At 45.7% G+C, this 144,179-nt stretch overlaps 3 protein-coding genes across 6 annotated transcripts; 1 reads left to right on the top strand and 2 right to left on the bottom strand.

Annotated features, from left to right (window-relative positions):
* Window positions 1–23,215: 23,215 nt before the first annotated feature.
* Window positions 23,216–38,076, bottom strand: LOC119394214 (transmembrane protein 147). 2 transcript variants are annotated; one of them, XM_037661489.2, is made up of 6 exons: window positions 37,824–38,076; window positions 35,861–35,999; window positions 33,753–33,773; window positions 29,804–30,025; window positions 24,754–24,875; window positions 23,216–23,444 (listed from the first exon to the last, which is right to left on the bottom strand). In XM_037661489.2, the coding sequence occupies exons 1-6, from the start codon at window positions 37,898–37,900 to the stop codon at window positions 23,315–23,317; spliced, it is 711 nt and encodes a 236-aa protein (XP_037517417.1). In that variant the 5' UTR covers window positions 37,901–38,076; the 3' UTR covers window positions 23,216–23,314. The 2 variants fall into 2 exon arrangements, with proteins under 2 accessions (XP_037517417.1, XP_037517418.1); XM_037661490.2 differs by lacking the exon at window positions 33,753–33,773 and having other exon boundaries at window positions 37,824–38,072.
* A 4,237-nt stretch (window positions 38,077–42,313) lies between these two features.
* Window positions 42,314–100,115, bottom strand: LOC119394212 (DDB1- and CUL4-associated factor 8). 3 transcript variants are annotated; one of them, XM_037661488.2, is made up of 14 exons: window positions 99,902–100,115; window positions 98,314–98,664; window positions 93,365–93,588; window positions 90,044–90,397; window positions 79,928–80,068; window positions 77,687–77,781; window positions 63,880–63,987; window positions 63,682–63,748; window positions 60,690–60,747; window positions 53,373–53,480; window positions 52,346–52,476; window positions 48,784–48,903; window positions 46,774–46,893; window positions 42,314–42,586 (listed from the first exon to the last, which is right to left on the bottom strand). In XM_037661488.2, exons 2-14 carry the CDS (start codon window positions 98,618–98,620, stop codon window positions 42,557–42,559), a joined length of 1,863 nt encoding a protein of 620 aa, XP_037517416.1. In that variant the 5' UTR covers window positions 98,621–98,664; window positions 99,902–100,115; the 3' UTR covers window positions 42,314–42,556. The 3 variants fall into 3 exon arrangements, with proteins under 3 accessions (XP_037517416.1, XP_037517414.1, XP_037517415.1); XM_037661486.2 differs by having other exon boundaries at window positions 42,314–42,554; XM_037661487.2 differs by having other exon boundaries at window positions 42,314–42,554; window positions 100,000–100,115.
* Window positions 100,116–100,229: 114 nt separating this feature from the next.
* On the top strand, window positions 100,230–126,528 carry LOC119394211 (hormone-sensitive lipase). Its single transcript, XM_037661485.2, has 8 exons — window positions 100,230–101,194; window positions 101,664–101,900; window positions 108,928–109,110; window positions 111,170–111,280; window positions 113,736–113,880; window positions 116,979–117,197; window positions 121,686–122,356; window positions 125,675–126,528. Exons 1-8 carry the CDS (start codon window positions 100,649–100,651, stop codon window positions 125,876–125,878), a joined length of 2,316 nt encoding a protein of 771 aa, XP_037517413.1. The 5' UTR covers window positions 100,230–100,648; the 3' UTR covers window positions 125,879–126,528.
* The last annotated feature ends 17,651 nt before the right edge of the window (window positions 126,529–144,179 follow it).

The raw sequence follows: 144,179 nt of genomic DNA, 5'->3' as shown, positions 1-144,179 counted from the left end.
CATGCGTATGTGAGGCCACGCTCGTTCTTGTAGCCGTTTTTATCAACGCTGCTATAGCGTGCTCCGCACTGTCTTCCTGTCATGACCGCCGTAATGCGAGCTCGGAGCAAACTCGTGTGCCCGAGAAGCTCGGGACATCCTGCATAGCACCCCTGGTGTTCTTTAACGTGCGCTGACATCATACAGTGGACGGGTCTCTAGCATTCCGCCTCCATATGAATGCGACCACCGCGGCAGGGATCGAACCCGCGACCTTCGGGTCAGCAGCTGATCACCGTACCGCAGTCCCGCCAAACGGACAGGAAAGTTTACGTTTGACCGGCTGCAATGGAATAAATCGTGGGAGGGGGGGGGGGGTCCTGACACCCCTCCTGTGTTCAAGCTGGGGCGGACGCCCCTTGCAAGTGACCCCGCCCTTTGAGATTTGTCTTTCAAGCGCCATATTACTTGCCATTCCGCTTGCCAACTATACTGCTTGTGAACTATAGGAGAGACGTAACGAGTAGGAAACAATTGGACATGATGTTTTCAGGTGTATTTTACAATAATACATGTGAGCTATGCATGGTTGGACTTATCTAAGCGCACGCCGAGTTTTTTGTATTCGCCTGCGTGCGCTTAGATAAGTCAAACCATGCATTTCAACCAACTAGCCCAGTTGTCGATTCTCTTGCACTATCTGAGCTATGGCTATGATTGAGATATTACGTGAGTAGGTAATTCATATTCACTAATGAAGACAATCTAGCTGATAAGGTCTTTTCGCAAGAAGAGGGCTGTCGGTCCCGTCGTCGCATGTACCTATTTGCCCCTTCTTTTAATCGACTTGACCCGAGTTAACTGGAACTCACTTTATAGCATCGCCGTGGGCTACACGCAACCATTGCCCTTCCCAACCGCAGCACGGTGTCACGGGAGTGCGACAGCTCCAGATGCAAAACAGACGGAAGTTTTGGAAGAAAACCTCCGATTCTAAGCAGAAGCGCCTTCTGACCGGACCCAGTCCAAACCATACGACGCAAATGGCGATAAAGATCCGAATGCATAGGACTGTACACACCGCGCTTGGTCGGCTGACGTTTCGTAACTGTGTTTACACTCTGATGGCCGTGTAGGGCGAGGGAGAGCTCAAGGGGCGACGTGTACTACGACGTGTCCGACGAAGACGTGATGAAACAAACAAACGGTGTCACTGCTCCTAAACACTATTAAGAACGCGCCTTGCCGTGACACCGCTTGCGCATTACATTAATCTTATCTTCGTGCGGTTGTGAATGCAAGTGCGTGGCTAATGCTGTTTCGCCGGCGCTCTAGCCACCTGGACAAGCACAAAACGCGCACGCACTCAAGAAGCGACAGCAAAGTATGTTGTACCTGTGAGCTGTGTGCGCTTGCGTGCGAATCCAGAAAGCTAAGAACAGTAAGTAACACGGGGCCCGCTGGGAGTTAATTAAGCGCGCACGAGATAACAAGCGGTAAAAATAAAGCAGCGAGACGAAGGCGGCTGGACGAGAGCCGAGTTTGACCAGGTAAAGTCGGTGAAGTAAAGATAGGAAAAAAAAGAAGGCTCGACAGACTCTCGCTCGCAGAGCTAAAGAGTTAGCTTTCAGCCGTCTGCCAGGAACACGTGGCGCATGAAATGTCACTGCAAACATCACGTTGTCGCTGTCTTCTATAGCGATGCGGACAGTCTTAGCAGGCGCTCACAAGTAATCTCGCTCACCTCTCGCTCTGTCATCTTGGCCGTCCTCTGGAGATGGGGGTAAACGAATTAGGGCCTCCGTCGGCGCTGCTGCGTTCGGTAAAGACGACTTGCTTTTGCGAGACCGGCGTCGGTGAAAGTCAGCGTGCGATAAGGAGCGTCCGCTGGCTCTTCAAGGCGAGCTTCGCGAACGACAGCATGACCGCGCGTCGCACTGCGTACCGCTGTGTCACTCGCTATAGAACGCGTCTTGCTCTTGCTCAGCGTAGGCATCAACGCGAAGTTCCTATAGCATCAGAAGGAAGAGCGGTGCGCGCTCTTGACGTCGCCAAATTAGCGCTGTTCGGGGCCCTTTCTGCACGCGCCTGCCCTTCAGATACTCCCGTGTCTCATCAGCCTTCACTGCCCTTTGCACATGTGTTTGGATCGTCGCGATAGGCGGAGCGCTGCTTCCTCGGCCTTGCTCTCCGCGGCTCTGTTGGAAGCGTGGCAGCGGCTGCCGCGTGACTTACACATTTCGATTGAGGAACTCGGTGAGAGCCTTTGGACAAGTCTGCCTCCGAACCGAAACATGTAGTTTCTTCAATCCCGAAAAAAAAGGTCATTGTCGTCGTTCGTCACTGACATCCCAAGCAGCGAGGTCGGCATGTTTGCCTGCGTGACAGAGAAGACTGCTAACACACCCCACATCCCATAGCCAGCTTGTAACGCGATCGTAACACGAATGCAAATAAGCAACACACTCTAAGAAATAAAGAGTCCTTTGAGTCTTTTTTTTTTTGCTAGTCCTGATTTGCCACGTATATGACTCTCACTAAAGAGACACGCGAACTCTCTTTGGAGATACTTATACTCTCATCGTAGACTCGTGGGACCCAAGATAGAGTTCACGTGTCTATTCAAAAAGACACGTGACAAACGACATGTCAGGACTCACCGGAAAGAGTACCACATACTATTTTTTTTTCTTGGAGCACACGTTATCCTTCCGCGTTGGGATGGAAGCAGTACTTGTGCCCGCGCATGAAAACACAGCTGTTCTCCGGGCGTGATTTTTTCATAGCAACGACTCCACTAGGCGTCAGCAGTATTGTCAAATAAATAATAAATAACAGCAAATTCGTCCTCGCAGCATCTTGAATTGAAAGAGAAGAGTAAGCAACAAGACACTATATAAATGAACTACACACTGGCTAGGTCTCGGAATACATTTCTCTTTATGAGCGCTCAGCACCATAACATCCTTGAGGGCCAAGAAAACTCATCACTCTGGCTGTTCAGGCGTGGATAGTCTTTCTTGGGGAACTTAAACGTCTGTCTTTCTGTTTGTCGGCACGTCCCTCGATTCAGCCACTCGGCCAAAGTTGAACCACTTGCCCAAGGGCCAGCCGTCTTGAACTGGCATGGCTGTTCATACTTGTGAACGTTGTCGATCAAAAAGTAAATATCATGCATATATGAGGTGCAACGTCACTAGGTAAGTATTAGGTGGCGTGTTCCTTTAATAGAAAATGCATACATACGTAATTTTAGGGACCCTAGTTTCTTAAGCTGCGCTGAAAATGCATAAGAATGGAAGCTTGAGCGAGTTGGTATGCGTTCATCTTTGTTGAAACAGCGCTCACTAGACGACGACGAAGTAAAAGAAGGCACAGGACAGGCGCTGCCTGTCCTGTGCCTTCTTTTACTTCGTCGTCGTCTAGTGAGCGCTGTTTCAACAAAGCTGAAAATGCGACTGCGCTGAAATTTGCCTTCCTCCGTGCCCTTCGCACGAGCTCATTGTTGTGTTTCGGTTTCGGTTCTGTATTGCACTGTACGAATGCCATGGGTTGGTGTTGAAAAACTTTAGTTTTGAGAAGGCCAACAAGGTGAAAAAAATATTTTAAAAATGAAAAAGCAGCGTTGTGGGCGGCCTTCAGGCTGCCGGTTGTGGGCGCCGCTCTGGCGTTCCTGTTTTACCCAGGCGACGTGTAAATAAAAGAGTGTGTGGAGAGTACTCGTTGAGTGCGGACGTTTCTCTGCAAAGGTCTTCGCCTGCTGCTGCGCCGGGACTACCAGCACGCAACACAGCACTCATGTTTCCCGACGTATTGCCAGATGGCGTCCATATCTCACACAGCGCCTCTTCTATCGTCTTTACACGACATTTGCAGCGAAGCACGCAGATACGCGGCCAATTTTTTTTACCTGTTTCTTCCACTTCGCCCAGTCAGTCACTCTTGCTCGGCTTTAGAATCTTTGTTAGAGCTACCTAGCGCGATATCTTATATTCCGACTTTTTTTCCTCGCGGAACTGACGTGCAGCAGTAAGGTGTTAACTTGGACTGGTTGGTGCATACTAGAACTGTGGGTAACAGCGCGACGGGACAAACAGACAAAGAGAGAGAGAGAGAAAGATAAGGAAAGACCGGGATGTTAACCAGAGGGAGCCTCCGGTTTGCTACCCTGTACTCGGGAAGGGGAAAGGGAATGTAAAAGAATGAAAGAGAGGAAGAGGAGTCTGTGACGACAGTAGGCGACCAAAGAGACGAAGACAAACGAAGCGCTATCAACCTGGTTGAAAGTCCACGCTTCGTTTGTCTCAGTCTGTCACGTCCCTGCGCTGTTACCCAGTTCTTCAGACATGTAGCGTTAAGAAATCATTAGTCATTGGCTCCCTGAGCCGTACACGAACGTAGCTATCGTTGTTTCTCGTTATACAGGGCAAAACCGTTCATCACGAAGGAGCACTTGTGATGGCGACAAAGTCTAAACACCCAAAGTTAATCTTTGCAGCTCAACCCGTGTACAGTCCTCGTGTGTGAACGATGGCTGCGATCACCGCGATGTTCCAATCCTTCTTTCGGTATATTCGCTCCGCATTCGATCATTCCTTCTCACTCAGTCCAATCATTCGCACACTGTCCCCATGAATCATCCGAACTTGATTCCGCTAGACAATATAGGGAGCTTTCACAAGCGGCGGAGGCGCTGTGCATTGTGGGTAGTCCGCCATTTTGAAGTCATAGACAACCGAGCCGGGAAGCGCGCGCGTGCGGCAGCACCGAGTACGCAAACAGACGTGCCGGCGCAATCACGCTTGTTGTTCTTGTGAGAAGTACGGAGCAATAACTACGAAGTCAGCGAAGACCAGAATGTACGCATCGACGCTCTCCCCGAAACACCGCGAGCGATACAACGAGAAAATCCAACTATCCGGAGTGGACCCGTTCACGCTGCAGGCAGGCGACTGCATGACTGCATAGTGGATGTGAATTTGTGACCGCTCGTCGATGCCTCCGACATTCGCGAATTTGTGGTCTTGAGGACGTGTTTTGTAACGCGACAGCAGCTCGAAGGAACGAAGGCCGTTGGCGGCCACGACTTCGTGACAAGCGGCCGGTAAGCGAGCCGCGAATGAAGCAAGTTGCTGCCGATAGCGGGATCGTCATGACACAGGTTAGATGTTTATCTTTTCCATTCTTTTGTTATGTGACCCATTCGCAGGCCCGCATCAAGCCTCCCGTCGAAGTGTGGTTCCTGGGGAAGGATGACGGAGAAATCCTTGCTGCGCATTGCTCGTGCATGGCCGGAAACGGCGAGGCGTGCTCGCACATTGCAGCGTGCTGTACACCTTTGCATATTTCGCCAAAAGTTCATGAAAACTTAAACTTATTGCACTTTTCTCGAAGAGCTGATGCTAATCGGCGCCTTTGCTGCTTCTCACCGACTACACGTTAGTGCTCGCTACTGCAGGTCGATACTCAGCTGCAGTCAGTGCACCGAGAAACTGGTCGCGGTCAAGGCTGCGGTGCACAGGTTGGCTTGTTGCAGTGTCGATGCGCCACTTCTTCATCGCGGATGACGACAAGCCTATTTCGGCAACGGGCCGCACCTCAAGTTTTTTCATGGCAGGAGGGAACCAGCTCTTGGAGCCGTCAGTGCACGAGCGCTCTTCACGCGCTCGCAGGCCGTACTCCACGTAAAAGAGGAGCGCTGCGATGTGGGAACACGCCTCGCCGTTTCAGGCCGTGCGCGCGGCAAGGATTTCTCCGTCACCCTTCCCAGGAACCACACTTCGACTTGTCACTTTACAAAAGAATGCAAAAGATAAATATCTAAAACGTCCTTCCTTACAAGCTTATTTACCTGTGCCATGATGATCCCGCTATCGGCAGCAACTTGCTTCATTCGCGGCTCGCTTACCCAGCCGCTTGTCACGAAGTTGTGGCCGCCAACGGCCTCCCTTCCTTTGAGCTGCTGCCGCGTAACAAAACACGTCCGCAAGACCAAAACTTCACGAATGTCCGAGGCATCGACGAGTGGTCACAAGTTCACAGTCGGCTGCCTGCAGCGTGAACGGGTCCACTCCGGATAGTTGGATTTTCTCGCTGTATCACTCGCGGTGTTTAAGGGAGAGCGTGGATGCGTACATTCTGGTCTTCGCTGACTTCGTAGTTATTGCTCGGTGCTCCTCAGAATAAGAACATGCGCGATCGCGCCGGCATGTCTGTTTGTTTACTCGGAGCTGCCGCACACGCGCGCTTCCCGGCTTGGTTGACTATGACTTCAAAATGGCGGACTACCCACAATGCACAGCGCCTCCGCCGCTTGTGAAAGCTCCCTATAGGATTGATTTGGCTACACGCGTTGTCACTTGTGCCGAAATGGCTTGTGTCTTATCGTCGCAAGCTATCCCGGGAGCACGCTGACAATTCTACGTGACTTCTGCCAAGTGAGCGCCCTTTCCATGTCTTCTTCTTCCGTCGCCGTTCGATTAAGGTACTTTAACGAAGTTTTTCTCTTGACCGTCTTATTGTTCGATTGTATCCCTTTCAGGCGCACAGTACGAAGGACTGTATGCAAACCTGTTAAATTTACAAAACATTATTTTAATGCACTCGAAATTTTAAATCAGGGAATAAAAGGAGGTAATATGTTGTTTTGCGCAAGTTTCAGTAATTAATTGTAATTACAGTTTAATTAAATATCTCATTATTCTGCTCTAAGTCATGTTTCGATATTGCATAAAGAGAATCAGATCCTAGGCTCAAAATGTCTGCGTAGTTTGTTTTTGGTTGTACTACCCCGCCACGGTGGTCCACGGTGGTTGTGGCGCTCTATTGCTGACCCGAATGTCGCGGGGTCGAATGCCGGAAGCTAGCGGCGGCCGCATTTCTAGGGAGACGAAGATGGTTGAGGCCCGTGTACTTAGATTTGGGTGCATGCACGTTGAAGAACACCAGATGGTCAAAATTTCCGGAGACCTCCACTACGGCGTCCCTCATAATCATATCATGGTTTTGGGGCGTAACACCCCAACAATTATTATTTTGGTTGTACTCCTTTCAAGCAATAAAAAAATATTTTTGTCCTTGCTCGTGGAACGCGGCGTGTCGAGCGACCCGTCGAACATTGTAGTGCCTTCACTAAACTTATCGGCTGCAGTCATGCGCAGTACACTGAGGTGAAGTGAAGACATATTGACTATACAGGAGGCTCACTTCAGCCTATGCGCAACGCATCTCGCTCTTCATTGTCCACTAGTCAATGGGCCTGGAAAAAACAAGCTGCGTCCACGTATATGTGGAAGTTGCGCCTCGGGTGGATATGTAGCGCACGCGCAGTCACACTGCTACAGAAGGCACAGGCTTTCGCGCATATTTGTGTTGGCGTATTTGTGCGTCCGCTTCAAGATGGCCGACCAAAAAGCCCACATACCCATTGTCACGACGCCATCGCTTAATCGGGTGACCGTGCGATGCGGTTTACAAGTTACATAGCATGTGAGTGAACACGCGACGACGTCATCTTTATCTGGGGAACCGCAAGGTTTGTTCCACCCCCATTGCCCTAATAGGGAAGCGTCATGCTTCCATTGCGAGCAACATAACACAAGGCGGAGAATCTCAATACGCTTGCACGTCATTCGCTTCCTCGCCTTATCTTCAGAGGTTATTATGGCAATATATGCCCGCATTGCACGTGATTCTCTTGTACGTTAATCTTTATCGCTCGTTATCAATGGCTCGCACGAAAGAGCAGCCTTTTTTTTATCACCGAGGTCGGTATTTCACCGGGTCGAATGGTAAGAAATGAACAGAACGAGACCAAAAGATTACTTGCATGGTATAGCAGAGTGTAACGTTCGGCGAGTTAGTGCGCAGCTTAACGAAATAATTGTGGCGCAAACTGAGAAAGAGGGAAAAACTAAAGCAGTCAAGATAGGGCGGCAGACTTTCAACTGGCTTATTTCCCGCACATCACCCAAATATACTTTAAGAAATGCGCACGCAGAGAGGGCGCAGCACAAGCACACTATCACAAAGCTCTATAACAGAAACTATCGCACAGCGCTATCAAAGAGTAAGCATACACTCTTGTGCAGCGATACCGAAGGAACACTGATGCAGCCATCCCCCTTCTTCTGCCTGTAATACGCTTCAAGCACTTCACGTGCTAACGTTTTCTTGTTCCTTCCTATCACACGCGTTTTTCCAAACAATGGTGCGCACTGGCACGAAGCACATTGTAGCGGCAGGTTTGAACACGGATCATTCTTAATCGATAATACGTGGCGATCGTTAACGCAGCGTCCGATTTGGCATATGTACAATTTGTCACAGCTCAACGGAATTTCATAGACAACACCCACCATGCAACGCAAAACTGGCCTGGTGCGCTCCTTGTCGCACGAAAGCTTGGCTTTTTGCGAAGAAATGCGGGCACGAAGCTTCGAGAGTTTGTTGGATGTCGATAAAACAACTGCAACACCAAGCCTGTTTGCAACTTCTTTTTTTAACTTGTGGGCAGTTTTGTGCATGTAGGGCAGAACCAGTGGTCTCTTTTTTCAGCACGGCCTCGGGCTGCCTGCTGCATCCTTTCCACTTCCGGAGCGAAGATTCGGACACACTGGTCAAGACCGCCGAAGGGAAGCCAGCTGCAACCAGCCTTGAAATCTGTACCTGGAAATTGTCGTCCACGGTGTGCTCGCGCGACTTCAGTAACGCACACCGGACGCGCAGTGTCGCAATAGCTCTTTTCGCAGTTTATTGCATGATACAACCACTCTTTCACACTGATTGCGTGACACAATTTTCCAACAAAGCTATAAATGCAATCGACATTCGTACGATACTTGGCGCGCTTATTCGAATATATTTGAATGTTTTCCAGTCAACTTGGACCACTAGATAGCCCGTGGTCCATTGGATAGAGCATTGGGTTCTGAGAAAACTGCACGCGTTCTAAACTAACTACTGCACCGATTTGTGTAACTGAATATGCGGCACTGTGTATGTGGCCACATTTTAATAAAGGCATTTCACGTCAACTCAATTGGTTCACTCTGCATATGTTGATTTTTAATGACAAAAAAAGAAGCCTTTCATATGTCGCCGGTGCTGGGCCGAATAGAACCCGGCCCACATATTCTCAGACAAGTCGTGATGACATGTATTCATACGTAATAGATTGAGCGCAAATTGACGGGCACAAGAAGACAAGACGACTATATAGACGAGCGCTCACTACCAACTGGTTTTATTCAGAAAAAGCATAAGTATATAAAGCGCAGTACACCACAAGCGCGCCTGCGCACACATCACGTGAGAAAAAATTATTAATAATGTTATCTTAAATTCCGCTGAATCAACTGAAACTCACTCCCCCGCAAGCATACTGACGTTTGGCTAACACAATCGGTGCCTTTCTTTTGGATGTGAAAAGCCTCCAGAAGCTCACGTGCCACGGTGTCTCTGCTGCGGCCCAGCACCTTCAGTTCAGTAAACAGAGGCTCACAGTCGCACTCCGCGCAGTCTCCGCGCACTCCGCGCATGAGCTGTCGCTCACAAATGATCGGCGCGCGCACCTTCCGGCGCACTGCGCGGAGTGCGACTGTGAGCCTCTGTTTACTGAACTGAAGGTGCTGGGCCGCAGCAGAGACACCGTGGCACGTGAGCTTCTGGAGGCTTTTCACATCCAAAAGAAAGGCACCGATTGTGTTAGCCAAACGTCAGTATGCTTGCGGGGGAGTGAGTTTCAGTTGATTCAGCGGAATTTAAGATAACTTTATTAATAATTTTTTCTCACGTGATGTGTGCGCAGGCGCGCTTGTGGTGTACTACGCTTTATATACTTATGTTTTTCCTGAATAAAACCATTGGTAGTGAGCGCTCGTCTAGTCGTCTTGTCTTCTTGTGTCCCGTCCATTTGCGCTCAATCTATTACATAATGAACCAACACGCCCAACAGAGCATTTTATTATGTATTCATACGCTCGGCAAATGAACGGAGGGCAATCAGCGCTTGGTGATCGCATTTTGCCGGACCCAAAAGCTGATACCCCTTCTACAAAAAGCCGGCATCAATTTCATATTCACGATGAGCCCGCTAAACCTGATGTTTTAAATATAATCATTTTGGTTAATTAGTTACTAATTAAAATGTATCACCCTTCACCACAAGGACTAAAAGAGCGCGTGACGTCTCTTTTTATAGTTTGGCCATGCTCTGGCAGAATCATCATTCCAATTAACTGCTGGAAATCCTATACCAGAAGCCTCATATTACTGAAAGTGTTCGTAGAAAGACCCAAATGTACATGGCGCGTTTCGGCAGTTGCGAAATTGTGTGGCGCAACAGTGCTTAACCGCTAATAGCATTAACGTCTACATTGATCACGTGGGTTAGCCAAAGCTTTTTACTTTTTTCGCATAATCATTCATTTTCGCCGTTGTGCTTCGCTGAACTGAGGTTAGTTGATGCCTTCTGGATTTTCAGCAATTCTAATAACTCTGGAATTTTCTTTTTGCTTATTAAAAACGATCTTTTTGAAAATTAAATACTCCAGGTGACTCGTGAGTTTCGTTCTCAAAAGCTGCTCGCCACGTGTCCAGTAAGTGCCTTGTGCTTCATAAATTATCGCAAGGTCGCTGGCGGCATGAAACTGCGATTACGACTGCTGTCTGCAATCTCATCTATTCTAAGTCCGTTCCTGTCGTCTTCTCGTAACCATCTGCAAATAACTAAGCTCACTTAATGCACTTTCAATGCTCCCCCATTGTCGAAACATCTGCGGAGCATTAACTGAATTAATAAGTACGTTGCACCGCTGCTCAATACAATAACGCCTCTGCAGGCTTCGTGACATCGGCAGACAAGACGACTCGAGAAACAAAACAGGCACAAAACAGTAACGTTTTGCAACCTGTTCCCCCATTTTCTTCACTGTTTATGTTCGATTGCAAGCTCCTGCAGTTTACTAGTTTCAATATGTTATCTTATTTCACCGTAACAACAACGATCGCCTATACCTTTGTATGTAACTGTTTCATTATCCTCGTTAGACACATTATTTATACAGAAAAAGCACTCCAGTGTCCCTCGCCTCCAATGTTTACCGCTGTGCCCTTAAATACTTGAAAGTGCGTCGTTGCACGTGTTTGGTATCGAGCGGCTTGATCTCAATAATATAGAAAAGGTTAGAAAGAGTGGGAGCGGTGCTTGCTACTTGTTGCAGTAAATAATTGCACCGGCACCTGTCGTCTGTTGTCGTAGTCCGGCGCACGAAGTCAGTTCAGGAGAAAAACACGGACACCGTCTTCGCCTTTATTAGCAATTAAACACTGCAGCGCCCCCTCCTTGAGTTTCTTCGGTGGTAACCTCGATACATAATGCAGGGTAAGGCCAGTAGCTGGCCCTGCTAAGCGTTGCTGCTCTGTGCGTTCCAAACTGCAGCGCTTCTGCGTTCCATTTTCCGCTAACAGCCCCGACCTTGTTGTTAAAAGGAGGTGCACTCAGCGTCAAAAGGACAGTGAACAGCGCTAGTGCCATGTGTAGTTTCTCTCTCTTCCTTCTAGTTTTTGACTTACCGTCACGTTATACGTATTGTATAAGTATTGCACAGTACTCACGGATTGAAACACAACATCGTTATACTGTTATGGGCAATATGGCTCGTGATAACAGCGTCATGTCGCTGCAAATCTGGCCATTAAAGATAATGTCGGCTCTGATATAGGTGTCCGAGTTAAAACCACGCCGATGTGACACGAGCTGCAGGCGATGGAAACGAAAGTACGTGTATTGATCAGCCATACATTTTCGTGTTCTAATCCGTGAGTACTGTACATGTTCGCTTTCTCTGTACACTCATCGCTTAGCTTGAACCGTTGGGGTGAAATTATTATTTATGCCACGAGCGTTGTTGAAAGACTGGCTCATCATTTCAACACGTGCGCGTGACGCATTTTTCACGTGGTTTTGGCAGTTTTATCCGGTGAAATGCAGTCGAAAACGAAAAAGTCAGTTTCGCCGCAAGGGCGAAGCAATGAATGCGATAGCAACAAATTGGAATGTAACGCGAAGAACAGCAAGCAGCTCGAAACGTGCAGCGCGCTTCTAAAGCACAAAGGACGCACGAAAAGAACACACACCGGACGAGCGCGAACTATATATAACAACGTTCACAGCTCGACACTGAAAGTGCGTTGCTCAAATACAAAGCAGGACGCACTAAACGAAAGCACAGGTGTACACAGGACGAGCGCGAACTAACAGCTGTCTCAGTTGTTACTTCCAAATCTTTGGGCAACGCGCTTCTTTCGCAAACGCGGCCGCAGCAGCGAGCGAAGTCACATTCGTGCGCTCTGTAACATGAACGCAAACTTTCCGGTGAAAGCACAACACGAACAAACTGCCCCCGTAAAGAGATAAGCGCACGCGCACGGGCGACTACGCCCTTTAGGGCAAAGTACAAGTGGTAGAGGAGCGCACGCATCGCAACGAGTGGGGGGACGACCTCTAACGGGCGCCCTTCGCGCCATCTCGCTGGTAATGCAGAGAACACGCCGAAATGCCCCCGAGATCTGCATACCGCCAGCGGTAAATGGTGTATATAAATAGCTCGCCGTTAGTACGCTGAGGGACGTATGCTCCATGGCTGAGCCGTCAAACGCCGCGCGCTGCGTAGCGAGGGGTCGCCCATTCGAATCCGCGCGTCAGAAAGTACTTCTCTGAATTGTTCGCTTTGTGGCTTATATATATGTGTGTGTGTGTGTGTGTGTGTGTCCACCTGGAAGATCTATGTGTATCTACGTATTTTTCTTTTTTTGGCCTTTTTACTTACTTTTTTTCTTTTTTATCTTTCTTTTTTTTTTACTTTTTCTACTTTTTCTCTCCCTCTCCGCTCGGAGGACGACGATATAAGAGCGCATCGAAGCCTGGTAAATTTCGTCTTGATTAAGATCGGTCTCCGATCGAACGTCGACAAATAAACACTTTTTTAGAAGCGTATACCTTTTTCCTATTCATTTCACGGCAATCGAAGACGGACTCTTCATAATCTACGTATATATATGTATATATATATATATATATATATATATATATATATATATATATATATATATATATATATATATATATATATATATATATATATATATATATATATATATATATATATATATATACACACGGTAGACACAGTGAGCGACACTTGCCCCCCCCCCCCCCCCCCCAACTCGCGAACGAGTTGGTACGCCACTGCACATAGAACTTAAAAAAACGTTGGGACTGGCAGATTCTCGTCAGTAACATGACCTTAGGTTAGCGGGTTGTCCCAGGTAGCGGTGTTCGTGGAAGATGGGCCTCACTGCTTTGATTAGGAAATAATACATGACACCGATAGCGATGATAACACAAGTTGCATTGAGAGCAGAGACTTTGTCTTGGCAAGTTGGTGCGACATTTGCAAGACAGAACAGCACGAAGGACGGAACGAGAGAGAGAGAAAGAGAATAAGAATAAAAGAAAGGCGGGGAGCAGGGGCGTAGCCAAGGGGTGTTGGGGCGGTTCAAACCCCCAGCCGCCCCCCCCCCCCCGAAAATTTTCAATTTTGCTTGTGTATATGTACACGCACACATACAAACGCACGCACGACCATACATAATGTATGGTTGGACCCCCCCCCCCCCCGAAAAAAATTTCTGGCTACGCTCCTGTCGGGGAGGTTAACCAGGGCTGAGCCCGGTAGGCTACCCTGCACTGGGGAAGGGGGAAGGAAAGTTAGAGAGGAGGAGAGAAGAGTCACTCTTTCAGCCGACGTAACAGTTCCGCGTTTGACATCACAAACGGCGAATCAGTCCGGTATCCTTGAGAAAACGCGACAGCGCTTTCGTTGCCTTTCGGAACTGTGATGGGCAGCCCCATGGTCCCAATATTTTCGCGACAGTGAAAGCGCTTCCGTCCATTTGATTTAGTGCAGTGCTGAGGTGCAGCCTCTCGTTTGCGTATGTCGGGCAGTCACACAGAAGGTGCTCAATAGTTTCATCAACGGCACAGTCGTTGCACTCGGCGTTGTCGGCCATCTGTATCCTAAATGAGTAGGAGTTGGTGAATGCTACACCCAGACGCAGACGGCACAACACGAAAGACACATTAACCACAAGACGTGGTTAATGTGTCTTTCATCCTGTCCTTCATGCTGTTCTATTTTGCATTGAGAGGGCGTCTCCAACATAAACACACATCTGTTTAACCTAACCTGACCTAACCTAACAGAAGCATTGACGTTGTAGCCAAAACATCAATAAGAATAGCCTATCAAGAAAATGACTAAACATATAATTCCGTACTGCGAATTAGGCGTGACAAGTACTATGGAAAATTATAAGCGACCTTCTATTTTACAAAGTACGTATATTATACCATGAATATTGGCACTATCCTGTCAGCTGCGTCAATTTAATGTATTTATACAGATCACACGACTGCGTCGGTTTATTGATACATCCCAACGTCGTCTTCCTCTTTTGCCCACGGTTCTCTTCTCTGGCGCTAGCGATGTGGATCGCTGCATTTCTCAGGTCATAATTGCTTTGATTTCATACTGCCGATCTGTCAAAAGGCATTGTGTCGTTGTTTTTTTTTTCTTCTTCTTCTTTAAGACACTATCGGAACCGATTCGCAATAACCCCATGAGTAGGCAGATGAGTTGACGCAGTGTAAAAGTTGCAGCTATTTATTTCTTCATTTCTTTTGGTATGCACATCGTTGATTACCAAGAAAAAAAAGCGAAATTGTTCACTGAAAAAGGTCAAATCTATCAACAGGGTAACTTCTAGGAAGTTGCCCAGAAGAAAATGAGTCATCATTTCTGAATGCTTTTCCGAGTCACTATGTTAGTTAGGCTTGGTTTCATAGCACAACAGTGACTAATTAAGGGTATGATGCGCCACAGACCTAATATATGTATCAGCTTTATGGTACGCACAGGACTTTATAATAAATCTGTACGTAACAAGATATTACAGTTACCTTATAGTATTGCATTTTGTATACTGTCTTGCCTAATTGCCTAATATTGCTTATCGACTCCACGCGCGTTGTACTTCACAGCTCTCGTGTGCTCTAATTAAATATAGGATATAACACTTATGGACAAGCCGTTCCGTAAATAGGCGTCATCCACAAACAAATACGCGATCTCTCTGCTTCACAATACGTCTTTCCTGCATACATGACACTCGACCTCACCCGCGTTGCTTCACGTAATTATACTTCGCAACGCCTTTTCGTTGTCTACAGAGCTTGCTCAAGAGCGCGGTCGTTTGTCTCCAACGTGTAATTGGCGCTGTAAAACGGGGAAAATTGCCTCACGTGCACTTTGCATACTGTCCCTGATCGAGCACTTAATTCTGAAGTCATTGCCCTGCGTAATTTATGTTCATGCGTATGCCTCCTGTATATGTTCAAGCAGCTACACAAGCATCTGCTGAATTCCCCTCGGCTAACTATGCGATTTACTGCAGAATAATTCACCTGCTCGCTTGCAACTACAAATGGTAGATCTTACGACATGGCCAGCGCATCGTTTCAGTAAAACACAATCGAGCGCGTGTAAAAGCTTTACGCAAGCTCTCGTAGAGCCGTAATTCGCCTTTAACAAAATGTATTACTTCATTAGGCAATTAGGGGACCAAAAATATTTCGTCCTCGGCGGTGTCACAGGAACGCGCAGGACAAAATAAATATAAGTAAATAAAGCGTCGGTGAAAATTCGAGCCTTAATTCCACGCAAGTGACGCCAGCTGTGGCGTAACACGATCTCGATCGTTCATTTAATTAACTCTCGCAAGTGGCATTGTGTAACGATGCCCTGCAAAGGGCTGGGCGGTACCTGTATCTCCGAAATTCGATTTTTCTCTACATTGTGTATTTAGGACTCCTGAGGTGACGCCGTTTTAATGTTAACTGAACTGACTTAACTATAAGATGACTGCAGTACCAAATCTATAGGTCCGATATAGTTTTCCTGTATACGATAAGATTCTATCAATACAATTGTCGAGGTTTTACGTCCCAAAACCGCGATATGATTATGAGGGACGCCGTATAGTGGAGGGCTCCGGAAATTTCGACCGCATGGGGTTCTTTAACGCGCACCTATATCTAGGTACACGGGCCTCTAGCATTTCGCCTCCATCGAAATGCGGCCGCCGCGACCGGGATTCGATCTCGCTACCTTTGGGTCTATTATAAGATTCTGTCTTGCGTTGACCTCAAGTCTCGCCGCCCCCCGAACTCCCCCCCCCCCTTTTTTTTAATCTGTTAAATGCGCCAACCAGAAGTACCGTCGCGTAGTGAACTCTTAAAAGACGACAAAAATTTCGGTGTATTCAACAATATGGCGGGATGTGTTTACCAGAACAAAAAAAAAAAGGGGGGGGGGGGGTGGCTGTCAAATCGATTGATGCATGGAGTTCAGCCCCTCAAAACAACACTGGGGTTCTGAGGTGCGCCCTAGCGGTGGGCTCCCAATTAATTTTGCTTATACCTGGATTCTTTAACGTGCAGCTAAAGTTAAAGGGACCCTGCAACACTTTTTTAACATGGTCAGAAAGCGCTTCCGATCGCTATTCGAGGCTCCTGAGAACATAATTATGAGCCAAGCATTATAGCGTAGCACGCGGCCTGGAATTTACAATCAATTTTCAAAGTCAGCTAGTAATCGCTCGCTCTTCTCTTCCATAATCTAAAACGACCGCGTCATAGACACAAAGTCCACTGCAATTGGCTGATTTGCGCATCGTGAGCTGTATAGTTACCGCGGACGCCTCGGCATGCCGCAACGTGCCCACGCTGTCTCTATAATGCAAGAATTACCACACCGTGAGTATTACACGCAGGAGCGCACTCGCGATCACATTGAAAGTAAGCCGCGCGTTCAAAAAAAAAAAAAAAAAAGTGCTCGAGTTCATGACGTGCACTGACGAACGACTGTAGCTTTATGCACCCTCGTCATCCCCCCTCTCCCCCCCCCTCCCCCTGCATAGCTTTCAGCGCGCTCGCTGGTACGTGAAGAGAGGGAAATCGCTCAAAGCGTGCGAGAAATCCCTGTTACTACGCTCGTACTTGATGGATTCGAAAAGTTTTTTGCGGCAGTCGATTCGTGAGACAATAAACTCCATTAATGAGGTCATTCGATAACTTCTTGAAAAAGTGTCGCAGGGCCTCTTTAAGTAAGAGTGTGTTGCTTCCATATCGTTCGCATCGTAATATGGCCGTCGTGGTCATGCATCGAACCACCGACCTCGTATGCGTATAGCAGAATCAAAGCGCAGTTGCCTTTAAGCGACGCGTGCAGGTCCGGCGAGTAGCTGCAAAGATTAACCACTACACAAGCCAAACGCTTGAAGGGTCTGGTTGAAGACGAGCTTGGGTGGTACAGCTGTAATTGCCTACTAAGTGGGCAGTCCGCTTCAGTGCGCGCTGATTGGACGGAGTTCGAGAGCTGGTAGACCGGCGCCAATATTAACTTCTGCTGCTATTGAGCCTTATCCAATCAACGCGCGCTGGAATTAGACAGTCCACTTGAAGGACTATTACGGAATCCCCCTCCTGCAAGACTTTCAACGTGACGTCACGAGATGTGGCGGCGATGCCGTTTATTTGTTGCGCGGCGAGGCTGGAGGAGCATCGAGGTACCCTATTTGTTGCTGGAGCCATATATAGTAATTCCATTTCTTGCTACAAGAGAGATAAGCCAGGAAAGGCAGGGAGGTTAACGTCCAGTCATTAACCTATGGACGTAATCACTCTTGCCGAAAAAAATTGTTCACGAGGCGTAATTTGAACCCGTGTATCCTCGATCCGAAGGCAAGCGTCCTAGCCACTCGGCTATCCAGACACGCTAGCAAAGCATGGCCCTGTATGGTATAGTGTAGCAAGGGGATTGGAAAGGGAAATGAGCGTGAGGAGATAGATGTGATGGTGAGGAGGGGATAGAGTAAAGCGTAGCACAAAAATAATGAGAAATAGAAAGAAACGGAGAAAGAAAAAGAAAGAGAGAGAGGAAAAAAAATTGCCCGCGTATCTGCGTGCTTTGCTGCAAATGTCGTCGAAAGACGATAGTCTTCTGCCGGCCGTACTACATGAATCCTGTACTCATCCGCGGCTACCCGTGATGCTGTTCCCAGGGCCACTGCCAGGTGGCGGCACCATATCGTCAGCAGAGGGCTTTTTCGTGCATAGCGTCGCATTTTTAGCGCAGCCTAAGAAGCACTAGGGTCTTTAGAATTACGTATCTATGTATTTTCTAGTAAAGGAACACACCACCTAACGTTGCGCCTCAGATATACGTAATATTTGCTTTTTGATCGACAATCTTCACAAGTATGAACGCAGCTACCAGTTAGATGGCTGGGCGTTCAGCAAGTGCTTAAACTTTGGCTGGGTGGCTGAATCGCGTGACAGACAGACAGACAGACAGACAGACAGACAGACAGACAGACAGACAGACAGACAGACAGACAGACAGACAGACAGACAGACAGACAGACAGACAGACAGACCAAAATTTCTGCGTTAAAATATCCAAAGAAAGACTATCGTCTTTAAAAAAGAAAGAGGAAGCAAGCATCGCGTCGTCTCGCGACCAGACACCACACTACCTGGCCTAGCCGCGCATGCGCAGTAGCGAAGCCACGCCCACCGACGGAGTAGAAAGCCGCGCATCTCGACAGACGTGTCGGTCGACGGGGAGTACGAGCAGCGACGGGCTCGTGCTTCGCTGTGCCAAGCTTTGCGCGACTTAGTGCAAACTACCCGCAACTCTTTTTATCAATCGTGTTGACGCCGGCGGTCACTTTTCGCGTTTGATAAGGCATCTAAGGCTTTCGCCTTAATAGAACGCATGCAAGGAAACAAGCCCGGCAGGGGGAGGGTGAAACTGAGACGAATGCACCTCTGGAGTGAAGGGGGCACGCTTAACGCGGTGGTTAGATGTGTGTGTGCTTTAGAGGTGCGGGAGGCAAGTGAGCCGCAAAATGAAAGAAGGAAGAGGGCATATATGTGAAGCGCGGCAGGCAGCACCACAGCGGTGACCATATGGTTAGGGAGTCCACCTCCGGTCAGGGAGGTTCTGGGTTTGATTTCCAGCTACACTGGTCACCCACTGGCTCTATAATGGGGAGAGGTGCCCTGACCTGGAGTTCAGTGGTATGGGTACTCATATCTGGGGGTTCGGTTCCCAGTACTGCCCGACGCCCACAACTTTTCTAGTGGGCAGAGAGGTACTCCGGCCCGGCGCTAAGCGTTGTGGGCACTCAGCTTCTCCTTTCCACTCTCTTCTTTCCCTCCCCCTTCTCCTCTATGATCACTGCATTGTGCCCCCTTTTAAGCGTCTTTACTAACCTCAAACCACTCTCTCAGTGTAAAATCAACCAGTCATCCACATTTGTACGCAGGTGACAAATGTCACCTGCCTGTTTCTGCTGTCCGTCTCTAACAAGGCCCTCGTTTAGGACATATTGCTGCATTGCAAGATTCTCTCCATGGCCAGTGATGTGATGAGCACATCGCAAAACATACAAGAACTGCTTTCCTTGCACAGATATGAATGTTGCGAATCCTGTACCTTTGTAAAACCCTCTGTTGGACTCACACCCAGCTCAACTGCAGCTCCAATGTGAGTGAACACAGTGCCACGCAATGTCCTGTGACCAATGGAGTGTAAATGGCCACGCAAGCAAGTAATAAACACAAACACCCTTGCAGGAACTGCGGCGATGGTCAACCCACTGCCATTCAATTCACCCCGTTCAGCAGAAAAATAGAGGAGGCGCTGCCCCGTTTCACATACAGGGTTTTTTAGACAATGCAGATTTTTTATAAAAATCCTATGACAGTAAGGTTCTTGTCGTTTTTCCACACGCACTCCACGTCGAGGCAGAAAAACTTTGCCGAAGTTCAAACGACACTGTTACAACTAATTAACAAAAACTTGTGCATTAACTTTTTAATTATTGACTTGAGGGCCAGTGTTTATATTAGAAAGTTGTAATGCGTACCAATTTATGGCATACCTGCTTTTTACAAATCACAAAAGTTGCTCATAGTTCGAGATATTCTTCATCGAGTGTCAAGGGTGAAATTGACAGGGGTGAGACGGCTGAAATTGATTTGGGAGCGGTTTTGGGAGCAGCAAAATTTCGATTTTGGAGCAGAAGAACCCCGATTTGGAGCAGTTAGTGCAATTTTTTATGTCATCTCAAGCTTGAAAAACAAATTTGGAGCAACTTAGGGGGGGGGGGGGACAAGTACATATTTAAATTGGCCTAGGATAGACATAACACTGAAGCAGCCTTTGGAGAAAGTATCGCCAGGTATGAACTATACTACCTCTTTAAATACTATGCGACCTATCTAGCCCGAGTAAGAAAAGCCTGAAATAATTGAAAAAAGGTTCTGCAAACTAGGTTCACTTCATAAAAATGTGAAAAAACAACAGCAAAAAGAATGTGATTGCAGAAGCATTGCAGTTACATAGCAGTAGGCCTTTTTAAGATCAGTGATACAGTTTAGCAGATTACTGCTTTGGCTTTTATTGCGATAGCAATTATATGGACATTCTGAACAGGTTTTTGCCGTCGGCATCGCAGTCATGTTCCGTATAAAGTCCAAATCGATAACATCCCCCGCGCATCATATGTTTTACCCTTCGGTAAAAGCGCTCGAGCGAGGGCGACGAACGTGGCTGAGGCAGAGATGAAAAGAGCCGACCGATATCGGTTGCACGGAGGGCGCATGCAATAACATAACATCGCATGCCAGGCCTGCCGTTGATCGCTACTCATGCTGAGAGGAAACGCGCCGCCCGCCTTGAAGGAGCACGACGGAACGCGAGGGAGGATGGAGGGGGGTCGCTCGGCGCGGTCGCGATCGCTGGCACGCGCGCTATCTCGGCTGGCATCACAGACGGCTCGTATACCCTTCTAAGTGCTGTGATCTCAACGCTTCTCTCCTTTGAGCAGCCGTATTCTCTTACACCGCATAAAGCTATCTCGCAGTGACCATCGCGTATACGGTACTGCGAGTATAGCGCCGTTGTAAGCGTACTGCACGCTTTTATTAGGGAATGACACAAACGCGCTTCGCGTCAGTCCGCTGTCGGCTTCGGCGTGAAAAACCGCCAGAGCATCGCGGAGACGCGCCGCATGCAGGAAGCTAGTCGTCGCCGCGTTGATGCAACAAGGGTGATGCCCCTCCCGCGCACGGCATGAGACGTAACGATACAAACTCTCCCACAGCAAACGCGCGCGTAGGTGACCATACCAACCATACGCAGCAGCGTCGATGCAAAAACCTTTGTGACCGGAGAACACGCTACGCACAACGGAGAGAGCCATTCCCGCTGCGCATGCCACTTGATAGCGCCGGAAGACACATCCTAGCGAGAAGCAGTAGCACGCTCGAGGCACGGCAGAATATTTTTGGGGCGCCACGCATATTTACAACCCAGAGGAGGTTATGGTGGTATCATGGGAGCCCTCATTGGAAAGGTGCATAGAAACACGATTGGGCGCGTCTACGCGTTTTGCGAACGTCTAATTTTCTTGGTATCCCAGGCACTGCTATAGGCGCAACGTAGAAAATCATGTTGTCAACTCAGCCTTTTTTCCCAATAAGGCTGACGTGCGCATCGAAATTCTGGCTTTCTAGGCTCCTTTGGAGAAGTTCGGCGCAATTTTTGCAATTTCATGCTTTTGGAGCAGCTTGGCGCAGGAAAACGGAATTGTATCAAAAATGCGCAATATGCGCAGCTGTCTCACCACTGAATTGACACTAATCGCGCAATGTGCGCACAAAGCGTGACCATTTCGCTACGTCAGACCGGAACTGCCTGTCACAAGGGAGCGATGAAATTTGAATGAAGGCGCGACGCGGCCGTATGTTTTCGTGAAAAGCTGCAAGTCATCTCACTTATGCTCATGCGTCCCCTTATTTTCGCGCATAGTGTTTGGTGCTTATCCATTTCTTTCAAGCTGTGCACAAGAAAACCGCGATATCAACCTTTTCTTTGTCTGGTAAGCATAAAACTCAGGGGCTGCCACTTCGGCGCTTCTTCTTGCAGACACGAGAAATAGTTATTCGCGCCTCTTTATAGTTTAAGAAAGAAACACATAAGCACCACCCATCGCACACAAACATTAAGATGCCTACTTGCGTATTTCAGCATGCTTGCCGATTTTTCTGACCACATTCTGCTTCTGCGCGCCTTCATTCGAATGTCGTCACTTCCCTGTCACGTGTCGTCCCGGTGTTCCGCCGCACTTTGTGCGCGCCGGGTGCGATCAGTTTCGATTTCGCCTTTGAAATTCGATGATGAATATCTCGAACTACGTGCAACTTTCGAGATTTGCAAAAAATGGGTGTGCCATAAATTGGCACGCACTACAACTTTCTAATATAGACACTTGCGCTGCAGTCAATAATTAAAAAGTTAATTAACGAGTTTTTGTTAATTAGTGGCAACAGTGTCATTTAAACTGCAGCAAAATTTTTCTGCCTCGACATAGAGTTCATGTGTGAAAATGGCAAGATGCTTACTATCATAGGATTTTTATAAAAAATCTGTATTGTCTAAAAAAAAAAACCCCTGTAGATGTCCTTCACAGCCACAATGACAACCTTACCGCTTCCCCTAGTTCCCTTAACAAGGAGGGTGTGCAAAAAATGGGCAAAAGTGAGAGAAAAAGGGGGATAGGCAAAGGTGACTTCTATTTTCCCCTTGGCATGCACACCTACGACCAGTATTTCGTAGCAATGCCATTTGTGATATTCGTACCTGTTTGTGCTTTTCATACTTCCCCAGTAGCCAGAGCAACAATCCACGCACATTATCAATGTGATTAGCTGGCCGTTAGCAGCAGATGATCAGACTAGCATGGAATTGAGCATAACTTGTCACTACAAAATACCAGCCCAGTGTTGTTGTATTGGTGAACATGGTGCTAAGGTGTTTTGCCTCCATCCGGGACCTTAAAGGAAGAAAAATATGCCATTGGCTTAGCCGTCAGGATCCCCCATTTCGCTGGATAAGGCTCAGCTATGCACATTGGAAAGCTGAACCCCCAGCAGTGCTACAACACAACATAACCTTTTTGATATTAAAAGAGGCTTTATACAAGCTTGAACTTCTCGTTTTTGTACTCGACACAAACAAGCAAGAAACGACAACAAGAGCACAGGTAGAACTGTAAAAATACTTTTGTATTTCTAAACATAAACTTAAGGTTATCGATGCGGTGACTATGACAGGATGGCATTGCAAAGCAAGAATGGAAAGCATCAGTACGAGTTCATGCTTTGCGTTAGGCTTAAGTAGATGTGCAGGGCGCTAAGACCAACACTGATGGCTGCCATCAGTTTGACGGCCAACACAAGCCAAGGACCAAATGCCAAGGTTTGCACCATGAGCCTGAAAAGGAGAAGAAAATGCAAATGTTACGCATGTTAGAAAAACTAACACATAGGCGACAAATGCTAACCCGTGCTGTTTTATGACAGTTTACCATGCAGATAAATAAAGAGAATGTTTCATTAGACTCTGCACAATGCCTCCTACAATGTTTTACTCAAACTTCTCTGTGCCTAAACTTTCACAATTACAAGCATGCAATGCTGCGAGGCCTTTATGCTGCTTGTGACCATCCTTATTCCCTTACAACTAGGGCTGCATGGAATTTCAAATGCAAAATGAATGTCTTCCCTACTACACACGATAATTTATTATTTGTCCAATATTCATTACTGTTCAATTACTAAAAGTGCTCAAAGCAACTACCATCTACAGTGACAAAGACTGTAAGCGAAAAGTGCAGACTTTTGAGTAGAATACAAATACGCTTGTTGCGTTGTTCGTAAGAGTGTGGACTCTTATTTCATTTTTGTGCACACCTCGATGACACATATCATTACCACTACCTGCACAAGACACTGCACACTAAAATTTCCATAACAGTGCAGCAGGTGACGGCAAGGTGCAGTACATTTGAATAGTAAAAAATGGCTGCAAATTCAAAGTTGAAGATCTCCCCAACATCTATCTTAAACAAAATTTCCTGCTCCTAAGGAACCTTCTGGAAAAAAAAAAGTTGCGTTGCATTGGCTCTCGCTTTCAAAGTTCAATGTACCTCCGAAACCTTGAAACTAAGGCAAGATAGGGAACGCCGGCCATCAATGCACAGAGCTGCTATGACCACTTCTGCGCAGAGCAAGCGTGACCAAACTGACTCATGCTCTCCTGCACCCCCGTCCCCATTCTTCCACTGAAACAGCTGCACGCATTCAACTCCCCCCTGACATGATGCCTTTCCATGTGGCACAGGTGACCACAACCTCCCCCAGCTGCGTTGAGTACACATAAAAAACGTGTACTCAACGCAGCCTCCCACATTTTCACACCTGCCAAATCGCTTTGCAATGCATAGGAGCTAATAGTTTACGGAGCCAGTGCCATGTTCGCATAAACGTTATGGCTGTTGTTGTAACACCATGGGCAATTTTTAACATATGCTGATACCACACTGTGTACATGCCTTTGCGTCTGCACAACAATCCATGAAAGTTGGTGTACTTACGCCACATACTAAACCCCCATAACGTGACGAACTACCCAAAAACCCCTACTTTTCAAGTTACCCTTCTCAGCATGTACCAAATAAATTACGGAAAGCATAAAACTTCAGGTACACCAAACATGCTGAATCAAAAAAATGCCCACATACTCAACGAGCAGTGAGCGGTAGCAGGTGATGGCAAGCAGCACTGTCACCACGGGAAGGTGAACCTTGCGCAGATCATGTCGGTTCCACAGCCAAACCAGTGTGGCTGTGCTGATGTGGTTAACCTACGAAAAAAAATTTAAACATTTTTAGAAAGCCCACAGAACTGCCTACATCTGCTTGCTGCAATATCATACTGCACATCACCGGGACTCCTTAAAGGGGTCATGAAGCACCCCTTGGGCTTGTTGAAAAGACACATCCTGCGGAAAGCTGACACGGCTATGAACTGCTCTGCCAAACCCTGTTTACGTGGCAAGAGACATAGCATGCTTATTGGCCCATAGCCGACGTAAATCGAGAGCGGCGTTCGGATCAGATGCGCTTCTTGCTGCGGGGTGCCGCCACTTGCCGGCGCCGCACTCCTCAGTACACAGTAGCCGCACTCGTGCACGCTAATCACAGCGGGAGAGCGATCGCGTTTCATGACGCGCGCTGACGTAACTTCGTTCCCCCGTGCCATCCCTCCCTGTCTAGCTTCCAGTGCGCTTGTCGGCACGAGAAAAGAGAGAAAGCGCTGGGAGTGTGCGCCAAACCCCCGTAACTCTGCTCATTCTTGACGGATTCGAGAAATTTTTGCGGCAATCGATTCGGGAGACAGTAAACTCCGATACTGAGGTTATTAGATCATTACTTGGAAAAGTGGTTCATGACCCCTTTAATTTTCATGAGAGGAACAGTCACAGGTTTCGCCCTCTTAGAAAACTCGAGCTGCCGGAAAAATTTTCAGGCCAGTTAGGAGGCCCAAAAAGTTATCACTGTGAAAAAAGCTTAGTCATCATCAGCCTATTCTGATGTCAACTGCCGGAAAAAAGGCCTCTCCCAATAAACCCCAACCCACTCTGTCTTGTGCGAGCAGATTCCATTTTTAGGCTATAAACTTCTTAAGCTCATTACCATACCTAACTCCTCTAACTCCACCCTTAACTAGCAGCAACAACACTTGTACTATTCAACACACACAGCCACACAACTGGAAGAGAATTCCACAATGCAGCACTGCTGGTAAATATTTTCAGAGTTCTTTGTGATGACCACAATGCAAACCGCTTGCTAAAATGGCATTAATTAGGCTAGAAACAGATAAGTTTTCTCAATAAGTGGAAGGCATCCACAATATATGAGAGCACCCTCAACAGGAACGCATCCCTTTGGCTATCGAGAAGTTCGTGTAAAAGAAATGTTCAGTGTAAATATTAAGCACAGTGCACTTTGATTAATTTGGTCTATTTCACATTAGTAGCACACTATGCTTGTTGATCATCCTCCTCTTTAGCTGAAGACCATTACCAGTGCTGCATTCTCTACGTTTACACGATAACAACCTTCTGTTACTGTGTGCATTAAATGCAAACAAGACAGAAGTAGGGATGGGTGAATAGTACATTTGAGGTTTAACGCAAATAGCGATTTGGTTGAATAATTTCGAATCGTATAGTTCGAATAGTACATATCACATATGAACTAAGTACGTATCACATATGTAAGAAAAGTTAGCATTTTTGTCATTACTAAACTAACTTGCACCATAGGCATGTGTGAATGTCACTTTTTTTGCTTCAAAGTGAAGTGGAAGCAACTTTGAATAGCAGCAAGGTTTGAATAGCAGTAGGGTGCAAGTTAACAGTGGTACAATGAATTACGTTTTAAAATTTACTATACTTAGCGCACATAAGCTCGTGTAACACAGTTTTGAACTCAAAAAATAAACAATTGAGGTGAAGGTACATAATATGTACACTTAACCGTGAAGTGTGGCTTTGCGGCAGTGCCGATTTCCTCTGGGTGGGTGGTTTCCGGGGCGTAGCACCACTACGCTGCAGTGACACCACTTTTAAAGGGGGGTTACATGCGGCCAAATATACATATATTCGCTCATTTCGAATACTTCGAAATTTGGAATCATTTAAATTCATGTCGAAGCGAATTCGAATGCAGTAATATTCGTTCGAATGTTCGAAGCGCTCGAATATTCACCCATCATTAAAGTTTAGGGGAAGATGGAGGCTTGCAGTGCTGAGTACTCATTAAACAGCAAATTCTCGCTCGAGCCAACACTTCGACAAGAGGATGAAGACAAGTCCGCTTGACAAAATGTCGGCTCCCACAACATTCCGTGTTCAATGATTTTTTTATAAGTGTGTATTTAAGTGATTCCTGTTGGGAGCTGTGCTTGACACACTCCCGTAGATCAACATAGGTCTAAATTTTTTTTGATCTTGTTGCTGTTCTTTTGTTTGTTTGGGCTTGCTATTATATTTTAGCACATGTTTTATGTGAAGAAGATGCCAACATCTCCTAAATATCACGTATTAAGCTCTTCACTACCAAACAATGATGTAGGCAAGAAAAAGAGATGCAGTTTACAAAATACTACCTCACATGGTTCCACAAGTGCAAAGAAAAGGCATTCCAACAAAAATTTCGCTTTTCAAAGGGTGAAAAATTGGTGTCCACAAACGGGGACTTTAGTTGTAAATATGGCAAAAAACATTGCCAAAAAAATGAGGATTCTGGCTCTAAGTGCTTCAAATATTTTCTAAATGGTTTCCAAAGACTAGGCTTGTGCGAATAGTATAGACGAATTCCACCGCACATATGTCACGGAAATGCGGTGGCGCTGTCGCTGGGCGTTTAATTTCGCGCGGTAGGCAAAAGCCGCCGTGCCTACCGCAGTTGCTGCTGTGTTTTCACTGGTGCGTGCGCTGTTTGTCGTCGTGGTCGTGCAAAGAAGAAAAAACAATGTATCGATGAGTAGAGCCACAGTTATTTGCGCAGGAGGGCAGGAGAAGGATGGAATAAGGTTTTTTTTTTTTCATTAGCTGTTTACGAAGGCCGTCGCAAGAAATTAGCGGCAGCTGTAAGACGCAAGAAATTGTCTACGATGCCGGCTTATCGGCTATGTTTTGGGGCGGCTTACCCAGCAGAAAGGATTAGCCTGGTCAAGCGGTTGTCATTGTAATGTGCAGCACCGCATTTCTTGGCATAAGCCTTGTGTGGAGGCATAGCGAGCACGTTTACGTTGTGGATAGCATTGTCATATATGCGGAGAATGCTTCACGGTTGTCATTGTTTTATAGGTTTTATAACATTTTTCCATTGTTGATATAAGTTTTAGACGTGCCAAAGGGTTTCATTGTACTCGCGTGAACTAATGTGTGGCTCGGTCATGGCGCATGTGTTTCTTTCTGCTTGAGCACGGTTCATTAACACAGCCGCGACTTCGACCATGCTTTTCCAAATCTTATGCGGCTGCGATGATACACCTGACAAAAGTGTATCGTGCAGGGCTGTTCTGGCTGCGGTGCGCTTCACGGCACGTCCATGTCTGTCAGAATTCACAGAAAAACAACACTCGGAAAACTTGCCGAGTCTGTTTACGGGCTGTACGCATTTCACGGTCTCGAGCGTAAGGAGGGAGCCGCGGACCGCGGTTGACAGACCTGACAGGTATGTAGCCGCCTTGTCCACAGCATGTAGTTGAAGCATTATCGCAAGCGTGTCATGGATGAAAGTGTCGCCGAGATCATTCTTGCATTAGTTAACAAATTAAAACGTACGCGTGTGACCTAGACTGTCGCAACAGCGATGATATTTCGCAAATGAGTCACATTAATTGCCGCCGTCAAGATACCTCATGTTTTGATGAGGTTCTCAGAGCTGGAGCAACACGTCAACACGATGTTCATATCAGAGTCCCTCTTACAGCCACAGCAACTTCCTCTGTTGCGGCCACCGCTTGTAAACATGCGGGAGGCGCTCCGACGCGCGGTGTTCGGAGGCAGCTTTTGCAGCTGCTGCGCCAGTTCTCACGTGATGGATAGAGGGTGGTAGCGCGCTTCAAGCTGGGCTGGCTGGGCGGAGCCTACGCGCCGTGATGTCGCTACAAAGGCCCTAAATATATCGCTGTTTAAAAACATGGAGTAGGTCTATACATTAGTTTCGAAGCAAATTCGAAGTGAATTTGAAGCGAATAGTGATTTGGTCAAATAATTTCAAATCAAACTTGAATAGTATACTATATCCCATATTATAAAGAAAAATTAGCATCTTTGTCATGACCCAACTAACCTGCACAATATTTTTTAAAATTGAAGCAAGGCATGCACAAATGTCATTGTTTTTGGTTCAAGTGGAAGTGGAAGCAACTTTGAATAGTAGCAGGATTTGACTTTCGGTAGAATGCAAGTGATATCCTGTAAAATATGTTACGTTTTAAAATTTACTATAGTACTTAGAGCATATAAGCCAGTATAACAAGCATTTAAAAAAATTATGAAGCGATGTGAGGATAATTTGTTCATTTAATCTTGAAGTGGGGCTTCATGGCAGTGCAGATTTCCCCTGGGTAGGTGTATTCACAGTATAGCACCCCTCCACTGCGGTGAAACCACCTTCACAGGGGGTTACATGCGGTTTATATTTTATTCGTTCATTTCGAATACCTTGAAATTTCCTAGAATTTAAATTCGTTTCAAAGCGAATTCAAATACTGTAATATTCGTTCAAATGTTCACACAAGCCAAGCAAAGACAATTTAGCATGACATTTACTCACATCACTTGTAAGCAAAAAAGAAAAATTAATTGCGATATGTTTCACCAGTTGGACCTAAGCAAGGTCTGAGTACGAGCTAGTTGGTATTCCATTTCAAATTGTGATTACAGTGCAAGGGAAGACACGGGACAAAGAGACCAACGAAGACGAGGCCTAAGCAGCCACATGCTGCGTGATTCGCCCACCACCGCTTTGTTTTGTTTGCACACCAGCCACTAATGTAGACTTCTGCTGCTCACTCTTGGGGTATGGGTAAAGGACACTGGGTGACAAAGGTGCGAGTTTTCAATGAGCAGTTTGTTGTTGTGCAAGCTTCTTAAGAAGTAATGCCCACAAACGCGGATGCGAAGAGGTTAAAGGGAAACACCACTGATCTAATTCAATTTTATGTTATTGCATCCTACAGCTGAACAGCCTGCACCCTAGACCCACTCACCAGTGAAATGTTAGAGTCAAAGCTGAGCTGCACATAGCGCCAGTCAAACTCCATGCCACGGGCGCCGACCCAGAGAGGCACGAAGCGAGTCATGAGCAGCTCAGCACTGGCCCATCCCAGACCAGCGACCAAGAACTTGGTCTCGCCCTTGCCGGCCACCTTGGTCATCACTATGTGCAGGCCCACAAGGTCGGCAAGATCAACAGTGGCCTTGAGGAACTCCTACAATGCGAAAAAGGGAGCACACAGGTGCGTTTATGTATAGTCGGCATAGTGGCAGAAATGCATGCAACCTTATAGGGACACAAAAGAGAAACACTAAGTTTTGAGTAGTAGAGCATTCACTTTCAAAACTCTACATGCGCCGTTTTTAAAGTGAAACTCTCTTTGCGGTGTCTGAACAGCTTAGACGCCGTGCTTGGCAACACTGGCGGTCGGTACAGTGCAACATAATTCTTTGTTCCCGATAAACAACTGACTAGTCCCAGGCAAACGGTAAAGATTAAATTCTGAGGTGTTACATGCCAATACCACAATCTGATCATGGGGTATGTTACAGTGGACCACTCCAAATTATTTTTGAACACATGGGTCTCCTTAACTTGCATCAGAATCTAGCACACAGGTGTTTTTGCATCTCCCCTCCTAGAAATGTGGCCGCCATGGCTGGGAATTGAACCCCCCCCCCCCTCGAGCTTAGCAGCCCAACACTATAACTACTGAGCTACCACTGTGGGTTGCTAAAAAAACACTTCTAAATCCTAAGGCAGCATGGGTGGCCGCTGCAAAATTATCAGTAAGTCCTTTACCCCACCTGGTACCTGACCTACATGCGTAATTTTTGTCTTACCGAACGTATATGCACCAATGAGATTAGCCTATTCACAAATCCATACCTGCCTATCGTTCCTCTAGTCACCTAATCCATATAGACTAACTCACTGTTCCTCTCTTGTGTCCCTTTAGCAACAAATTACAACCCACAACACAACATGCTGAAGACAGGCAAACACACATACATGCTACACCAATAACACTGCTCCATACAACTTCTACTGAACATCTAGATCAACATCGCATATCACAATCCACCAGCACATGCCATTCACTCCTTGAAGAGGCAAGCTTGCTGAAATGTCAGCAAAGAGTGTAATGCAAACAGTACGAAACACATCAAGGCATTTCACATTCACTACAACGTGCGTCACTGCTTCGGCTAATGTTTGAACAGTAAGCTATGCAATGAGAATCTGTTTATATCATCCATTTCTTTGGTCAACAAGGCATATTAAATTTATCTCGAACAGGCAATGGAACAAACTGATCCCACCACTTTCATAGTCTATACACACTCGGCCTGCCAGCTGAACAATAAATATAATCAAGTCACAGATGCAATTTTGCTAATTAGTATGGGTATTCCCCCAGGTGTGGACGTCTCTGATAACAACATTGGTCACATAATAAATTGCTGTGCCTGAAAAGAGACGAAAATTTCATAGGTACCTAAAGCTAGGTATGATAATTGCACATAGCTTCAAACAGCTTGATACATCGGCGTAACTGCAATACTCCAACAGCAGAATGATCATAGTCACTTGAATATTCAAAAAGAACAAATATCCAACAAGCTTGAATAGCGAATTCTTGTACATTCATATTTCTCCACTGATTAAATAACCATGCACTGTGATTTGTCACGCAAGTTTTTCTGCCACTGAAAGAAGTCTAAAATAGCTGGTAGAATTTCACTACTCTAAACACATATCTTTTAAAAAGAAATAAGTATGGCATAAATATAGTAAAAGTATGGCTTTTCAATAGGCTGGCCATGCCATGACAGCTACATCAAACTTTGAATTAGTCAAGCACAAAAAGTGTTCTCATATATTATTCCCATTTGAATTTTATCTATGCCAGCAATTCCTTAGCACACTACAACTTTAATATTCACAGTAGCTGCATCTCCAAATGAGATAAAGTAAACCATAAAAAAAGTTTTTATAAGCTATCCTAGATACATTACTGATCCAAATACTTAGCATAACCTAACTATATTAAGTGTCAAAGGACAAAAAAAACAAAACATGAGTGATGAAACGATAATTACTGTTAAGACTTTCAAGGGGCTCCGACCAAAAAATGGGTTTATTTCCCGACGTTTCGGAATCAACTCGATTGCTTCTTCAGGGGGAGTGACAGCGGAGGTGCCGAGGTGCAACTTTTAACTTCTCTCACGAACCAGAAGTTGCACCTCGACACCTCTGCTGTCACTCCCCCTGAAGAAGGAATCAAGTTGATTCCGAAACGTCGGGAAATAAACCCATTTTTTGGTTGGAGCCCTTCGAAAGTCTTAATTAATTAACTCAACGAGACAGGCAAATCTGTCAAAATGTTCAGCTTTAAGATAATTATTGTCCATGCATTTTGTGTGTGTGTGTGTGTGTGTGTATCAAGCAAAGAATTAAACGCCAATGCAATGGTTCGCTGAAGCATACCCTGTGAAATTGATGCAAACCCCACACATAAGTATACACTTCAACCTCATTATAACAAAGTCGCATTTGACAGGAAAATAACTTCGCTATATCCGAAAATTCGTTATAAGCGTATATTCGAACCACTGTATCTATTACCAAGGCTGTTCTTCATTTACTTCGTTATAACCGATAATTCGTTGTATCCATGTTCGTTATATCGAGGTTTCAGTGTGGATTGTGCAGTGGTGCTGATTTCTCTTATTTTCCTCACTGCTGTTGTTAAGTACCACCCACTAGCTGGCAATTCCTGGTGCAAAATGGCTGTATGTATGCCAGTGAGACCTACCTAATACCAAGTTATTTAAGCATCTCCAGAATAACATCTAACTATCAAATGCATGGGCAGCCTTGTTTTCTCTCACCCACCACATTGGTAAGCATTAACTGTCACTGCACTGAACTAGCAGCTTGCATGACATGACTAAAAAATAAAAGTTTTAGTTTCATTACCCGTGCTTCAAACAGGCATTCAGGATTTTTCTCGGTTATGACCGAAGTCTTTGTTTGTTTGTCAGTCCATGGGATTCTCAAAAATCTACACGAGCGCCATAGCTCAAGAGAACTTAGCACCTTTTTTCTCTTCTTCATATTTCCGCAATCTTTACAACTCGCGCCCATACATTACCACAAGGAAGGCCAGTACGTTTACCAAACAAATTTCAGTTTCGAGGCCGACACCATCTCTCATAATTTTTCAAAGTTCACTCATTGCTCTCTTTTATAACACTATTCTTCGCTCTATTTCTCTTGCAGAGCTATTGTTTGCGGCTACTCTGGATCTGAGGAAACTGTAGTGTCTTACAACATCTAATTACATCCTTAATTGTCTGAATGTCTTGTTCTTCATCTGTTGTCATGACCTTAGTCTTTTTTATGTTTAGAAAAAAGACCAGTCTTCACAATAAAAGGATTCTAGAATGTTCCGTGTGGAAGCGCAGCAGACCAAGCAACTCTACTGGCACGCTGAACTGTCTGCGTTTATTTGTGCAATCTGATGTAAAACTCAATGTGCAAGAGCTTTTTTGATGACTTTCACACTTTTTGGTGTGAAACTGTGAATGCTATGTGAATACGATTTGAACATTAGTGTGAATATTACACAAGAAGCAAACTGAGCAAGACTGTGGGCTGATGTGGTCACACGTTTCTCTGCACGGAACTTTCCTTGCCATCATTTGCAACCAAGACAACATAGGAAATAAAATAAACTAAGGTCATCATGCAGCATATAAACATCACTCAGGAAAAACAAGAGAAGATACAGGCTGTTCTTCTCTTTCTTAGCAAAAAATAAGAAGCAAAAATCAATGCATGTAACTCCAAATTAGCTATAAAGCAATGCACACAGTGACACTACTGCCACTTCCAGAAATCATGCTTTGCACGACCATTCAACCAAATTTGCTCACCACATCCATTCGGAAGGGCACCTGGCAGAGAAAAATTCAGTGCAATGTTTCCAAACACAATGTATAATCACAACCTGTTTATGTGCTTCAAATGACCTGAACGTCACAAAATATTAACGAATGTGATTGTAAAAATACAAAGCAAAGACTACGATAAGCTTTTAAATCAAATGATTTGCATCATCCTTCATTACATTACGTATGAAGTGGCGTGCAGTGCTATCTACTGCTGTGCTCTAAAATCTTACACTTTTTCTTTCTTTATTAAAAACAAAGAACTTTACAAGTCCCTCTACAGAGTTTGAAATAAAAACAAATGAGCATATTCTAACTGTAGCATTAACTAATGCACAAGCTATACTGATCCCAATAGTTCGTGGCATCATCACCAAGGGTAGTCCTTATTCATCAGAGCAAGTATTCATTTGCTCTGCTTACTAGGAGCTATCCCTACTTATCAACTCACTACCACCTCTGCAGCTTAGCAACTGAGATGACGACGACAGAAACACAGCAACGTGACACGTGTTAAAAGCCAGACAATGGCAGATAGAAGTCAATAAGTCCCCGTGGTCAGGAATGTCACAATCTCGATGTTGACATGCATCTGCACCAATGTCACATCATGCTTTGTTTGCAAATGGTCCCTGTAGTCAACGCATTATGGTTTACGGTCAATCACTTGCTGCTTGACCTTCCAGACCTAAGACTGAGGTTGCAAAGCTCATAACCTTATCAGTACAAGAGTGCCATGTAAGGCTAGCCGGTAGAGCAACATTACAAAAGGCTACAGGTCTAATGGAAGACAGGTTAAAAGCACTGACATTCAACTGGGAGTTTATTCGCAAGAAGGATTTACACAGTTGGACCTCAATATATAAATCTTGAAGGGGAGCACAAAACAGTTAAATACATAGCTAAATCAAAACACATGGTATGCCTACCTGAAGCTTATTTAAAAATATTGTGAGCCTCGGAAAGTCTTTTTGATATTGTGGAATTAAATTTACAAAGAACATGTGTGGTTTCTCTTTATGTGCAGCGTTCCTTCCACTGGCAGTTTTCTTTTTGTTTTATCAGGAATCAACTGGCCCTGCAGTCTACGTTAGTCAAAAAGATGCAGGAGTGCCCCTTTAGGAACAAGAACTCTTTCGCATTGACTTTTTAAAGAAAATGTTTACTTTCTCTCTTCAGAATTGTAGGTATCTGGATTTCAGATGGTAATATGCAAACATAAATTTACATGTTTTTAATGTTCAGTTATCCATTAACGGCTTGTTCCCTGCTTCTTTTTTTTTATTATCTGAGTCATACTTTCCAAGAATAAACATGAACAAGCTCAGAACATTGTGTTTCATTTGTTAATCTGCTATCCAGTATATTTCTTTCTAGCTTGTTACATCAAGAATACCAGTCAAAATTAAGTTCATTTTGCAACATGAGACCATGATGTGCATTAGCTGTATTTCGGTAAACATCACTGTTTTTATACAACAGCTTGTATTTTGACCTGGTCTTCATTGACTGTGAAGGAGGCAACATAATTTATAAAACCTTCCACTTCTGCTCAGAACCAGTTTTCAACACACAATCATAATTTTAAAGCAATTCTGTAGCAGCAATTTTCCAGTAATGTGCAGACCTTCGCTGTTTGAATGAAATCTATCAGCAGGCAAAGATCAATGTATTGCTGAAGCATCAAAGAGCCAGCCTAATATAAACTAGTATGTACTGAACTTGAACATATTTTGTATACAGCAATACTCCAAATAAAAGTTAACAGCCATAATGTCCATAATGTCACAACACTTTGCCATAGATTCTTTATGCATTACTTCAGCTTAACATGGACTTTGTCACATGGCTCTGCAAGGACTAAGGTACAGCAGCAATTGAATGTGCTAAAAAGAAAGAAAACAAAGAAAAGAGAAACATGCTTTAGCAGCTGATATAAGCACTTTTCCTGTAAGCAGCAACGGATACACAGAACACGCAGCCTGTCAAGAAGTTTGGTGGTATCACCTGTGCACTGGGCTATCCATAAATCTCTTCTGCTTCACAGACATCAGAAAGAGAATAGCTACAACTTGCACTGTACTTTAACTTACCCCAAGAACATCGAAACCGCCAACCGAGGAAACATCACCAGGGGGAAAAAATGTTGCCAGGATCAGCATTTTGCAAAGCTGCATAACGATATACATTGCTGCAGCCTGCACACACTTCCAGAATGCTCCATATTCAGACCTGCAACAAAGGAGGCAACAAACAAGTTTAGTATAAACATTTCCTTACAGAGGATCAGCAGACTGTGTGTCGTGCTAACCTAACGTAACCTGAATACTACATATCTACCTGCTATACAGGAAGCTACCACAAACCAAATGAGCAGACATTGTGCACGCATACATAAACAGTTAAAAATGTTTAAATGAACCACGAGATAGTGGTAGCCATAGGTTGGCAAACTCACTCATGAGTCGACTCACTCAGACTCAGATTGAGCCGTGAGTCTGAGCAAGTCCGGGTGAGTACTATTTTGGTGAGCTTGAATCCGAGTGAATCTGGCTGAGGAAAATTTTGGCGAGTCTGAGTGAGCACTGAACACAAAATATATTTCTTGAGTGAGTCTGAGTGAGATCCACACTTTTTTGCCGACCTAGGGTTCTATTTACACAACTTCAGCATTACTGTCAGCCTTATGTAGGCTCACGTTTATACTCCCGTCGACTCACACATACTTGAAAGCACTAGCATTCATACGCCAGCTCAATATTTATTAATAAGGGCATGAGTTACGGAGAGGGTTGGGGGAGCCGATTGACCTCCCCCCTATAAACTCTTTCACAGGAGGTTCTTGATAAAAATATCTCGTGTGAGGCACCTCTTTCAATAAAAATGTCCCTACTGGATTGCCACCACTGATAACCCATATTTGAAGGTACGAGATCAAAAGGCGCTAAGTAGAAAACCAATTATGCGAGATATTGGTGTTAAAGAGCATTGACACCATGGTCAAAAAAGCCAATTATATGCTAACAGACTCATGAGTTGACTCACTCAGATTCACTCAGACAGAGCCGTGAGTCTGAGTGAGTATTATTTTGGTGAGTTTGAGTCCGAGTGAGCCCGGCTGAGAAAAATTTCAGTGAGTCCGAGTGAGTCTGGTTGAGGAAAATTTTGGTGAGTCTGAGTGAGCTCTAAGGACAAAATATATTTCATGAGTGAGTCTGAATGAGCTCAACATTTTCTGCCGACCTATGGTGGTAGCAGATTCCATCCTCAGCTTTTGCAGTGGTATTTCTTTACGGCTAGTTCCCGATTAGCTTGTTACTATGGTGACGTTGTTCGTCGTCGGAATTCAAGCTTATGATGACACTGATAACAATAATATCTGGGGTTTAATGTCCCAAAACCACCTTATGATTATGACGGACGCCGTAGTGGAGGGCTCCGGAAATTTCGACCATCTGGTGTTCTTTAACGTGCACTGACATCGCACAGTACACGGGCCTCTAGCATTTCCCCTCCATCAAAATGCGACCGCCACGGCCGCGATCGAACCCACGACCTTCGGGTATGATGACACTGAGGATTTTCCCGTATGGCCCTTTATTGTTTCTTTTTACGAAGTGACTTTACCCAACATATGTCCGAGCAGTCAGTACACCCTTCTAATTTAGCGTATGCAGTCACACTGTTTCCAAGATCGATGCGTCCGTTCAGTTATGATGATCGCTTTTGGGTACCACTGCGTTAAACGTAATATTGTTTTACACAAAAAGCAACGTTTTGTGGCACTGGGAAAAAAAAAAAAAAAAAACAGGACACCAGCTCCTGCTGTGGTAGGTCTTCCTACTTACGCACCGCAAACAACTTTGTTTCTGCCAACGTTTATGGAACCAGGGTTTCAACCACGGAACAGCTGAAACCGGCATGCCGAAAAGCGACGTGCGCACGGCGATTATGCTTGAACGCTAGAGCATCTCCGATCGCTGCTGGCGTGAAACAAAAAAGCTGCAGCGGCAGATCGAGAAAATTCGGTCCCCAGCGAATGTTTTCAATACTCACAATCCGGAGTACTTGTAAGTGAGGAGGTACGGCACGTACGCCAGGGCGACGCAGTTTCCGAAGTGAAATAACGTCATAACAAGACCCTAATTTAAACGCTTCCCAATTCTAACTGCGTTACGTCTTTCTTTGTGTCGCCTACTAAACCCCGCAAGATCTCCTTCGCAATTCTTCGCCGCACTGTCCCCGGAAATCTGAGAAACCAATTAAAATCGGCTTCTTTTCCTCATCAGGGTGGGAGGCGCCATGTTGTCATCCCGCACAACGGCAAAGTCAGTTCCGCGTAAAATTGTGCTGATAAAAAAATATATAAAGGATATTGATTAAAACAAAAGGTAGTGGAATGATTAACATAAAAGGTTCATTATTAATAATACATTTTAATTGCAAGGTTATTTCAAGAAAAAAGAATTTTAATATCAATGCGTCATAATCGAAACTTGCGACTGATGGGTTGACCTCGACGGAGAACACCCCAGACACTGCGCAGTTCTATTGTTTTGATATTTCTTAAAGCGAGACATGATAAAAAAAATACATTGAAAGTGACAACTAACACGTATGCGCAGCGCAATTGTTTAAGCCAAACCGATTAAACGAAATTCGCGATATTACAAAAGAAGCTGTTGGGTGACGTACTACTCATAATTCTTAAACAACATCTGAACACGCATGAACCGGCACTCCTGGCTACAGCTGTGGTCCTACATCGTGCTAAAGATGAAAATTAAATGTGCGGACGAAACCTTCGATCGTGCCACATGCAATTTAGTGATCTTATTCCTTCGATTTTTTCGCTGCCCAGGCCTGTTTTCACCATACAAAAGACATTTTGAGAAAGAATGATTTGGGATGTTGTTCGTGGCTTATTTGACAGCACGGAAAGCATATACCCTTTGTAGTGCAGTAACCTTGGCAATGCAAATAAAGACGCAGGTAGTGCATGGGAGATAGACTTGTCTGTTGTCCGTCAAAGTTTCTTCCAGAGATGTGCACGGGTAGTCAAAAGTTCCCAGGCCACTATGCGGCAGTGTGGCCTGGGAACTTTTGACTACCCCTGTACATTCAGCCAGTTTTGTACAAAAGCAATTAGCAGCTACAACAAGTATGCCCAATAATCTCGAGTCATTCTTGTTGACCGAGTAAGTTATCTGAAAGGACATTAGTCGTTGGTCATTCATACTGGCTGACTGACACGACCTACCATCTTTTCTATCCCCTTCAGGCGCGAATTATGATGCACTGTCTGCAAATGTCTCAAATTCGCACAACGTAATGCTAAGGCACTCAATATTACATTCCAAGAAAGAAAATAAAGTAATATGCTGTTTTGTGTGAGTTTTGCTAATTAATCTTAATTAGAGGATAATTGAATATTTAATTACTCTGCAGTCAGTCATGTTCTATTTTTATATAAGAATAAGGAAATTGTTGGCTTAAAATGCATGCGCAATTTGTTTTTGGTTGTGTTCATTTGGTGCGGAGAAAAATAATACTTATGACGTTCGTCCTGGAATGCGGCACGTCGAACAACCCGTCGACCATCGTAGTGCCTTCACCAAAGTGATCGGTTATGGTCATACTTAGCACACTGAGGTTAAGTCAAGACATGTTGACTATGCAGAAGGTTCAATTGATGCTATGCGCAATGTATCTTGCCCTTTCTTTCCGACTAGTCCAAAAAACTGGCAAAAAGTTGCGTCCACATATGTGGACGTTGCGCCTGAAGGGGCTATACTGGCATAGAGAAAATGCATGTTTCTAGTATTTATATGCAAGCTGTACAAAACTCCAGGCAATTTTCAAATGTGTTTATGCATGCGTATAAGAGACATACCAACCAAAGAGCAAAAATTTGACCAACTTACATCAGTAATCCATGGAAAATTACCCAAATGCGCTAAAGGCAACTCCTACAAAGTTCTTTTTTTGAGGCTGGCATTGTTCCCGAACAATAATTATCATCAGCTTTCTTTGCCTTTTCTTCAACGCTCGATTCCAGATGTCAATTCCTGATAACAGTGCGCTCATTGCAAGCGCAAAGGCTCACCGTGGTAGCTTATCAGCTAAGGTGTTTCGCTGCTAAGCTCAAGCATGTGTCTGATCCGCAGCCACAATTGGATGGAGGTGAAATCCATGAACAACAGCGTAGTTGTGTTTGCAATCCCAGTTGGTCAAAATTAATCCAGAGTCCTCCACTCCGGCACCTCTCTTAATCGTATTTTGGCCCGCAATACCCCACAATTTTTTAATCAGCGTGACGTAGCATTCTTAACAGGGATTCTTGACAGCAAGGAGGGCGCTGTTTTTCCAACGAAATAAATGCAAGGTATGCTCCTAAGAGGTGCAAAATGTACTTTTCCTTGTATTGTGGCCAAAAAAAAATTTAATTCTAAATACTTGTACATTCTTTGAGGCATACCTTGTTCCTAAGGTATGCCCCAAAGGGTGTGAAACTTAATTTTTCAGCGTGTAGCAAGCCTGCACTTAAACTCTTCTAATTGTGGAATACTAATTACTAACCAGCCAGCTCATTTCATTTTTATTTCTTTAAAGACCCCCGAAAGAGTATTACATAAGGGGTGGGTTAACATACAATAAGTTGCGTTGTCACAATGATCAATGTGAAGATACATTTGAAATGCTATGCATGAAGCTTGATGGGCAGGTGATTGTGGCGACATCATGGGAAAGGCCGTTCCAGTCTTTAGCTGCTCTGAGAAAAAAAAAGAAGCAGAAACGTTTTAGTACGGACACATGGGCAAAAAACTTGTAGTGCATGGCCGGTGCGACGAGATATGTGAGCTCCGGGGATAATGTAAGGAGAGCGATGAAGGGGCGAGTGAAAAAACTTGTGAAATAGTGAGAGGGTTGCAATGCGTCGGTGATAAGACAAAGATGATAAGTTGCACTCGGCTTTGAGGGATGAAACACTGATGTCGTACGAGTACAAAGCATGAATGAATCTAGCTGCACGATTTTGAATGGTTTCTAGAGAATTTGTGAGACCAACTTCAGGCGGGTTCCAGATGGGAAATGCGTATTCTAACTTTGACCTGACTACTTACTGAAGCTTACTGTTTGAAAGTGACGCAAGGAAATGTGAGTGATTGCTGTAAAATATAAAATGTGGCTATGCTTTAAGTAAAAGTAGATCAGAGTGAAAAAAAAAGAAAAAAAGGCCACACAGCTTTTTGATAGTGCACAGTAAAAAAAAAAAGTCCTTGAAATTAACAGCAGGCAGTCGACACGGTATAAAGGATCAGCACCCTCGTACATGTTGTAAATAGGGGGCACCCTTTAGGGAGCTGTGGTGCTACCTTAGCCTAATATTCAGGCAGCGGCCACTCTGGCCTACGTAGCAATGACCACACGAGAAAAGAATGAGGTAAACCATGTTGCGCACGCAGGAAACAAATGGCATACTGTGATTATTGTTACATGTCGTCTGCCTCATAAATTTCTTGTCAGACACGCACACGCTTGACATGATCTGGGTCTTTTCACCACAGTTGTTTCACCTTAGTTTTGAGACCCTCATGAGCAAAAGGTAGTTTTTGTTTTTTTTGTTTTTGTAATGGTTATTTATCTTTGAGGTGACACTTGTTCATCAGCTGTTAGTTTGTTGTTCCACGCATGTGTTTCCCTGTTGCTGTTGCCTTTAGGTCTTCGATAAAACCTGGCCACTTTCTGTAAATAAACTTTACTTAGAAGTGAGCGCTCGGTTTGTCTAGTTCTTGTGTATTTTGTGTGTTTTGCGCTTCCAAGTACATTCATGGATAGTGCAGTCTTTGTAAAAGTCCAGTACCACAATGTTCAGCTGAGCTGTTTGTGCAGTTGTACACACACTAGTATATAGCAGGATAGTCAGCTGTGCTTTTGAATGAATGGATAGAATAACAGAAACATAAGATACTGAGCTTCTAATGAAGTTATCTGTCACGCATTTGGCTTGTTAAATTGTACTGTTACAACTATGAATCACCAGGGCTACGATAACAGAAGAGAAGTATATGTCCAAGCATAAAAAATAAAGTCACTGAAAAACTAGACCAATTCAATCAGAAACAACCTCAAGAATCACTTTATTCAACTAACACTCCTTTACAGAAAGAACTGCACTTAGTGCTCTCCAGGGCTGATAACATTGCTTTTTTATCAATATGTTCGGTGTTGCAATGCATAAACTTGAATACACTTGCAACAAATGTCCACCTGTACTTGCTACAATAAAAATTTCTCGTTTTTGCAGTTCCAATCAAAAAGAAATGTTTTACTCATAAACACATGTGAACTGTAAGTGATGCGCGAAATGGCGCTCGTATAGTTCAAATCTGAGCTCCTGTTTTGTACAGAGACACGTTTTTTTTTATGTATAAGTATTCACATTTTGTGCAGCGCCCATCCTATGCTAGTACAAAAGAAAGGGGCAGAGCTGTGCGACCCTTTGATGAAATAATCACTTCCTCTTTGTAAGCACAGGGAAAACACACAGCACTAATTGTTTAATCAACGACAAAGCAAACGATGCTCGCGGGGTAGAGTGTTCATTGCACACAGTCTTTTTCATCACACGAAAAACAATCTTCGTCGTCGTTGGCTGGGGCAGCACCCTCGCGCACATCACGACTGCACGCACTGCACTGAGTGCTGAGTGTCCATATCATCATCGTCGTCACTGTTGTCACTGTCGGTGCTGCTGTCGGCGCCTCCGCCTCTGTCGCTGCGCGCCTTCAAAGGTTCAAAAAGAGAATGTTATGTTGCTGAAAGAGAAACAGCAAGTGCAAAATGTGTAACCACCTAAGTGTGAGAAAACATCTTTTATAATACCGGTGTCAAACCGGCACTTTAAATCGTGATCAGGGCCAATCAGGGTTAGGCTCAATCCGGATCGTTTGCTGCTACGCGGTCGCTTTCAACTGCGATCAGGCCTGACCGGGATCAACACGATTGCAACGTTGCCCTCAGGTCACGATTTGGCTGATGTATGTGGTAAACTCGATCCGGATGCGTTTGGAGCGTGTAGCAGTGACCATTGTTGATCACGATCAATTAATCCAGTGCAGATCAGCCCTGTCGCGATCAGAAAGTGCCTGTGTGACATTGACATAACACTTTCACTTTCAAAACATTAATAGGGAACGAAGGAGACAAAATGATTTTTCTTGTGTTCGTAAATTATTTATTCACAATACCAAATGCACCACCCTTACTGCAAGAAGACGCTTGGCAAACAAGAAAACACATGAAAAAAAAAAAAAAAACAGGTGGCGGTGCCTTGAGGTTCAAGCACCAACTTGCTGTGGTGTCATACATTCTGACGACATATGCTAGATCCCACATAATCTTTTAATTAAAGATAAAAATTAATTGCAATGCCACGAGGGAGGCAGAGACCTAGCACATGCAAGTTTCCAGAAAATTTAATGAGCCGTTGTGCCACATAGCAACAACAACAACAAAAAAGCTCCTTAAAATATGTGATGTTACAATCGCATTCAAGGCTGAAGTGCGGGAATGAAATTCAATATTGAAGCTGACTTTCATTTCCCTTTCCAAGAGTGAGCCTATGATGGCAATATTAACAACAATACAGTTCTCATAGATGTTTATCAGTCTAAATTGAATTAGTGTTCCAATTTAGTGATCCACTAGCAATGAAAAGAGGTGGCCTAGACAACTGCATTAACAGCAAGCCTAACTGAGAACTCGTGCATACCTGCTTTCATGATAGTTTAGTTCAACGTCCTGCTTCTAGCTCAAGAGCTTTAAGGAAAGGCAACCACATGTCAGGAAGAGTCGAAAACAGCTAATCGTTTTGAATTTACGCTGAGAAGGTCCCATAACAGTTTTTCGACTCTACAAATTTCCTCTCACGATGCCTGTAAAGTTCAGATTCTTAGAGCCCCATGTAGACTGCACTGTACATGGAATTCATGCCTTCATGATCCACAGGTGTGATGCAGGAAAGCCTCTAATCTGTCCCCCAGAATGCCCTCAGTATGGCGCTGTGAAGCTTCATATACAGTTAAAACTAGGGCTGTGCGAATATTTGAACTTTGCAATATTTTTCTAATAGTGTCTGCTATTTGATACGATTCGCACTGGACTTTGACTATTTGAAGTATTCGAACTTCTGCAGGATAAATACAGTCAACATCCAGATTTTTTAGACTTTCTAGGGACCATGAAAATGCCCGAAAAAACGAATTCATACTTTTTACTTCACTCAAGTGGTCAAATCGCTACAGCCACGTCCGAAATAGCTTCAATGCCTCCCAGTACACTTATCCGGCATTTTGGTGCGCACCCAGGCTCTCATGAATACATTCGGTACCTGCGGCGAACCCCGCTTAACGATGTGCCAACCGCCAATTGCAAATTCACGTGTCATGATGAGCGCCGCTGATACCAGCAAAGTGCGGAATAGATTACGGCTCTCTCGCATGGAGCATTTGGAAACGATGACGCGGAACGCAAAAAACTGTGGCGGAAGAGCAGACACCTCGTCCAGCTTTCCCCGATGTGCACATGCATCGCTGAATATCCACCGATACACGACATTTGTTACTGCGTGAAGCCGATAATTTCTAGTTGTGTGCAGCACATCGCCACTTAAGCTGACGCAGTCACTGCTGAGGCACCTGCTGTACCGTACGCACACGTTTGTCATGAAAGTGGTCTTGATGCCCACTCTGTTCTTGACCGCACACAGGTGCGGCATGGCGAGCTGCTTTCGTTTGTGAAGGCAACGCGTCTGTGCGGCGCACTCAGCAGTCTCACACAAATAGGCAGCATGAACGGTGACGCGGCGTGTTTGGGTTATACGCACACCACTGTGCTAGGCCACATACACTAATAAGCAGTTAGCTGAAGATGCTTATCATAAGAGTTGGGCGCGTTTACCACCTGCCACAATCACGCCTCAAAGCAGTTCCGGTGCTTATCCATAAGGACATCGCCGCACTGCGCGTTGGTGCAGTGTGGCGATTTTCCATATGCTTCACCCCATCACACTGTGGCATTGCGGCAAAGCTGCCTTTCGAACTATGCTACGGCCACAAACAGATTGACTCACAAAATTGCTGGTTCGAACCTATGAGATGGTAGACGCGGCAGAGGTGGGGGCTTTAATTCATGCTTTTAGGATATGAAATCTGGCAGAAAGTCTGAAAAATCGAACGCCGAAGAGTTTTAGCATCTGAAATTTCAGGTGTTCTTGTACACTGATGTCCATGAGGCAGATTAGGAACTTCGGACTCAACGGGAGTGTGCCATTATCTGCCACATAAGCTGGGCCTTCAAAGAGGTTGAAGGAGGAGGAGAGGTTGGAGGAAATAGCGTCTTTTCCTTTCGCATGTAACGTGTTATCGACACCACATTGGTTGTACCAAATCATGTAAATAAATACAATTCGGCCTCTGCACTGCCTCATTCTTGAGAGTCTTATCAAGAATGAGGCAAACTAGGAAACATCGCCCCACTAGCGTTTCACCAACCTAGCCAAAAGGAACACTTTCATGCTGCCATCTTATAGGAATATGCTTAGGAATCTTCTGCAACTTTTTTTTTTCTGTAATTTCACTTCGAAGTATTAAAAAAATATTCGACAACTATTCGAAAAATATTTGATTCGATTCACACTCACATCTTAATATTCGATTCGCTTCGCACTCAAAACTTTGCTATTCGCACAGCTTTAGTTAAAACTTCATCTAACGAAACCCGGTTTTACGAGTTCTTGATCTAACAAAGAAATTTCTATTCCTTGGCAAATACCCATAGGGTTCAGTGTCGCCATAAACCCAAATTAATGAACTAAATTGGCCAGCTAACCCGATTTAACAATGTTTTTCCTGAAATAACTGAGTGAAAAAGCGGTGATTTCATTCTAATTTTGACCGTGGCAGGTTTTTCTTCAAGCGTGCACTCTAAATCTATCGAGGTAAAGTATCTAGTTGCCACAGGTATGACCCTAGCTTTGCTTTGATGAGGCTGCAAACCGCGCCGATGCATGGACTCAGCAGCCGGTAGCGTTATTACGTACCGGATGGTGCTAGAGGCGGCAGTGGTTGCTTTGGTTATTTCATGGTTTATGCAATGGATAGCAATGATCATCGCTTCCCATCTGTCTCTCGGCCTGCTCGCACTGTCACTGCATTCATTCTCTGCATCATCGTATACCAGTAGGCGGTCATAACTCGACGTGACTATCTACCTGGCCTGGATTGCCCACACATGGTGTCCCTTATGCCTGTGTTGCCCTCACAAACTTTTCAGAAGTGCAGGAATGGGTTGCCGACAGAAACAATGCTGTGGTAGCTTTTGGGTGCCGCTAGGTTACAATTTAAAAATTTTTAAGGACAGAAAAATCCCTTTCTTGATTTTACAAAATTCCCAATTTAATGAAATAATTTGGGCATCCTCATCACTTGGGTAAATCAAGTTTCAAAAACTGTCGACACATTCATATTCAGATCTGTTTCGGTGTGCGAAGTTCTCGCTCCTATTTGATACAAAGAGGTTCCACTGAATAAAACCGTAAACGGTTTATTCTGGTGCATTGAGCCACATCTCATTTTTCTGCTTTACTCCATTCCCTGCCATGGACACCACAGCAGCCTCAATTAGTTTAACGGTAATTTTTAATTCACACTTTCATTAAGCACACGAGTGTTTTAGTATTCCATTCGCATTGAAACTGTTGCTGCAAACTGAACCCAAAAGTGTGACATATCGTCTTGTATCCTATAAGACGCAGCATAAGTTCAACTGCATCCTTAGATGCGCATGCAAGAGCAAAAAGCTAACAGAAGTCAAAAGGCAGCAACGCTTGGTCTGCTCATCCCTCAAGTTTCAATCATTGGTCACTGCCCTGGCAAAAATAACAAAACGGGGCTAACAGTGCGAATCCCATTCCCTCCTGCTTATTAACAAGAAAATGCCTTACTCGACTCTGGGCTGAGCGATGCAGCTGCTGCATGAGGTACCACAGCATTTGACTGTCAATCGCTTCATGCCCTTCACGTTTCCTCTCCTCTTCTCGCTCTTTCATGTTTTTGCACACCCTCTGAAAGTGAAGACGGACAAAAGACATTCTCAAATGATTACGTCAAAATTGTCAAAGCATGTGATGGCAAAGCATATGATGATTACGGTCCGCTATAGCTATTTAAGTATTGCGATGTTATTTACAATCAATGCATAGAGTTACACCATAATCGCAATGCGCAATAGGAAAAAGTGCCTTAGATTTCAATCTGAGCATCAAAATTTAATGCAAGTTCTTTCTGTATGTGCAAGTATTTACTACTTGAATCTAATGAGCCTCTGAATATAATCCGAGCCCATAATTTTCATAAGTTGAAAATAAAAATGCACCTGAATTTAATGCTACTGGATTTTTAAAAGAAAACTGGCATGACCCTATGTTCCTGATCATAAAAAAAAAAGAAAAGAATAGAGAGATAGAGACAAGCACAACTTGCCCTCACAGAATGGGAAATCTATTTGTCTGGCATTTCCTTTCTTCTTGTGATACACCTTTTAAGCTTTAAAATCACTTCTGAATAGGCCTCAATCATGTGCCAATTCAAAAGTCGTTACTTTGTGAAGCTCAGCCTACTTGAAGTCGCTTAGAAAATGTACTTTGTAGCTGTCACAGTTAACTCAGGCTGCAAGTACGGCTAAATAAGGACGAAATTCACTGTTGAAAGTGCACAGAGGCCATGCATACACACGTGGGAATCTATGGTGTTGCAGACGTACTTCACTTGTTCGACAACACATGCCTGTAAAATGCTGGGCATCGCTTTTCTGTTTGCATTGACAATAAAGAAATGCCAAAGTTCCATGCCCTTGAATATCAAGCTAGTACAGACATTGATAGCATAATTTTGTTCCTAAATGTTTACTAGGTGTTGAATGTTTAAAAGAAAATGTTTCCATTGGCGTTATTAGAGCAGATCCTGGCACATGATGCGAACCTATAGCTTCATTACACAGTACTAGACTTGTGTGAATATTCGAGCACTTCGAATATTCGAACGCATATTGTAATATTCAAATTCGCTTCGATTTGAATTTAATTTATTGGAAATTTCAAAGTATTCGAAATGAATGAATAGGTGTGTATTAGTCCGCAAGTAACCCCCCTGTAAAGCTGGTTTCACTACAGTGGAGGGTTGCTATACCGTGAACACACCTGTCCAGGGGAAATCCACACTGCTGCGAAATCCCACTTCAAGGTTAAATGAACATATTGCCCTCACATTGATTCATCATTTTTTTAAATTAAAAAGCTTGTTATACCGGCTTATGTGCTCTAAGTATAGTAAATTTTAAAACCTAACATATTTTACCGGTTATCACTTGCATTCTACCGAAAGTCAAATCCTGCTACCATTCAATGTCGCTTCCGCTTCCTTTTAACAAAAAAGAACGACATTTGCACATGCCTTGTTTTAATTTAAAAAAATATTGTGCAGGTTAGTTCGGTTATGACAAACATGCTCATTTTCTTTATAATATATGATATATACTATATGAATTCGATTTGAAATTATTCGACCAAATCACTACTCGCTTCGCACTCACTTCAAACCTAAAATTTACTATTCGCACAAGCTTACACAGTACATTCAATTGCACGTGAAGTCTGTGTGGTGCACGAAGGTCTGGTAGGTGACTGATTGGTGCACACACATCCTGATGCCGCAATATGGCTACGAGAGACGCCGTTGCGAAAAGCTTTTGCTTTCATCCTGATCAAAACCTTTCAACTGCAACTGGGAGTTGAAATCATGACCTTGTTATGAGAGACAGAGTCACGTGATAACGATATAATGATAAGAGCCAAAGATGTGCAATTAGGGACACATGATAACCAATTCACGCACCGAAAGCAACTGATGAAGACTAAGATTGAAACTTGCACGGCAATAACAATGCGGGAGCTCACCATCTTCAGGTCTGACATGTCTGGAGGGTTCTCGCAGGAAGGCACCCATATTTTGACATCTTCATCAAGCCCACTCGTGGCCAGTATGGGGCAGCTAGGATGAGGTTCTAAGCAGTTCACCTACGAGGACAACATGGTGAGCTTAGTTGGCCATTGTAACATTAACGTACTCAAAAGAATGTTCATGCAATGATATGGTCAACATGTGCCAATAGGTACGGTCATTGGAAAATGCTTCGGAAAGAGGTCGCAGTATGTTTTAATGATTAAGAATTTGAGCAAGAGGTGACACCATCTAGCATAGAAAACAGATGGCGAAAACAAAGATTATATTCGGATAATGTTTCATGATGCATGAAGCACCATTTCTACCAAAAACATAGCTTCTGATGTGAGAAAGAGATGCAATGGCACAAAAAAAAAAAAATGATTTAGCCACCAAGAAAATGCGGCATGCCAGTCTGCACGACATTGCAATTTCTCTCTTATAAATGGTAAAATGTGGCCGACCATTGATACAATATTGCTTGGTTAACTGTTTGACATATTTCATCATCGAGGCCATATTGCAGCTTTGATAATTTTAGTGGCCTTTCACAAATCACTCACTACCTCTTCTGACAACTCTGTTGGTACTCACTAATAATGTGTGACACCTGCCATACGGCCCTTGGGCTCTATGCAGGCAGTCGTACCTGTTGATCTTGTCATGCAACCATTTTCCTGCAACATTATGACTACAGTAAAAGCTTGTAATTCGACCCCCGTTAATGTGGAAAATCGGATAATTTGGATGCGTTCTCTGGTCCCGGCAAGTATATGCATTGTTTAAGGGCCTTAAACTCTCGTTAATATGGTCATATTTGACCGCAACCCGGTTAATTCAGACCACCCATGGAGCTCACCAAGCGTGAAGCGTCATAAATGTGCGATGCAGAGGAGTCAAAACGGCGTTCGCGAACAACGAAAACGGGCCCAGGCCTTCAAAAAGGCGTGGTGGCCATCCACAATCTTACCACAATCGCGTTATTGGCAACCAAGGCTTCAGCGACTGCAGCAAACATGTTTCCTGTTCGACTTTAGTCGGTGAATGCGAACTACGTAGGAGCTATCTTTGATTGCGCCGATAGCGACTGGGGTCAAAGCTGTGACAAGCAGTAGTTTTGTTTTCGCTGCGTGCTTTCAGAGCTGCGTAGTCGTCATTAATGATTACGCATTAGCGAGCCAGGATATTCAGCTGCAGGTGCGCTGGTGCTCAGCAGTTTCGTTTCAACTCTGGGTGTAGACCACGGCCGTGCCTTCAGAACTGCATGGACGCTATATGATTGTGAATTAAACAAACACGGTTTTGTACACAGTGGATACGACATTCAGTAGCTTCGTTTTTACTTCGAGCAATGCGTGCATGATGTCACAAAACTCAAACATGGTGGAAGCTGTTGAAAACGAAGAGCTTCAGCCGTGGTCCGCATGCTGCCATAAAACTCATTTGCTACTCGTTTGAGGGACGAATGGTCAGTTGACGGCCATTTTCCCACCAAAAAAACTATCGTCACGAGTGCATGGTGATGGAGGTACGTAATAAGGAATGGGTTCAGAGCACGTTTCGGCTGAAGACACGGTGGTCTTGAGCCGCGGTCACATTGTGAACGAAGTTGCGAATGACGAAAATTGCTGCTTTTGCACTGCTCTTATGCAAAATAAGTACAGCTCAGACCACTTATAACGTAACCGCTTACAGTGCAGTACCGGCTATAATGCGGTTTTTTCTGACTCCCGTTTACTCTCCCATAGAACTCCATGTATACGCATACCGCTTATTGTGCAGACCCCCGAGATGAAAGACCGGTTATAATGCGGCTGCCGGAACATTCTCAGAGATGCGAGGGTGCGAGCGTGCTTCTCAGCGGAGATGCGCCGGCGGGGGAGAGAGCGGCGACGGCATTACAAAGGAGGAGGGGACGCGGAACGAACGAACAAGGAGCGGGGGGAGAAAAAAAAAGGGGGATGGCTGTGGGGGCAGCAGCCCGGCGCAGGTGCGTGGTGTGAGGAGGGGGAGCGGTTGCGCGGCCGACGGAGAAGCCTTTGCCCCCTTCGGCCGCTTGACATGCGCGCTTCGTCGTTGCTTCGTCGTAGAGCTCAGATATCGCGCGTGCAACCTTGATTTCACCGCAAGTAACAATGCTTTGAGACGCGATTGAGCTTTCGCCTTTGCCACCAACAGGCGGACTTACAAGCTTCAAAGACTCTTTCAGGATAGTTGCCGCGGCTGTTCTCCCGATCGCGAACCGAAACTTCGTTTCACGCGTGATGCCCTCGGTTTAGCTCGCGAGTACGATCCCTTCTACTCCCGATCTCAGTGTTGCCTAGGGCAAGCTTCTCGCGGTGGCATGCCAAGTTGCAACGCGCACGCTAGGCCTAACGAGCGCTTGCTGCCATGTCGGCGGCCGCGGACTACAGAAGTTGCGGTTTGGTGCCGAGTCAATGAAACATTTTGCAATTGTTGCATTTAGAAGGGGTGACTTACATTTTTTACGAAAACGCGGGCGTGCGTGTGAAACACTCGAGTGGTGGTTTGTGGTCGCCACCGTTTTCGACATCGCGGACGCGCAGTGTGTTACCGCGGCGACTTCCCGTGACGGCGCATTTTTTCCGCGTTCGTTATGTCGGCACCGCAGGTCCGCGAACGCTAACAGTTACACATTTTCAAATGTAAGCAGATGCAAACTTACGCCCCAGTCGCATGCCGCGATAGTCGGAATCGCGCGCCTGCCTGTTGGTCATGTTTTGTACACGTGCAACCTTTCAAAAAATGTTGTTTTGGTTATAGTGCGGTACCGCTTATAGTGCGGATATTCGCGACTCCGGTGACTTACGTTATAAGCGGTCTATGCTGTACTGCATTTTCATAATAATCAAGAATATGAAAATGCATTGATGTAATAGGCACTTATTCATTGTTTTCTTGATGCTTTTGATAAGTCAGCATTTGGTAAATTCGGACATTTTTTCCAATCCCGTGAAATTCGAATTAATGAGCTTTTACTGTATTAACTCTGACACCATTGTCGCTTTACATCCTTGAGCTCTAACAGTGCATACATAGAGTATCAGAAATGCAGCATATCAGGAGATTAGGTAACAACAGTGTCAGACAGCCTTAACTCATCCTACATTAATAAGTTGTTCTTTTGAATTATGTGCCCTGCTATTTTGTGTATTTCACCTTTTGCTCTTTCTATGGTCCTCTGCTGTTGAGCTCAACCCATTCTGGTTGCTACTGTGCTAAAGTTGCCACTTTTCAATAATGCGTGTGTAGAAATACCAAACAGCTGCCCAATGACATTTCAGTTGATAGTGCTCACATAACTCTCTTGCTTCAAACTGTAATGGAGCACAAGAAGTATTATCACCATGCCGAACTACTACATGCCAGCCCTTCCTCCTTCCTTTACCCATCTCTAATCCCCAGTGAAGCCTAGATATGACATTGCACCAGAGTGTCATAGCAGATGCCTCTCCACAAGAAACTGCCTGCTGCAATGGCCTTGAATGTACTCACCACGCCTTCTTCGTCGCCATGCATGGAGTGGATAATGTGCTCGCTCTCCTTGTCCCAAAGGTAGATGTAGCCACAGTCGCTTCCACTGACAACATATTCACTCCGAAGGCCCATGTAGTTGACGCCTTTCACTGTTGGCGAGAACATTTGCTGAGCAATATTTTTCAAGTTATAAAAATGCTACCGAATGTTTCTTGCACATGAAAGGATCGCACCCTAAAGTTTTGTCGCGTTTTCGTTTGAAAATAAATTGGGTTTCGTTTGAAATAAATCGGCCTTAGCGACATCATAGCAATACTTCTGAACAGTGAAATTCGCTGACATCGCAAAGAGATGAGGTTAGGAATGAAGACGTTCCTCAAAGTTCTGTAAATATTTCTGGCTGCACTGGCATGTGGCAGCTACAGTGACTGCAGGAATGGAGTGAGCCAATGTATCTTGTTGTTAATTATGAACACAACTCCTGGTTATAGAGAGAAGAACTGACTTGTAAAAATAAGTGCAGCAGAGCCTGGAAGTGGATAAAATGCAAATCTTTGTCACATAAAAAGTGTGTACTACATCAAAATTTCACCACAATTTTATACAACAGGGCTGATAGTTACACAGAAGAAGGTTGTACCAAACAAAGAAGCGAGCCCTAAAAAATTCCCTTCCTTCATTCATACAGCATGGCATCCAGGAGTACAAGAATGGCCTTTTGGGGCATTGCGGGCGGTCAGAACGGCACTGACCCGATCCTATTATCTAACTGACATCCACAATTTATCAATTTAAAAAATGTGCATTGCATTTTAAGCTTTCTCCTGGCATTTCTCCTGACTGTCCTTCAAAGGCTCACTCTCTTCTACTACCTAGTACAGCATAAAATGGGAACTTTTAAGTATGGCATTTTCAGCATTAGGAAACAAAAATCACACATACAAAAGAATGAAACAGAGAACGAACAAAGGAATTCAAGCAGGATGTGCTGAAAGACACATAGGTGTGCTCTTTGTAACTCCTGAATAGAGGAAAAAAAACTCACCAGTCTGGCTGTTTCTGTGGCCTTTGTATCTGTGCACAAATTCAGCTCCATCAGAATGTTTAGAGTTGAAAATGTAAATGTCCTCATCATTGTACGAAGCCAATATCTCTGTAACAAAAAATGGCGCAAGTGAGCTAAGTGCACCATAATGTATGACAAAGGATGCATACGCACCAGGGAAAAAAAAAAAAGAAACTTCCACAGTTCCGTTTACTTCTTTCATACGACTTTATATGGGAATGCTTTAATCCTTCAGGCATTCCTCCTATTCCTAACACCATCCCTTCCATTTTGGAGACCACACTTATCAGCCAAAATCCGCAGGAACAGCAACCAGTGGGCCAACGGGCTCGTGGAATTGCACTACTATAGGCTATGAAACCCTAGATCAACGGCCCCACTCGAGGAAGAATACCCAAATATTTGTTAATAAAAGTTTATTTCCTCTCTCCACTGATGTATGTGTATGCTAACTGAAACATTTCATACATCACAGACATTTAAAAAGTGTAAGGCAATTGTCACACCTTTCATAAGTCTTTGAAATCTGACTTTTCACTGCCTGGAGTCACAGTGATAGGTTGGCCCAAGCTGCTTCACTGAAGCATAGGGTGCCGCTAAAACCTCAGTTTGGAGCAGGAACTCTAGGAGCAGTTGCAGTCCCACATCTTTAAGTGCACATATTTTGGTTTCGCTAGAGCACTAGTGCCATGCTTACTAACGACAATGAATATATACCTATGCACACATAAATGCTTACTTCGAATACAGTCGAGCCCACATATAACGGCCCCACTTCAAACGAACTTTCGCGTAAAACGAATGATACCCACTTGACCATGGAACTATACATTATTTCAGTGGCACAAAATCGCACTTGGCGACGGGCAGTCGCCACACGCGTGCGATTTCGCGATCCGTCCCGTGTGACAGCCGTTTTCCCCCTTCCGCACGCGTGCATGCGCACTGAGCGGGAATAGGCCCTAAATTTTCTGACACGCAAACAGCCGGTGCCACAATGTGATTCTCTGACCTCTGCGCATGCAGACCACTCTCCCAAGTTTTCTTACGCGGTGTTGCGCGTTTCATGGACCTATCAAGCAAGCTACCTGAACTACCCTCCTCTTTATTGCAACTCCTTTGCCTGTCTCCACCGCTCCATGACGGCTTGAATTCAGAAGTTTCTTATTCTGGCTAGAAACGGGCCCAGAGCAGTTCCGTGGAAGCCTGCCGCGCTAACAGTTGGCATGAAGCGAAAAGCGCTGGACATTGCTACCAAGCGAGCCATTCTAGCCGAGCTCTCTCAAGGTGCTAAAAACTGCGAGTTGGTTAAGAAGTACGGCGTGTGCAAGTCAACCATATCGGCGATACTAAAAAACAAGGACAAGATAATCAGTGCCGACGCCAACTCGACGGATAGGAAGCGTCTGCGGAGGGCCACCTATGCGGACGTGGAGGACACACTATTGAAATGGTTCGTTGACGCGCGGGCTCGGAACATTCTGGTAAGTGGTCCTATGAGGCTGGCCAAAGTGAAAGATTTCACATTCCTGTTGGACTTTCCAGACTTCTGCCCAGGAAATGGCTGGCTACATCGGTTCAACGTGCGCCATGGCATTGTTTTCAAATCAATTGTCGGTGAGGCGGCCTCGGCAATCGCTGAAGACGTTGACTCGTGGCTTGAAACAAATTGAGATACCAGTTTAAGCTATGCGGAGCAAGACGTCTATAACGTAGACGAAACTGCATTATTCTATCAGATGCTGCCAGGAAAAACACACATCATGAAAGGCAACACGTGCGCTGGCAGCAAACACAGTAAAGTGCGTGTCACAGTACTTTTGTGTACTAATATGGATGGCAGCGACCGGCGCGTGCCCTTTGTAATCGGGAAGTCAAAGAAGCCGCGCTGCTTTCTGGGCTATGTGCCTGTGCGTTACGGGCATAATGCTAAAGCATTACAGAGTGGCTGAGGGAGCTTGACTGCGACATGCACAAGCAAGGCAGGCACGTGCTGCACGTGGTCGACAACTGCTCCGCGCACCACGTACAAGCATCTCTGACGGCAGTGACCCTGCATTTCTTGCCGCCCAACACAACATCGAAAGTGCAACCGCTTGACTTGTGGATAATCTGCGTGTTTAAGACTTATTATAAGGGCTGCGTTGTGGAGTGCTTGCTCATAGCTGTTGACTGCCCGGCAGCCAACCTGCCGCTTCGCGTGTCCCTGTATTCGGCTGTGGTGATGGTGAAGGCTTTGTGGGCAGAGGTGACGGCTACATGCGTGCAGAACTGTTTCCGCAAGGCCAGCTTCGTCGACGTCGGACCCGATGCCGAGCCTGAAGCTCCCAAAGAGGACCACTCCGGCAGCGATTTGTGGCAGCATGTCATTGACTTCCGACATGAGAGGACAGGACATCTGCTGGGATGATTTCATTATGGCTGATGATGATGCCGACATTGTGGAACTGTGCACGGATGAGGGCATTGTGAACGAAGTGCACGGGCAAGAGCGATTTGGAGGAATCAGATGACAACGACAACGACGACGACGAAACTTTGGAGCCAGCGTCCACAGGCGTACCTGTGGCAATTGGCTACATAAATAGCCTCAGGCAGCTTGTCTATGTCAAAGGCCTCAGCGAGGAGCACGCTGCCGCCATAGTCCCTCAATACTTTTTACTGGTCACGAAACTTCCCCGTCACTCTATGGGAGAGCTTTGTGTGCCGCCAACTTTGACCGCGGGGCGGCGCCACCAGTGTTAGGGGGGCACCCGCGGCACTCGTCGAAGCAGTCGGCGAGGCGACGGCGTGGTGTGTTTGCTTTTGTGTGTCGTGCTGTATCGCGTATGTGCGGTGCTTTCTGTGCGTCTTATCATATTCAAACGTGACGAATACTTAGCGGCAACGTGACGAACGACGCAGAAGACATCCTGCGTGCCGCACGGTCGCTCCGGCGAACAAGGCGCTCGTCAAGGCCAGCGCGGCGACGGCGTGCTGTGTTCGCTTTGTTTGCGTCGTTTGATCGCGTGTGTGCAGTGCTGTGTGTGCCTGTGACCATTTTCGTATGCGACAAATAGTTAGCGGCAGCTTCACGAACGATGACAAAGACATGCTGTGTGCCGCACTGTCGCTCCGGCTATAGGAACCGCTGAAAAAGTATCGTTGTTTGTGTTCTTCAGCGACCCCGAAAGCCGCGAGCAGTGGAGGCGGGCGATACCACGTGAAGAAACGGGCACATTCTCGTTCAGTTCACCAAACGTTCGAGCATGCGAAAAACATTTCTATAACGAGGACATTATTCGCGAAGACGAATGCGTTATAGAAGAGGTTACCGCGCGAAAGAGTGAAGCTGAGGACCGGCGCTTTACCTCGATTATTTGAATGTCTCCCGGCTTACCGTATTTGCACGAATATAACGCGAGTTTTTTTTCCAAAAATTTGCGAGTTAGATAGGCGCCTCGCGTTATATTCGGGTTCGTGACAAAAAATAACACAAATATAGCGCGAAATTTTTTCGAGCTTTTTTTTTTGTTTAAAAATCTTCGTCCCTGTAGCGTGCGCCGCACGTTCCAGGGACTTGGCGGGTTCGTCGCACCATATAGCACATTTTATTCCTACTTGCGCCTCCGGTGACCGCGCGCGGGAAGGCACCGTGTCGCCGACGCCTGCCTGGCGTCTCGGAACACCGCCGCTCAGTACGGAAACCTCGTGCGTATCGCAGTCGACGCACGCGCCACTACGGTATGCTGCGGCGATCGCATTGTGCCGCTAGCGCTGCTAGCGCTATGGGAGCCACAGTGGCAACACGTGGATAACAATCATTTCGGAATAACTTCGCCTCCTTACGCCTCGCGCTCGCTCGTCGCTGTGTTCGGAACGCACTTTCTTCCGCATTGCCTGTCATAATGAACAAGCGGACTCAATATACTGCCGCGTTTAAAAAACAGGCGATCCTGCTGGCCGAAGAGAGGGGAAATTCGAGTGCGGCGCGGCATCTCGGAGTGACGGAGTCAACCGTTCGAGGTTGGAGGAAGTGCCGTGACCGCATCTTCCAAGCTGCACCGACTCACAAGGCGTTCCGTGGGCCCAAGACCGGCCGTTTCCCGAAAATTGAAGAGGACTTAGCAGAATTCGTGCGCCAACGTCGCGGCCATTTTCTGCCTGTCAATGCCGAACTCGTGCAGATCAAGGCAAGGGAGCTTGGACGTGAGGCCGGCGTGCCCCGTGACACCTTTAAGGCCAGTCGCTCGTGAGTGCAGAAGTTCATGCGTCGTGCGGGATTCTCGCTTCGCCGAAGGACTTCGATTTGCCAGAAGCTTCCGGCGGAGTACGAAGAGAACCTAATTGAGTTTCAGCGGTATGTAATTAAGATGAGGAGGGAGAAGCAGTACCCCGTAGGCCAGATCGGAAACGCGGATGAGACGCCAATCTTTTTGGACATTCCGGCTGGCTACGTGATTGACGAACTCGGCACCAAGGAGGTACGCGCCCGCACAACGGGCAACGAGAAGACTCGGGTGACGGTGATGCTGGCATGCACGGCGGACGGCCGCAAGCTGCCGCCTTTTCTCATATTTAAAAGAAAGACTCTCCCAAAGAACGAGACATTCCCGCCCGGATGTACGTCAGGTGCAACGAGAAGGGCTGGATGGACAGTACCATGATGAAAGAGTGGATCCGTGTTGTGTGGGGAAGACGTCCGGGTGCGCTCCTCAACACTCCAGCTATGCTTGCGCTAGACGCATTTAGAGGCCACTTGACCGATGAGGTCAAAGAAGCGCTCCGCAAGTCTAACACCGACCTTGTTGTCATTCCCGGAGGAATGACTTCGCAGCTCCAGCCACTGGATGTCTGCATAAACAAGCCCTTCAAGGATCTCGTACGACGGGAATACGAGCAGTGGCTGGAGGCTAGCAATCGCCAACTGACTCCATCAGGTCGCATGAAGCGAGCGTCAGTGAGCGAGGTCGCTCGTTGGATTCATAATGCTTGGGAGGCCCTGCCGTCGGCAATAGTGTCACGGGCATTCCTGAAGTGCTGCCTCTCGAACAGCCTGGACGGCACGGACGACGATGCGGTTTTTGCCGACAGCGACAAAGACTCGAGCAGCGAGGAAGAGTAATCAGGCGAGCTAGTGGTTCTAGCATTTCCGACGGATGTAAATGTAAATAAAGCCCTGCGCGCGACCACTTTTTGACTGCTGTTTACAGTTGCATCACTTCGCGTTATAATCGTAATAAACTTTTTTTTTTTTTCGTCCAGGCCGATAGTACCCCCCTCGCGTTATATTCGCGGTCGCGTTATTTACGTGCAAATACGGTACTTGGCCAAAAAGAAGCCGGCACCTCGGCAGTTGCCTCACAGGCGGCCGGTCAAGCGTCGTTGGGAGTCTTCGGAGGATTCCACTGGGGAAAATGCTGTGCAGAGGATCCGCGTGGACGTCTCCGACGAATTGGATGCAGTAAATCATGGTAAATATTGCAGTTTTACGCGGCTTGCTCTTCTGTGTTCTTCGGCACGCTGATTATAACGCAAGTTGAGCAAACATGATGGATTTCGTAAACCTTTGTGTTTTTCCCCTTGTTCTGCAGTATGCCGACGGTAAACAAGGCTGAGGACAAAGCTTGCAAAACAGAGGAGGCTGTGTGCAGCGCTTCGGAACAGTTGTTTGTGCTGCTAAGTTCTTCACTGTTTGCCTTCAGTTTCTGCTTTCAAAATAAAATGATTATAGCCGGCAATTTACTGTTTGTTATGAATATATAGAATAAATGAAGCCCACTGGCTTTCACCTTCTAATAAGGTGCTAAAAGGATTGAATATTTCCTCTAGATCAAACAGCTGCACAAGACCCTTGTTCAACTTTCGTCCAAGTGAAAGAAGCTGCTGTAGAGCATGGCTGGGAAAATACATTATAAAATCGCTTGGCACTTCGCAGAGTGCAAGGGTCCTTAGGCATTTTGCAAGAAAGAAAAAAAAAAGAAACTACGCCATGTGGCTCTGCAATGTGCCTGTAAATCTAAGTACACATGTTTTTGCGCCTCATCTCCCTGGAATGCGAGCGCTTCAACAAGCATGTTTAGCAGCACACCTTAGCTGCTTAGCCACCGAGGCTGGTAAAAGAGCGTTATCAGAGTTGTCGCTCGTATTATTACAATATTGTTGTGATATTCACTTCAGAGTTTTGTACGTGCAGTCTGCCCGAGACAGAACTTAGCGACGCATGAGCCGTCTACAATTTTTTTCTCTAAAGTGGTATTTCCTACGCCGAGCGTAGGTGGCGCACGGAAATGTACCAGTAACGTTTAACTCGGTCATGTATATTCAGAGGAATTTAAGGTAAGTCTTTTTTCAAAGCATGGATAAATCGCCGGAGAAAGTATCATCGCGTAAGTTGCGCGCGTCAGTACGTTTTTTAATGAAGAGACGGGATTCACGCCCGTCGTACGTACGGCTGTGTTGGTCGCGGTTCTTCCGCTGACGTCGGCTACAGCCTCGTGGAAAATAAAAAGCGTCAAAAAGGCATGACCGAGCAGTCTTTGCTAAATCAGCGTGCAGGGCGTGGCTGCACGCCGATTTCGCCGCGATTGAAAGGAATAGAACACTGCCGCAACCGAACAGACATTTATGGCCGCTACGCGCAGATACGAGTACGCTGCCTATACGCGATGGGTGATCAGTATATAAAAAAGCCACGGAAATATGTCCGTGAAGCCACCAGACGAGTCGCCGCCGCGGAAACCTCTTGACGCACCAAAAAGCCGTTTAAGCGGCCGCGATGAAAGTCCCCTTGTCTGCGCTAACGCCCCTGGCGGGAGACTATGTCCCCATACCAAACTTGGCCCGAAGTTTCGTGACCATAAAAAAGTATTGAGGGACTATGCTGCCGCTTTAAATAAACTGGAGACCACCCTCATCGCATCTGCAATGTCGAAACAGACGTGCATTACGGAATTTTGTCAGCATATTTTTAAAGCTGTGTTTCATTTACTACGAACTTTGGGATACAACGAACAGATGCTGCATCACGCTCAGGTTCGTTGCAAACAGGCTCGACTGTATTTAAGAGTATGAAATTCCCTTATTGACTTTTCATGTCCCTCTGGACGGCCCCAACTTTTATTTGTGTCCTAGCCTCAGAGCTTTTCTTACAGTATCAAACTACTTTGCCAATACATATCATACTTATACATGATTCATATAGCTTTCCCAAAGTGCAATTGCTGTATAGATTTTTTACACTGTTCCCATGCGTCTATTTATAAGTTTACACGCATGCACAACAATATAACTGTCAAAATGCAAGAGAAGCCATACCAGAGCCATCGTAGTTGTAAACCAAACAGGAAACACTGGCTCGCACTTCACAGTTCATCTGCAAAAAAAATGACAAATATCAAAGAAATGGTATTCAATAATAACGCTCAGCTCCAAAAAAGACCCTAAAATTAAAGGGGCCCTGAAACATTTTTTGTAAGACATAAAATAATGTTGCCAATCTGCAGACGAGGTTCAATTGCAGATGTGAACCAGATATTATTGCTTGCACACAGCAGGGAAATTATAAGCTTGGGTAAAAAAAAAACAGTCAGATAATGCTTGCTCTCGCCTTCACATTATTGTCAGCAGCTATTAAAGTTAGCTGTACAGGTATCGGCTGATTTCATAATTGTGAGAACGTCCATGGTAATGCCAGTCCAGTCAAACCTTGATACAAAATAACCTATCTACAGTAGACTCTCGTTAAACGGAACCTCAAGGGACCAGGAAAATGTGTTCTGTTTAATGACAGAAGAACAGGGGTGCAGAATCTAAGTATGAAACCAATCATATTAGGGGCAGTTGTTCCGTTTAAGCAGCAGTTTCGTTTAGGTGATTTCCGTTTACTGAGAGTCCACTGTACTATGTTCTTAAGGGGGGACACTGCTCTTAAAATTTTTTTCTCATTTCTTGATCGATTTTGATGATACTTGGTGAGTTTATGTATATTTGTGCGCTGATTTCAAATATGCAATTACTTTTCTAGTATAGGCAGTGGTTCCTAAAATACAAAATATTTCATGTGCCTTTTGGGGAGGCAGATTTTTTTTTTCAACAAAGAGAGTTACAAAGTAAATCAGTGTATCACAATAACCTGTAATCAGAACTGAGTGCAATGAAACAAAAACTGATGTTCTAAGCTCATTAGAACAAAAGTTACAATATGTTGAACATTCACGAGTGCGTCAATTTCAAGCTGCGATTTCCTTCGCGAATGTTCAACATACCATAACTTTTGTTCTAATGGGCTTAGAACATCAGTTTTTGTTTCATTGCACTCAGTTCTGATTACAGGTTATTGTGATATGCTGATTTACTTTGTAACTCTCTCTGTTAAAGAAAAATCTTCCTCCCCAAAAGGCACATGAAATATATTGTATTTTAAAAACTACCGGTTATACTAGAAAAGTAATTGCATATTTGAAATCAGCACACGAATGTACATAAACTCACCAAGTATCATCAAAATCGATCAAGAAATGAGAAAAAAATTTTAAGAGCAGTGTCCCCCCTTAATTGCATTGTTTTCCTGGCTATTACATCTTTTCTTGTCCAGTCCTGGTATAGCTCCCATAAAATCTGATGCATTGCAAGCCCCACTGTCATGCTGCAACTGTGGAACTGTTCCCCTGTGATATGTCACGAACTGGCACTTCAGGCTAGCTTGAGTGGCTCATGGTGTGGAGGTGGGCGGCAATGTCAACTTTTTGCCAAGCTTGGCCTTGCTTGCCTATGAGATCAGCCATACAAAGTGGTGAAAGTGATGGCCACGACATGTTTTCGATTTCTGCCAGCAAAAGCATGGGCTTCGAGATGTACTTGACCTCCAGATATGATATCTATGAGGTGTCTCGGCCCTGAAATTGGTTTTGATGCATGTAGTCAGCAAAAGTAAGGGCTTTGAGGTCTGTTTCTGTTGCCCAGAGAGCCATTATGTTTCCATAGACTCATCATCACTGTCATTGATCGACATGCTTTCTGCTGCTCCCTCATGCTTGTGGTTCTGTCCATTGATAAGATAGTGGCTGAATGTGTTGGTACATACACATGAACTGACAAAGTTCATGGGGAGGTGGAGTAAGGGGCTCTATTCTGGGACAATCACATTCGGAAATACATTCACTTCTAGATGGCGGTCTGCTGTCTAAAGGTCACGCAAGTCTGGCACTGTGCCAACCATGTGTGACAGCAGGCCTGGAACGTCACCTCTTGGAGATGCCGACACATTGAGTGATGATCTCAAGAAAGTGAAAGTATCACTTAGTGTGATCACTTAATATAATTTAAAGCTTGTGCTGCCACAAGGAACATACAGAATTTCGTAAGATTCAGCAACGGTTTTTTTTTTCTGCTCACCAACCCGACACGTGTGCTACTGTACTGAGTCACGAATGGGGAAAGAGCAAAACATCACTTGTAGTTGCTTACATGAAACTGTGATGTCCGATTGCAGCTGCTCTGGGAAGACAAGCAAGTCTGGATTACTGAATTTTTTATATTAAGGGGAGATGTGGGTCTTAAAAAATGGTTTTTTAAAAGTTGGGTGAATGGCATGAAATTTAATACACTTCTGCAGCTTTTTCTGCAGATTCAAAATGTCTAAGTAGATTTTTAATAGCTGCATTAGAACAATAGATATGCAATTTCTAACACATATTTAAGCATATTTCTTACGGGGATTTTTGGCAACTTTGCTTTGTCAAACACAAAAACAAAGTATGTGGCAAGATTGCCAGGAAGCTGGTCTAGCCGGTGATGCTATTTATTTTCTTGTAATGTTGTTCACCAAATTATAATTCTCGATTATCAGAAATAGTACGCAGCAAAAAAATTTCACTCACATTTACATCTATTTATTTTGCATTCAAAGTTTGTTGAAGACAATCGGATTAGCATCACCGGCTAAACCAGCTCTCTGGCAGCCTTGCCACATACTTTGTTTCTGTGTTTGACAAAGCAAAGTTGCCAAAAATTCCCGTAAGAAATATGCTTTTAGAGATTGCACATCTTTTGTACTAATGCAGCTACCAAAAATCTAATTAGAGATTTGGAATCTGCAGAAAAAATGGGATAAATTTGTTAAATTTCGTTCAGTTCACCCAGCTAATAAAAGAAATAAAAAAAAAGACCCGCATCTCCCCTTAAAATGAGTCGAATAAACAATAACTTAGTGTGATGATGGGCTACTAGTATTCCATTCCGCTGTCTCTGACAATGAAAATGGGATGATGATGAGCAAACTGCTAGCGTATGCTTAAAAACCACTGACCAAATGGTGAGGACAAAATTTCTTCATTGGATTAGAATCTTCTCTTGTGAGTCTCCGATCGTAAACTCTGAAAGGATAAAGGGTTACAATTCATCACCAAGTCATAAACTATTGGAAAGCATGGACTTCTATCCAAGACCGGAAGAAACAAGAGCAGTAGTGTCAAGTGGTCTGTTGACACGAACACTACATGCGTACCTGACGTAGTGGTCTCGACCTCCAACGGCGTACTCATTTGGATTGGCTGGGTTAATAAATATTGTGTAAAGGGGAACCTTCTTGTCGTTTTCCTTTACTAAGACTAGTCTGAAAAACAAAACAGGGAAAGCGATAATTAGTTAATGAGCAGTTAAGGTCAAATGCTGTGCAGCATCACATTTTATAGTAACCCCTTCCAGCCAGAATCTTGCTATAACGAAGTTGTACTTAAGACAAAAATAAGTTTCTTATATCCAATAGCCATAAAAATTCAAAGTGTCTCTTACTTACACTATCACTAAAACGACCCACAGGCAAAAGCCTATGAGTCACAAAGACTGAAATGTCATGCCAGAATCCGACAAACTGTTTGGCTTGTCACGCCACATTTCGTGCTTACCAAGTCTCCTCTGACATGGCACACTTCTTCGGCCTACCATGCAATCCACTAGGCGCTGGCTCAACGTCTTCTTTCACGCACCCTTTCTGCGATACTCGATAGTTGTCACTAGGCCGAGTAACATGAATGCTACAAAGACTTGTTGAATGCGCAGCTCGCGAGCTTCAAGCCACACATGAGAGGTCACATGATACTTTTCGTACTGTTATGTGCCCATACCGTGATGTCATTCAAGGCCCCTTTAAAGGGACACTAAACACAAATATTAAGTCAACGATGATTGCTGAAATAACGGTCCAGGAACCTCGTAGTGCTAGCTTTGTGCCAAGGAAGTGCTTATTTTGAAATAAAATCACATTTTAGTGGTCCGCCTCGCGTTAGCGCATTCAAATCACCCGCCTGAAAGCGGTGTTTCTCACGTCATTGCTGCCGTGCCCAATGTTTGCACACCTTTACTGCGCGGCGGCGTGCACTGGCGGCATGCGCCATTCAGGCATCCGGCAACATCACATGCATGCGGCATTTTGTCGAATTTTCTGTCACAGCGACTTTCACAAGCGCGCAAAACACACGCGGCAGTACACGATACCGAGACTACCACTGAGACGCGACCGCGTGAGCGAAGCAGGGTGCCGAGCGAAGCGTAGCTCAGCGAAAATGGAACCTTCAAACCACGCACGCCGTTCCCCATGGCAACGCCAAAGAGGTTCTTTTTTCCATGAATCAAATAGAAACAAATAAGCAGCATTTTATTACGTCTCTTGATGCAAGGAAGGTTCTTTTATTATTGCAGCTAGTTTGATTTCGAGTGACTAATTGTAGTCGGACTCTCTCACGTCATCGGGATCATTTCCAAAATATGCCACTCGTGGCGCTCATCGTGTGATACATTTAGCTTAAGGTGGCGGTTCCACTACCACCATCTTGCCAATAGTTCGAAAAACGACAACAGACGACGCCACTCATCCACGTTTGCAGAAAGCGAGAAAATTGCGCGCGCAAGTATGGTCAGCGTCGCCTCGCGCGTGTTTTATATGTTATATGTCGCGCTAGGTGATGGAAATCGGCCGACAAAAAGCAAGGAGCACAAACGCGGACGGCGTCTTTCACCTACAATCGGGGCCAACTGTTGGCGTCGTTTCAACGACATGACGATAGTGCCCCAGTTTGTAAGGACAAACGCTCGCTTCCTATTGCAGCCCTTAAGAAAGGACAGCGCAGCGTCTAAATACAATCGCTTGAGAACAAAAGAAAAAAAAACACGCAAACACACGCACACTGGTGCGTACAACAGCGTGCACTCACACACGCACACACACACGCTCTCACCCACACGCACGCGCTACGCTCTAACTGTGGGGATCCGAGGCGCGCCCGAAGCCACTGCGCGGGCATTTCGAATCCTTTCCCTCTCCCGTTCTCCCGTGAAGGCAAGTGGCGCCATTTTGCGCTACGCGCCGACACTCGTGGTGGCGCTGCGCGCGGTCGGAGAGCCGCGAAATTCGGCGACAGACGCGCGTGCAGGCCGGGACGAACTCTCTCTCTCCCCGGACGCCGCTGGGTAAGCACGCATTTTCCTTCCGGTCCAACGTCCCCTTTGGGAATCGCTGGGCTGTAGCCTGCCTGGGTGCCTCGGCATCTTTGCAGGCGTGTTTACCTCAGTGTTAGCTCCGGTTCGTACGTGAAGCCAAAGAGCGGTGCCTAGTGCTCGTGCGCGGTCGTACCACGCCGAGTCGCACTTGCCGGAGGCCCACGCGTACGGAGATTGCCCTAACCCTCGCGACCAGGCCCAGTGGTCATCGAGAGGGTGCGCAGCATAGCCGCGAGGGACCTTTTTCCCGAGCGGCGTGTCAAAGCTCGCCATTGCGAGCTGCGACGTGCTTCACGGAACCCCAGTTGGTGTATCGTCCGCGCGGGAGGCCCTTTGCTTCCCCGTGCCCGGGAGCGGACGTGTACAGTGTGTGTGTTGGGGTGCCGCAAAAGGCAAATAAAGTGTTTGTGTGTGTATGTTAGCTCGAACACTGTGTTTATGCTGCGCGGCGCTCAACGCCTTTGCTAGCTGAGCGCGTGCGGAGCGGTGTGCTAAACGTAAGCAGGCGACGGTAGACGCGGCCCTGTGGCTCGCTAAGCCTGAACCCGCGGTGGTCTTCGGCTCCGGTGAGCATCGAGGCTACCACACTGGCGCCCAACGCGGTATCAAAAGCTCATTAAGCCTTTGATTAGACTTAGTCGAGTCAGCACGCCTTTGCGTATCAGGCTCGCCGTGTTACCCGCGTTATGTCTGCTAGGCGTGAGTTTTGTCCGCTGTCGTTTTTAGCAGATACCGCTTTGCTCGAGAACAGGGCCAGTGCCCCCTTCGGGCAGAATCCAGCACCCTCCCCTGTCACAACCCCCGGTGGGGATGACGCGAGGCGCTATGTACCAGCTCCCAGTGGAGATGTAGCGTGTTGTTGGAACGGGGCCATTGCCCAACCCGAACAGTGCACACGGGCAAAATGGACCGCTACTGCTCCCTTTGGAATGCACGGCAGTTCCATGTCACATCGCTCCCAATCGGCTCCCAACGGAGCTTACGGAGCGCAGGTCGGAAACGCGGCCTCAGCCGTCACCGACTTTTGCCCGCTGGTTGCTATGCAAGCAAGCAGCCAAGCTCACTTCGAGCGCGCGTCTGTACCGCTAGCCGCAAGCGGCTTAGCCATTTCACGAGAGGCTGCCCCAAGCGGCGGCTGTGAACAACGACAGGCGCTCCCCGAGAGTGGCGCGACGCCGGCCGGTATCCCTTTTGAAACCGCGCCGCTTATCGAGCTCGGAGACAGTTCCCCACCGCTCGAACGCGCCGTTAACACACCGACAGCTTCCTTTGAAGCGGGTGCACAGACGCTGCTGCAAAATGCCGCCCAAATGATTCAGGCCCTCGCGGGGGCAGTCCAAACGCTTTCGGCTGTTCCGAAACGCACTCATCCCGCTGTCATGTTGGCCGTTCCGACCTACAGCGGGTACGGTGATCTGCAAAGTGCAAGAGATTACTTGGACTCCCTCACACGTTACCAGAGAGCCATGGGTCTGGACGATCAGGAGGTGCTCGGACGCGTCGTCCCAGCTGCACTGACTGACACGGCGGCGAGGTGGTATCGGCTTTCAGGCCACCGAGCAGCAACCCTCGATGAGTTCCGCGCGGCCTTCCTGCGCGAATTCTTACCCGCTGACTACGAGAGTAGGATGCGGCGCGAGCTCGAGCTCCGCACGCAAGCTCCTGATGAGTCGCTTCAGGAGTACGTACGCGCGATGGAAGACCTTTTCTCTATCGCTGAGCCCAGAGCTTCGAACGAGGAACGCGTCGAACGGGTGATTAGGCAGGCGCATCCGACCTTTTCGGCGTACCTGCGCGGCAGCCGCTTCCGAGATTTAGAGGAATTGGCCGCCGAGGCGAAGCGCATTCAAGGCGACATTCTCGCCGCGCGCGCCTATCGCCCGCCACCGCCAGCCAGCGTGGCCCTTGAACCGCGCTGCGCGTGGGGAGGGGCCGTGCCCTCTCCCCAACGGCAACAGCCCGCCGGAGCTGCCTTTGCGGCTCCCGCTAGAAGCGGGCACAGTTGGGAGCTGAGCGATCGCGCTCTAGATCCCTACGCGTACGCGAGGCGCGCAGCAGCCTGTGCTGCACCGCAACTCGACGCGCGCGAGCAGGGACGCTATCCGACCCAGCGCATCGATGAGGGTGACACTCGTCATAACAGATCCTTTGATCAACAGGCGAACCGACCCCTGCCGCTAGAGGCTGCTCCTCCTCGGGAGAGGGGCCGCGACGGCGCATCTTCCCTTTCCCGAGACGGAATGCGCTGCTTCCGCTGCCGCGAGCGAGGGCACATAGCGAGGGAGTGTCCCGTATCTAGGCCTCCTGTGAGGCAGGGAAACGGGGGCGCGGGTCGTTCGTGAAGGCACGAGCGGCCGAACCCTTGCTTCTCCCCTCCGCGTACCGGGCAAGCAGTCTTGCTGGTGCGCACGCGCCGTTTATTTCAGTCATTATTGCCGGCCGCGAATTTTCGGCGTTGCTAGACACGGGCGCGAGCGCTTCGTTGTTTGGCGAACAGGTTTTGTCCCACTTGCGGAAGCACTCGGTGCGCTTGCGGGACAGCCGAACGACATTCACCCTCGCGAAAGGCGTGGCCCAGTCGGCTGGCGCCGCAAGGTTGACTGTCACATGGGGAGATCGAAGGAGACGCATGCGTTTCGTTCATCTTCCAGGGCTCAGTGTTCCTGTGATTCTCGGTCGGGACTTTCTCCTAAAAACCGGTATCGTTGTGGACATTGCGAATGGAGGCTATCGCGACGGACCTTTTTCCCAGCTGAAGCCGTTCATCAGCCCGCCGGCGTATACAACTGCCTGTGCAGTAGAGGCGTCGGAACTGTGTCGCGTGCAAAGTTCGGGGGCAGGCCCCTGCGCTATGCGCTCGTCGGCTCAAAATCCCCATCGGGATCGAGCGGCACGACACGCAGAGGCTCCGCATCCTTTGACCGCCTGTGCGACTCATTTGGATGATACACAGAAGGCTCGTTTGTCGGCACTGTTACGCGAGTACGACGAGCTCTTCACCGATCAGCCGGGCTGTACTGAGTTGGTGAGCCACGCGATCGAAACGGGCGACGCGCTTCCTTTGAAGTGTAACCCCAGGCCCGTCAGCCTGGCCAAGAGGCAGGTTATTGACGGCTTGCTGGACGATATGCTTTCAGCTGGCATTGTTCGCCGTTCGTCCAGCGCCTGGGCGTCTCCAATTGTGTTGGTGCCTAAGAAAGATGGCAGTCATCGCCTGCGCGTAGACTACCGCCGTCTGAACGGAGTGACTCGTAAGGATGCCTATCCGCTCCCCACGATTAGCTCCATCGTAGGAAACCTCGGCACTGCGCGGTACTTCACCACGTTAGATGCCTCCAAAGGTTACCTACAGGTCCGGATGGATGAGCGTGACCGGTGCAAGACCGCGTTCACCTCCCACAGAGGGTTGTTTGAGTTCACTCGTATGCCCTTTGGTCTTTGTAATGCTCCTGCGACTTTTCAGAGACTCATGGACCGCGTTCTCGGGGAAGCAAAGTGGTCATACTGCATGTGCTACCTCGACGACATCGTGATTTATTCACGAACCTTCGAAGAGCACTTGGCCCATGTTGCCGATGTGCTTGGGAGGGTGAGGGCTGCCGGGATGACGTTAAATCCCGCGAAAGCCCAATTAGCGCAGACTCGAGTTCAGTTACTTGGGTTTACGCTGGGCGAAGGCTCCATTGAGCCCGACAGGGAGAAACTTCGAGCAATCCTCGATTTCCCCGTGCCCAAGGACATACGCGGCCTGCGCCGCTTTCTTGGAATGGCCAACTTTTACCGGTCGTTCATTCCGTCCTGTGCCCGAGTGCAGGCGCCCTTGACCAAGCTCTTGGGTAAGTCCGCTGAGTGGCGATGGGGACCTGAGCAGCAAGAGGCGTTTTGCCATCTGTCTAGCGCCATTGCGGAGACAGCGCAGCTCAAGCTCCCCGACCTGACCAGACCGTTTGTTGTCCAGACTGACGCGAGTGATCTGGGATTAGGAGCAGTTCTCCTACAGGAATACGATGGCGTGTTGCAGCCGCTGGCCTTTGCCAGCCGCTCGCTGATACCCGCGGAGAAGAATTATTCCGTGACCGAAAAGGAGTGTCTCGCCATCGTGTTTGCACTGCGGAAGTTTGATGTCTACCTGGATGGGACGAAGTTTGTGGTGCAAACAGATCACAGCGCGCTAAGCTGGCTGATGCGGCTCCGTGAGCCTGCGGGCAGGCTGGCGCGCTGGGCTCCCCTAATACAGCATTATGACTTTTCAGTGCAGTATCGGAAGGGGAGCACTAACGTGGTAGCTGACGCGCTATCTCGTGCCCCAGTGTCTACCGGGAGCCTGGATCCCGGTGCGACAACCGCTAGCGGTGCCTTTGCGCAAGCAAGCGTCGGGGGCGAAACGGCGGCCGAGCCGCCGAGCGGAGAGAAGGGTGAGTGCGCCGACGAGCGAACCCTTTCCGCGAGCCAGGCAAGCAGCGCGCCGCGAAGCGGGCGAGAGGGTGAGCAACACGTAAGCGAACCCATGACGCCGACGCAAGCGGCAGCGACGGCTGCAGTCCTGAGAAGGAACGATACCAGGCTCCCCTTTGGGAGAATGGGAATCGCTTTCAGCAGGCAAGAGCTACTGAAGGCCCAGCAAAATGATCCGTTTTGTCACGAGTTGAGCGACAGTCTCAGGGAGATGGAGCGCCGTGACGCTGCTGGTAGTGCGGCGGGCGCAGGGGGACGGGAACCGGCGTGTGTCGCTGGGTCCCCCGCGGATACATACTTGCTGGACCATGACGGGCTCCTGCTGAAATACATAGCCACCGATGAGGAGTCCGTGGACCCGTTTAAGGTGGTTATGCCCAAAAGTCTGAGAGCCGCTCTATTGCGATCCTCTCACGACGAACCCATGGCCGGTCACCTGAGTGGCTCCAAAGTTTTTGCAAAACTGAGCAAGACTGTGACCTGGCTGGGCATGAAGCGTGACATTTTCCGCTATTGCCGTTCCTGCCATGTCTGTCAAGCGGTGAAATCAAGGGGTGGCAAGCCGCCCGGCCTGATGAAACCGATTGTCAGTGAGCGTCCGTGGCAAGTGGCCACCTGCGATCTAATGGGGCCGTTCCCCAGAAGCAAGCAGGGGTTCATACATCTGATGGTAGTCGTGGATCATTTTTCGAAGTGGGTGGAGTTGTTTCCGCTTCGGAAGGTGACAGCGCGAGCGGTGCTCGAGAGGCTGCAGGAAGTGTTTTGTCGGTTCGGCTTTCCGGAAAGGCTGATCACGGACAACGCGTCGTATTTCACCGCTCGGGTGTTTGGTGATACGTGCCGTTCCCTAGGAATTAATCACTGCACCACTTCGCCCTACCATCCCCAGTCCAATTTGACGGAGCGAACCAATCGTACGCTCAAACCGATGTTGGCGGCCTTTGCCGAAAGTCAAAAAGACTGGGCAGACCATTTGAGTGAGCTCGCGTTCGCAATCCGAACCTCCGAGAGTCGCTCTACTGGTTTCTCTCCTGCTTTCCTCAACTTCGGAAGGGAGTTGGCAAATCCGGTGACCAGTGTCATGCAATGCCAGCTCGGAGACGAGGAAGCACCAGCAGACTGTTCTGCTTACGCATCAAAGCTTCGGGACAGGCTTTGTCGAGCTCTCAGTAGAGCAAGGCAGAGTTTGGCATCGGCCAGGGCGGCGCAGAAGGCCCAGTATGACCGGAAACATCGCCATCTTTCATTTAAGGTAGGTGATCTTGTCCTGAAGCGCAACCACGCTCTTAGCGACGCGAGCAAGGGGTTCTCAGCCTCGCTCGCTCCTAAGTGGCTTGGTCCGTACCGAGTGGAGAAAGCTTGGACTCCGCTCGCGTACTTGCTGAAAGATCCCCTTTCGGGAAAACTCAGCCGTGCCCACATCGCAGACCTGAAAGCCTTTGCGTCGAGGTCTGACGAGCTCCCGCCAGCGCCCAGTGGCACTGCGCGCAAGCGACGGGGCACACCCGGGGCGGCGGACCGCATTCGGACCACGCACCGGTATAACCTGAGGAAGCGGTCACCTTAGTGATTTCGCGCCGGACGGCGGACTTATTTCCGCAACCGAAGGCCCTCACATTGCTACCTAGCCTCAGTTGCCTAACTTCTTTACGGCCTGTGCTCGCAAAGAAGTAAGCCCCGCCCAGTTTGCTGCTATTTTTGTTTGTTTGAGTGTTCATGTTTATACTTGATGTGTTTCCCGTATTTTTCCGCGTATGGAGTGTCATTTTGTTTTGTTTGCTTTTCGCTGTGTTTTTTTCTTTCGCCTGCGGAGGGGGTCGTGCATACTGGTGCTTATGCGGGGGGAGAGGTACGAAGGACGCTACGCGCCTTCCATCGCGTGGCGCGTTGGGAGAAGCCCGTCTTCGGAGCTGTGTGTGCGTGTGTGTGTGCGTGCGTGGTGGGTCTGTGCGTGCCCTGGAAGTGTGCGGCGTGGTGACGACACCATAGGAAACCACCTTCACCCTATCGCCGTGGACCCTGGAGGTGTTCGGGAACACGCTGACGTCAGGCGGACCGCCCGGCTGCGTCCTTGTCTCGGCCGTCGCCGAGAAGCCTTGCTGCCGTTTGCCTCACGGCTGCTGCGCGAGGCTAGCTGACATGGCAGCTGCGCCCGGCTCTCTGCCGACGCCGGGACGCCTTGCAACCAATTTGGCTTGGCGTCAGGATTGCACGAGACCTCGCTGTCCCAGCGAGGTCTTTGATCATCCAGCCTGGAATCCGGGACCTCCGAACCACCCCCGAAGCGGCGTTCGTCGGACTCGCGGGTCTGTAGTCGACAAGAGCGTCGAGCCGAAGGTGAGCCCGTTCCGGGCATGCGGACCTCAAACAGGCCTCTTGCCTCGCACTCTGGCCAGCAACATCACGCGCGCCGCCTCCCCTCCGCGCCGTGGACGCTCTCCCGCGTGGGCATCACGAACACTCGTCTTAATTTCTTTTACCCCCTTCCGTAGCACCATATTGTATAGTATAGTGTATTTCAAGTGTATTGTGTTATTATTTTTTTTCCTTTTTTATTTGTAGAGTAATTAGCAGCAGTTGTGGGCCTGGGCTGAGGTTAGCTGTTGCTCATTGCATAACGCCTTTGCATGCATGGGCGACGACCGGCTGCCTTTGCAGACCGGTATAGGGTGATTTAAGGAGAGGAGGATGTGGGGATCCGAGGCGCGCCCGAAGCCACTGCGCGGGCATTTCGAATCCTTTCCCTCTCCCGTTCTCCCGCGAAGGCAAGTGGCGCCATTTTGCGCTACGCGCCGACACTCGTGGTGGCGCTGCGCGCGGTCGGAGAGCCGCGAAATTCGGCGACAGACGCGCGTGCAGGCCGGGACGAACTCTCTCTCTCCCCGGACGCCGCTGGGTAAGCACGCATTTTCCTTCCGGTCCAACGTCCCCTTTGGGAATCGCTGGGCTGTAGCCTGCCTGGGTGCCTCGGCATCTTTGCAGGCGTGTTTACCTCAGTGTTAGCTCCGGTTCGTACGTGAAGCCAAAGAGCGGTGCCTAGTGCTCGTGCGCGGTCGTACCACGCCGAGTCGCACTTGCCGGAGGCCCACGCGTATGGAGATTGCCCTAACCTTCGCGACCAGGCCCAGTGGTCATCGCGAGGGTGCGCAGCATAGCCGCGAGGGACCTTTTTCCCGAGCGGCGTGTCAAAGCTCGCCATTGCGAGCTGCGACGTGCTTCGCGGAACCCCAGTTGGTGTATCGTCCGCGCGGGAGGCCCTTTGCTTCCCCGTGCCCGGGAGCGGACGTGTACAGTGTGTGTGTTGGGGTGCCGCAAAAGGCAAATAAAGTGTTTGTGTGTGTATGTTAGCTCGAACACTGTGTTTATGCTGCGCGGCGCTCAACGCCTTTGCTAGCTGAGCGCGTGCGGAGCGGTGCGCTAAACGTAAGCAGGCGACGGTAGACGCGGCCCTGTGGCTCGCTAAGCCTGAACCCGCGGTGGTCTTCGGCTCCGGTGAGCATCGAGGCTACCACATAACGCACTCACATAATATAATGTGCCTCAGTGAAATAGTATTCAAACGCTTCGCAGCGTTTCAGTGGAATTGCACGGCCGCTACTAAAACAATCATTTTGGTTTATTTTAGCGACCGTGCCAGTGACTTTTATAGCATCGCGTGAGCGCATGTCTTTTGTGTGTGTGTGTGTGCGGGGGGGGGGGGGGGGGGGGGGGGCGTCACGTTTTGCTTATTACAATTGGAGGAGGAAAAAATGGACAGACAGATTTCAGCAAATTATAATTCGAGAGTTACCTGCGAAATTTCATCCTCTCAAACTGCACTAAACGGTTACCAAGATAAAGTACATCTTGATGATCAGTTGAACACATGACTACCACTAATTACCGGAGTTAGAAGTTAGAACCTCCTAGAACACATGCTTCTGCCAGCGAGACGCCTGACAATGAATGCGTTTGCGTGAGGAAGAAGACAATGATTTTTCCATGTGAGGCATGATTTTTTTTCTCTTGGGAACAGTAATAAACCAAGATGGTTTGTGCGTTGGAGGGCAAGCCACCCCGTTATTTTCGTCTCTTTGTTCTCATTTGTAACCTTTCGCGACGCTGTGCAGGCGCGTTCGTGGTCGTCTCGCACGAGCGTTTACAACAATGAAAGCCAGGCGCAAGACGCGCGTAGTCACACATACTGCTGACTGAACTTCTTGTATAGCTTCCACAGCGTTGCATATATTGTATGAAACTGAGTATAGGTGCATCAGCCAGCGTAGGCGTGCACACGAGGGGGCTGGGCGCCCCCCCCCCCCCTCCTTGGGAGGGAGAGAATACAACATTTATTGGTAGAAATAAGTCGCTATTGGGGATGGGCCTCCTAGTCCGGAAGACCATTGGCTCTTGCCGCCGCCCGGGCACGACGGTCGACCAGGGCTTGTTGCTGCACTGGGTCAGAGCTGGACTGGGTCAGAGCTTGGGGGCTTACATGACCGGTCATGTAGGCTTTTACAGAATCCAGTTTTTATTTATGCTTGTTCTATAAAAGCATGAATACACTTATTTGTTGTGGAAAGCTGTGGTTTTCCTTTATTTTGACTTACAGGCACCATCGACAAGTTTTACATTTAGGTTGCCGCAAAAGTTTTTCAACAAAATGTTGGTCAGTAGCATATGTATCGGCACTATTTTGTTCATGTGGCCACTCTCACGTGCGTCTAAGTCAGGTTATTCTTCGTTGACCAGACATTGAACTGTCCGCCTTGTACTTTGCTACGAACTAGTTGTTATCCGATCATTAGTAGTTCTGGCTACGCAGCAAGCCACTTTACGACAAAGTAGCAGTGGGCAACAGCGTTATCACTCCTCAGTCGAACTGTTTCCTGACACCGTAGCGCTCATTAGCGGCAAAGGCAGTGATCGTCTTATCCGAAGTGAGTTCGTCTTTTCACAAAGCACAATATAACTTTTCCAGGGTCCCGTACATTGAATATTCTGCCACGTTGACTAGAACGTTCTGCATCTTCAACAAAGTCTCGCTTCTGTCGCATCGTTGCAACTAGGATGTAATTACCTGATTGGGTACAACTTACCACTACTGGTCAGTGGAAGTTGTCGGCACAGTGCTCGACAGGCATACTTTGAAAATTCCGGCAATGACAAGCTTTCATACGTTCACCATCGTGTCCCCTTTGAAGCGGCGCTACATACGTATCATTCACACGGCATGTCAGCGTCCTTCCTTTCACAATTTCGAACCTCACAGGCACGAAAACACTTAAAGGAACGCGCAAAACACGAGCAGCTGAACCACAAAGAGATGCACATTACTAAAGACGTGCCGGGGAACACTGGTTCTATGAACGCGTGACGAACGCGCAATCTTCCTGCATACCGAAACCATTTGCCGCTTGATGAGACCGCCCCACCTGCTGATGTCGGGCGAGTGGAAAGGGTTTATCACTAAGCCCTCCTCCTTTTACGGTTGGTGTTTGTTACGTGCGGCGACTAGACTTAGCTACTGAAGCAAACTATGAGGCCTGGAGATATAATTCATGCCTGTTCTACCCGTTTTATTATGTTTAATTGCGCCACTTTTGGCGAACGCTTGAACTCGCGTAACGCAACTTGATGTTTCATTTCATAGATGGAGCTACCACCAAAAAACGCCTGTGAGACTTATGATTCATTGAAAATATTTTGTTTGAAGCACTGAGTGGTCAAGTTAGCGAGCACAAGTAGATAAAAGACACAATATGCATCTACTAATGTGCAATACTCGTTGGCAATTAGCGTCTAAAAGAAAAAAAAAGCGAGTTTCTACGGGACTGGTCAGCAGGAAAATTACGTAAATTCACTGCTGTCTTGCAGGTTCCATAATAAAGATAAAGGAATTTTCTCTTCATAGAATCATAGAAAGGGCCTTGCTTCTTCATTATGTAGAAGTTCACAGTATCAGCTTGTATAGTTTTGTCGCTTCATCGGTAATGCGTGACCAAGTACAGCCATAAACTGCCGCATTGACACAATAATAATTCATCAAGTTTTCGTCAGAACACAAAGCAACTTCGCATGGAAAATAAGTGTAATGTAGTCTACATAGCCACTAAAAATTATTGTTCTGCTTTGAAAAGTATAAAAGATATTCTCACAAAAACTTTTAATATTTTGCCCATTTTCATTGGAGCGTAAATAAATTACTAATTATTTTATGGCTAATATCTCTTCATAGAAACCTTAAATAGCACTTCTTCTAAAGGCATGGTAAATTTGGTCTTGTTATGTTGAACAGTTTCGCCGTACTGGCAGTACAACGGAGGCTTGTACAACGAAAATGCCTTTTGTTGCTCACACTATTTTCATTGCTATTAGGTTACGCTTCCGAACAGGCATTAACACCAGGTGTCATTAGAAAGCGGAGATCATAAGCTTTCTGAATTATTACAATTAATATTTATTTGTCAAGCGCAGCGAGCACAGTGCGTCCGCAAACAATGCGTAAAATGCGGAGGGGGGTTCGCCGGAGTGGGACCGCCACCTTAATTTCTTGGTAAGTAGGGCACTGCTGTTGATAATATTGCCGTTTTAGACGTTGTCATACATTGAGCTTTCACTCTGACATAAACTGTTACTTGCCTTTAGTGTCCCTTTAACATGAGACCTAAATGGCTTTCCCTTAATTAAAGATGACATAATTTGGTGCACATTGATATTGCCAAGAAACACTTCGGATTTATGTACTTAATTTTATGCGTATTCATTATATTGAGCTCCGACTATATTCTATGCAACTTAAATGAATAAAGGAAGACACTCAAGACCGTTTCCTTGCAAAAATAAATTAATTAAAATGCAAGCCCAAAGACCTTAGAGAGGAATAAAGAAAACAAGGTAAGTTTTTCATTATAAGTGAAAGGCATCTGTCACGAATCAGGTGTCATGCGAGGAGCTTATGGAGCCCCTGACTAACTCCGTCATATGCCTCTGATAGGAATACTGCCGTTTAAAGACTGTTTTAATGCCACACTTACAAGAATTTACAAAACTTTTGCAGCAGGCTCCAAAGCTGCGGCTAGGATGCCTAACCTCGGCTCATAGCAACGTGTGGATTTATATTGTTCAGTATTTCGGACAGAGCCAATGATAGATGCAATAAGTTTACATAAACCATACAACTAGAGTTGCTGGCCTTATGGCTTCACAAGTTACCCTCGATTTTCCTTTCACTTGTTCTTTAAATACACCTCGTAAAAGTATTATGGCTCCCACAACAATCACTGGTCCACTAAAGGTTGATCTGCTGTCTTTCATACCATGTTTGTTGGGGCAAGCCACAAAACTAGAAGGCAGCATAATGTCAACTTAAGAAACCTTACTTGTCGGGTGTGCTTTTCCGCAGATCAATGCCAAAAACATAAGCGTCTTCGCCACAGCTGAGAACCGTGTGCGGTGAGTCGTTCTCAATGGCAAGCTGCGGTAGGGAAAGTGGATGACAATGACAGGGAATGCATGTTTCACCGAACCGGAAACAGGAAACATTAAAACAGAGATGCACCAAAGTTGATATCTAAGTCTCATTAGCGCATGTTCACTTAGGCAACAAGCACTGGCACACTTTTCATTGCAATGTGAAGGCACTCTTGCACAGTTATCCAAGTCCTGGCGGCTTTAAAGCTACATTCATGTTCAAGTGGGCCTTTAACTTCAAAATGACAGTAGAACATTTAAACTACATAAAAATCGAATCCGCGCTTGATTTTTTTACTGAGAAAAAGCAGGATATCTTCGATACTTGCAGTAAGGAGACGAAACCAATGAACTTCGTCTTGATGAAACAAAAAATTATTTATTTAATGTCGTTGTCACCATTCTCAGGCAGCACTTTGTCACTATGAATAACGAAATATGTCACCCTAACTATGATCAATATTGCATTTGATGTTATGCACTGATCAAACAACTCGACAATTGCGAACGGGACAGTGGCCAATGCCAGACTAACCGCTTTGCTAGCCTTTACTGCGATGCATGCAATCCTCCTGAACCCAGGAACACATGACTTGTTGCCAATAGATGAACGAGTAAAAAATAACTTGCCATGCATTGTGGTGATGGCAATCTTGTTGTTCCCTTTAGAATGGGTTGCCATCTTGTAGTGACAATGATGCTGAACTGGCTCTGACTACCTTTTAGTGAATGCAGTTTTGGTTTCGTATTGGACTGCATTTCTTAAGAAACTATTTGATGAATTTCCTCGAACAAAATGCACATGTTAGAATTTAATAAGTGCTGTAATAATTATTTGCATGGTACAATTTTGTTGGGCCACACCGAAAATAGGCAATCTTGACAGGAAATTACACGTGTTTCGATGCATGTACCATTCATTAAGTGCTACGTAGTCTGAAAGTATGATTCTGCTGCTTTTAGAACCATTACTGCAGTCACCAATTGGGTCAACACACATGAGATGACTGCTGAAGTCTGAATTATCCTGCAAAAGCCCGTTTCCAGCCCTCAAAGGAACCTTTTGCTGAAATCGATTATCTGAAATCCGCTGCACTAATTTACAGCTGATTTACTGTTAATGAAGCAAAATTTCATCTTGGCCTTTGAAGGCAAAGGTGTGAAAAACACGATTTTCCCTCAAAAACAAAATACTAAATGTAAGAAAGCAGAGGAGAGGCACAATGGTGCATTGTAAAAAGCTTATCTAGCTGGAGCAGTAGCAGATAATGTTGAAGGAAAATGCTATCTTCCCACAAAGACACCATTTTTCTACTTCCTTGTGGCAGTGCCACTTGAAAATTTTATCTACGGCAACACTCAAGCGGAAGTGCGCAGCTCCACAACACGTGCCAATTGCGATCAGTGAGGTTGATAATGCCGAAACGTCACAGAAGCTTCATAATGTCAAAGCCTAACAAAAGGCAAGTGCTAATAGGACATCTGACAGGATCAGTACACTGTACGTAACTCTGTCTCAAGTGTTTATCAGTTGCACAAATCAGCTACTACTATGTGGCAAGCTAACAGATGGAAAACTGGCATGCTTTTCCGTCCTTTTAATTCATACTTTTGATAAAAATTCTGAAAATTTTGGTGTTTTACATGCCAAAACCTCAATGCAATTATAAGGCATGCCCATTAATTTCGACTACTTGTAGTCCTTTAATGTGAACTTAAATGTTAATATACGTGGGCCTTATTGCATTTTGTCCTTATCAAAATGTGGCAGTCATCACTGAGAATCTAATCACTGACTCGCACTTAGCTGCACACCATTTCAGCCCCTATGACAACATGGCGAGTAATTTACACAACCGGATTAACCATGCTTGCGTTACGTTCAGGGTCATGTGAACTGTAGTAGAGTGCAACATCAAGGGTTCCCAAGACACCTCACCTGGTTTGGGTTAATCATTGAGAAAAGAAAATGTTAACACAGACGCAGTCAGCCAAATAGCATTACACTGATGCATTGATGCATAGCTATGCAACATCTCACAAGAGCAAGCACATGCCAAAACCGAATACTGCCCTTGAAGGGCTTGCCACGAAGTGTTCTGCACAATGGGACTTGCAACAATGTGGCACATTCTGCAATGTGCGCATACCTTGTGGGCAGTGGCACGATGCTGAGCGAGTCTCCTGGTCGTTTTGCAGACACCTGTTGAGGAAAGTTCCGCAAGCCGAACCAGACCATCACGGGCACAGCTCACTATGTAGCAGTCGCCAGTCATGGGCACAAACTTGGCCTGTATGTGTGAAAAGTGTGGAGTATAGTTTTTAGAACAACAGTTAAATTTCAAGATCTTATGGGTCAAAATGATTATTATGGAGGAAACAGCAGTGAAGTATGCCGGTTAAATTGGGCTACCTGGACTTTCCTAATACTGAACCTAATGCACATACAAAATTGTTCCTGAATTCTGCCTACATTGGAATGTGACCGTCACTAATCAGGATCGAATTTATAACTTTGTGAACGTGCCATTAGTCCTTTAAACCTAATTTTAGCCTTCAACCGATTTACTACACATAAAATAGATGACAGCTGTAGGTGTTCCAAGAAGCAGTGTCGCCTGCTTGTCCTAGTGTCCGCTAAGATCAAGCTTTTTTTTTTTTTACATGCGAGAAGCATGTGCTAGAGTATCTACAACTTCAAAAATATGTGTCAATATTCTTTTATTCTGTTAATTCATGCAGTGACACTCTACTACCATAACACATATCATTCTAGAACATCACTTCCTATACCGCATTGTTTATTTTTATGCGATATGAAAGCTGATGAACTATTTCAGTGAAGTGACAGAGCAGCAGCAGTACAGCGCAAGAATTTTCGGCACACAGGAGTCAGAAAGAAAAAAGGTTTTTTCAGCCAACACACACATTGCGAAATGAAAAGGCAGAGTCTGTATCTGCCTGTGTGACCACTATGCTGCTGCACTTAGCTTCATGCTGCAAGGATGCCAAAAATGTCACAAGCCTCAAGTGAAAGGCAAAGCATTGATAGCAATAGCAAAGCGTGAGATGATTAGACACTTACATGAAGTAAAACTGATAGTTTTAAAAACTAGAAAAATTGCAGTAAGCATGTGCTTGTTAAACAAGCCCGATGACACGTGCAGACGGAGAGACATCAGTACAATGCATTAGGATTGATGTTTGCACTATCTCTGTACTCTGACACCTAGATTAATTTGACCTGACACTACAACCTGCTAGCCCCCTCATTAACTCAGATAGTAGCGTTACAGCAATGAAAAGGTTCTGACACCCGGTTCAATCTCTGAACCATGACAAACATTTTTTCAACAACGAAGCTTTCTTTCTAAGAAACCTGTAATGGTTTCCATTAAGTAATCTCAACACTGCATTAAGTCACTGCCCTCTTCAGCCCAACCTCATGCATCTTGCCCTCGTACGGGAAGCATACAGCATGCGAGCTGCTCATTCTCGGCACACCAACCTTAGATGAAAGATTACAATGACAGCAATGGTAAAAATTTGCCCGGAATGTACAATTACAACTATTGCAGTAAAATTTGTGACCAGAATACAGCAGCACACAGCAATCTATGCCTTCCGCATTATTTTCCGGATGCATTATCGATGAGAGGGCACCTATGACCCACTGCCCTCTGGCTTGCTGGCACAGCGCCATGCGTATATCGTTGTCAATAATGCAGGTAGTTATCACAAGACAATGCTGCAGCTATCGAGTGCTATGCCACTCATGCTTCCGGTTCACATAACTGAACCCTGTACCACAATCTGTCTGTATTCAGGCAGCACTGCTCATTATGAAGATTGTGTATCAACAAGCTCGAATGTCTACTGTGTTCTGTGCTGTAAGTAACTCAATGTTGTGTGTTCAATAAAGTGCAGCCAGCAATGTAAATGGTACAGGCCACATGTATGCAGAGTCTGTACAAAGTTCAAGTGCGATAAGGTCCTATCGCAGCCCATGGACGGTATGATGAGGAGTCGAGAAAAAGCATGTCACATGCACAGGTTGACAGGAGAGGCCGCAAGTGGCGGCCATAGAGGAGAAGGGGTTGGGGTGAGATGGTTGCTGGCAAAGCATGCACGACAGCACTGCCTTGAGCGTTCAGGCAGTGGCAAAGTTCATGAAAATCAGTGCGAACATCCTATCTTCAGTTCCAAAGGCTGAGCCAACTGGTGACTTCGTGTGACTGTCTCCACTGGCATCCCCTGTATCTCTGTGCATTCAATGCTGCAGCTCACGTTATTTAAAAAGAGCGACAAGCAACTCGATGGGTTTGCCACTTCTGTTTGTGCTGCTTATAACACCAGCGTAGTCAAAGCAGGTGTTCATGGTCATTGAGTGACATGTTTTTGTGTGCGTGTGTAGATGCCATGCTCGTTAGTATGTGAATACTTCCTGCTACATATAAGGCCAGCAAAATTACAAATATTTTTATAGCTGTTAGATGCAATGCTATCGCTCGAGCTTTGCTTTTTAGGCAAAATTGTGACTTCTTCTCTACAGCATGAACTTCAGAAAGAGAAAGTCATTAAAAAAATTTGCCTAATATGAATCACTGCAGTCAATGACAAAAAAAAACAAAAAAAGGAAATGCTGGAGCCCCCAGAAAAAGAGCCCTGAACCGATTTTCTGGCACTTTTCTTATACAATACCTCATGCCGACTGATTCTACAGCGTGTCTAATAAATACGATAACAAGCACAAGACAAATGCAGAACATTTCAAATACTGCAACTTTCATCAGTGCTTCTGATCTCTAGGAATCATGTGGCCCAAAAGCAGGCACAGCCCCTGAGGTACATTTACAGTACAGAACAAATACCAGTCATGTGTTCAGTCTTCTATCTGCTGTCCTGACTGCCGTGCTGTACACACTGGAGACCATAATCTTAACATCAAGAGATGTTCCAAAGGCTGCTCAGAAATTGTGCGATATCGAAACACATGGGTTACGAGGAAAGCCACAGTAGAGTCTACATTGATCTTTTGACTGCTTAAGGCGATGTAACTGGCAGCTAAACCTAAGCACACAACTTGTTTTTGCTAGTTATACCTAAGAAAGAGCAAGATACATTGAGGTTTGGATGAACTTCCTGCATAATAAATGTGCCTTCACTTACCTTCAATTTTGCAGTGCACTGTTGCATCTGATCACTTTGCTGAAGGCACTACCATGTTTGACAATTCATTTGAAGTGCTCCTTCCTGAGAGCGATGGCGAAAGTATAATTTTTCTTTGCTCAAAATGAATACAGCTAAAAACGAAATTACTTTATTTCTAGCCTCAGCGTTAATTATATTTATGCAAAAATAGAACATGAATGACTTATGGATAAATAGATAATTATTTAATTAAGATTAATTACTCTAAAACACATAAATCAACATATTATGACATTATTCTTGCGGCAATAGAATGTGAAGTGCCCCGAGATAATGTTGTGTAAATCTGACGCATTTATGGACAGTTCTTCATAGGTCGCGCTAGAAACTATTGTTGCCAAGTTGCAAGTCGAGCATGTCAATACTTGTGTTTCTTTCGTCAGTGTGTTATGCAATGGACTCGCTGATCTTCGTTCAACTTGTGGGATTGCTACAACCCCCTGTAAAGTCGTTTTCGCCTCACGGTGCACGCACATCCGGCGGACTAGTCGTAGCTGGCGTGGTTAGTTTCGCCATCTAGCGAGAGATGGCACTGTGGATGCATGGTGGTACTGCTTGACGGGAAGCGAGGTTACACTAGCGCTTGAGGAAGAATGCTTTCAGTTTGTTTGGTTATAGCGCAGCTGTGGAGGGTCACCTAACGCGGGAGGCCCGTGGGACAATTCCGTGGCTTGGTCCCACGGGCTCCCGGGTGAGTCAGATGTCGGCGATGCCGCATTTGCAGTACATTGTATGTGTTACGTTGTTTTGTGTGTGTTATGTTCTCTGTGTGTTTTATGGCCATTGTATTTGGTTATTTAGCGTGTTACTAGTTATGTATTAGATTCGGCTGGCGAGCTCACCATTGTAAAAGCTGCTTAATGTCCATGTGTTCATTTGCTCAACGGCGTGACTGTGTTTGTTTGTACCGAGAGTGTGATTCTTTTGACCCCACAAACAAATGTCACACTAACTATCCAAAATCTTCTTGCTTCTAAGCACACAAACTGTTTTTGGTTTTTGCCTCCATAGTACCGTATTTTCCAGTGTATAAGATGCACCTTTTTTCCGATATTTTCGCTGGTGCGTCTTATACAACAGTGCGTCTTATATACGCAAAAAGTCATGCGATTCTGCAAGACCAAATTGTTTATATTTAATTCACGAGCACGATAAACTGAGCGTGAGAGAATTCGTAAAGATATATCTAATTTTGTTATAAGAATGGGGTGGCTGTGATCTTGCATGTCAGCTACTTGCTGTTCAAGCAGTGTGGCGACCACGGAGATCATGGCGGCAATAAAAGCCACCACCGTCGCGCCCCCCCCCCCGTTGTACTGTTTCAATTGTTTGTCCTTAAACAAAACATCAAACCCGCAGAACTGAGGCAATAAATAAAAAAGAGCACCACAACAGTTCATTGTAATGCCCACAATATCAGTTACAAAAAGCGAAAGTACCACTTCGTTATCATCATCATCAGTTTCCGTGTGAGGTGTAGCTGCAGTCCAGCAGTAGTCACAGCTTCCGGCTTCCGGCCGCCATTAACGTTTTGTATGTGGTAACCGTGCGGCGCGTTCATTGTTTATGTGTTCCCGCCAAGTGACCCAAGTCTCGTAATACCGTAGAGGTATGGTAGCCACCATAGTAGAGGCAACACCAACGATGTGCTTCAAGGTGCTTACAACGCTGCGTAAAAGTTACTCAGAGGCCGACGACGGCAACCCAGCGACGATGCCAACCGAGGCGGAAGAACTTTTGACAGTGCGCCAGAGGATGTGGCTTTGAATCCAGTAGAATACATTTAAATAGTGGTTTTCTGCGCCTTAATAAAACTGCTGCTTACAGATATTCAGTACCGTTCGTGACTACGCATTTCGCAATGAATGTACTCTGCGTGGGTCATTGTGTTTTATCATGTTGACAGTGTTAAAAATGGATGCGTGTTATACAAAGGTGCGACTTATACACCGGAAAATACGGTAATGCAAATGTGTTGGGTGGGATTCGAACCCGACATCTCGCAGTCAACAGAAATATACCACACCATAGCCAACGAGTCACATTTGCGGGTGAACGAACCTACAACTGCGTGGAAATTTTCAGACACGTGGTTTTCCACAATTATGTCCCGATATTTTGGTAAACAAGGCACTATATTAGTCTGTGAGAGCTCAATACTTGAGGGAAGGGAGGGAAGTGTAATTTCTTAACGAGTTGAATTTTTTGCCAGAGCATGTGCTCTTTGGATGCGAAACCGAAACTGGGGAGATACAGGGACGACTGTAACCAAGACCCTTTGGCAAACAACATGGTAGCAATTAACCATGCTGCCATAGTTGAAAAGGAACGAAAGGAAACCAGTTCAGAAGGAAAAACCACTCCATTGGGTCCAGTCAATGCCCGCGACACAGAAACGTTATTCCTGTTATCTCTCTCTGTCTGAAAAAGGTATTTTCACTCAAAGATAAGAAGATAAAAAGGCAGCTGTCTCGGTATTTCCGCCATAATTACATCATGCCTGGCATATGCCTTTAAGCCTGCATTGTTAAGATAGAGGTAAAAACCACGCATCTCCATGAAGTGAATCATGATGAGTGGGCGAAGCTCTGGGTATCGTATGGGTAATAATAATAATATCTGGAGTTTAACATCCCAAAACCCCGATATGATTATGAAGGACGCCGTAGTGGAGGGCTCCGGAAATTTCAACCACCTGGGGTTCTTTAATGTCACCAAAATCTAAGTACACGTGCCTCAAACATTTTCGCCTCCATCGAAAATGCAGCCGCAGCGGCCGGGATTCGATCCCGCGACCTTCGGGTCAGCAGTGGTATCGTATGGGTGAGTAACCGTACGCTACCCGTGTGTTGCCCCATATAATGTAAATTGAGTGACATAAAGAGTCGACGACAAAGCTAGGTCCTAAGGTCCAGAATGTCTACGTTGAAGTCGCCGACTAGTATAAAAGGTTTATAATAATATCTGGGGTTTAACGTCCCAAAACCACGATATGATTATGAGAGACGCCGTAGTGGAGGGCTCCGGAAATTTCGACCACCTGGGGTTCTTTAACGTGCACCTAAATCTAAGTACACGGGCCTCAAACATTTTCGCCTCCATCGAAAATGCAGCCGCCGCAGCCGGGATTCGATCCCGCGACCTTCGGGTCAGCAGTCGAGCGCCATAGCCACTAGACCACCGTGGCGGGGTAGTATAAAAGGTTTGTGCTTGTAGGTATTTTATATTGTTCTGTCACAATTATGACTGATGTTTGTCCATTGTAAACCTTTTTTTTTTTTTTTTTCCATACATACACATATGTTTCGACTATAGCAATGGTTTTCTATATATCGTGACAGAGGACAGCGAGAGTCGATGACAAAGCTAGGTCCTAAGGTCCATAATGTGTACGTTGAAGTCTCCAACTAGTATAACGGGTTTGTGCTTGTAGGTGCTTTATATTGTTTCACCACAATTATTATTGATATTAGTCTATTGTTAAACCTGATGTTTCGATTTTACCAATGCTGTGCCGTGCGCACGGATGCCATACGAACAAGGCTCGGCCTTAAGGTGCTTCGCCCCTAAAAAGAAAATCTATGCACAATGCATGCAGACAAAACGCAGCAGCAACTATCCGTACAAATTTAAAAATTCCAAGAACTTATGTGCTGTAAAACATTACTTGAAGGTTCCTCACCAATAATTCTTTCCAATATATAAACTCTCTGAATCCCAATCCCCGTGACAATAGTAGCATTGCAAGAACTTATGTGCTGTAAAACATTACTTGAAGGTTCCTCACCAATAATTTTTTCCAATATATAAACTCTCTGAATCCCAATCCCCGTGACAATAGTAGCATTGCAAGCACACTCACATGTACAGTAAAACCTCATTAATACGTACCCGCTTTAAACGTACTAATGGTTAAAACGTCTGTGACGAAACCCCGATCGAGTCCCATAGAGCCCAATGCATTCGCTGACCGCTTAAGCCCTAACGGTTTGCCCTATGCCTACTGGTTAGTGCGTACCCTGCGTACTGCGATAACTTTTTGTGCCATAAAATTTTACTGCGCCGCTGAACTTCCTGATGCCACAATATGCCGCCAAAGGTTTTTCTGTTTTTTTCAAGAAGTGCGGAGATTGGCTGATCACGCATTCCGACTGCTGCGCGATTGTGGCGGTGCCTTTGCAGGTAAGCATTGGGAAAGAACAAAGGCGAGGTGGCGACCACCGATGAACTTACCAGCATGACTTATCGCCAACAACCTTATCACAATAAGTATCTTCAGCTATCTGCTTGGGCACGCGTGCGGTGGAGCACTACTTTAAGCCTACTGCATGCTTTTATTTGGCGAAAACCTGAACGCACTGGGCTGCCAATCGCTGCTACCTCACTGTGCGGGGACGCGTGTTCAAGCGTGCACAGCTTTGTAGATATGAAAGCAGACGGCTGTTGTGGAGTTGAGAGTTGCGGGCTGCCGACGCTGAGAAACCTTGCTGCATTGACGCTATCACGCTAAACGCACGCGTATGGAGCAAGCGTAGCGCTGTTGTATCCATACTGCACGCTTTTATTAGGCGGCCACCCAACGTGCTTCCGTCCGTTGCCAGGACCACTAGAGCGTCGCGGAGTGCGTATCGCTTGCAGGAAGCTCGTCATCACTGTGTTAACCGGTCAAGCTACTCGCCGCATCTGTGCACTGTCTGGAACGAAGTGGGTACGAAGAACACTCCCACGACAAATGCGCGTGCGGTACAGCAAGCGGCCCGGTAGTGACGGCGTGAGTAGAGTACGCAACGCGCTGCACGCAACTAGTCAGGAGATGATCGGCTCCATGTGGCCATACCACGTTTCACTGAAACTGTGTCAGTTTTCGTTTAGTAGCAGATCGCGGTACAGACACATACTACACATATATCGCAGAAAGCAGACACTGTCTGTTCTGTCACTATGTCAGTCACTGCGTATCCCGGATGCTGTAATAGTTTCGAAATGCTCTTTGGCATCGCCACCGCGCATTATCGGGCAGTCGTGTGAGAGTGCCAGGATCTTTTTTCCACTTTGGCGAAAAGGAAGAAAAGGCTTTGCGGTGAGTACTTTAGGCAATAATATTTGCTGTGGCATTCTATTCATTTCTTTGCTGGTGGCGATGGCGTACGCCAGGAGATGCAGATTTGTACTTGGTGGTTAATGCGTAGTACGGTTTAGTGTGTAGTTATGCCGCGTTCCCGGCAGGTACGTATTAACGAGGTTTCGCTGTAGTACGGTTTCCTGGCTAGTACACAACTTCCTTGGAAAAAGAAAAAAAAAAGAAAAACGCTCTCGTGTAACACCCAATACACCAACTTTAGAGGTCTGCGAAATTAAAAAACAAAAAACAAAAAAGAGAAATAAAAAGAACATTAACACTGCAGTTGGAAAACCACTGAATTTGGTATCAGTTGATATTGTGGCTAAATGTTTTAATGTTACTGGAATATTTACCAGCATGCTGATGAGGTGATAAGCTCTAGTGATAACGGAAGTGATGTCAGGAGAAGAAAGGATAAAAATTGAAGCAGAACTTAGGCACTGGTTCCAAATATTGAGTAAATCTGAGTGTAGATTATAGTCAGTTTGAATTATTACAAATTCAGGAAACTTTACTAAGGTGAAAGTTTTTTACGTCTCATGCTAACGTGATCTTAAGGGCAAAGCCAGCACAGGCTCAAAATCTTGCAGTCACATGATCACCCGCATGCCTTAAGCCACGGCGTGTGCGAGCTGCACATCAACTTCGTCTTTGCGGCTTTTGTGTGAGTAAAAAAAATGAAGAAAGTGCAAATATCACGCAACAATTCGCAAGCGGGCAAGACAAAGTGCGCCACGGCGGAAGAGGCTAGAGCCGCTCGAAATCCCACTAATCATAAGCGCCGTCGGGAGGAAGCAGCTATGAATGAAACTCTGGCAGCAGCCCGATGAGAGCAACATGCGGCCCTAATATGACACAGGCGTTCTGGAAATGCAGGAGTCATGGAGGCAGAGGCTGCTGCCGCAAAAGCAGATCAGTAGAAAGTTCCACAGAAGATCAAAAGAAGGTCTAAGTAGGCTTTTTCACCTTCACATTTAAAAAAAAAAAGTTCTCAACGTCCCCCGTTAATTTTTTCTGTGTGGGCATCGGAGGTGAGGAAAGCGGGTACAGGGAGGAGAAACCCTGGGTTTTCAAATGACATCAAGATAGTGGTGCTCGGCGGCTAAAGGGGTGCCTCTTTGAAAAAGACTGTGTTCGCATGATTCTATGCTCCTATTTTGTCATTCGTGCTGACAAAATTATTTTCATTGTGGCACTTAGTGCGTTTCCAGCTAAATTGTTTGATGCACCACGGATTTAGCATCGCTGATGTTGAAACCAATGCCCTTGAAAAACTTATTGTTAGTGTCTGAGTACATGTATTACAAGATTGCCCTGAAGTGGCACCGTCAACGACTAAACAACATGTGAATGTGGATTAGCCGAAGCTGCTTTTGCATTCGATAACCTCCTCAAGCAAGTCCGCCGTTGGAAAAGTACAAGGAATACGAAACTTCCCCACAAACAGCAGAAACGAGACTGCATGACGCCAGAACACTGGAACTATCGCCATAGAGAACAGCAACAAAGGAACACAAACAGCAAATGGAGGACGGGTGACATATACTAGATATGTGGCTAGTTTCTCAGTTCGATCTACGAATATTATAGTGTACTTGTGAATTTTGCTTACTGTTTTACTATCAAGACATATCTGAGGTTCCCTTGGTGCAGACTTTTTGCGGCAAGATGCTGTTTCGGTGTAGCATGGTGCAATGAACTTTTCACGGCACAATTTGATGCCTTTGAAGTAGCTGTTCCCCCAATTACTATAGTTAGACAGCGCAGCTGCACATGCAAGGTGCATTCTAGTTATAAATACAGCCCGCCCCAAAGAATAAGTGGCACAGAAGCAATGGCAGATCAGGCTGCACTGCCACATCATTCACGTTCTTACAAAAAAAGGAGAGAGAGAGAAATATTTCACCACAGCAAGCACAGCCTGTTCGCACACCTGAAACACATTGCTCCGATGGCCACTGTCGTACTTGAGCACAGGCTCGCCCGTGGCCCAGTCCCAAATGACGACGCTCAGGTCATCTGATCCACTGGCCAGCCGAGTGCCCGTCGAGTTGAAGTGCAGCGCGTTTACGCACCCATCGTGGGCGTGCATCTTGTACATGAGCTCCAATCGCTCCACTATGCGCCGGCTGCCATAACAGTCCAAGCGAAACTTGTCCACATGCGACGCAGCTGCCTTCCGACCGTACTCGCGCTGTGTCAGGGCTTCCCAGACCAGCCACTTATACGCAGGCGCAGGGGTGTTGGGCGTTGGGTCGTAATTGCCCTCTAGGCTCTCTGCGTCGTCCTGCATGTACAAAAAAGAAAAGCTGCAGTGACTGCCAGTCCAAGCTTGCAGAATTACTAAAACGTGTACTGCACAAGAAAGGAGGAGATCGAGGCATTAAGTAATGAGAAGTTGCTGAAACAGGAAATAACACTGGAACCAACGTTTTGACAGAAGGACTCTCTGGCAGTTGCCCCAACGATGACAGGTCAACGGCTACTCAACAAGTAAAGAGCGTGGTAAATGAGCCGAGACATATTTCGCGGCATTTTGTTAAAACATTTGCAAGATCTTTGCTACATATTAAAGACCAGTTGCAACGAAATTTCACTTTACGTAAGTTCATTAATAAATGCTAGTAGTACATACTATGCAAACACGAACAATGAATTTTCGAATAATGTATGTGGAACAGGCTTCCTCAACCTAAAGTAGCATGTGTATTGAACGCAAATCACGACTGGTACGAGTGAAATTACAAAGTCTCATTAATTAGAATTACTGCATTAAATTACTGCAGAATTAGAATCTGCAGTAATTCCAGACATTCACCTGCATTTTATATTTCCATGTATTACTTGTCTGGCTTTTATAATCACCCTATCATGCATCCCGAATAAGTCACTTTCAACAAAGAGCAATTTGTATTTGAAGTTAAAATATAGTACTACCGTATTTATTCGAAAATAGGTCGGGCACGAATATAGGTCGACCCCTACTTATAGCGCTCTACGAGAAATAAAAAAAAATATTCGAAAATAGGTCGACCCATGTTTTTTTTAGAAACAGGAAAATTGAAACATGGCACACCTTTATTTACAATTAACTTAGCGCCCTAGTCGCTGCCGGGAGTGTCATGTTCGTCAGATGTGCAAGGAAGGTTGTCGGATTCTTCGCAGGCATCCTCGGCATCCCAAATGACGTCGACTTCGCTGCCATCGAATGCGTTGGAAATGCAGCACTTTTTAAAGCCAGTCACGATAATTTCCGCTGGCAAGTCTTTCCGCGTGTCCTTCACCCACGTCGCAACTTCATTGAGGGAAGCCCTTCTTGCGGCGTCCCGTCGGTGTCATTGCAGCATCCTCCTTCATGAGCCACTCTTTGCAACTCTTCGCCACCCGGTCCTTAATGTAGCCGGGACGTCATACCTAGCGGTATGACGACCAGGTCTGTTGGCCTTCTGCAGGGCCTCCTTGACGCCCGGAGCCTCAGTTCTTTTTCAAGAGCGTCATGCCTGCCAATTGCTGGGCCGCGAAAAGCACGACGCTATCCATTGCACGCGAACAGTCGGTCCCGCTGCTTCCGCCAACCCCTAATCAACTTTTACGTCGAACTCACGCTGAGCGGCACATTTGCTGGAATTCTCGGCAAAAAGTATCACTTGACGCTTGAAGTCAGCTGTGTAGCGCTACCGACGTGACACCGTCGCAACCGCGCATTTGCAAATGCGAACCGTCACGTCAGATCAAATAACAAACAAAGAGTGAGGCCTTAGGCCAGTGCCAGTGCGGCTGCGCGTCGGCAGGCAGCACGGCTAGGGGGCTAGGGACTTCACGGCCTACCTAGGGAAATCACGGGTTCCAGCGCAAACATGGCGGAGCGGCTGCATTTCGCGGGGGCTTTGAAAAGGCGGTGTGCAGCTATTGCACAAATAACTTTTTTTTTCTTAGTTACTTAGTCGGAAAAGGCGAACGGGTACGGTTTTTATACCAGATTTTATGGTATATAATGTGCGTATGTAGCAGGAACTGCTTGAAGAACAGCAGGCGCGGCAGTTGAACGGCATAGGTGCGGTGCTTTTGGTCGCTTTGATCGCGAATATAGGTCGAGATTCTTTGGTCACGAATATAGGTCGATAGCTGATTATGGGCAACATTTTTGGGAAAAAAGGTCGACCTATATTCGAATAAATACGGTAGTATACAGTTTCTTTATTACAATTACAAAAAGAAGGAAAGAAAATTAAAAATTTCTTTTGAACGTTACTAGTTCAATAGTTCTTAGTATACCCTGCATTACATTTAATGGTAATATAGTATGTCACAACAAAATGACAACATAAGGAAGAGACGTACGCAAGTACAGTAGCATCTTGTAGATAAGACTCTGTGTAATAAGCTTTTCTGGACAACTCGTTACTTTTTCCAGCCAATGTCTACTAGAAGCTACTTTCGATGGTCAATGCAATCTATGTTTTCCCCCCAAATTGAATAATATGACTGCATAAATGGGCTTTCACTGGCCATTACTAAAACTCATACCTTCAGATATCAGTGCACCAGCTTAAATACCCCTCCAACTATCTACGAAAAATGTATTACATGCCCATGGCCATGTAGACTCTGCAGCAGCAGCATGGACAATTCACCACTTTTCGTGGTTCGATTACTAATGCACAGTTTAGTTAGAAAACTGCAGCTTCCTTTTGCAGGCATCGAAAGGAATAATGTTCAGCACAAACTGACAAGCTACTTCATTGTTGAATAAAAGTGCGTTGGCTGAGGTTCATGTGGCATCGAGAGAAACTTCGCCTAACCTACACTATTGAGTTTGTACTCAAATGTGCCTACTTTTATTAACTGATTGTTGAGGTTTCAAGTCCCAAAACCACGATAAGATTATGAGAGATGCCGTAGTGGAGGGAGCCAGAAATTTAGACCACCTGGGGTTCTTCCATGTGCACCTAAATATAAGCACATGGGCCTCTGGTATAAGCACATATAAGCAAATATAAGCACATTTCGCCTCCATCAAACTGCGGCTGTCCAGCCGGGATTCGATCACGCGACCTGCAGGTCAGCAGTTGAGCACCATAACGACTAGACCACCACGGTGGGTGAATGCGCCTACTTTTGGGAGCTTGCTTTGGAAAGTATAATTTTTTTCTATTATACGTTTTACTTTCCGCCTCCTGTGATGACCGTATGGAGATTCCACTGTACTACACATACACAAGACATTACGACAATGGAACCACGACAATCGTACCTCCTCTCGGTCATCTTGGCTCATGTGGAAGGTGTCATCACTGTTTACGGAGATGTTATCGTCAGAGTCTTCGGTGAAGAAGCTGCTGCTTCCCCCTCCTCTGGTAGTGTCGCCACTGGTGTTGTCCTCAGATGCCGAACCCGACCTTCGCGTTCGGCCCAGCAGGTTGAGTAGCCTGCGCGTTTTCTTCTCTTCAGTTTTCTGCTTCTTCTCCTCTGGAAATCCTAGAAAATAAAAAGAAAAGACATCAGCTTGCGCAAGGTGAGCAAAATACCCAAGTACAGTTGCACGAGAACAACCTGCACACATAGCTGTCGGCCTTAAAAGGCCCCCAAAACCACCTCCGATATATTTTTTTTAACATTTCAAGTAAATGTGCGCATCGAGTTCAGCAGTGTCAAACACAGCAGCGTTACGCGCTGCGGGTGTGCCTCGAAATAAAAAAAAGAAATAATTCCGTATTTTTCTCCGTACCTTTTGGTATCCCTAGTCGGTTGTGACATCGCTAGTAGAATCTGGTCATGCCAGCAGCAGAAAGAACCTGTTTGTCTGCCTGCAGCTACATGCACTTGCTGCTTGTCCTCCTCGCATGGCGAGGAGGAACACTCGTCCAGGAGGAGAGACGAGCCAACGAATGGAGTGTAGCGAAAGAAACAGCAAAACGAGCGAGCGCCACATTTCGATCATCAAATGAGTGTACTCCACCATTAAGGCATGATTTCGAAAATTTCTCGTGGCTACGTGTTCACAGACTCGTGCAAAACTGCAACAGCGCAACTAAATTTTGACTTCAGGGTGGTTTAGGGCGTAGCGTTTCCTACAATATTCACTAGAGGGAACTCTGGCGCTGCGATCGTTCAGCCACCATGGGAATGATGGGTGTTACATGGATTTGACTAATCTTTGTGCTTGCGGCTTCAAACGCACTTGTGGCTTTGTTTACTGTTGTGTTTTGGCTTTTGTGTCAGATGAAAGAATGGATCATTGTGAACTTCGTGAGCCTAAAAAGGTTAAGGTGGTGAAGTGGAACTGCTGAATGTTTGCTGAACTTTGCCTTGCAACAAAGCGGCTGCAGGCCACAAAGAGCCACACTAGCCAAATGGAACCAAAAGTACGAAGCTTAGACGAATCCATGTACTACCCATCATTCCCATGCTGGCTAAAGTGCAATGCATACCTGCCAACCTCACAGCACGAAAATCCGGGAGACCGCGGGGGGGGGGGGGGGGGGGGGGGGGGGGGGGGGGGGGGGGGGCAATGTTTTTTTTTCTTTTTGCGTAGCGGAAATTACTGAGACTGGAAACTGACATCAGAAAGGAATAAGGATGTTTGTTTTGAGCACTTGAATCAAACTTCTTTGCTTGTGAAGGCACCAAGGCAGTTCACAGGCGCACGTGGTACAGAATCTGTACTTGTCACCTTTCCGCGAAGTCACAAAGCACGGAAACCCAGCTGTGTATGAGTCCAGAAACACTTGCAAGTACTTTGATTTTGACGCCGTCATCGACCTTCTAACTGATCTCGGGAGACACGCAACCCCCACGGCAGACGGCGTAGCGTACAAAACGCGGGGGCCAAGATGGAGACGCAAAAGTTCTGGCTAGGCTTAACGGAAACGATTGCCGCAAATGAACTGAACGGTGGCCGGAGCGGCAAGATTGCGACTCACGGCGCTGTTTCTCCCAAGCACGCCGATATCGAGAGTGCAAAGCACAATGGGGGCCACTTACTTACCGCCGGTCTGCCGGCCACCCCTCCTTTTGAAAATGGAATGTGCTCGACAGTCTCGTTATCGGAGCGCTCGTGCAGCGCCGCGGCTCCGGCCGCCGTGCACTTTTGGCAATCTTTTTCCGTTAAGACTGTACCTTTTCCCTCGCCTTCTTTCGGTACGGTGGCGAGCGCTTCTCACGGCCAGCCGGCCAGCCTTCGCCCAGATGCGCAGTGCCTAGAATGTACTCAGCGGTACTCTACGATATGGTTACAATGAAATAGAAGTGTGGTGGCGAGTGCTCTTCCGCAGCACCGCCACAGCAGGAAAGGCTGACGTACGCGCATAATTTTAAAAAAAAGAAAGAAAAAAAACCGCCTCTGCTGTGGTGGCCACTTTTCGGGAGATTTGAGATGACATTCGTACAATCGGGAGATTAGGTCCAAATTCGGGAGTCTCCCGGACAATTCGGGAGAGTTGGCAGGTATGGCAATGTGTTGCAGCTCCCATAAACGTAAGCGTCAGATTTCCCTCTAGTGTATCAGGAAACTCTATGGTTTAGGGTCCCTTTAAGGACGGTGAGAGCAGCAAAGTGGGCTTGTTAGTTGATCAGTAGAAGCAACTGACTGTGGCGCCAACTTGACACGAAGGTAAAAGACACAAAGAAGACACATGCAGCGGTAATGGGTTACATAGGAGAGCTTTGAATTGTCTGCAAACTTCTAAGCGCTTGCAGGTTACCGGATTACTAGAGGCGTAAATGTGAGTGGCCTCAGTGATGGTGCTTAACTAAACTAAGCTAGCCAAATGCAAAGACAGCATTGCAGTAACCAAGTGTACACTACTTCATTGCTGGCATAAATTTTACGCAGCAGTGTAACTGTGGGCATGGTGCCTTTTGAAATCTTTCTTCAGCAGGACACTAGCTGAGTATGCATGCATGCACGCACGAGCACACACACAAGGTGTCTGTAGATGTAGCTAGACGAAGCACGATGAAATGTCACTACTACGAGCATCTAGTAGTTTGGTATTCCACAAGCACCTTTATTTCTAGTCATAAGCATAACCTTGGGACAGCGGGGAAGGGAGCCCAGGGGTTTCACCACCTCTCCTTCCACATTGAAATGTTCTGTTTCTATGTACAGTCGAACATGCATATATTGAATTATTGTGTATATCAAACAGCTGTAAAATACCCTTTAACATACAATCAAACAGGCAAATTTTGAGCTCGGAAAACAACAAGAAATAGCTCAATATATTGTATAATTCGATATAAAGCTTTTAAGGGGACACTAAAAAGAAACAATGAATTGGTTTAGATTGATAAATTGTAATCTGAGAACTCTAATGTCGTTAATCTAGCCATCATACATAGGTTTATTAACATAGGAGAAAATGAAGTTCAAAGTTTCATTTTCAAATTTCGCGCCGAAATCTCCGTGCGTGATGTCACGGATTTGAAAGTGTACTTATCGTATTTTGGTGCCATTGGCCCAACGAAATTTCCTCAAACTTGGTATGTTTAGTATATGGCCCCCTCAGAGGACAACATACATCATTTTTACCGATTAGGAACTACATAGGACCTAGTAGGCGCCGTCAAAATACATGACATCACGGCTATTGGAGCGGAAACTTCAAGGCGGTGTCGCCACCCACATTTGCTTTTTGCGCGTTTTCTCGCTTACTAAGTGTCTTCTCGCAGCAGTGTGGTGTTTTTGGTATCATGAAAAAGTAGTTTACTAAAACAACAAAAATTGTTTTACTCTTTAGTGTCCCTTAAAAGAATTTACCGCATTTTCGGTGAGCAAGTTGCCTTCACAGCACTGCTTCATGATAATGCAAAGAAGGCAACGTCACAGCAATATGCTGGATTTTTTTTTAGTTTTCATTCTTACGTAGTTTGTAGTAGGGAGAGCAGATTATACGCAGGGAGGGGGTTATACGTGACAAAATGTGGTATCAAGGTAAACAGCGCCTCAACGTCTCCACATGCTGCTGTGCGTGCTCATTTGGCGATGGAAGCCTCTATTCTGCCTTTGTCCTAATGACGGCCTTGATCTTTAATATCGTACTCAGCGTACTTCTTGGGATGCTGTACACAGCAGCAATGTCAGACTTTTCTCTACGTTCAACTGGGTTGATTATCGCCAGCTTTGCGAAGTACAGCCAAATTCTTCAGTATCATGGCAGCCATTGAGTTAACAAGGGGAGTGGAGAAGCGAACAGGCAACATCGAATGACGGACTGACGAGCCCAACGACGAGAAATCATGGGAGAAAGCAGGCGACGGCAAGTGGTATTTTCTACTCACTTTGCGCGGCACCCTGCTAATTGCACTGTTCACTCTCCCAAATGCATGCGGGAATGTCCCCTTCCATGAGGAAAAGCCAACTTCTTGCGAGGGAAAGCCAACTTCTTAAGACGTTTCATACTGACAGATGTTCGATATATGAAGCGTTCCGGATATTTTCGTCAAATGGAGCGATAAATTTTTTTCATGCATTGATGTTAAATCACTGTCGTGTCTGAAAATAGTTCGATATAAAGGATAATTCAATTTAACCAAGTTCAATATGGTCGGGTTTGACTGTATTTTCTATATATATATATTATCTTATATATCGAATTACCTACTATATATAAAATTCTTTTGTGATTCCCTTAGACTCAATATATCCCAGTTCAACTGAATCTATATACATGCATACATGCACACACAAAAGCATACACAAAGGGCATCCTAGTGTATTTTTCACACATCCAAGTGTATTTCACACATCCAAGGGTATTTTTCACACAGAAAGCTTCTAAGTCGCAAGAAATTTGTCCCGGTCTGGGATTCTAACACCAGTGTCACACGGTGCACCGCTGATCGCGATGAAGCCTGATCAGGATCAAATTTCTCAACAGTTATTAGCTCTCCTCATAAAAGCACAAAAAAGAGCCAATGACGATCAAGTCAAGAAATTCGGTCCAGGTTGAGCGCGATTGTGATCAAAAGTGACCGTGTGACTCTGGTATAAGCTGGGACTAATACTTTACTGTGCTGGTCACCCTCCTCAGTAAGTTAACCAGGAGGCTATAGGATTGCAGAGCGAGGACCACTTGATCGATGACTCAAGGCACACAGACACCGAATATGGTAAAACAGTGCTGCGAAATCCCGCGAGTGCGAGCCAAATATCCCAGCAATTCATCACGACCCATCTGTTCCAGCAAGTCAACTACTCACCATCGCTGTCGTCTTCAGTTTCCGTTGTGGGCCTTTTCTCGGCTGTGCCGGCAGCCTCCTGAGGCTCCGAGGCCCCAGCCTCGGCACAGTCCTGGTTTCCAGAGTCGGGGCTCTCCTGCCCTCCATTAGATGCATGGGCAGGTGCATCAGGCCGGTCGTCCGCTGGCTCACTACCAATGCCACTGTCATCTTTTCTCATCAACCTCCCATCCACATCCCCTTGGCTCTTGCTGTCCTTGGGTCGTTCATCGGCATCAGCCTCTGTGCCGAGAGACGCTTCACCACTCGCACCACTGTCGGCACTCATCTTCACAGCGAGCTCTTCTTTGCAGCTCCGCCAATATGTTTCATCTACGGGAAGAAAACATTTCAAAATCAAATTCTGAGGTTTTACGAGCCAAAACCAAGGTATGATTACAAGGCCAGCTGTTGTGGGGAGGGGGGACCTCAAATTAGTTTTGCCCACCTGGTGATCTTTAACGCGCACTTAAATCTATGTACACAGATGTCTGCATTTCACTCTCATCGAAATGCAGCCGTCGTGGTCGGGAAACAAAGAATACACACAATAGAGCCGGTGCCCAAGTGCAAACTTTATCGATTCGTAGAAAGACGCGATTGACACAGCTGTTTACGGAAAAAGTCGAGACGGTAAAGTTAAAAACAAGGAGAATGTGCTGTGGGTAGCAAACCGCCGAGCGCTGCTGAACTGAGGGTATTTACTGGAAGCGCGTGCTCAATATGATTCCAGTAGCCTTTGGACAACTCCTCCACTCTTCGGACGACTCTCACGAAGTGACCGCTTGAAAAGTGGCAACGTACTATGAGCGTGCACACTGATGCATCGCATTGCTCAAGTGCGCGCTCACGGCTTTCGCCGAAAAGAATAAGACACGACTAATGAAGCAATTGATGTGCACCTGTTAGGCGCGCCAAACACTGCGCAAATGCTCTCAAAGCAAGCTTCGTAAACTTACGTAATAACAGGTAAGCACGACGTAACGCGACCGCCGAATCAAGGGTTGTATTTTATTGATACCTTAATCTATGACATATGGAGGAACGGAAGAAGTGGCATGCCGATATGATGAACGTTATACTCAACGACACTTTGTTTGTGCAGTGCACTCTACGTTAAGGCAAGGACGCTTTTACCGCCTGTGCGCGTCCTTGCGTGAATCGCACTTATCTGTAGTTTTCTGACGAGCGTGTTTTGTATTGGTCATGCGTGCAAAATTACGTAACGCTAGTGAGGGGCCCGAACACAACACACCCGCTGCGTAGACCAGTTAGGTCCTAGATAGTTGCGAACACAAGCAAAACGATTAGCTACGCTTCTGCGTGTGCTAGTTGGCACACGCGCAAACTCATCGGTTGAAAACAAGAGGCTCCCCCCCACACACGACTGCCATTTTTCGCAAGGTTAAGCCTAGAGATACGAGGAGCCAAGCGCTATTTTGGCTCATACGCACTAGATGTCTGCGGGTACGGATGGACTTAATCGCTCAAATACGCATTGTTCTCGTAACGTTTCGGCTGCTGCCCCTACGCTAACAAAGTGCTAGCCGTAAAGCACGCCACTACCAACCTTTCCGATATCTTTCCACCTCGCGTTGCGCTTCGCGCAGTGTTTAGAACCCACACAGCTGACGCTTGTTGTTGTTCTGACGTAAACGTGATACATACCGCTTTATATGCGCAGTCGCGAGTAAACCACTCCGAAAATATACTTTTTGGGTGTATTACAAATAGCGTACACGCGTTCACATTACGCGAATGTCGAGCGAAAGCTACTTTGATCATCAACGCCAGAGGGCACGCGCTGTTTCCGCTTTAGTTTATTTTTGTTTTGCTTGTAACTTTAGGAGCGTCGTGTTCTTTTTTGTTATTTTTTCGCTGATTCGTTATCCGCTTGCGTCCTTGCGTTACCGGTGGCCGGAGAGGGGCTCAGTCAGTTGCCTTTGTTTTTCTCGTGCGGGTGGATGTGGAACCTTTGAAGAGCCGGAGGTTTTGTGATGCCGTGGCCAAACCTGCTAAGGTCTCGGAATGCGTGAGGATGTAAACACTAGTAAACACTAGTGGTGACCGCAATTGATGCATTAGTTCCCGCAAAGTTCAAGGCGAAGTGTTCACGTTTTATTTATTTTTTTACTCGTATGCGTCATCGGCGACTGGGACGTCCAAAGGTCTCGCCCGCATCATCAGATCCGCTTTCTCGACCCCCAAGATTCAAAAGGAAAGCTTGCTCAGCTGTTCTGTAGTTCGGCCCGTGCACACCGTGGGCCCGCGCGATAACACGCACCGGACTTCTCGAGTTTCGCAATATGACTCGCGCATGATCAGCAGATCGAAAAGCTCGCTTGCATTGACGACAATGGATGAAGGAAAATGCTCGGAGCTGTTGTCGCTCATCGAGGACAATGTGGATTTCTTCGAGAGCGCGCAGTCGGACCTCGGACAACGCTTCTCGAACCAGTTCGGCGATCTTCACGACGCGGTCACGCAACTTCGTGACGACTGCGCGCTGATCGCTGGCAAGGCCCACCTCTACGATTTCGACGCCGAAACGCCCGGCAACGGATACAGGACGTGTCTGATCATAGTGAACAGGTTTCTCCCCATATGCATCAAGCTCTGCCGGCATGTTGTGGCCAGCCGGGACTCGATGTTCTTCAGGTCGGAGTTTTACCAGAAAGAGCTGGAGGCCCATCTCAGCGTGGTCGCGGGAATGCAAGTGAGCGCCCAGTTTTTGCGCCGAATGCTCGACGTTGGAACAGTGGGCGATTTGTTTGTCGGTGAAAAGCTGAGCATCAAGGAACTCCTAGAGGAGTACGGATCTCTTCCTCAAGTCGGCTTCTACGGAAGACTGGCGGGCTTTTATGTGAGACAAACTTCCATTGCAGATAACATCTTTTTTTACAATTAGTGCGCTGCCAGGTTTCAAACGAAATATAGTTTTTGCATGTTCAAAACTACGAATCCACGAAACACGCAGTTGCTACATAGTCCTTGCAAACTTACTTCTTAAGTTGTCTTTCGTCACGCTTGACAGAGGCAACACATTCATATTGTCCGTCGGCTTGTCTATGGCACCGTTTGATTTCTTCAACGTTCCTATCATGAATATAAAATATAAAGCACATATGATTTGTTGCTGTCCAACTCGAATACAAACAACGGTCATTTAGAAAAAGAAGTAGAAAGTATCTTTCTTATGCGTGTTAATTATGGTGCTTGAGGAAAACTGTTAGAACAGAAGATTAACGCTTATATATGGTGTAGAACCGGTTGTTATGAAAGCCAACTTCGTCGTGCAGTTTCATGAAATAGCAAATGTTGATTCCTTTCAGTTCTGCGAGTCAATGCGGCGAATCATCACCGGCCTCAACATAGTCATGGCTTCATTCAGCGACCAGTACCGCCAGTCGGGAGGGGCGCTTGCCCACGCTGCAGCCTCGCTCATCAACTGTGGCAAGTACACCTTGAACCCGGAGGCAAGAGCCAATCACATCGTGGATGTCACTCAGAATGCATCCCTGGACTTCCTCAAGGCTTTCTGGAGCCTCAACGAAGGAGAACTACTCAAGGCATGCCACAGTTCCCTTCTTATAGAGCTCGTTCGTACTGCTGACCAGCAGCGGTCGCATGAACAACTGGGTTGCATAGTGACCAGTCTCGCAAATGGTTGCTTTTGTCATAAAGTGACTGCTTTGGCTCAGTCACTCACTTCTTTCCTTTTTTTTTGTCAGGTGAGTGCAGTCAGAAAACTATTGAACCAATGAGATGCGCAGAAATAGGACATATTTTTTTTGACGAGGTGTTGGCGGAGCAAGCAGTAGTGGATGGCATCCCAGCAGTAAAGAATTTTGGTGCAGCAATGGGCAGGTCTCTTTGAGTCACTTCTTCATTGCCAGCTGCAAGCAGTCGTGCGACCTCTTCAAGTCGCTTGTGCAAATGAGCCCTTACTCACTATCACCTTTTACTATAGTACATAGATGTAGATACAGCGTTCTCACCAAGTATTGATTATTTCTGTTCTTGAGAAGGTATAATGGGGAGCATGTAAATGTCAATTTTCCAAAGCATTCTTACAACTGAGACTTTCCTCTTTTTGTTTAAATGATGGGGATGTCATGTGCTCTTTGCAATTCTCACTGATTCGATGCTGCTGTGTTTTTATGACATACATACGGATGCTTTGAAACTGTCTTTGCATCGTGGGACAAAGAACCTATTTCAATCTAAAACAGCAACAGTGTAGCAATAAAAGCCGTTTTCCCTTAAGTGCACTGTTGGCCACCAGCCTCACAATCCCACTTATCGAAGTAAATTTTCAATGTTTAGTAGAGACGTATAAATTTTGCTAAAAACTTGAAGGCCCCAAAAAAGGAGAACCTTCAACAAATGGCGTTTTAAATCGAAGCATTCTTTTCCTATCTCCTGGCGTTTGAATAGTTGTTGCTGCTGGTACCATCAGCAGCTTCTTGGATATATTTGTGGATGCATATATACATTATTGAATATACATACATACATACATACATACATACATACATACATACATACAGACATACATACATATATACACACACACATACATATATACACACATACATATAGAAAAAACATGTTTGATGCACAGGTGAAATAAAGGTTCTTTTCACTTGTGCATCAAACGCACAAGTGAACGCATCCACAAAAATGCCCAGTAAAAGTTTACCCTGTTTTTTCTATTACTCCCGGATCCGGCGACACCTTGTCCTCGAATATATATATATATATATATATATATATATATATATATATATATATAGCTTCCGCAAACAGACTTGTATTCGCTGCTTCATCCAGCTGACATAGTTGGCCTACACAGCTGTTAGTGCACGTAGCACGTTTCTTGATGATTTAAGCTCAGGACCTAGATGACAAGCTTTTATAGTTAAGGTATGAGATAGCTCAAGTGAGAAGATACTAATAAAAAAACGCCCAGTAAAAGTTTACTTTTAACATACTTTTATTTTTCACTGCACTTTGTTAGCGTCATTGCCCTATACCCATGTTAAGCTTCACACGCATAGTAACCCTTCTCTCTTCTTTAATGCAGACAAAGCCATGTGTATCGTGCTGCACTCCAGCTCTCAACTGCCTGGCACAAGATAGGCTTTTTACACTTTCGATTTCAACACAGACCAGCTGAAACCTGCTGTAGAACGTAATCGGAACAAAAAGAAAGAGCAGGAAAGATAACGGGAAGCTGTGCAGCTTGCACGAGTAATCAGGAGAGAGTACGTTGTGCATGTTTGCAGCCGTCGGCAATATCATGTGCGCATAAGTGGTACCATTCGATGCATTTTTTTCATGCAGCTATATTCACTATCTCTGGCGTGAAATTTTCCACTCGTTCATTGTTCCGCACGACACCTTTGCGTGAAATGCCAAGATCTCCATGCAAGTTTGTTTCTTGTTTAGCCTGCTGCGTATCACGAGCCTCTTAATCGCTTTATCTTGTGCTGATTGTGAACTTGGAAATGCGCCTTTCCGCTGATAAGTCGCAGCAGCCCTTTCTTTCTTATCGTCTAAACAAACTTGTGTCGCGTGCCACCGTCACCAAGTAGGGTGTGAACCTTATCGGCAGCCTTGTATGTCATGCTTATTACACCACAGCTCTTCTCCCATTCGAAAACAAGTGAGGCCTCGTGTGTGCGCTGCACGAGGCTCATTATTGTCAATCCGGTACCAACCGCTGTCAGAGATACAGGGGTTTTCCAGTCATGTTGTTACCTTCCTGGCTTCTTTAACATATCTATATTTGGTGATGAAAAGAATTCTTGAAAAAACACAAAGTAGTAGGAAAAGCAACAGCACAGAGCTCTTTCAAAAGTTTCGAGGCTTTAGCATCATGCAAGACTGATCATACAACTGGGCCATCTCTAGGGGATCCATGTAAAATGTTCTTCCAAATTCACAGTGGTTGAAAGCTTTAAGTTTGATCTTGTCGGTATGGGCACTTCACCAGGCTTATTGCACCATGACTACAAAGAAACTCAAATAGGCTGAAAGAGCAAAATAAAATGCAACGCTAGCAGTTATGTTGTGAAGAAGAATAAGAGAACAGGAAGGACAGAACACTGTACTACTAGGGCTTGTGTTTCATCCTACGGTTGTGTTTTCTGCCTTTGCTGTGCTTCCACAGAAAACACAAAAATTTTCTTGCTGTCTCTTTTATGTTGCATCTTGCCGTGCTACCTTAAAAAAATTTATTTTTTTGCATTCAAAGTCTGAGGTGATGGAATTGGACATTTTTTGATCTCCCGCGCTTTAGAGTAATGTTGAGTTTGATTATAATGAAGTCACAGGTATAATCATATATTAGTATCACATACATTGATTACATGGAGATATTTACGAGGAAGGTATAGGTTCATTTTATTATATCCTGTAATTCATTATATCTGTGCTCATTATGATAAAGTGTGGCAGTACCAGGCATGTCACTGGAGTTTTGCAGCAAGGCCTGGCAGGAGACCTTTTTTGCTTGTGCAAGCTGGCTTTGAAATGTTTAAACAGGTATAGGTTTCACATGCACTGAAGTGCACATGTATTGCATGCAAAGCTTTGAAGGATAATGAAATTGTACAGGTAGACCTTGATGTCAGTTGACAGGCAGGTGTTCTACAGAGCATTTATTTCCAAGCAAAGCACGACCAAGGACACCATCTGGTACTCAATGACATTGTCTCATTGCATCGCAGAAAAAGAAGACTACGTCTGATAACTTCACAGCATGCAGGCATTCTTGCGAAGTTATTTCACATAGTCTCTTCTTATGACTTTGGGTCATTGTTTCTTTGCAATTTTTTTAGCCCGTTTTTCGTTGCTAAATTTTTTTTCCATGTCCCAGAGTGAGCAGCGTGCAAGGCATTTGTGTGTAAATATCTTGGCGTACTTTGTGCATTGCAACTGTTCTAGCACGTATTTTTTTTAATGCAATTATAATACGGCTTAATTGACGAAGACAAAGAACTAAGATAGCTTATTTTTCAGCAACAATAGTTTGTGGTGAGTACGGAGAGAGTGAGAGAGAGTTTATTTACAGAAGGGCAGCTATAGTGAGTACAGAAGTTTCACATTTGTTATACAATTTAGCATAGCCCTCTTGCTTACAAATTCTATTGCCATCCTTGCTACCTGCCAGGTTTTGCACATGCTAGCCGACAAGTGCGACCCTTGTGCCTGGTAGAGGCATAGAGGCAGCCCAGATTAGCTGGCACACACAAAGGCTGGCACATAGCTATACATAGTGGTAAGTGGGCTGTATTAAAGTCACCTTTTGGCTGGAGAAGCATGTACAGAGCATACACTAGATAAACATACTGATAGATAAATGTTCCAAAGTCTGAATTAATTGTCTCTTCAATTGTAGTCGGCTATCACACGCGAAACCTGGCAACTGACAGGCTCTGCAACAGCGAGAGAACATGCACTGTGCTAATACAGTGGATGGATTGTTGAAATCTGTACTGGTCTAACACTGATTGAGTGTAGTGTCACAATATTTTGAATCTGTTAGATTTTTTACAGCAGAGCTGTTATGGTCAAGGCTTGCCATGTGTCGTAGATAGAAAATTATCATCTTCATGAATTGGCACGCGCTCTCTTCGTCTTCTTCTTCATCACCTTCCTCTTCTACTTCACTCCCAGAACAAGTGGGCCGATTTGTCTGGCATAGGATGCAATAACTCTCATGGGTGAGAGAACACATGCACAGAGCGAGAGAAAGAAAGATAGAGAAAGAGAGAAATTCTTGGCGAGGTGAGATTTGAACCCGCTTCCCCACAATCTAAAAGCGAGCGCTGTAACCCCTCGGCTATCCAGGCGTGCTAGCAGAGCATAGCATAGCCTTGCATAGTATAGTATAGCAAGAGGGTGGGAAAGGGAAGTGAGGGTGAGGAGGAGGGGAGAACAAGTGCAGACAGAGAGAAAGAAATAGAAGGCAAGGGACAAAAGAGAGAAAAATATAGAAGGCAAGAGAACAACTACAGAGAGAGAGAAAGAAAGAAAGACGCAGACACAAAAAATTGGCCGCGTATCTGCGTGCTTCGCTGCAAATGTTGTCTAAAGACGATAGAAGATGCGCTGCATGAGATATGGATGCCATCTGGCAATACGAAGGGAAACATGAGTGCTGTTTTGCGGGCTGGTAGTCCCGGCGCAGTGGCAGGTGACGACCGGTGGTGACCAACGCGACCGGCGGGGGCGCCAGGCAGCCCGAACACGCGGTTTGGCGCGAAGCGCTGAAGCAGAAGAAACGTCCTTACTCAACGAGTACTCTCCACACACTTTTATTTAATTATCGCCTGAGTAAAACAGGAATGCTAGAACGGCGCCCCATAGCATTCGTACGGTGCAATACAGAACCGAAACCGAAACACAAAAATGAGCTCGTGCAGAGGGCACGGAGGAAGGCAAGATTCAGCGCAGCTTAAGAAACTAGGGTCTTTAGAATTACGTATGTATGCATTTTTTATTAAAGGAACACACCACCTAATACTTACCTAGTAATGTTGCGCCTCAGATGTGCGTAATGTTTGCTTTTTGATCGACAATGTACACAAGTATGAACCTAGTCGGCCGTTCAAGATGGCTGGCCCTTGGGCAAGTGGTTCAACTTTGGCCGAGTGGCTGAATCGAGGGACGTGCCGACAAACAGAAAGACAGACCAAAATTTCTCCGTTTAAGTGTCCCAAGAAAGACTATCGTCTTTAAAAAAAGAGAGCAGGCATAGCTGTGTATAGTATAGTATAGCAAGGGGTGGGAAAGAGAGAGGTGAGAGGGTAAAAGCCTAGCCAAGCCAGAATCACCGAGGTGCCCACCAACTCTACTTTGACCCAGCCCTGCGTGACTTCATGCAAGCTGTGCTAACTTTTTTTTCATTATGATTGCAATAATGGTTAGATATTGCATCGTTCTGTGTGCAAAAGAGGTCAAAAGGATACCTCTGTTGTTCCTTCAGGAAGTGTGTTTTTCATTGTAGTTGCACCAATAATATGAGCTAGCGGCAGAAAATGCGTAATGCGCAACATCTCGCTCATTTTTATTGCATAATCTTAGTAATGGAGTAATGCGTTTGTCATGCGTGTCTCTTTGTTGGTCTCTGTTTTCGTGAGGGCTCCATTGTCAGCGGGATGATTACGTCCCAACTAGCTCAGTTTGCAATTCCAATGAAGGTAGAAAAGTTGCAGAAGTATTTTGCTGTTTTGTTTTTCATGTGGTTCTACTTTACTTTTTTTTTTTCCTTATGTGTGCAGAATAGCTTTTAAATATACAAATCACACAGAAGAAATGTAACCAAAATGTTCCATCTAACAATGAGAAGTGACCTGAAAATGACTCAATAAAGGAAATGCTTGTCAAAAATCATATTGCTGCGAAGGGTACTTATACAGATACCCCTAAGGCAACTTCATAGTTGGAACAGAATTTTTGATGTGCTCTAGAAATTAAGATGTAAGTTTATTTCTTTAAATGGGACAACTATCCTTACCTCTGTTGACTCCAAATAAAGTTCGATAATGCTTCATAAAGTTGGCTCGACCTGAAAGATGGGCACTTTATAGAACTGATCATATGGAATGGGATTTAATTGACAAGCTTTATGAAAAAGGCACAGTCATACACATCTGCAATGGGCGAGAGTTTTGTGTAGATTAAGAGTACCTTTTGTTGCAGGAATAATGGAACAAATATAAAAGAAGAACAACAATTTCGAACGTTCTTTCAGTATTTTAAATTAAAGTAACATATGAAGGTCTCAGATAGCCGAAGCCCACTCGAGTTTACGGCAGACGACTGTCTTGTAGTGCTTTCTAACGTAATTGTGCTGAGCGAAGGCACGAAGGCTCAGCGCAGCTACGTTACAATGTCGTACCAACTAGCCCAAGGTGAAGCTTTGTTGAACATTGAACGTTATGTCTTTTAGTGATTTACTTGTGGCAGTGTTAATCTTGCAGTACAGAAATCCAAGTGTAGCAATGTTAATTATGTAATCAGTATCAGCATGCACATTTCGTATTAGGTTATTCATGACATATATTCTGAGATACTTGTAGGGGCCTCAACATTCTTTTCTGGTGCCATTGAAGAAATAATTAATGAAACCCATTAAACCATCTTAGACGATGATATACGTATGCATGCATGATATACAGTTGGAAGTCAAATGAGGTATTTTCAAAGCTATTACGCAACATTTAAACTTGGTAGGTTTTGCTTTTTTTTTTTTCTTACTGGGATGCAGACTTTGAGAGTGATGGTGTGGAGACGCTACAGCAAGCAGTACTGTTGCTGATGAAGGCGGTGTATGTTTGGCAAGTTATAAGTTCTTAAGAAGGAGGCATTCTCCTCTCTGGAACATGCTACGATTACAATGAACCAGTTTGAGAACAGAAAAAGTGCTGAACTAGGATAATCTTAGTGAAGAGCATTTGTGGCCTTCTGTTGCACAAAGTCCTTGCTCCTGTTGTGGTCTTTCTGGTGTGCCGTGGCATAGTACTTGGCAACCATCTTGCCCGAAGAGAATGTTTTCTGATGCATCGCATATTTATCTCACTGCAGCGTGTGCCCCAATGGATCTGTCCATCACTGGATGTGTGCGAAGTGGTGACGGTGCCCTCAAAGATGCAGAGGTTGCCAACTGAAAACGGACTGGCCTGGGTGGACATCCCTGTGCCTTCTTCTCACCTGCCAAAGGCTCCTGTTCGCTGCCGACTGCTTTCTTATCGGTGGAGAAAAGGACAGGTGAGTTTGCAACTGCTGCCTAGTTTGAATACCTTCTCCTTAAAGGTGCGTTGAAATTTGGTTTTCAACCTTTCATATCTTTTATTTTAAATACAGGTACTTTAACCTTGTTGGAGCATCCAAAACAATCTGCTGTGAGGCCTGTTTCATAAAGAGAGAAGTCTTACAGGGGATTATTTTGCGTGCTGTAATAAATTAACAGGACAGGAAATCCGCACCAATGTCCTGGACAAATTTTTCTTCAACTCAGAAGCTTTTTTTGTGAGATACCCATATGGATTTTTCGGAAAGAATGCTTCTGCCCGCCACAGCACAAACCTCCAGGAAGGTCCATATGGATTTTCTTGAAGCTTGGTGTACTTCCTGGTTTCCTTGGTTTTCTTCTGTACACGTTTCTTTTGCGGGAAATTATATGGATTTCAATTTATTGCTGAGTCTATACATAATTACTAGGGGTGTGCGAATATTCGAGTTTCGAATTCGAATCGAATAGTACCTAATCGAATAATTCGATTCGACTTTCGAATAGCTAGTATTCGAAGTTTCGAATAATTCGACACTACGAATATCTAAAACGTGACAAATGCCAACGGTGCAACTTGGTGAGGGTGGGGTGGCAAAAACTCACGCTAACGTCGTTACAGTAGGCCTTTCGTTAAAACTTTCACTGACATCCTGGTTCAAAAGCGAGCGCATGCTGATTTTAAAGGAGATTATGACATTTCCGCACGTAGAAAAACATATGAGAAAACTGTAAAGCCCTTCACAACTTCGTTCGCGAAACGAAGGCACGGTCTTCTTGCGTAGTTCGGTCGCGTATGCCGCAAGTGCCGTAAAACGTCCTGACGTTGGCCTGTGAAACCCTCGGTCATTGGCTTTGCATGTAAAAATTTGTTCGCGCTGGGCAGTCGCCACTGCCGCACCGAAACACTTGTTCAGAAAGTTCCATCGTTTCGAGACGCAGGTAAAACGCTGCTGTGAACGGGCGCCCGAAGATTTTTGGGCCCGGAGCACTCGTAGCAATGAAGCACATTACCGTTGTCAGATGAGCTGTATTGTGCGACCATGGGGAAAGAAAACTAGCCACCGTACCCCCCTCTGTGAGGAGGTTAGGAGTGGCGCTGCTGACTGGAATGGCGGCTCTTCTATCAACATGCTTGTGCGCCCATAAAAACTGAAACAAAAGCCACTCTTGAACATGTGCGTAATAAAACTGTCGGCACGCCGTAGCGTCCCTGATTTGTTCGTTGTCTTGCCGTAACTTGAGGTACACATTTCGTGTAATTACACTATTCGATATTCGATTCGATATTCGATATTTCTGGCCACTATTCGGCACTATTCGATTCGAATTCGATTCGAGGTGAAATTTCACTATTCGCACACCCCTAATAATTACACTTATTCTGGATGTCAAACTTATCACGGGTTCCACCCATAATAATTACCGTAATTTTTTATGGAATTTATACAGATTTCCATAAGGAAATCCATGTGATTTTCCTTTATGAAAAGAAATTTCTATAGTTTTTTTCACAGAATGGAATTCCTATAAAGTCCTTTAGGATTACGGAAGAAGATCCTTGTACAAATAAAGTTTGAAATCCATATGGATTTCCTACAAAGATTCGAATTTGTATGGTTCTTCATTTAAGACATTCATACGGATTTCCTTTAGCTTCGTTCTACAAACAAGTGGATGACAACCTTTCACTTTCATGAAGTTTCCTTCACCTTGTGAGCTTCTGTAGAACTAATTTTTCATGTTTATATTGACCGATATTGGCTTCTGTACCCCAAAAATTAATAATTTATGACTTTACTACTAGTCAGGGGAGCTACCAGATTGCCCGTTTGTGAATGTAAACACAGCCATTCTTAATTTGCCTTCAGTCCACGTTATATATCAAGGTGCTCCATTTTCTAAAAATTTGGGTACCATTGTGTTTCCCAGCTTCAACTTGTCATTTTTATGAGGAGTCATTGCAGGGATTGCATTTTTGCTGTGTTGCCGCTAAGTTTTTATTCTCATGTGGATGTATAATGGTTTTACTTGTAGGAGGCAGTCACAGGCAGCCGATGGTTTTCTAGTCCGTCTCCACCATCCAAGGGTCTGCTGCTTCACTGCCATGGCGGTGGGTTCGTGTCCCAAACTCCTGACTCTCATGAGGTGTGTATTTGCTACATTATGCCTGTCACTGCGTCTGCTAAGTGGTACCTTGTGACGAAGAATCACAGTTACAGGACTGAAGCAAAGAAAATTATCATCGATAAAGTACCTAAATCTTTGTTTCTTGTGAAGGCACCAGTGTAAAGACAGCCTTTTCTCTCCGGTTTTGCTTATACATCTATTAAGGGAGATGAGGTTGCATGCATGTTTCTTTATGGTATCATGAAAGTCTCATGCGTACCCCTGTGAAAATTACAATTTCCCATTTAGTCTGCAATGCCCTTTATATTTCCTGCTGTAAAGATAACAGCAGACATAGAACACCATTTTTTATCTCACTTCTATGCGTACACTCAAGAGGCACCATGCTTTTTTTACTATGTCGGTAAGGGCCAAATACGGAACTGTGCTGCTGTGTAGAGTGTGCAATGCCAACACTGCAACGCGCTGGGGTTCCCACATCCCTACCTTCTTTGCTACTTGGGCGGGAAGGAGCAGAGCTCGCGGTTCACCCTTTCCCCCTCAGCCACAGTCAGAAAAGGCACTGCTGGACTTTGATGGCTGGTCACCCATGCATGGTGCACATTTCGAAAGGTGCATTCATGAGTACCCATGTGTAACTGAAGTATCAGGCTACAGGCGCCAGCATAAGTTGAGATTTATTGCTTCAGTTTTTTTTTTGTGGCAGAAATGAAACTTCGTTATATAGTATTGAGATTTGTTTTATACTGAAATTTGTTATATTGGGGTTTAAATGCCGTATTTCCCGGTATATAACAAATGTCCATATTTTGCTCGCGAGTATCTTAAACTGTGTGCGACAGTATTCGTGAAAAGAATTTAATCTTGTTATAACAATGAAGCCACCGTGGCCACACATGTTGGCTTCTTGTTGTGCGGCGGCTGTGGAAGTCACGGCTGCAATAAAGGCTACAATGAAGGCCGCCATCATCTTGCGCACTATTTTGCTGTTCGAATTGTTTGTTCCTAAACAAAGTATTAAATGCTCGGACCTGATGCAATAAATAAAAAAGGGCACCACAACATTTCATTGCAATGTTGTAGTGTCCACAACCTACAAGTTACAGAAACAAAAGCGCCATTTGGTAATCATCATCATCAGTTTTTGTGTGAGAAGTCTCGGCAGTCCAGCAGTAATTGCAGCTTCTGGTCACCATTTACCTTTTGTATGCCTGTGTTTAGGTGCTCCCCGTGCGGTGTTGTTTGTGTGTTCCTGCCAAGCTTTATAATGCCGTAGAGGCAATGCAAACGATGCTCTTCAGTGCGCCTACAGCGATGCGTAAGAGTTACTTAAAGGCCGTCGATGTCAACCCAGTGATGCTGCCGATTGCAGCGGTAGAACTTTTGACAGTACGCCGGAGGATATGGCCTTCAGTGCCTTCAAGTGAGGTAAAATAAATATTCGTTTTCTATGTTTTATGACAGCGTCAATAACAAGTTTCATACTGCTGCTTATGGATATTCAATGCTATGCATAATTATGACATTTTGCAATGATGTACTCAGCACGCGTATGTTATATCCTGTTGACTGCATTAAAAATAGGTTTGTCTTATACAGAGGCATGTCTTATAGATAATTTTTTCCAGCGGAAGTCATAAAATGTAGGGGGTGCATCCGTAGGCGTTCACTGGGTTCCCCGTCAGTGGAGGGCAAAGTTTCATTGCAGCTGCCTACCCCCCCACCCCCCTCCTTCATTGGTAGAGTCCAGAAGACAACATATTTTACAATGGATTAAAAAAAAGTGAAAATGAAGTGATGACGTGCTTTTCACAATGGCCTGCCTTTGGTCCCGGGCGTTCTGGGAGTAGAAGTAAACATTCTTGTAATGCGATACTATCATTGGCCTTCGGCCGCCATTATTGTCAAATATCTGTGTGGCCATAACCCTGCTCTTTAAACAACGATGCCACAGTTCCTGCTAAGTAAAAGTATGATGCAGACTTTTTGCCCCCCCCCCCCCCCCCCGCCATGCACATTGGTGCATCTCATTCAAAGGTGTGGCTTATACACCAGAAAATACGGTATATGCAAGAAAGACTTTGCTGGTCATGTCCTTTAGCCCTTTGCAGTCTGAAAGCTTTACCCACCTTCCGCCCATTCCGGTCCGAAACTAAAGAAATCAAAGCTCAAGCAAAAGGAGTTTACTTACTCATTTAGAGATGACGCATAATTCACTGAGGAAACGCGCATGAATCAACCACAAGAGAACTTTTCGAGCAGTGCCCGACCACGAGCCGCTTCGGCTGTGTTGCATTGTCGGTAGGGAACTGACAATGGACCACAGAGGATTAAGGTCTGATAAAAGTACCTGTTCTTTTTTCTCTTCCCGTCCGCTGTGAAGATAATCGCTACAAATGAGTACTGATATAACAGTGAACAGCACTTATGATGTGCGCTATATTGTTTCCTCATTTTGCATCGACAACACCAGATCTACCTAAGGGACTGGGCAAAGGACCTTGACGTACCCATCCTAACAGTCGACTACTCGCTCTCCCCGGAAGCACCTTTCCCTCGGGCCCTTGAGGAGGTGTTACACGTCTATGCCTGGGCTCTACTCAACCATGAAAAGCTCGGTAAGTCGTCGTTAGCAGTGTTCCGTGAATGAGTGCTAGATACCTTTTGGTATTGTTGAACCTAACAGAAAGCATTCCTGTGATTCATAACAGCGTTGCAAGATGTAGTTGGCAACACTGTCATTGTTACACAACTTGTATTCCAGTATACCTACCTTTTTGCTCTTCTGGAACTCTCCATTTTAAAACAGTGCATATGTTGCCTTTTCTCCCTACATTGCCAGTGTTGGCTGCTGGCTACTGCTGCCCTGCTGAGTAAACAGAAACTTTAGTCACTTTGAACGTGCCACTGGTATTTGGCCAAATAAATCACTTGGGCCATCGTGTGTGCAAGTGGGTGACTTTCACTTGCCCATTTTTGGGGGCATCAACCTAGAGTAGTCGCATGCCACCTGGTATGTTACGGAGTAGACTAGCAGTACAAGAAGCACATAGTTGAGCAGCTTGAAAAAGGAAGTTGAAGAAGTCATCTGCACAGAAGTGAAGGAAGTTGGTAACCGAAGCAGTTGAGTGTAGAGGAAGAAGTGGAGTGAACAAAGTGCAGCCAGAGTATGCATTAAATGTTGTGCAATGTAAATTACGCAATCAACTCAAACCTACTCAAGAATATACAGGCTATATGTTTGTTCAGTGCTTGCAGCCGTGACATGACGCTCAGGCAAGTGCATGAAATGTCCTTCTTTTGCAGTAGTCAGATGGTCAACTGCAAACACAGACATCACTTGCAGGTTTGATGTGATAACTTCGTGACTGTGCTGGGGTGCTTTTAGCTTGAAGGTGTACTGACACCAAATTTCAAAGCTGAGTTTACTCCGTCGTACAAATCTCCTGTATACAGAGACCACTTTGAGCAAGTGTGAAGCTCAGTAAATGCCGATAAGATAATTTATTTTGATATTAAAATCAATTTTCGCATGGCGCACCTACTGACATGGACACTAGTGTGACGTCAGACTACAATGTCAATTTTGGTGACCTCACGCACCATATGGCTATTTGTGATTGCGTCATGTACCGAAACGTACGACATGGCCGCTAGCATGTCAAAATAGCTGCTTGTGTGTCACCAACGGAGCCACACAGTGGAGCGGTCGTTGAAACATCACAATATCTTGTGGGAGCACGTGACGACTAGCTTACACTATGTCACGACATCAGAGTACAGTAGGAACCGAAAATAGCTTTGAAAAACATACCGTAATTACTTTTTCAGGGTGCACTCACGCTTTTTACTAGTACAGTTTCATGGCTCTTGAGTACTTGGTTTTTCACTTGATGCAAAAAAATTACAACTGAAACTTTTCGGGTCAGTACCCCTTTGAGGCCAGTTCTGGCGCCACATTTTCATGAAGGTAAAACATAAAAACACTTGTGTACCTATTATGTTTAGGTGCACGTTATAGGTCCCTATGTGGTCAGAATGAATTTAAAACCCTCCAGCATGGTATGCCTCATAATAATGTTACGTAAAACTCCAGAAAATTCGGATTTTTTAAAATCCATTTCATGATGCTTAGCATAAAGTAACTGTCATACAAGTTGTGGAATTGTTGTGCAATGCAAAAGAGCAAGACACTCACATTGTTGAAGCAGCATGGCAGTCCTCCTTTCAATAAGAATGGCAGCTAGTAATGTGCTTCCCTGCACGGTGTTCTGTTTGCTGCTAGTATGCTCATCGCATTGCAATCTTGTGTTGCAGTGAAGCTTATTGACAAAACTATGCTATTATCGAGCACAAATAAAATCTTTAGTGCATGAGCCATCCATACCTTTATACTCACACCTTGCTCATTTTTATTTTATGGTTTGCACTGATGGTTATATTCAATGTGCTGTTTGTCAGCCAATACAAAACAGTTCCAGTTTGATGGTTTGGAAATTTCAGTGACATCAGAAGTGTTACGAAGTAAAGTTCTCTGTATCTGTGTGTCAGAAGTACAGTAGACTCTCGTTAAACGGAACCTGAAGGGACCAAGAAAATGTGTTCCATTTAACAGGAGTTCCGTTTACTGAGAGAGGAGCAGGGCTGCAGAATTCAAGCACGAAACCAATCATGCCACAGGCAGTTGTTCCGTTTAAGCAGCAGTTCCGTTTAACAGATTTCCGTTTACTGAGAGTCTACTGTATTAGACTCTAACATAGGTTTTAATGCCGCCGGGACAACTGCCGTTTGCTCTGTTTTCGATAAATGCCTCAGGCCTCTTGCTGTAACAGTTGAGGCATCTGTTAATGGTTCTGTCAGATTTCCAGATCTCACCCTCACTTTTGCTGTAACCAGATCTGTTGGTGTGACAAGCCAAGAGGCAATAAAACCATCCTTGCATACTCATCTGCTCATTTGAAGCTGATCAAGTGGGGCATCATGAATCTGTGTTTATGGAGTGCCATATTCAGTCCTGCCCCACACTTGGTTCACAGAAGCTTTGGTAACCAAGTATCACCTCTGTCAGAAGAGGGTTACCCATTGCATGTGTTTGTTGTCTGGCAGGCAGCATGTGAAAGAAAGCCAAGAACAATGATCACAATTTCGCTGACCATGTGAAGCGAGCAGAAAAGAAAATAATTGTTTTGCCCTACCTACGGAATATAATCGTAATCTGAAGAAAATCTGGAAACTTGTCGGCATAGTTGTGTTTTCTGTCCCATTGGAGTTGGTAAGTCAGTGCTTTGTCTTGTCTGCTTCTTTTGCCATCCGGGTGTTTTTTTTTTTGCACTACCTACTGTGTGAATAATGTCCTACAGTCTAGCCCATCAGTCTCTCCTTATGCTTCTCCTAACTTTAATATTACAGTTAGGAGAGGCGTACTTGCAGAGTCACAGTGTGAGGAAGTGTTCAACATATTGAAACTGGAGATTAATGGGGGTTTGGTGTATGCATAATACGGTGCTATGCATGTGATTTCCAAGTGGTTTTCACAGCATTTTCGTACTGGCAGCAATTCTATGCATGTGTCCAGGTTTTGTATATCCATATTCAACTGTATACAATATTTTCTTTTTGGATCTGTACCCCTGAAAAGAATTGCTGGAGTGCCCTTTGTTATAGCATCGTTGGTTCTAGCAAACTGTACTTGATTCGTTCGTTTGTCTTTCTGCAGGTTGGACCGGTGAAAATATTTGTGTGGCTGGTGACAGTGCCGGAGGGAACCTGATGCTGGCCCTCTGCCTCAAAACCATAGAGCTCAACATTCGGCGTCCCAGCGGAGTGTTTGCGGCATATACACCCGTCATGCTGAGCATGGCACCGTCACCGTCGAGAATTCTGTGTGCCGTGGATCCTCTGCTCCCTCTTGGCTTCATGCTGACTTGTCTTCACGGTAGGCCCTAGGCACCTGCTTTGCACGTTTTAGCCCCTTAAACGTTTTGGACGAGGACTCGTCATAGCCAAAGCATCCCGTCCCCAAACTGTTTTGGACGAGCAGAGCTCGCCCTACCAGAATAGGTTCTTTGGACTGTTCAGGATGAGAAGCGCTCGTTTATGGCTTAGATTGCGTGTCGCCCACCAGATGGCAGCACTTACTTGACAATTTCGGTATTCCTGTGGCAGGAGCGCGATATTTGTGGGAAGACGTGGTGTCCGATGGCGGCAACACCTTAATACAGTAGCTGGCCCATCAACCTGAAAAAGAAGCTTTTCATCTTCGTCATCTTCTAATGAAGATGATTTGGATACCAGTGTTTATATCGCGCCTAGAAGTCAAGAAGACTGCGATGATGCTGAATTGAGCAGTTCTTCTGATCATGATGAGAAGATCTCTGAAGCGAACATTGCGAGAGCTTGTCAGTGGGTGCAGCTTGATGTTAACAATCCTCACGTGAAGCCTCCTCGGTTTCCATTTTTGGCTGATCCAGACAGAACTTTCAATTTTACATCACCAGGTGACCTTCTGGAGTACATAAGGAGTCTCTTGATGATGAACTGTTTTCTTTTCTTTGTGTGGTTTTATACTTTTTATTAGCAGCGGGCAGCTGTTTTCCTAGGTAACATTCAGAAATAAACTGTAGTATTGTATTGATTTGACTTAGCAGTGTGGTGAAAATATTTTTAACACGAAAGTGTGTTATGCCGGGGTCCACCAAGACTTCCATGACGTATTTCCATCACGGAAATACATCGGCAAAATCGACGCCATCAGAAGGCAAAGGAAAAAAAAAAACTAAGAAAAAGTTCCGCTGACAGGAGTCGAACCCGCGACCTCCTGGTACACAACTAGCGGGCGTTTTGTCCATTGAGCTATTGCCAAACACATAACAGAGGCTATGTGGACACGCGCCTTTCATCTTTGACACTTTCCTCTCCCTGTGCTCGTGGATGGATGGATGGATGCTATGAGTTTCCCCTTTATAACAAGGCGGTGACATGTGTGCCACCAGGCTCGAAAAAAAAAGCTTCGTTGCCTCGGCAGCGTGCCGTTGCTGCGGCCGTCCCATTCGGCATGTTTCAGATAGGAGAAGCGTAATTTCATCAACGCTTTAACACAACACAAGGTGGCGGCTTCAGCCCAAACCTCGCTCATAGCATCCATCGATATTGAAAAATAGCTCTCCGACCCTCGCCTGGTTGTCGCACCTTGTTCCCCGCTGGCCCTGTGAGAATTCACGGCCAGGCTAGAGGGAAGACTCGACGCTTGTTGCGTTTCTCTTGGCGTTTCACGAGGCTTTCAAGGAGTGCATTTCGAGTATCGGTGTTTATTATGTGCTTGTTGATGCCATCTTTGTGTGGGATTCACCATATGCGGTGTCCAGGTATGCCTTGACAACTTCAGCTACCGCAAGGGCTAAATCATGATTATGAGCGTCAGTCATCGGTATGGAGATGTGCCACTGTGCGTCAACGTGGGTGCGTCCACGGCCCGTATTCTCAAAAGGCGACAATCGCAAAAGTATCGCCTTTGGTGCGCGCTGATTGGCTATTGAGCAAACCGGAAAAGTTAGGGCGCCATCTGGTAATTCCGCCGACGTCAATTTTGCATCATGGTGCTCGACGGTGCTCTCGACATATTTGCAATAAACGAAGGCACCGTTAACCGTCGGTTCGTGGTGAAGTCTAGCATTTCAGTGACGTAGGCGGTAGCTTCTAGTAATCAATCCTCGGTGGATGAACGCAGCATTTTTTACGCCGAAGCTTTCATCGAGCATTACCTTGGGGTGTTATCAGCACTCGATCTTTGCCAGCGCATCTTTTTTCGTGGTTTGAACGTCCCAGGAACATGAACCATGCGTTGCTCGTGTGGCTTATCGCGAGCCGGCAACATGTTGAGATCTTGAGACGATGTCGCTGCGGCGGCACGCTACAGCTGAACTCTCCGAGTACGCCGTCTTAAACTCTCAACGAAAATACGTTTCACGCAAAGTTGCTCTTTAAATATTACACTGTGCATTAAATAATCGAACAAAAAAAACGTTGAAAGCACTTTCAACACGTCTTATACTTCAAGTAGCCACAGCCAAGCCGGCCAAGCCTGGCCACTGCGTAGAAGCAGCAGCACACGCTCGAAAACACCGCACTCGGGTTGCTCTGCGCTCGTACGGTGCGCTCACTCCTGTGTTGTGAGACATTCGTACTACCAACGGCCAGTTGCAACAATTACGTCACAGGCGAGTGTTTTTTTTACTTATTGAACGCATCAAATTCCACGTCACCAAACACGATACTATCGCCTTTTGCGATCGTTTGGGAATACGGGCCCACATCAAGCGGTGCTATATCTGCCAAAAAACAATAAACATTGTACAAGCTCTCATATGCCAATGCACTATAAACAATCAACTACTGCTGTGACGACATGTTTCACTTTCGTGTTATACCAATTCCTATGATCGAGGGATCAGCCATATTTTTACAACATCGAGTAATCGCTTTGGAATACAATATGATTTGAAGTCAGCAATAAAAAAGATTGGCACTTTTGGTTAGGAAATTTTGAAAAAAATGAAACGCTTAAGGGATTAATAGGGCAGTTCCAAGCAATTTTGTACTGTATAGAAAGCTTAGTTTCAAGTAGTGGAGATATAGAGGAACCTTTCATGCAAAGCTTTACGTTTGGAGTATGAGTGGAGATGTTGCAGAAAGCTAGTAGAAATAGGTGTATTTAATACCAAAAATAAGTGCTTTATGAGACATACAACTAGAAAGATGCTGCAAACATAAGAGAGAAGTGGCACTGTAACGGTAATACAGTCGAACCCGACTATATCGAACCCGTTTACATCGAATTATCCTGTATATCGAACAACTTCTGAACACGGTATAGCTGCAGGGAGAATATATAGCGAAAATTACGGTTACATCGAACAAGAATAGCAGTGACTCCCGATATATCGAACGTCAAGCGGGCAAAAGTGCCCCCGGAAGTTGGCTTTCCCTCGTAGCGGGGGGGAAACTGGCGCTTTTCCCCACCGCTCACTCCAAAAGTTGTTTAACCCAGCAGCGCATGACCCGCTCTCCCTACAGTGACCGCGCCGTGTCAGTCGAGCCGCTGTCACCCCCCTGCAAAAAAATTATCTTGACCCGCCCGCAGCGCTTGCTGAGACAGCCAATCAAGGCCTCTTGTACTCTCGTCGTGCGAGCACTAGGGTCATGCGAGTTATCTCCCTGCATTTCTCGTTCGCTGTGCTTCGCACCATGCGCCTGTGCCGTGATGGTTAGCGTGAAGCGGCAGAATTTGCCTTTCACCGTGAAGCTCGAAATTATAAATCGAGTCGAACATGGTGAGAAGTCGGACGTCGCGGCAGTGTGCAAGATTCCGAGGAGCACTCTCAGCCCGATCTTGAAGAATAAGGCGGAGATTAGGGATAAAGCGGACAAAAGACCCGGTGCCCGTGGCAGCCAACGCGTACACACGTCGAGGCAGCCGTGCACAAGTGGTTCGTTGACGTTCAGTTGCGCAACCACCCCGTGTCCGGCCCCACGATCAAACAGAAAGCAAAGGACATGGCTTTTCTCCTTGGCAGGGAGGATTTTCAAGGTGGCTCCGGTTCGCTACAGCGGTTCAAAGAAAGACATAAGAAACAACGATCCTTTGCCCACACCCTCAGAGGTGATTGGTGCTCTCGCACTAGTCCGGCGCTTCTGCGCGAATGTGGAAGGTTGCGGCCTCGCCTGCTCCGACTCCTTAGACCATGTTGAGAAATCATCTTCGGAAACAGCGCGAGCACACGGGACAAGAAAGACAGACAGGACAGCGCAAAGTCCTGTCTGTCTTTCTTGTCCCGTGTGCTCGCGCTGTTTCCGAAGATGAAGCCATGCCAACAAGCTCAAGTCGACACCCTCCTAATGTTGAGAAATGCGTGCTGTCGCAGGCAGCGAAGTTGCTCAAACAGAAAAAAATGGAAGACTATTTCAAGCGCAACTAAGCTAGCTTCGTCAATAAAGTGCTTTTATGAATGGTGTGTGAATTTATGACGTCCAATTCTTTAGCAGGCTTATATCGAATTATGCCCTATATCGAACTGACAGGTGTTTTTTTGCGAGTTCGATACATCCGGGTTTGATTGTAGTGATACCAATTCCAGTCATGGTACCATCTTTTCCTATCTGTAATTGTTAGTGTGCTTGATAAGTAAGATGTTTCATTACGTTTCATTACAACATGAAAGAAAGCACAGTTTGGCCAATGCCCAAGGTCTGACATGATCTCTGCATGGGCTTTTGTATCAAAACAAGTGCTAATGCCTAGCAAGCCATAACAACCAAGAATGCCAGTGCAGCTACACAAGAAAGCTAGTTTGCTGCTGGCAGTTTAAATTGCTGGAGAACAGTGCCTAGTTATGTGCACTTTCTAATGAAGCCTCTCTCCCTGTAGCATACATCGGCTGTGCCAGTGAACCAGACATCAAACTGTGTCCCAAAGCTCCTCCAGAGAAGCCAGCCCGTCGTAAAGGTGTAACGGAAATCGGTGCATTCGATTCCAGCCACAGTTCTGCAGAAACTGTTCACATTTCCAGCATGCCGCCTGCACCAAAGAGTGATGTGGATACGGGAAACTCCGAGAGCATCTCTCCAACCATGAAGGCCAAGATGCCTCTGACGCGCACGAAGAATGTTGTGCAGCTAGAAGTGGCAGGAGAACTGCCCAGCCAGTACCTCTGTCGCTTTGCGTCTCAGTGTGACGAGACGGACGCCCCGTGCCAGGCCGACCGGCACGAGGACGAACACGTGGTGCTGGAGATGCCTGTGGATCTGACGTTTCCGGTGCGTAATCGGTGCTGTCGTGCAGCCACGTACTGGGTGCGGGCGCTGGTGACCGTGCTCAGTGCCAGCCACTTGTACCAGAGGCACGTGCTCGCCAACTGGGAGCTGCTCTGTGGCCAGAATGGCAAGAAGAGGAAAGGTCTGGCCGTTCCGTGGTTTCGGAGGGCCTCGCGCTTCGACCGCAAGTTCCAGACCATGAAGATTCTGGCAAGCAACCCGTTCATCTCGCCCTACCTCGCCCCAAGCTGGATGCTCCAGAGAATGCCACCTTGCTACTTTGTGGTAGGTGCCCGTAGATGTGCTCGTAATTTTGTAGCCTTTTCTGTCCCTGTCTTTCCTTTCTCTGGTGCAGGGTTGCCCTACTATGTTTTAAGCCTGGTTAGCATACCTGCCTTTCTCTAACCACTTATCTTTCTCTACCCACCTTAGAGGCCGTGTTAGAGGCTTAGTGACTAATGTGTCGGGCTGCTTAAGCAGGAGGTTGTGGGTTCAATTCCTGGCCATGGCACTTTAATTCCTGTGGTTGCCTGTATACTTAGATGTAGGTGTGCATTAAAGAACCCTAGCTGGTCAGAATTTTTCCAAGATGCCCCGCTACAATGTGTCTCATGATCATATTGTGCTTTTGCCATATAAAGCCCCTGAATCTGTGCATCAAGTTGTTGTCCACCATGCTTGTGTTAGGGCAAGAGAAAAGACATATTGGCGGGATTTCTTGGGAGAAATGTGGCTTATAGAGTGGGAAATATGGCATGTGTTAAAGACACAGCATTTACTGCTGAAAATATAAACAATCATGTTTCTAGTTCACTGCACATTATACACTCCACAGTAAGACACAACATTTACCACTGCAAAGATAAATAAACATGTTACTATAGCACATTCCACGATTACATATTAGGCATCTACTCTAAAATTTCTTTTCATTTGCTCGGCATTACCTTGTGTTATGTAAATCTGGCTGGCATGGGCAAACAGTTCTCTGCCTTTTTCATTTTCCTGTGCTGCCCTCTGGCAATTTTGGTAGGGCTTTTGGTAGGGGCCGGGACAACCGGTATCGCCAGAACGAAAGTGTCAGAGATTAAGCGGCGTTTCGCGACTTTTCTGCTAGGGTAAGGGTACGTGCATCATGACATCGAAAAAAAGGCGGATTGTCAGCATGCACTATAATATAGGTATACCATAAAATTCCAAGCGATTCCCCCCCCCCCCCTTATTAAGTCATATCTGAAAGGGGGTGGGGGCTTTCCCAGAATGGCACCAAAATTCACGATGGCAGTGGCAAATTCTGTCCACGAGAAAGAAACTGAGCACACTTGGACTTCCTCAGAAGTCTTCTTTCTGGCTGTTGTTTGTAGCACATCGCATTACGACGACTGACAAACATAAGAAACACAAAGGCAAGGCAATCGGACTGTGGGAAGCACGGCGTGGAAGCACCTCCGATGATGAGCCCATGCCAATGCAGCAGCTCTTGCCAACAGACACACACCTCGGAGGCCTTACCTTTGCTAACTGTACCATAATCTAATTGGAAATGCAGATCTCGAAGGCCATTTTGCTTGTGGGACCCTGAAAATCATCATGGGTGACCACCAAGTTCGGGGTGTGATCATTCTGTGTTAATGAAAAGAAAAATCATATTTCAATGACACATTTCAGGCTCAGGCACCTAGATCAGGCTGCTATGCAGGGTTGGATTGGATTCAAGCAGGCCGCTGTTGCAAGATGAGGTGTGTAATCAGGGTGCCAAGTGGTTGGAGGGAAGGGGGGGGGGGAGCTTTTTCGGAACAGCACTGAAATTTGAAATTATCAGTGAAATTGGAGGGGGCACTTTCTTGGAGTTTTACGGCACTACAGTATATATGCATGTACATATGTATAAAAATAAGTGTATGGGGAACCTGCGCTGGAGTTTCCGTGGACAGGGTGCGCCGCCCTGTCGGGCACGGACGGAAACACTCAGGCATACAAACAAATACGAGTGGCTGCTAACGTGAACCATGCCGCCGTGCACGATCATCAAACGAGGAAAAAGAAGCATCGAGACCAGCGGTATTATTGTATCCACAAATGCCACAATCAAAAATATCTTTAACAACTGAAAAAAAAAAATAGTCCAGAGCATAGTTGACTCCCTTCGGCCTTGCTTTCCACCGATGCGCATGGGTTGGCGCTCTGGAAAACATCACAAATCTTCTATTTGAAACTGGCCTTGAAAAAGTTAAAGAAAGCACATGACAGCTTAGGTTGCGTAAGCATCGCGCCGTACATTACACATACCGAATTTACTCGATTGTAACATGACCACGATTGTAACGCCAGGTGTGACATTTCATTACGTCCAGGAAGAAAAAATAGAATTTCGGTATTCGATTGTAACGCGAAGGTCGACTTTAGGTTGCAAAAATCTAGAAAAAAAAACTCGCGTTACATTAGAGTAAAACGGTATTATACGTCACTGTCACGTGCACAGGTCTAGACCGATTACAAATCCATGACCGCTAGAAAAACAGTGTTGTCTACGCATGTTCCATTGCTGGTCACACACTGCATGTCAAACTCGGAACCACCACGAAGTCAATTACCACTAGGTTCCTCAAACGCATTTTTTTTAAGTTTCAGGCTTAGACGACGGCCGATCGCAAGTTTGCAAACTGTCTGCAGACGATGGCGAGTCGACGTCGCTAAAGCACGGGACCTGCGACATGTTTGCATTTCCGCTAACACCACTGACCTCCACTTTACACCGGCCTTTTTACATTTATTTCACGCTTCACCGTCAGCTTCAAAACATTTTTTTTTTAAAGACTGCGATACGAGCATTTAGTGTGCAGATGCAAGCCGTTAAAAACACCGTAAAGGAAAGCATTTAGCCAAACAGCTTCTGTAATATAGTACGAGAGCTGTAACTACAGATTACGTAAATGTGATATGCTCGCTCAAAACAGCTGTCACTCACTGGGCTGAATGTTCTCAGTGCTGCCTGAGGAACTAACTTTATTTCAAAGCGGGCGCACAACGAGCACACTGTACACACCGTCTAGCTTGCTAGCGCAATTTGAACACACTTACCTGTAAGTTTATGTCGTGCGGTGGTTGACACTTCGCCGAAAGGTCACTAGCGCTGTCTCTTCGAAAAACAGCTTCTTCCACGTCACAGACATACTTCGCGTTGGACAGCTTCCGTCCTTTCGACAGCACACTCTCGCAAAGGTACCCGTCCGCACACATCACATCACTGAAACCGCAGCGGAGAATAACCGGTGGCATCGCTGCTCGCCCGCTGCGCCACAGTGCAGCGAAGTGTCCCGATCTTCGCTAGTCTTGCGCGTTCCAAAGTACCTACAAAACGACCCACATTGAGCAAAAGCCGCGGTAGTGTCGAATGACGTTCAGTATGCGTTTGAACAAGCCACGAGGTATGTGAGGGCACGTTGAAACGTGCCGTCGTATGCCTCGCGGCGGCTCTGTATTACTGGATGTTTCTCAGCTAGCTCGCCAGGGCGGCGCAGCTCGTACATTTTAGGCGCACCACCTGGGCAGCGCTGGCTACCCATAGGTATGTATATATGTATTCCAATGCCTCTTTTACAGGGCCTTCACCTGGACCCCACCTTGGACGACCTCGTCATGCTGTCAAAAAGGTTGAAGGCAGCAAACCGCTATGTGCAGCTTGAAATATTGGACAACCTCCCGCACGCTTTTCTTAATTTTCTGCCCTTTTGCAAAGAAGCTCATGAAGGTTCCAAGAGGTGTGTTGAGATGATCAAGCAGGCACTCTGTATTGAAGTGCCATGATGTACAGTGACTTCTTAACTTAAGCTCTTAGTAATCATGCCAAATGGTGTACAGTTGCGTGCATTGCATATGCTTCTTGCATTCCCAGTGCTGAAGGTGAATCTATGGCTTCTCTATGAGCAGCATTGCTTTATCTGCCCTGTGACTCAATTTTTTTTATGGATTTTAATGTCATTTTTCTTTTTACCTCAATGCACTACAGCTGTTCCTTTAATTTATCGTATGACCTATTGTACTAAATATTAATAGTGAGGACAGGTACAGGTGCACCAGGCTGGCTCTTGGTACACTTACATATTTTTGTATACATCTTGTAGAGTTTTAAGTGAACAACCTATATAACAATTTGCTCTCTTGAGCAGAGGTGGGCGCTTATGTTATTTAGAGGTAGAAACTGTAGAGCTGCTGTGACAGCTATGAAATGGCACATTTGATTTTTATGAGAGGTTAATGGGATTAAACAAAAATATTCTTACATTTTTTAAAAGAAATATGTATATTTTTAAGCGCATTACTACGTATTTTTTTATGTTGACCAGTAAATGCGACAGAAGCACCATTGCCACCTATTGTCTACCTCACTAGCTACAATGGCACGGCTACCTTTATTTTTAAAATGGTACAAGAATAAAACATTTTTTAAGAAAGTGTCTTCTGTTTGTAGCGCTTTCTTTCGTGTGTCCTATGATTTCAACATTGCATATGGTAGCAGGACATTCAACACTCCATGTTGTCCACACTCTCTCATTGCCATGGAGATGGTGCTCTGGCACTTCCATTTAGCTGGGCAGATGATGCTTGACTTAAGACACATGAAGCTTGAGTGAAGTGACAAATGCAGTCCTTGTGCTATAGTAAAAGTGTGATGCTAACAGTGCTTGGAATTAAGCATGCCAGATCACGTACTGTTCTTCAAAAATTGCATAAGGAAGCTTGTATGCTAGTGTCTACAGAAGTTGCCTGTAAGAAGTTAAAGGGACACTAGACAAATAACATTTTATGTCAGAGTGAAAGGTCAATGCTTGAGAACATCTAAAACATCAATATTATAAACAGGAGCGGTTTAGTGTTTGAGAAATTGAGGTAAATGTAGAATGCAATTTGCGCCACCAGTAGTGGGACATTCTGGAACGCAAGCCTGGTGATGTAGTAGGGCCTCAAGTACACTTAATCACAAGTACTCTAACTACCCATGACAGAAAAGAACATTTCAGTGCATTACAAGATGGTATAAAATGCAACTAGTGCATTTCACATCGATCCATGCAAAAGCAGAATTTGACATTACCCTTGAGAATGATGCAAGTTCTGTTTTCGCTGGGCTGTGCTCCATTAAAGCCCGTTTCTCAGCAGAGGCGGCTCTCGTGCAGTGCGTGCATGGCGAATGCTATGTCGGAAGATCGTCCTCAGAGGAGGGCGTTTGAAGTGCACTAATGATATGCAGAAAACTAAAACGTGATTTTCTTTCAAACTAAGCATTTCCTTGTCACAAAACTAGCACTACGCATTTTCTGGAATGCTATTTCAACAATCCACGTGGAATGGTATTTGCCTCTAGTGTCCTTTTAAGCAAGCTTTGGAGGAGTGGGCATTACAGCATGTTGTTTAAACTTAGTAATGTAAAAAGTTGGCCGAGTTGGTGTTGGTTCATGATAAACAGAGGGGCACGATAACACGGCACACAAAGAAAACGGTGGAAATGGGATGACGCACTGCTAGCAACTGAAATATTTTTATTCAGGAAAGACATATACCACCGTGCAATCATATCAAACCCAAAGAGTCGACAAAAAAACTAAAAACCTTGCGCTCAGCATGCCTACGTCAAGTGGCATTCTAGAAAGGCTATCTCCCCCTCCTACAAACTGATAGAGGGTTGACTGATGCAATCCAGCCCCTCCTTCTGGATAACGAAGGCCTCTACAATCTCCCTCTGCACTGAGCCCCTGTGCTTGTAGATTACTGTTGTCCGATCGAAAGCAGGGTTGCAGCTACCTTGATCACACCCTTTGCAGTGCAGTGCCAGATGGGTGAACGGCCTTCCTATTAAAGAGCTGTTGTGCTCTTGCAGACGCACATTTGCAGACGCGGTTTGCCCGATATATTAGGCTTGTGCGAATAGTAAATTATAGGTCCGAAGCGAATTCAAAGCGAATAGTGATTTGGTCGAAGCGAATGTCGAAGCGAATTCGAATAGTTTATATTACATTAATAAAGAAAAATGAGCATATTTGTCAGGACTCAAGTAACCAGTGCCACCTGTTTTTTTATGTAGCGGCCGTGCCAGCGCAATATTTTTAAAGTTGAAACAAGGCATATGCATATGTCATTCTTTTTGGTTCAAAGGGAAGTGGAAGCAACTTCGAGTAGTAGTGCTCAGGATTTGGCTTTCGGTAGAATGCAAGTGATAGCATGTAAAATACGTTACGTTTTAAAATTTACTATACTTAGAGCATATAAGCCGGTATAACAAGCTTGTAAACTTAAAAAATGATTCATCGATGTGAGGGTAATACAGTAAAACCTCATTAATTCGAACTCGGTTATTTCAAAATCCCGCATAATTAGGATTTCTGCGGCCCCGTATTTTGCAATGCAAATTTGAGTAGATAATTTGAAGCGGCGGTCAGTACCAGCCCGGGTAATTCGAAAACTTTGGGTGCCATGTGCCAATTCCCGATCCCGATTTAGCCGCAAATCCGCAGAAACGATGGCCCTTAGGAGCCACAAGGCAATGCAATGTAGCGATACTAATGAGTGACAAGTTGAGCACCCCAGCCTCGCTGCCAGCGCAAGAAAACAAAAAAAAAAAAAACGGTCTCGTGGTCAGCTGAAATGTGCGCCTGCCGAAAAGACGTGCTTCACGGCAATACAGCGGTGACACGTGGGCAGCATGACGCATGCTTCTCTCAACGTCAGTGCGTCATGATTTACCCATTCTTTCTGGGAAAATAGAGAAATTATGAAAGGGCGGTCTGACGGAATTCGTGATGTATGCGAACCTCCGATTGGCGGTTGTTCCGGCAATTTGCGCACTTGCACTGCTGGCGGAGTACTTGCCTGCAACGCCTACTTCGAAAACGCAGTTCGAAAACTTCAATGATCATCTTTTCCACCTAGAACACATCGCGAATTCCGTCACACTGGTCATTATTAAATTCTTTATTTTACCAGAAAGAATGGGCGAATGGTCGCATCATGACGCGCTGACGCTGCGAGGAGCAAGTGACATGCTGCCCGCGTGTCACCACTGTGCTGCAGCGAAGCACGTCTTCTTTTCCGCAGGCACGCATTTCAGTTGACCACGAGACCTTTTTTTTCCTCCTTCTTTTCTTTTTTTCGCGCTGGCAGCAGCGAAGCCCGTCGTTTCCCCGGTTTAGCGGCAAAATTGGGACCAGGTATTGCTGGAAAACATAACCCTTGTAGCTGCAAACTAGCAGGCCCAGCAAACGACCACCTCTGATTACTTCCAGTAATTCAAAGTTTCTTGCATCCCGCTTTTTGTATGTTTGGTTAATTCGAAAACCCACCTAATTAGATTTTTTATAGTCCCAGTCACTTTGAATTAACGAGGTTTTACTGTATGTTCATTTAACCTTGAAGTAGGGCTTCGCGGCAGTGCAAATTTCTCCTGGAAAGGTGTATTCACCGTATAGCACACTTCCACTGCAGTGAAACCACCATTACAAGGGGTTACATGTGGTTTATATCTATTTGTTCATTTCGAATACTTCGAAATTTCCTGGAATTCAAATTCGTTTCGAAGCAAATTCGAATACTGTAATATTCGTTCGAATATTCGAAGTGCTCGAATATTCGCACAAGCCTACGATATATGCCTTGCTGCATCACAGTGGTATTCTGTAAACAACACCACTTGCGCAAGGGACAACTTCATCTGTATGGCTTTAATTGCCTTTGCGACTTTGGAAACTGATAAATTCATAATAGATATTGTATTACCATAAATGAAAAAGCTTGTGATGATTATGCATAAGGGCAAGACATGTAGCCTTCTATGGTTAGAAAGGTATGAGTACTTGGTAATTTAGAGGAATATGTAATAAATAATGCTACATGGATGCTTGAAGCAACAAGTGCGAGGGTTAGACAAATCTTTGCACACTACTTATTCTTCTCCTTGCAGTGCTTTGCCCACAAGCGGTCGAAAGAGTTTTGAGTGCGAATATTTTAGCAGTCGCTGGAAATGTAATTGCACTGGAAGGATCCTTGTCAAACTATTTTCAAAGTTGTGATTACTTTGGCAATCATAAGGCACTGTCCAGCAGGTGTCCTTTTGGCAAAAAAATTTTTTTGCAGTGGAGATTACAGGCACCTCACAGTGATTATGGGCAGTCAGATAATGCTACAAAGAAGCAAGCAATCCTCGTCACTGACAGCTATCTCGCTGCCACACTACTGCCTGTCTGCAAGGAACGTTCATACCTTCTGGACAATTGAACATTATACAGTGATTATCGGACGCACAAAACAAAGTACATGCATGCAAATACCTATAACCAGGTACACTTTCCAGCAGCTTTGTAATTAATCAATCACATGCATTGAGTTGGCTTGCGTTGTTTACAAGACATAAGAAGCAACGTAGCAGTGAGTACTTAAACTTTGTCAGAAACTAAAGGAGACCACCAGAGGTCAAGCAGTCTTATAGTTGCGCATGTTCAGAAAGACAAACTCTGGACACTTTGTATTTGTTTCGTCCAACTAATACTTCACCGAGCGAAACACAAGAGAAGACGGGACAGGGCTGGCGCCCTGTCCTTTCTTCTCTAATTTTTTTTTTCTCGTTCTCAGTTGCATCACAAATATTTCCTTAAGCAATGCTTCACCAAATGTTGGCAGACTAATACCAATGACCGCTTCCCCTTTTCATTATCACCACGTGGTTCGGTTCAAGGAACTGCTGCATTGTGGTGTAGCGACCTTCAAAACGCTTGTCGCCAGGTTGGTATGATGAGACACAAATGATCGCCACATATGCTGGCGCACCGTGCAGCTGATTTCCTGCTTCACTTTTCTCGCTACTTCTGTTGGACTCCGCCACTCCTGCGCTTGGAATAAACGTTCTGCAACCTGTGGACTATCTCGTGTGCAGTTGGGACACCAGGAAACAATAAAGCAATACTTTAGATAAAGTATTATGTGCATAACAAGGGTTATGTGCGCTTTGTGCCGTATGTTAGTCTCTTCATGACAGCATATTTTATACCCTGCTTTTTATACCGTGCAAGGAAATAACGAGGGAAGGGGTCCAGGGGGGTCCCTTGTTATTTCCTTGCACAAAAACAGCCATACTTTTGTGGCTTGTACTTGAACCGACTAGCCCAGCAACGTGTACTTCTAGAATTGCTTTTCTGTTTGAACCAGTACCTCCGTCACTCATGCTAAAGGCATATATACAACTAAAAAATGAGCTAGTAGGTATTTAGTCATCTTTTAGTTTGCGCAGTGCTTTCATATAGCTGAACAGTTATACGGAGCAAGCACATTTAGTTGCATGAAATGGTGAAAAGCAATTGGCACGTTCCCGATCATTGTTATGAAGGGTGCCTGTATCAATTTTAGATTTCCTCACAACATCCCATAATTTCTCAAATCCATGTTTCTTATAAGCAAAGGTACTTGAAATTTTCCCCTTTCACCTGCATGCATGGCAAGTACCGTACGTTGTACTCTACTTTTTTTATATGCAGTTGAATCGCTTCGAGTAGTAAGCTTTCAAGCTTTGTTAATACAAGAATGCATTCCAAAGAAGCATACCAAATGAATAGATGCCCCGTTTCTGTATGTAGTTTGCAACGTTAATTTACATGCATCTCAAGAGAAATATACGAAAAAAAGTAAAATAAAAGTAGTGATGCGCATAGGGTGGGACAAAGGAAAGAATGTTCTTTCCTTTTCCCAGTCTTATGCACAACACTACTTATTTTAATGCAGAACCAACAAGCCCAAGTGGCAACCCTTTTAAAATAAAAAAGAACACCTGCGTAAAAATGCACTCGCAGCTTGTTTTATTATGCCTGTGTAGCACAACAGAAGTGCTTGCCATAGCTAAAAATACAAAATGAACAGAAGTGGTATACTTTATTGCTCAAAATGGGTTACATGGTGGCTTACAAAAAGCAGCTAAAGTGACAAGGGAAAAAAAAAAAAGTGAAACCGCAAGTAAGAAAAAAAATCTTGTCCTCAGCGGGCGGGCAGGGCGCAGATGGCGACAAAAAAAAAAAAAAAAAGGAGGAACTCCTTGTTCAGCACTCTTTCTCACTCAATCTGGAAGGCAAGTGACAACAAGTGCATCAGCCACCTAAATTAACATCATTTTGGTGCTTTAAGTGCCAAAACCACGATAGAGTTAAGTGACATGCCATAGTGCAGGTGCATTATTAAAAACAGCGCAATGTAAACACGAACAAAACGCACACGAGACACAGTCCTGTGTGCACAAAGCGTACGCTGCCACATGTATTTAAAGGGGCCCTGCAACACTTTTTGAGCATGGTCAGAAAACGCTCTCGATCGGTAGTCGAGGCTCCCGAGAACACGAAAGCCAAACACTACAGCGCAGCACGCGGCCTAGAATTTACAATTTACTCTAAGTCAGCTAGAAATAGCTTCCTCTTCTCTCTACAGATGAAAATTTCTGCGCCATACACTCAAACCTCGATATAACGAACACGGATATAACGAATTATCGGTTATAACGAAGTAACTGAATAATAGTCTCGTCATACAGTGTTACAAATAAGCGTTTATAACGAATTTTCGGATATAACAGTTATTTTCGTGGCAGATGTGACTGTTATAATGAGGTTTGAGTGTACGCCCATGTCCACGGCGGTTGGCTCATTTGAGCATCCTCAGCTGCGCAGTTACCGTGGTCGCCGCAGGATGCCGCCACGTGCCCGATCGGGCACTTGCGATCACACTGAAAGTAAACCACATGTTCGAAGAAAAATAAGAAAAGAAAGGGCTGAAGGTCATGATGCGCGCTGACAAAGGGATGTATCTTCTTGCCCCCTTGTCATCCCCCTCCCTGCGTAGCTTTCGGCGTGCTCGCTGGCATGAAAGGAGAGAGAAAGCGCTTGAAACATACGACAAATTCCTGCAACTCTGCTCATACTTCACGGATTCTAAAAATTTTTGCGGCATGATCCGTGAAGCGTCATGCACTAATAGTGAGACTATTCTATTATAACTCAGAAAAGTGTTGCAGGGCCCCTCCCTTTAAAGGGACAGACAACTGCCCAGAATATGAAATGAGTTGACTCCGCTGATGTAACGATTCTCTGTCGCATTGACTCAAACCAACCCAGTTTTTTTCGTGAGAGATGAATTTATATTTTTATTTCTTAATTGAAATTTGCGAAAAATGACCTGTGGCGCCTCTGGCGGCAAAAACATGAATGATCCGATGAAGATGGCCACGTGATCATTGATTGCTGTACACAGTCAACAATCTTTTTGTTAGTATTGAAATATTCTTCGTTTCTTTATATTAAAAGGTATTGCTCCATAATAATGTACATATAGGCCTGCGTTAGTAGTATGCATTAAACTGGCGCTGCCTTCGCGTGACGTAATGATCCCATGCTCGTCAGCGCGTCTTGAGCAACTTTTCAGCATGCTCATGCAACCGTGCACGCAGTTTCCAGGTCGCTAAGATTTTGGAGCGACATAGTTTTGCTACCTACACCTCGACTCAGAAATGACGCGCGCTGCTACTCGGTGCGGCCTCGCATATGCGTAGTGACGTTTTCGATTACTTGGCTTGGCTCGTGTATCGAGAGAGTAACGATGCCGGGATAAGCCATCCATGACATAGGCGCAAGCAACCTTGGACGCATGCGTACACAACGTGGTACAAATACACGGAAGGTGTATAATGCCACATCATCTCATTGTAACAGCTTGTTATTTTAAAAAATAGTTGAAAAGCTATAAATAAAGGTGGTTAAGCATAGTTAGAGAAACTCCTGCGAAAGCAGAACGATCGCTTTCACAAATCACGAAAAGGGCTGGCGGCATCGCTATAAATCCTCAGCGTTGCTGGAGGAAAGCTGCATCCGTGTTTAGAGCCTTTCAGATCAAAAAATACTGCTGGTAAAATAACTACGTGCTTTTGGGATTAACTACTGCAGCTACAAACACTGCGAAGGGTGAGCTTTCTGTCGCGTCGTAAAAAAATGGGTCGAGAAAAATCAGTTGTCGGTCCCTTTAAAAGCAAAACTGGCAAATGCCATTTTGCACGGCCTTTTACTGACTGCCTCCGATCCAGTACTGCAGGACCACTCTAAATGCCTTAAAAAAAATCCCATTGAATGAACCTGATTGCTCCAACTGTCACATTTCAATACGTGAGCAGTACGTATGCTTGCCTGCACCCGGTCACACTGCATTTTGAATAATATTGCCATGCTGTAGATACTCACAGACATAATTACTATCAATGCATGTGCCGAATCATCATCCCCTAGCAATTAAACAGGTTAACCATTCAGTAATAGCTGAATGTTCGCAAGTTTCTTTTGTATGTCATTGTCCGGCCCTATTTTCACGACCGCTGCTCTTGTCAGTGCAGGCATTGAGAGTGGAGTTAGTGCCACCTGAAGAGAGAAACTTTTAATTGAATCCTTAATGAGAAAGGTGGCGAAAGGGGCAGAAGATTGCTCCCCTTCCTCCACCCTCCCATTTTAATCAGCAGAGAGTATTTGTAAGCTAGTGGCATTCACGGCCATCCAGACGACCTGGAGCTGATCTGAAACTGACCTGAAGCCGCTTCACAATTGTGAGCAATCAGAATTTATAACAGTGATAAAGTACGTCCTCTGGGATCACATCACTATTTTAACACAAAGGAACAACTACCAGACGTTCTAGCACCAGCACCGGACAGCACGAGCGTGTTCACCAAGCCCTAGACGATTTGTAATATTGGGTGTGACTCACCAACGGCGGCTGCCACAGGGGGTACCGTAGGTGGCCCATTGTCGTCATCCGGTTTACGCACATTGCGCTGCATTTTTTTCTCTATCTCGTTGAAAATCAACATGATGTGTCTGATCAGCAGACTTGCGAGTTCTTCGAAGCCGTCGCTGTAGTTGAGTGTGATGATGTAGAGGTGTTTGCCGTCCTCGGTGCTGGGGGAAAATTTCAGGATGATCTTCCCTGGTCCTGGGGAAAAAGAAAGCACGCGGAACATGTTTGCATTCAGTGTGGTTATAAACTGCACCAGCAAGCAAAAATATTCGCACTTATTTCCAATTGGTATTAAGAAACTTTTTGTACGCTCTTTCCCCTCGAAATAAAATAACTTCCAGGTGACAGATGCCATTCAAATTTGGTCATAAATACTTAAGCATAGTGAACAATCGAATGAAGGACACACCTCGAGCTTGAAATTTGATGTCAGATCCCTTTAACACATTGCAAAAGTCTAAACTGTAATGAGGAACACAACAAAACTTGCATTTTGTCTTTTTATAGCACTTGTGGCACACATGCACATCTTTCCAAACCAATGATGCAAATATCTTACCTGAGTCGGTGCTTTCTTTTGGTGTCAGTTCTAGAATGCTTTCCAGCCTCTGTCTAAATTTGGTGGCATCGTTTATACGGAATGTTATAGTGGGAGCCGAGTGTATGAGTTGCACCTGTAAAAGGATGCTTTACTTAGCTGTATACCCAGTGACCCTGCTCCACGAGCTAATTAATGCCCGTCTAAACGATACACATTATATGTAAGCAAATCACGTGCATGTTCAAAAGGAAAAATTGGTGCTTTTATGTGCCAAAAACAGGAGGCGGTGAATATAAAAGAAAACTCATTCACCTGTTCTAAGCACAAAGCTACAAAGTAGACCTATATGAGTTTCTCTGAAAGCTTTGCAAATGAACAAAGAACCAGCCTCGTCCTTAATTCAATTTGAGGACCAGTACTACTTCTTTCCCATATGCTGTTTCTATACGCTGATTTAATACCAACTGCATGAAGTATTCAAAAACACTAGTTCAGATGCCCGTATGTTCAGATCTATGTAAACTTAGTTTCCAGTAACTCTTGAAATTCCGAGGTTTTACATGGTATGATCCCGACATTATTAAGAAGCACACTATTGGTACTATAGACTGATATTATGACACCTTGAGGGTCCTTAGCAGTGTTTAGAGTATGCAGGAGATTTTGCATTTTGACTCAAAATTGTTCTGCTGTGGCTTGTTAAATTGAGCCCACACCCTCCTACTCAACAGCGCTATGCTATGCCATAGTGCTAAGCCTCCATTCTGGGTAAGATGCTTGCTTAAATAACCAATACAGCCCTGCTTTAGTGTCAAATGAGCAGCTTGTAAAGGGGCCTTGCAATGCCACCGAAATGTAACTGCATAATTGGCAGACATTACGTGAAGATCATATCTCGAGTTCCTCCAATAAGGTGAATGAAATGGTATGGAGGAAAAAAAAGGAAAGCATGTGAAGGCTTTTAATATGCAGTTAATGTTCATGTTACGCATTGGAGTTGTTTCCTCTGCGACCATGTTTTACAGTGCAGCTCAGAATCTCCAGCCTCTTTTTACACACTTGTCCAAAGAGATACTGATCAAAAAGACATGTCCTATTTGCCTGACTATTCCAGGTTTTCCAGGTTAATAAATACCCTGAAAAAGCAATCGAAGCGTTCCGGTACACTATTTCAACAAAGACATCAACTTTATACCTGTGATTTTGCCGCAATTTAACGACGACGCTTAGACCTGCGTGCTGATAGAGTTCAATGATGGTGTCAAAGGTGTTCTCGTCGAGCTGCACAGCAACATGCAGCTGTATCTTGATTGACATCTCCACGAGTGGCATCTGAAAGTAAAGCACATATCAAACAAGAGCATAAGCTTTTCATTCAAGGCCACCGTCACACAGGTTTGGACACGGGACTAAATGAAGCCTTGGGTTTTGGGATAACAATGGAAAGCTCCACATGCCCGCGATAGAAATAAGTAGCAGACGGTTAGAATATTGGTGGCAGAAAACTAGAGAAATGACAAAAATAAGTAGTGGAAAAAAATAAGGACATTCTGACGTAAGGGGCAGAGAACAGGCTGTGAAATTATGTTTTTTTCCCTCTAATAAAATTGATTTAATCGAAGTAGACATGCATTAGACGAACAAAAAAAAAGAAAAGAAAGGTATATTTTTTCTTTTCCCGTCGAGCCTGGTGTCACATCTCACTGGGGACAACATTGGGAGCTAGCAGCTGCAGCATTGCATGTAAAGGACAATTTGTGCGCACAGCCCAACATACAATAAAAAAACGCATTATATACCGTATTTTCTCGCATATAACCCGCTCCTGCATATAACATGCACCCCTAACTCTACAAAAAGAAAAAAAAGAACATGCACATTGCCGCCGCCTATCATACCCCCACTTTTTAAGAACATTCTGCCGGCTTTTCTTTTAGTGCGGGTTATATGCGAGAAAACACGGTATACATTCTCAATCATGCATATTGGCAAATGACAATAAAGTAGCTATGCCTGCCCCCCTTGAGAGTTACGAGGCGCCGAGTTGAAACTTGGTCGACACTTGCGGCAATGCCGGTACATGTTAGAAAGATACCATAGACAAGTTGCAAAACCTTCAAAGGTTAGCGTTCCTGCACTACAAAAAATCATGCACAAAGGCGGTGCGCCCCGTCCTTGTACCGTGCAGTGTAGCCTTTCGCGAGTTACACTGACGCCCAAAGGGTATCCTATGGTCTGACGTGACGTCGGTACACACCTTTAAGCACAGAAGACCAGTGCGGACGTGCTGGTTTGGCCATCACCGGAATGGAAGGGAAACGCGACGCGCGCTCTGTGCCGCGTCCGCCCTCTACTCCGGATACGTCCACGTGAAACGCTACACTGCGCGTAATAGTTGGAGTGAGGACGGAACGCACCACCATTGGGCATGAATTTTTGCTGTGCAGGAAAGGTGTTTAGTAGTTTTCGTAAAGACAGCAGCCGCAGTAACGCGCGCGGTCTCCTCGATATATCGAAGAAATGCTTTTGACTGCACTGACGGAAGCAGTAAAGACCCTGGTAACGGTTGCTTATTTCGAAGACGATTGGATCCCTTCCGCAATTTTATCAAAGCAGGCAATTTCAGTCAAGGAATCCTAAAAGTTCACGTTCGAAAGTGGAAACCCGTGTGACCATGCACGGCACCGTGAATGCCTCAGTCACTTGCACGGAGCATTTTCAAACGAGCCCGATCGGCATCTGAATTCTCGATTGCCACCATGTAATTAAGTAAGACGGAGATATGACCCAGTCGCGATCGAGAACAAAGCTGCTTGGTGGCAATAAAATTCCAACGCGATCGAATGTGGCAAGCATGGCTGGGGTACAACAATGCCTTGAGCGTTCTACTCAAGGTGGCGATCGAAAAATAGCCGACACGCAACGGTAAAACCGCACTTGGCGTCCCACTGTTCTGGTGAAAGATTAATACGTACTTTGACTCTTTCACAGACGAAGAAACTGTCGATCTTGGAACAGTGAAGAACAGCTCGAAGACTGACAAGACCTTCCAACTTCCAGCACGCGCAGCATGCAGAACACAGGCTGGCAAGGCTGCTGCTCGCAAAGGATTGTGGGCTACGGCGCCCGTCTGCATCGACTTCCGGTGCGAGACGCTGTGCCGCTGCGCGGGTTGCGCGTACGGGTTAGAACACAAGAGTTTCCTACAATTATTTATTATACTCGCGGACAACTTTTCTTGGCAATAAAGGAAAAGCTACGGAGGCGGAGCGTCTACACATGTACTGCTACGCGAAGTAGCCCGGTTTGGCGCGCGTTTCGTAACGCCGTGAAAAGTGATGGCTAGCGTTGCATTTCGACGCGAACGCTGCTCAGCGTCTAAGGTACGGGTAAAAGGCGCGACTTCTTCACGCGCGCAAAAACGCTAAGTGACAACCTATAAAGTAAAAGAAATACAAATATCTCGCTTGTGTGCGCTGCGTTCCGGCTCAAAAAGCTACATGTAGAAAATTAGTATTTCATATATCTCACGCAGAAAATACACTCTAAGCCAAAATCGAGTATTTTGGGAGTGTTTCTGCCACACAACAACAATCGTCATCCACCTCGCGTGCTTTCCTCGCGTTATCACCGTGGTCGCGGCACTTCCCGGTCACGAACGGCGCGCGCGTTATCAGCGTGACGCATTCTTGACAGGAAAGGGACGAGAGCTGGGTTTTCAAGAAAGGAAACGCGAGCAAGCCAGATGACGATTATTGTTGTGTGGCAGAAATACTCCCCAAATACTCGATTTTGGCTTAGAGTGTAGGGACGCAATTGTGGGACCACATTCGTAAGCGGTTACGTACGCGCATGTGGCTCTGTGGCCTTCGCTTCATTGTCAAGAAAAGTTCTCCGCGAGGTCCGCGACTATATATGTGTATTTATAATGTATTTATAGTATATTTAGAGCCCATAGTGTACTTATAAAACTCTATGGGCTAGAGTACAGTAACTCTAGTCAGGCATTCTTGCCAGTGCCGTCGCTTTCTGCGTGTTCCACCTAACAGTCGCGGTCGCCTTTTCCCGCAAATTACAGCACAATACCTTTGAGTGATATGCAGCTTAGTTGAATAACCAATGCAGTGACTACGGGATAGTTATAAAGGTGTTAGCGGTAATTTCTTCATTCAAGCGGCATGCACATGCATGTGATTTTTTTTTGCAGCAGAGCGGTGTTTTCACGCATGTTTTGTGACATATAAATATTTACTTGACATTACAGTGTCATGAAATATCCGTCCAATCTACTTTATTGTTGCGAACTCGTAAAATTATTTATATACTTTTCTGTTGCAAAGATACCATCTCGGGTTCGATATATTGGCCAGCTTAATACTGACAAATTAATGCTGCGGAATGCGAGCAAGTTATATGAAGGTTCAAGGAAGGAAAGAATATTATCGACCGATGCAATTACTACGATGTCCACTTCTTAATTAATTACATATTACATTGGTTCTTATCTACTTTAAAGGACACAGGAAGTTTCTTGTTAACAGTCAGAAGGGTGATTCCACGAGAGATCGAACATGCCTGTCCGGTCGATATTTTAATGGAGTAGCAATTATATGGAGATCTCGGCAGATTTTTGCTGTCGCCATCATGTCCCGGATATTCATATGTATGTATATAAATAAAAGCCACAAATAAAAATAATTCAGAAGAAAAAAATTCCCAAGAGCTCGACCGGGGTTTCGAACCTGCGACCCCTCCCTCCGCAGCTCGCTGCCTCAGACAATTACGCTATGCCCCATTCGGCAGAATACAAACGCACGCGGCGTTGGGTGAAACGCACGGGACGCCACACGTGGCGAAATTAAAATTATTTGAGACGCGGGCCATTCTGCATCGTTGCCCGCGTGGCGTTTGCGTCGCATTTCAGGCGACCCACGCTAGTTTTCGATTTTGGGGTTGTAGAGCCACGCCACTCGTGGCCAGTCGACCAGGCAAAAGGAAGAGCGTCCCGTGGATTGTGGTGGCGCGAGCTAGTAGGACGGCTTTGGCTCTCGTAGTCTTCTCACAGGGGGGAAGAAACGAGACGGCTGAACCAAGATCACAGTATATATGTTACACCGCGACCAGAATCCTGAGGCTAAAATTACAGCGCAAACGCACAATACACCCACGAAGAAAAACATACACACAAGCGCTGACTAACAGTTCTGTTTTATTCTTTCATACGCCAGCGTATATATAAGCCCAAGGCGAAGTTCCCGCATATGCGCACATAGCTCTAAACCAAAACGTGCAACAATGATGATAGTGTACGTATTAGATACGTGAAGACATGAAATTATATTCAGGTGGGTGCAGGGACAAAGAAGTAAAGAAGAAGTAAGAAGGACAAAGAAGTGCCTTTGCGCCGTAATTTTAGCCTCAGGAATATGTAACAACTAGAGCGAATTGAACTAAGATTTATCTTAGTGACCAGAATCGAAGCCCGCAGGGAATGCGAACCGTGGCTTCACGTGCCACTGCCAAGCGCCGTCTTTATTTTATTCTCTTGAGGTCGTGCGCTCGCGGTTTTGTTTGCCGCCCAAAGGAAGGCGCTGCAGGGCCTTGGTACGACGCGAGCGCAAGAGTCCGAGAGTGGCTTGCGTTCTGCGCATGCGTCCTGGCGGCTCGCAAATTTCTTGAGTCCCCAATTCTAAATCTATCCAGTGTTTCGCCGGAGTTGATATGTGCGCCTTAGACTTGTACATTGACATACAGGGCGTGGTCGACCGTGCTCGCGCGATTATCTCTTGAGGAAGAATTTTGTACCTCTTAGTACTTTCACCGCAAAGTTTACGTTGAAGCTATAGACCACACGAAAGTCACATTGCTCGCTGCAGCGACCGCGTTTGCGAAAGGAGTGATCTGCTAGCTAGAAGAGCCAAAGTAGGGGTTACAGTGAAACCTCGGTGATACGAATCTCATGGGACCACCAAAAATATTCATATCATCCGAAATTCGTATCACCAGAAAGCATGAAAAATTATCATGCGGCAAATCAAAGCTGGCGTACGTTTTCATTTATAATTTTTCAGGGCTGCAGCAACGTCAGGAACAACCCTGAGTGATTGTCAGTTAAGTTTATAAATGTCGGCAATCATACCAGCACTTGTAAATATACGGCCGGTACGCGCGTATTTATAATGAACCAGGTGCGTTGTGACCCGCGACAGCAGTAACCCCTTCCAATTTTCGTACGCTTTTTTGCATGACACCGGAGTACTGCAGCGAAAGTAACAAAATAAGCGCCTTGACGCGATGGATCAAGGCCACAAAATTACAAAAACGCGGTCCCGTGTTATGATTTTGTTATTGCGGAGGTGTTGGGAAGATTCTTTGGGAGATTTACGGCCGTGCCCGCCGAAATGCGACCTGAACGGTCGCGCATGTTGACGTTGTGAGGCCCGACTCCTTCGCCAAGACCGTCCTCGTCCACCTTTCATAGGATGTCTGATGCACGAGGCAGGCACGTGTAAACACAGTACGACAGCAGCCCGCGTCGACGCGTTAGAAAAAAAAATCATGGTGTTATTGTCCTTTGTAATCTAAACGTGAAGGCACACGGATGCACATAAGAGCCTCAAAGATTCGCGCGCACAATCTCGGAGGCCGTGACGCGTCTCTGAAGGTTTATTCTGACCGTAAGAAAAGTGTTTTTCGTACACCGTGATTCTGACGATTTGGCGGTGCGGCACGCATGCCCACGCTTGCGTCCCCGCGTTCGCACGTGCTTGTCGCGTCTTCCGCAACTGCGTGGACAGCTCCTCTTCGTACCTGGGCGGTAGCGTACGTTCGTATCAAACGTCGCTGGGTGAAAATCGGTTCGCAACAACCGTACTCGATTACATTGCAGGCCAGTGGGCCTTGGCCGGGACCAACGAAAAATTCGTATCACCCCGAAATTCGTATAGCTGTGATCGTATCACCGAGGTTTTACTATAGTTGAAGTAACAACTGTGACAGTTCGCGCTCATTCTATGCTCTCATTAAGCGTTCTTTTCGTGCATCCTTCTTTGTGTTTGAGCAGCGCGCTGCCATTGTTGAAATGTGACAGTTGTTAGTTCGCACTCGCTTTGAGTGTTTTCTTTTCCTGCGTCCTTTGTTCTTGAGGAGCGCGCAGCAAGTTTCTAGCTGCATGCTTGCCGTTCTTCCTGAGACATTCAAATTTCTTGCTATCGCACTCACTGCTTCGCCCTTGAAACGAAACTGCGACTTTTTTGTTTTGCCTGGGTTTTTTATATCTTGTGTGGGCAGATTCAAAGTGCACGGAACCGAAAATTTTATTTCTAAGAAACGCTCCCAGTGCGCCAAAAAAATATTTGAAGGTGGCCGTGCGGGCGTCCTGTTTTAGCTCCGTGCAATATTTTCGGATTTAACGGCCGAATTTAACGCGAGCTACAAACGTTGTGCAGAAATTGTTTCTGCTGGTTTTAGTAAGCATTACTATAAATTACATCTATGCTTTCTTTACGCTGTTCTCAAAAGGAAAAAAATGTGAAAAAATTCCAAAAATAGCCCCAATGAAAAAAGTTTGGTAAGTTGGTACGCCTTTGCGCGTTTCCTACTTCACACAGAAACTTCAATACAGTGTCAAATATAGAAAAGAGCCTTTGCAACATTTATGCGGAAGATCGTTTCCTACGGCCAGCGCAAAAGAAAAAAAATAGTTAGAAAAGCGAGCTTTTCAAAAATGTTCATTTTCAAAAAATAAAATAAAAATTACACCATCTCCCGATAAAGGGGACCATGAGGCGATGCGAAGCCGGAGCACTTGCACAATCGCGTTCCGTTGGCATTCGCTGGGCATGCTACCGACCTCGCGTTGTGGAACGCGAAGAACACTACGCGCGTTGTGTCTTCCCTCTAGCATGGCCTTAAGGCCCGAACACACGTACGCGTTGACGCGCTGCAACGCGTACGTGTGTTCGGACCTTTAATTCTCACAGGGCGTGCCGGGAAACGCGGTCGACAGGCGCGCGAGTGAGAGGCAGCGTAGGAGAGGAGAGAGAGGGGGACGGGACGCGCATGCGCTGGCCCTCATCGCGGCGCTGTGCAGGAGAGAACTTCGACATGTCGAGCCCGCATTTCAGTGGAGCCAACCGAGGCTGAGGCTCAATTGACTGGGGATGTTCACGTGTTGCAGCGGCTCCTGCGTAGGAGTTTCGCGTTGTCACGCAAGCGGACAGGAGAGTAGCGCGAACGGGTCGCCCCGTCTCTAAGTTTCTTCTTTTGTATAGTTTTTTTCATGCCACCCGTGCGTGCATTATTTTATTTTTCTTGAACAAGCGCCTAGGGCGCAGCCCTCATTAGGGCTTCAAGATCAATGTAGGCCCCTAACCCGTCCCCCTTAATGCACCGCCTTCCATGACAGCACGTGTTGTGGTGCCCTTCCACCATCTGTGATGGAGGACAATCTGCCCCCGGGCTTTCCCCAGGGCTACACCTTGAGCAGCCACTCCAGGGCCTACGACCTTTTTTTGAAGAAGGCAGCAGGCCTCGCGCGACAGGAGGCACACCACCTCGCCTCTCAGCTACCAACACCACAGCAAAATGTCGCACGAGGAAACAGAGAGACGCCACCAGCCTCCTGCGCAAGGAAGAGGCCCCGAGCACTCCCAGGCGTACTCGAAGGGCGACGAAAACCTCGGCCTTCCCGCGGCGCGCACCACGGGCGAAAACAGGCAAGGCAGAGAACGGCACAAACCTCCCTGCTTCCATCGACGTTCC

The sequence above is a fragment of the Rhipicephalus sanguineus genome, chromosome 5 (assembly GCF_013339695.2).
Source record: "Rhipicephalus sanguineus isolate Rsan-2018 chromosome 5, BIME_Rsan_1.4, whole genome shotgun sequence".
Lineage (NCBI taxonomy): Eukaryota > Metazoa > Arthropoda > Arachnida > Ixodida > Ixodidae > Rhipicephalus > Rhipicephalus sanguineus.
The sequence above is the reverse complement of the archived record's forward strand: the minus strand, read 5'-3'. Positions and strand labels throughout refer to the sequence as shown.

Excerpts from the sequence above, each read along its gene's own strand:
- LOC119394214 (XM_037661489.2), bottom strand. The coding sequence starts at position 37,900 with ATGACGTTATTTCACTTCGGAAACTGCGTCGCCCTGGCGTACGTGCCG. Across the intron at positions 36,000-37,823 it reads ACTTACAAGTACTCCGGATT|GTCTGAATATGGAGCATTCT; the intron begins GTGAGTATTGAA and ends CCTTTGTTGCAG. Across the intron at positions 33,774-35,860 it reads GCGGTTTCGATGTTCTTGGG|GTGCCCTTCCGAATGGATGT; the intron begins GTAAGTTAAAGT and ends TTTCTCTGCCAG.
- LOC119394212 (XM_037661486.2), bottom strand. The coding sequence starts at position 98,620 with ATGAGTGCCGACAGTGGTGCGAGTGGTGAAGCGTCTCTCGGCACAGAG. Across the intron at positions 80,069-90,043 it reads ATCGGAGCAATGTGTTTCAG|GCCAAGTTTGTGCCCATGAC; the intron begins GTGTGCGAACAG and ends TCACACATACAG. Across the intron at positions 48,904-52,345 it reads ATGGCGACGAAGAAGGCGTG|GTGAACTGCTTAGAACCTCA; the intron begins GTGAGTACATTC and ends TTGTCCTCGTAG.
- LOC119394211 (XM_037661485.2), top strand. The coding sequence starts at position 100,649 with ATGATCAGCAGATCGAAAAGCTCGCTTGCATTGACGACAATGGATGAA. Across the intron at positions 111,281-113,735 it reads AAACTCCTGACTCTCATGAG|ATCTACCTAAGGGACTGGGC; the intron begins GTGTGTATTTGC and ends CGACAACACCAG. Across the intron at positions 117,198-121,685 it reads CATGCTGACTTGTCTTCACG|CATACATCGGCTGTGCCAGT; the intron begins GTAGGCCCTAGG and ends CTCTCCCTGTAG.